This window comes from Hemiscyllium ocellatum, chromosome 40 (genome assembly GCF_020745735.1).
Source record: "Hemiscyllium ocellatum isolate sHemOce1 chromosome 40, sHemOce1.pat.X.cur, whole genome shotgun sequence".
NCBI lineage: Eukaryota > Metazoa > Chordata > Chondrichthyes > Orectolobiformes > Hemiscylliidae > Hemiscyllium > Hemiscyllium ocellatum.
Genome location: NC_083440.1, coordinates 7,322,848 through 7,444,743, shown reverse-complemented (window position 1 = coordinate 7,444,743; position 121,896 = coordinate 7,322,848). Strand labels below are relative to the sequence as shown.

Genomic DNA, 121,896 nt, shown 5'->3' with positions numbered 1-121,896 from the left:
TGCCAATTCATTGGGAAATGGGGGTAACCTGGGGGACAGAGGGTGCAAGGGCACGGCACAGGGAAATCCCGCACGGGTCTCTGCACGCGGACACCCGCCCGGGATGGGTGGGGTTGGGGTGGGGGACTCAAAGTAACTGCTTCTCTGCGCCCCTCCCCCCCCTCCCACAATCCCCTCCCCACCCACCCGGGGCCTCAGAACAGAACAATGAAGCTAGAAAGTTCTGGATGAGAAGCCACTCGCCAGCTCTTGCCCGACTCCCGCCCCCACCCACCCACCCCTTTGGCAGTCACCGGTGACCTCTGCCCCTCTGCCCACCCAGGGATGGCAATTGGCCGCCGGCTGGTTGATTGGCGTCGACTCCACGGCGTCCTCCCCCTCCCTTTTCTACCGCGGTTTTCCGGACAACCTGCCATGAGGGGGGAGGGGAAGGAGGGAGTGTTGGGGGGGTGGGGGGGAGAGACAGAGAGACAGACAGAAGAGAAAGGATGTCAGTGGCACTGATCAAGGCCGGCCTCATGTCTTCAGAACACAAACTAGCTGGGGGCGCGAGGTGGTGAGGAGGGCAGGAGGACGGAGAAGTTTTGTTTTGGCGATTCACAGTCCCTGAGGGGGGGGGCATGTGGACCCCCAGCCGGCCGGGAGTGGGCCCGATGGGATGTTTGGGTCTGGGTGCTTGGCACTTATCGGGTTGGGGGCGGGTAGGCTTCATTTGCCAGTGTCCCGTCAATGCGACCTGGGCACCTCCAGCTGTGCCCACTGTTGGCGCCCTCCCCCCTCCCCACCCCCCCAGCAGCTGTCCCCGGATCCAAGTGGCTCGCTCGGCCGTTATGCACAGCGTGGAGAGGTCAGCCACTCGGGGTCCGCAGTCACACGTCCGATCTCCTTCCCGGAAAGAAGGAGCGGAGCGTCTGTCCCGACCTCGGAGCGCGTTGTGATCAGTCTTGTCCGAGACTGTCTCCGAGAGTGCCCCCCCACCCCCCCACTGTCCCGGAGAGACTGGAGCTTGCCTGGAAACACGAGCAGACGATGCCACCAAAGGGAATCGAGGGACGTGGGGACTGGGTTGTAATGGGCAAGGGGGACGCCAATCGGCCATCGCTCCAACCAATGGGCAGGCAGGGGGCGAACTGCCTGCCCTCACATCCCGTTGGTCCAGCAACGTTTGCCGTGGAGAGATTTGGAACACCCCGAGGTGGGGGGTGGTGTGAAAAGCAGCTTCCTCCTGGCTTCCCGGCGCTCCAGCTCTCCCTCGGCTGGTACTCACTGTAACTTCGACTCCAGCAGGCTCAGCGTCGGCCGGTCGACGTAGTGGGAGAACAGCGTCAGGAGGTTCGTGGGCACAAACGACGGCTTGGCCAGAGAGACCTGCGGCACCTTCAGCAGCACCCGGATCACGGCAAACACCAGTTCTGTCCTGGACAGGAAGGACAGCGCATTAAAGGCGGGGGGGGTCATTCAAACAAGTCCACCACCCGCCTCCCAATTCAAACACGACCCACAGCCTGGCTCAGGCCACTACCAGTTCCCTTTACCTCACTGCCACTCTCTCCTTCCCACAGTCAGAGAGGATTACAGCATGGCAACAGGCCCCTTCGGCCCAACTTGCCCATGCTATCCAGTTTTCGCAACTAAACTAGCCCGACCTGTCTGCGTTTGGTCACCACTCTGATCTTGACCCCCCATATCCTTCGGTACCTATCCCATCCATGTGTCTAAACCTTTCTTCCATGACAACATTGTTCCGACCTCCATCATTACCTCGAGTAGGCCGCTCCAGACACTCACCACCCTCTGCGTGAAACAACTGTCCCTCTCAACCCTTTTCTGCCCCTCCCCTCTCACCTCGAACCTATGCCCTCTGGTTTCGGACTCCCCTCAGCCAGGGAGAAGCTGTCCGCTACCTACCTTACCTTGCACGATTTCATAGACCTCTAACAACAGGGTCACCCCCTCAGAGTCTCCTGTGCTTCAGGGAACAGAGCCCCAGACTATCCAGCGTCTTCTTCTAACACCAACCGTCCAGTCCAGCTCGCACCCTCGTACAGGTACACATTTCTTTATCTGAAATATCCAAAGTCTGAATTCTTTTCAAGGAGTGCAAACAGGTGACCCACCACCACACTCACTCGAACCACGTCACTCAGATGTGACGTGACGGCGTGGCCCAGCACTGGCAGCTGTCAATTGTGTCTCAATGCTCGGACTATTTATCCGTGCGCCTGCTGTGAGGAAATTATTTTTTAAATTCCACTGTGAAAACGTCATTTATTCTGAACTCCCGAAGAACAGCTGGCCCCAAGGGTTTCGGATCAAGGTTTGCATAACCTGTAAATCTTTCCTGCGCTCTTTCCAGTTTAATAACAGCCATCCTACAGCAGGGTGAACAGGATGCTATGCAGGGCTCCAAATGTGGCCTGATCAATGTCTCGGGCAGCCGTGACACGACGTCCCCATCTCAACACTCTGACTGATGAAAGCAAGTATGCCGGAAGCCTCCTTCGCCACCCTACCTGCCTGCGACAGCACGTCCAAGTAGCTATAAACCCATACCTTTCGATCTCTGTGTTCTATATATACTTCTTGAGGCCCTCGTGTTGACTGCATAAACCCTGCCCTGGTTTGACCCACCTTGCATCTATCCAAATTCAACTCCAACTGCCCTTCCTGAGCCCACTGGCCCAGTTGACCGCGATCTCACGGCATTTCCAGATAACCTCCTTTACTGTCCACTGTACCATTTCCATAATATTCCAATTCCTGGCTTGGTTACCCTGGAGCCACATGTCCACTGTGACAAATGCATCATAGCTGTTTAATGGACGGCCTTGGATTATCCGGCATTCGGTCATCCGGATTTCGGATTATCCGAACAAGGTCCTGATGCTTGGCTAAACTATGTCATCCGGCATTTGACTCACGGAACGAAACGCTCCCTGCCTGGCCTGTGTTGTTTGGATAATCGAGGTTCCTCTTGTATATCTCGCACAGCCATCAATTCACCTTCTCACAGTGCTGCCCGTAGTCAGACTGAGTGCTTTTAGTTCTGCCTCTTTATTTAGACCCTGGATGATTCGAGGATTTGTGTCTGCTTTTCCCAGAAGCAGATCTGCATGCCATACATACACTCGAGGAAGAGTTGAATTTTCATGACTACTTTTCACGGTTAAACTCGTGGGGTCAACTATTTTTTGAGGGGCTGAAATTGGTGCCCGTCAAAATTCGTACCGTGTCATTGGCAGAAGCCTAACTCATCTCTAAATGGATAACAACGAAAATAAATTGTGGTAACTCTGAAAACCCTGAGCAGAAGACAACAGTTCGCGGACTGGGAGCAGGAGGGAAGAACCGGCAGACTGGAATCGTGGAGCGCAACATGGCAGCCGTGCTGACTCATAAACGTGCGTCTGTTATCTGTGAAGAACGAGGGTCGAGTTTTACACGAGATGTCTGGGAAATTCCAGGTCATTTGGCCAAAGATAGAGGGTCGATTTTGACACAAGATCAACTATTGCTCTAGTATATACAACACCAGGTTATAATCCAACAGGTACATATGGATACACTACCTGATTAAGGAGCAGCGCTCCGAAAGCTAGTGCTTCCAAATAAACCTGTTGGGTTCTAACCTGGTGTTGTGGGATTTTTGACTTTGCCCAGCCCAACGCCGGCACCTCCAAATCTCGAGCACACATGGTATTCTCCCCTTGGCATCGCGTTCCGTGGCATGAATTTAAGAGCCGGGACACGGCACTCAAGGAAGATGGGTGAGAGCTCCCAGCCAACCCCGGCACGCCGAGACAGTAGCGCAGTCTGGGACGGGAACCGAACCTGGGGGCTGGCTGCGGGGCAGGCAATGAAGTCCAACCTACTCACCACCGGTTGTCCTGCATGAGTTCGCTCGATGCCTCTGAGCTCTGCAGCCTCTCTCCTTGGCTCAGGATCATGTAGAACAAGGTCAGGCCGAACTGCCAAAACAATTCACAACCGTTCAGACAGCCTGCGGTCACGTCCAGGCAGTGTGAGCACCTCAGCGAGCGACGGGCAGGCGGGACTCTCACCGGGCTGTTCACTCAGAGACCCCGGGGCCAAGAGCTGAGGACCCAGATTCGGGTCCCACCACGGCCCACAGCGCAATTTAAATTCAACTTTAAAACAAATAAATTGTGAGATTAAGAGTCTCATGATAACCTTTGCTACAAAGTCCCACCAGGCCCTTTCGGGTGGGAAGCTGCCGTCAGTATCTGGTCTGGCCTTCACGTGACTCCAGACCCACAGCAATGTGGTGGGCTCTTAACTGCTCTCTGGGGCAATTAGGGATGGGCAATAATGGCTGGGCCAGCCAGTGACGCCCATGCCCTGCGGATGAACAAAACTAAACAGTCGATGGAATCCTTCAACGTTACCACTGCAGGAACTGACGGCCTGCCACTTAACCAGAAGATTTAAAGCAGCGCAGGCCGTCCTGACCACAAACCGGGGTTACAGGGAGGCTGAATGACCAACACAGGCCACGGCACTGCCAATAACGCCCCGACACCTGTCCCCAAACGTGGCATATGCCCGTCCCTCTGACACAGCAGATCCTCCCGCTGCTTCAGTCACGTGGAATTCACAGCCCGCCGACAGAGAGCTCCCTTTAACACTGACCCCCTGACAGGGCAGACCCTCCCTCACGTACTGACCCCCTGATGGGGCAGACCCTCCCTCACGTACTGACCCCCTGATGGGGCAGACCCTCCCTCACGTACTGACCCCCCGATGGGGCAGACCCTCCCTCACGTACTGACCCCCTGATGGGGCAGACCCTCCCTCACGTACTGACCCCCTGACGGGGCAGACCCTCCCTCACGTACTGAGCTCGCGACAGGGCAGACCCTCCCTCACGTACTGACCCCCCGACGGGGCAGACCCTCCCTCACGTACTGAGCTCGCGACAGGGCAGACCCTCCCTCACATATTGAACTCTTACTCTGTCGCCCCTGGCTCCAGCCCCTTCACTCTCTCCCTATCTCTCACTGCCTACGGCCCCTACACCACCCTCCCTATCTCCATCACCCTGTCCAGCCCCTACACCCTCTCCCTATCTCTGCAACCCCCTCCAGCTCCTACATCCCCTCCCTATCTCTGCAACCCCCTCCAGCCCCTACATCCCCTCCCTATCTCTGTAACCCCCTCCAGCCCCTACACCCCCTCCCTATCTCTGTAACCCCCTCCAGCCCCTACACCCCCTCCCTATCTCTGTAACCCCCTCCAGCCCCTACACCCCCTCCCTATCACTGTAACCCCCTCCAGCCCCTACACCCCCTCCCTATCTCTGTAACCCCCTCCAGCCCCTACACCCCCTCCCTATCTCTGTAACCCCCTCCAGCCCCTACACCCCCTCCCTATCGCTGTAACCCCCTCCAGCCCCTACACCCTCTCCCTATCTCTGCAACCCCCTCCAGCTCCTACACCCCCTCCCTATCTTTGTAACCCCCTCCAGATCCTGCACTCCCTCGCTATCTCTGTAACCCCCTCCAGTCCCTACACTCATTCCCTATCTCTGTAACCCCCTCCAGACCCTGCACTCCCTCCGTATCTCTGTAACCCCCTCCAGCTCCTACACCCCCTCCCTATCTCTGTAACCCCCTCCAGTCCCTACACCCCCTCCCTATCGCTGTAACCCCCTCCAGCCCCTACACCCGTGTCGATCTGTCACTGACTCCAGCCCCTACACCCCCTCCCTATCTCCGTCACCCCCTCCCTATGCCTTACACCCCCGCTCCAGCCTGTCAGATTTTGCCCGTTCCCCGTTCTTGTGTCTGTTTACCCCTCCCTCCTCCTCCTCCCTCCCCCCAATCCCTTTCCGATCAGTGCCAGGTATACCCACGCAGCCCCACAGCCGCCTGGCACCGCCCCTCCTCACCCCGTGCCCGGTGCCGGTACCTTGTTCTGCAGGATGGTGGGGAAGTGGTTCCCGGGTTGTCCGGACGGAGTGGAGCCGGTCAGCTGCTGGAGCAGCTCGGTCAGGGCGCTGGACGGGAGCCGGCTGACCAGGACGGAGCAGGCCTCAGTCAGACAGGGCAGCACCTGGAGGCAAAGCAAGGCAGCAGCTTGACAGGCCGGGGGGGGGGGGGGGATGGGAGGGCAGGCAGCACAAAGCCTCCCTCAGGCACACGTCGCTGAGATCCAAACCCCCAACCTCCCCACCCAACCCGCTCTCTCTAACCCGCCACACCCACCTCCGTCCCACCCCCAGCCTGATCCCAGGGCCTTGGGCGTGGAATCCATTGCAAGCCCTCTTTGCTTAAAGTGAAACACAACTTGGGGGGGGGGGGAAATGCGAGGTTAAGTGGGTGGTGTTGGGTTGGTGATAGCACACTGCACTCAGAGGCTGACTTGACATTAACCTTAACATGGAACACAGAGGCCATTCCGTCCTCTCCCTCCTGTTCGATACGGTCATCCAGCATCGTCCTTTCGCCCCCCCCCCCCCACGTCACAGGTCCATCTCCAGCGCGAAAGTGGACAACCTTCCTGGCCTCAACCCTTCTCGGAGGCACGGAGTCACCGACGAAGCCATTTCTCCTCATCGCCGGCCTCAGCGGCCAAGCCCGGGCCCTCTTAACGGTCAGCCCTTGGCTCTCGATCCACGGGACCACCCTTGCAGCGTCGGAACTCATGCGACGCCTCGCAAATCCGATCTTTTAATCTCTGCTGAATATATGTCACGTCTCGTTTCCCTCCCCACCCCCACACCAAGGGGAACACTCCTCAGGCTGACCTTTGACCCCTCACCACACCGCCGTCCCGAGGTGGAGCACCATCGGACACGACAGACTGCTGACCTCACCTCTGGACAGCCGCACCCTCCCCTGCCATCCCCCAGGGGGCGGTCACTCACCTCATCCTGGCTGTCCTTCTTGACCAGGTACGGGAGGTTGCGGGCAGTGGCCAACACCACGTTAGCAGCCTGCTCCGTGCTCAGGAACAGGAGGACCTTGGCAGCCAGCCGCTTGCCCTTACGGATGCACATGACCTGCACAAAATGGTCGTCGCTGACTCTGCGTGGGGGAGCCACAGGGAGCAGGTTACAGCAGGGCTATAAACGACAACACCCCCCTTCACAATGCCTCAACCGATTCAGCGCCTTCCCAGCCGCCCCCATCCCTCCTCAGCGAACCCCCCCGCCCACGCTCTCGCGCAGACACAGGCCCAGGCCCACCTGTCAGAGCTGGGAAGCTGCTTCCCTCGCAGGTTCTCGTACATCAGCGCGATCTTGGCCTTACGGTGCTCCAGCACGGCAGGTCGCTCCTCCTCACTCACCTGGAGGAACTTCTTCTCCAAGTCCTGCACCTCCAGCACCAAGCTGTACGTCTGAAGGGAGAGAGGCCGGACCAAAGCAGGGAGACACAGGGAGAGAGAGAGAGGAGAGGGGAGACAGGAGACAGAGGAGAGGAGAGAGAGAGAGACAGCGAGGGAGTAGGGCGGGCAGACAGCGAGGGAGGGGGCGGGCAGACAGCGAGGGGCGGGCAGACAGCGAGGGAGGGGGCGGGCAGACAGCGAGGGGGGGACAGACAGCGAGGGGGGGGGACGGACGGCGAAGGGGGGGGACAGACGGCGAGGGGGGGGGACAGATGGCGAGGGGGGGACAGACGGCGAGGGGGGGGGACGGACGGCGAGGGGGGGACGGACGGCGAGGGGGGGACGGACGGCGAGGGGGGAGATGGACGGCGAGGGGGGAGACGGACGGCGAGGGGGGAGACGGACGGCGAGGGGGGAGACGGACGGCGAGAGACAGAGAGACAGACAGAGAGAGAGAGGCAGACGGACAGAGAGAGAGGGAGACAGAGAGGGAGAGAGAGAGAGAGCGCGAGGTGACAGAGCGCCAGGTGACAGAGCGCCAGGTGACAGAGCGCCAGGTGACAGAGCGCCAGGTGACAGAGAGCCAGGTGACAGAGAGCCAGGTGACAGAGAGAGGGAAGACAGAGAGAGGGAAGACAGAGAGAGGGAAGACAGAGAGAGGGAAGACAGAGAGAGGGAAGACAGAGAGAGGGAAGACAGAGAGAGGGAAGACAGAGAGAGGGAAGACAGAGAGAGGGAAGACAGAGAGAGGGGTGACAGAGAGAGGGAAGACAGAGAGAGGGAAGACAGAGAGAGGGAAGACAGAGAGAGGGAAGACAGAGAGAGGGAAGACAGAGAGAGGGAAGACAGAGAGAGGGAAGACAGAGAGAGGGAAGACAGAGAGAGGGAAGACAGAGAGAGAGGTGACAGAGAGAGAGGTGACAGAGAGAGAGGTGACAGAGAGAGAGGTGACAGAGAGAGAGGTGACAGAGAGAGAGGTGACAGAGAGAGAGGTGACAGAGAGAGAGGTGACAGAGAGAGAGGTGACAGAGAGAGAGGTGACAGAGAGAGAGGTGACAGAGAGAGAGGTGACAGAGAGAGAGGTGACAGAGAGAGAGGTGACAGAGAGAGAGGTGACAGAGAGAGAGGTGACAGAGAGGAGGCAGAGAGAGAGAGATATCATGTCACAGGGGCTAAGCTAGGCCTACTCCAGGATCCATCAGGATGGATCATCAGTGCTACGCGCTGTGCCCGGAACAGCTTGGGAAGCGGATGGGGGTGTGACGGAGTAGGCGAGAAGCTGGTGAATGGAATGCCGCTCACACACGGTGCTTGAGGGATTGACCGAGCAGGAGAGGTGGGGGGGGGGGTCACTGATGGACAAGGTGAGAGAGCTGGATTTCCCCATGAGAAGAGATCCCACAGTCGAGGGACAGGGAGGCAGCAGGTGGATGAACATCAGTCAAGATATCAGTAATATGGACGGGGGGGGCGAGGGAGGGAGCCAGAGACACGGTGGGAGGCATCAAATACTGACATTGGCGCGCGTGGCATTTGATGCCAGTCCCGAAGGCTCACCCAACCCAGATGCCCACTGGGTGGGAGAGCACTTACCCGTTCGATGGTGAAGAGGGTCTGCCGCCTCTTATCTCTGACTTGCTTCTCTTTTGTCTCCTAAAAGGGTGAGGTGTTGAGACGGGGAGAAGGGTCAGAGAAATGAAATGCATCGTTTGCAGCCCCCCCCAGCTCTCACTTCCTAACTCTATCGTACAACGCAGGTCTCACAGGGCGAGCCAACTGCAAACCTCGCTCCCTCCTCCAGCCTGGACGATGTCTGTGCGAGGGCAGTCTCTGAATGGACCTGCTCCCCCCCTCTTCCCCCCTCCCCAACAATGCACAGAAGAGGCAAGCTGCTGGGGAGGGGAGAGCTGCAAATTTTCAACACTGTCCCCTCTCACCCGGCCTCGAGGGAAGATCTTCTGCTGCACCCACCCTCCCGACCGATCCTTCCCAGCGTGACGCTGCTAGCTGGGTGGTTTCTGAGAGGCCAGTGACCCTCGGGACAATGCAAGGGCACTCTTCAAATAAAACTCCTACCCTTGAGGCCTAGCCCCTGTCCCTCGCATCGTGTACTCGCGAGGGAGATTTCAAGATGACCACTGACGCGCCTGGCCCCAACAACACCCTCAAGCAGCGCCATCGGTGGGAGGGCTCCAGATATAATGTGCCCCCCGCCCAGCCTGCAGGGTGGCGCCCTTAGACCCTGCTTACGAACCCGGATCGCCAGCAGAATGCAAACACGCGTCCTCGAATGGTTTGATGAGCTTTCACAGCGTCACTCTCAACGCGTGGCCCCCTCACGGATAATGCCGCCTGATGGGTGGGAAGTTGGAGCTTGGGCTCCACGGACGAACGGGGCGTGGAACCGTGGGTCAGGGATGGAGAGAGCAAGACGGTAAGCCAACTCACGTCGTCGTCCGAGCGCGGCGTCACCACGGCGTCGATCATCTTGCGAGGGTTGTTCACACTGGACACGGTGAGTTTCCCCAGGGAGCCCTCAAACTGCACTGTAACCAATGAGAGGGCCGTTAGCGGCGGCGGCAGCTGGCAGGGGGTGGCACAGATGGGGCGAGCTGTCCGTTCCCCGGCTCACACCGCCCTGGCGGTGCCGAGAGGCAACCTGCCCTCCCCGACTAAGAGAGAGTCCTGTGGCTAACCACATGCTTCTGGGGCAAGGAGTTTCAGGATTCGCACCCAGGGACAGTGAAGGAATGCCGGCAAGATGGGGATGACATCAGGGTGAAGGGCTGGGTGCCAGCCATTGACTGACACACCCCAGTCAGGCAGCTCAAGGTTTTGTCAATTGCAGCTCTTTAATGGTGAAATTATCATTCCACACAAGTGCTCACCCTGTGAGGACTCTCTCCAAATCCAGAGGCCAAATCCCCAAGGAAACAGCCATTACAGCCCTCCCTGTCTCTGTCACCTCCTCCAGCTCCTCCACCCCTCCAAATCTGTCACCTTCTCCAGCCCCTACATCCCTCCCTATCTGTCACCTCCTACCGCCCTCCCTATCTCCAATTGCCTCCCTTCTCCCTTCAGGGGCCGTTCCCCTTGGCTTCCTGGGTTCTGAACTTCTAGAATTCCCAGATGAAGCGTCACCGATCTGCCACTCCGAGGCTGAAAGGCGCGAGGCAAATCCAAAGCGATTGACCTAACTTGGGGGTGACCTTTCCCATCATTCCTTGAGGCTGGTGCTGGCAGCACTCTGGATGGGTCTTGGTGGGGAGTTGGCAGAGGGGGTGGCCTCTCCGCTCTGGGGTGCTTTCTGAGTGTTACAGCCGGGGGGTGCTAAAAGTGCCACAATTGAAAGAGTGCGGGGGTGGGGTCCTTGCGTCGTCCCGGCAAACTGAGCTCGGAACGGTCGATTTACCTGGCCGGTAGATGTGCTCCAATTTGGCGACCTGTGGCGTGATCAGCTTCATGCGCTCCTTCTTCTCCTTGCGGGGCCCCTCGTTGTTCAGGTCCAGGGCTGCCTGCTTCTTCTCCAGCCTCTCAAAGTAGTTCTACAGCAGGAGAGAGCAATGCCGGGGGCAAGAGGTCAGCACAGAAGGCAGTGGGGACCAAGCCACAGCTGGTGAGAAATACAAACCTGGAACACAAAGCCAGTCTCAGTCACGGCTTATAACAGCAACAACATCGCAACAGGAGGAGGGGTGCTGTACCTTTAAAGCTAGCAGAACTACCTGGTGACAAGTGTTTGGAACAAGAGACAAGGTTACCTTTTGGCACAGCAGCTAGAGTAGCTGGTTGCCTGGAGACAAAAACAAATTCAAACTAGTCAGTACAGCATGGAAACAGACCCTTCGGTCCAACCCGCCCATGCCGACCAGATATCCCAACCCTATCTATTCCCACCTGTCAGCACCCAGCCTATATCCCTCCAAACTCTTCCTATTCATATAACCATCCAAATGCCTTTCAATTATACCCCAACCCCCCAAAAAAAATGCAAACTCCAATCAGCTTTGAATTGAGCACATGTTAAAAGCAAATGACACAATCCAATGCTTTCGGGGTATACAGCTGGGGAAAACTGAACAGTTGAGAGAGAACTGCCAAAAGACCAACAGATGTAGGCTGCCAGGCACAACTCTCTGGGAAGTACCTGTCCACAGAAGGAGTTTGCACAGAGAGAGGAAAAAAACATCGATTTGGACCTTGAGAGCAAATCTACAGAGGAAGACACAAAGAGAGGATTCGACAGCTGCCTGGTTTTGAAATTTGAATTTTTGCTAAATCTTACGCTGAGGTTTTATCGGTCGAGTATCACAGAAGGAAAAGTAAAAGCTAGATTCGAGGAAGGAGCTGTAAATAGTTGTTAGTTAATTATACTTAGCTATACTTTAAGAAACAAAGTTGTTAATTTTTACTTTAAGTAGCTCCCGGCGTTTTTCGAATGTTCACAGATGACTGCATGGGGTAAATCTTTTCTGTGTTGTTGGTTTAAATTAAGCGGGTGGGAGAGAGGGGTTTACCCTATGTTGTAAGAGGAAGCCTTTCAGCCCCTCAAGCCTGCTCCACCATTCAGTAAGATCATGGCTGATCCATGGCCCAACTTGGGCGCAGATACCTTGATATGTTAGCTTAATAATAAACACAGATTTAAACGTAACAACACAATTTGCATCGACTGCTGTTCTGAAGAACAGAATTCTGAACCTCTCCTAGATTTCACTTGTCTAAGTGCTTTCTCACATCTCTTCTGAATGGCCTCGCTATTCGACCAAACCCCCGACACCTCGAATCTTCAACCAAGTGGCAGAGTCATACAGCACAAAAACAGGCCCTTCGGTCCAACTCATCCATGCCAACCAATCACCTAAATTCATCAACTCCCATTTGCCAGCATCTGGCCCTTACCCCTTCTAACCTTTCCTGTCCACATGCCCGCTGAAATGTATTTTAAACGTTGCAATTGTACTCGCCTCCACCACTTCCTCTGGCAGTTCATTCCATACACACACCACCTTGTGTGTGAAAACGTTGCTCTTTCCCCTCTCACCCTCAACCTATGCCCTCTAGTTTTGGACTCCCCCAGCCCTTGCCTATTTATCCTATCCATGTCCCTCATGATTTCATAAACCTCTATAAGGTCAGTCCTCAGCCTCTGACACTCCAGGGAAAACAGCCCCAGCCCATTCATCCTCTCCCTGTAGCTCAAACCCTCCAACCCCAGGTAACAACCAAAAATACTTTGTCTTTATCCACCCTGTCTTTCCCAGTTTACATCCTGAAGACCGCGAATGAATCAGCCCTTCACCATCTATATTCGAGAGTGTGAAGGCCTCATCATTCCTCACGAATTTAACCCCCCGATCCTTGTATAGCTGTGCCGAGCACTATGCAGGGCCAGCTTCACCCATTCCCCACCCCCACCATCCCTCACATATTCTGTCACATAGCACTGGCTTCAGCCTTGGTCATTCACAGCTCCTAATCTCCCTATAATCTCTCTATGCACTGTCACTGTCACCTCTCTATTGCTACCTTTGCATCTGGAGCCATGATTCACCTTCTCTTAGCCTCATATAAATACCTCTCAATTTCTCCCTTTAGTTTAGCTTTGACAAAGGGTCAGTTCGACTCGGAACGTCAGCTCTTCTCTCTCCTTACAGATGCTGCCAGAGCTGCTGAGGTTTCCCAGCACTTTCTCTTCTTGTATCCAGGGGCAGAACATCGCCCCGGTTTACCCTCAAGTCAGTGCTGGATTGATTTCTCATGACTGTGTGTATTTATGGACTGCAACTTTGGTCTCTCCCCAACTCCAGCCTCCTCCGAATGGTGACAGAACCATAGAACATAGAACAGTCCAGCACAGGAACAGGTTGCATGACACACAATATTGCGCCGAATATGATACCAAACTAAACCAATCCCTTCTGCACGCCTTTGGTCCATACCCATCCATCCTTTGCATATTCAGGTGCTCATCTAAAAGGCCCTTAAATGTGCCGATCATATCTGACTCCACCACCACCTCTGGCAGACTGTTCTCGATCCCGACCACACTCTGTGTAAAACAAACTTGCCCCTCACGCCTCCCTTGCATTCCGCTCCCCCCCCCCCCTCACCTTAAAGGTCTGCCCCAAAGTATTTGACATCTCCACACTGGTAACAAGACTCTTGACTGTCAATCCTTGTCTATGAATCTCATAATTTTACATAATTTTCTGTCAAGTCCCCCTCAGCCTCCGCCGCTCCAGAGAAAGCAACACGAGATTTCCTCACCTCTCCTCGTAGCTCTTAGCCTCCGATCCAGGCAGCACCCTGCTAAACTGCTTCTACGCCCTCTCCAAAGCTGCCACATCCTTCCTGTAATGTGGCGGCCAGAACTGAGCACAGTACTCTCAGCATTGATGTTCCTTAAGAAGTTAACCTGGCCCTGAGCTGGCATTTCCCCCCCCCCACCCAAGTGCCAATGAGAGCCCACACCCTCCGTACCTGATAGTAGTAATCGTCCAGGTAGGGGTCAGCGCTCTGCAGCTGCATCATTTGGATCTTGCTGACCCATTCCTTCTCACGCTGGGTCATCAGGTTGCTGTAGGGGTCCTTCTTCGCCTGCTCGTGATAGCTGCCCCTGCTGTGCCTGTCTCCTCCAGAACCATTCTGACCTCTGTGTTGACTGAGAGAGTACGAGAGAGTGAGAGACAGAGAGAGAGCGAGAGCGAGAGAGCGCGAGAGAGAGAGAGAGAGAGCGAGAGGCAGAGGGAGCGAGAGGCAGAGGGAGCGAGAGGCAGAGGGAGCGAGAGGCAGAGGGAGCGAGAGGCAGAGGGAGCGAGAGGCAGAGGGAGCGAGAGGGAGAGAGAGAGGGAGGGAGAGAGAGAGGGAGGGAGAGAGAGAGGGAGGGAGAGAGAGAGGGAGGGAGAGAGAGAGGGAGGGAGAGAGAGAGGGAGGGAGAGGCAGGGAGAGAGAGAGGCAGGGAGAGGGCGAGGGGCAGGGAGAGGGCGAGGGGCAGGGAGAGGGCGAGGGGCAGGGAGAGGGCGAGGGGCAGGGAGAGGGCGAGGGGCAGGGAGAGGGCGAGGGGCAGGGCGAGGGGCAGGGAGAGGGCGAGGGGCAGGGAGAGGGCGAGGGGCAGGGAGAGGGCGAGGGGCAGGGAGAGGGCGAGGGGCAGGGAGAGGGCGAGGGGCAGGGAGAGGGCGAGGGGCAGGGAGAGGGCGAGGGGCAGGGAGAGGGCGAGGGGCAGGGAGAGGGCGAGGGGCAGGGAGAGGGCGAGGGGCAGGGAGAGGGCGAGGGGCAGGGAGAGGGCGAGGGGCAGGGAGAGGGCGAGGGGCAGGGAGAGGGCGAGGGGCAGGGAGAGGGCGAGGGGCAGGGAGAGGGCGAGGGGCAGGGAGAGGGCGAGGGGCAGGGAGAGGGCGAGGGGCAGGGAGAGGGCGAGGGGCAGGGAGAGGGCGAGGGGCAGGGAGAGGGCGAGGGGCAGGGAGAGGGCGAGGGGCAGGGAGAGGGCGAGGGGCAGGGAGAGGGCGAGGGGCAGGGAGAGGGCGAGGGGCAGGGAGAGGGCGAGGGGCAGGGAGAGGGCGAGGGGCAGGGAGAGGGCGAGGGGCAGGGAGAGGGCGAGGGGCAGGGAGAGGGCGAGGGGCAGGGAGAGGGCGAGGGGGCGAGAGGGGGCGCGAGGGGGAGCGAGGGGGCGAGAGGGGGCGAGAGGGGGCGAGAGGGGGCGCGAGGGGGAGCGAGGGGGAGCGAGGGGGAGCGAGGGGGAGCGAGGGGGAGCGAGGGGGAGCGAGGGGGAGAGAGGGGGAGCGAGGGGGAGCGAGGGGGAGCGAGGGGGAGCGAGGGGGAGCGAGGGGGAGAGAGGGAGCGAGGGGGAGAGAGGGAGCGAGGGGGAGAGAGGGGGAGAGAGGGGGAGAGAGGGGGAGAGAGGGGGAGAGAGGGGGAGAGAGGGGGAGAGAGGGGGAGCGAGGGGGAGCGAGGGGGAGCGAGGGGGAGCGAGGGGGAGCGAGGGGGAGCGAGGGGGAGCGAGGGGGAGCGAGGGGGAGCGAGGGGGAGAGAACGAGAGGCAGAGAGAGATAGAGCGAGAGGCAGAGAGAAAGAGAGCGAGAGGCACAGAGAGAGTGAGAGGCACAGAGAGATAGAGCGAGAGGCAGAGAGAGATAGAGCGAGAGGCAGAGAGCGATAGAGCGAGAGGCAGAGAGAGATAGAGCGAGAGGCAGAGAGAGATAGAGCGAGAGGCAGAGAGAGATAGAGCGAGAGGCAGAGAGAGATAGAGCGAGAGGCAGAGAGAGATAGAGCGAGAGGCAGAGAGCGAGAGACAGACACCGAGAAAAAAGCATAAGGTGCAAAGTGTGCGCGAGGCAGACAGCGGTGAAACAATCGCTCTGCGGATTGTGAACTTGATGTCTGGGATGACACCATACCGAGGAACCTTGATTATCTGAACGACGCTGCGGGAAATAGTTTCTTCGGACAATCAAATGCCGAATAACACAGTTTAGCTAAGTGTGGGGTCTTTGCAATCTTGTCGAGATAATCCGAAATTCAGATAATCGAGGTTCCTCCGTATTCAGTGAATTGAGTGGACTTGCAGCTAGTTCTGCATTCCCATGTCCCCTTGGTGCTTCGGACCAATGATATGACCACTCCAGGGGCAACAAATCCTACAGAGGCAACAATCCAGCAACGCTCTCACTGATCGGGAACAAAGTTGCCGGAAGACCGGTTTATCCGGTTTGCAGAGTGCAAACTTCAGCATTGCTCATAAGTGAGGGATGGTAGGGTCCAAGTCGGTCCCTATCGATAGCAGTGAGGGGCCTTGCCTTAATGTCTCAATAGCTAGTACATTATCCCCAAGGATGGGTTTGTGGTTCAAGGTGGGGGGTAAAATCCCAGCTAGTGCATCAAACACCCAAGAGAGTTCTAGCATGGGGTGAGGCAGAGAGCCCTGCTCTCTCTACACCATATAATCAAACCACCCTGAAGCAGGGTCAATGGGGGATGAGATAGAGAGCCATGCTACCTCTCCACTCTGTAATCACACACTCCCAAGACAGGTCCAGTATGGGATGAGAGAGACAGCCAAGCTCCTCCTACACTATGTCATCACACACCCCCAAGGCAGGGACAGTGTGGAGTTCGATAGGGTCGTGTTTAGCGCCACACACTTCCCTCAAAGTGCACTCAGAGAAATCTCAACAAATCCTTACGTCATTCAAGTCAACATGCCTGTTTTCTGATCACAGAACATAGAAAAATACAGCGCAGTACAGGCCCTTCGGCCCTCGATGTTGCGCCGATCCAAGCCCACCTAACCTACACTAGCCCACTACCCTCCATGTGCCTATCTAAAGCCCGTTTAAATGCCCATAAAGAGGGAGAGTCCACCACTGTTACTGGCAGGGCATTCCATGAACTCACGACTCGCTGAGTAAAGAATCTACCCCTAATGTCTGTCCTATATCTACCACCCCTTCATTTAAAGCTATGCCCCCTCGTAATATCTGACTCCATACGTGGAAATACGTACAAACATACTCAGCCCTTCTGTCTGTGGCTGGATGGGACCCAGCGTGCTCGAGGGAGAGGGACTAAGTTTCTGACCTCATCACCCCTTGCTCTTTTCACCTTGCAAGGGTTCGTTCGAACATCCCTGAGCAAGCCCTTTGAACTTCCTTCTAACAGGGCAAATCTAGACCCAGAACGCTGAAACCTGTGAGGTCCAGTTTCCAATCCTCTGCCCGATAGGAAACAAGTTCTCATGACTTGATCAAAACTCTTCTTGAATTTTAATGCATCAGACAAATCTGCCCTTTAATCCTCACTGTCACAAACAAGCCATACCACACCAAGAGCTGCACATGAACTGAAATCCTTCGAGCCACACACCATTGTGGTCAATCTCCTCCTCGCATCCTGATGAAGGGCTTCTGAGTGAAACGTCGACTCCCCTGCTCCTCAGGCGCTGCCTGACCTGTTGCGTTTTTTTCAGCATCACACTTTTCAACTGATACTCAAGCATCTGCAGTCCTCACTTTCGCCTTCCCACACCCTGGCAAAGCATTCGAAATCCCACTCAGACTCTGGTCCTGATGACTACCGGAGAATATGAAATCCCTCCCCACCCGGTGCTGTTCCGGTAACTTCCTATCGCGCCTTTGCTGAAGTCTGAAACCGGGGGGGAAAGAATCATAGAATCGCCACAGTGCGGAAGCAGGCCATCGAGTCAACAGTGACCCTCCGAAAAACATCCCACTCAGACCCACCTCCCGACGCTGTAACCCTGCATTTCCCATGACTAACTCACCGAGCCTGTACATCCCTGAACACTATGGGACAATTTAGCATGGCCAATCCACCCTAACCTGCACATCCCTGGGCGCTATGGGACAATTTAGCATGGCCAATCCACCCTAACCTGCACATCCCTGGGCACTATGGGACAATTTAGCATGGCCAATCCACCCTAACCTGTACATCCCTGGGCATTATGGGACAATTTAGCATGGCCAATCCATCCTAACCTGTACATCCCTGGGCACCATGGGACAATTTAGCATGGCCAATCCGCCCTAACCTGCACATCCCTGGGCACTATGGGACAATTTAGCATGGCCAATCCGCCCTAACCTGCACATCCCTGGGCACTATGGGACAATTTAGCATGGCCAATCCACCCTAACCTGCACATCCCTGGGCACTATGGGACAATTTAGCATGGCCAATTTGCCTAACCTGCCCATCTTTGGACTGTGGAAGGAAGCTGGAGGACCTGGAGGAAACCCACGCAGACACGGGTAGAACACGCAAACCCCACACCAACAGTCACCCGAGGGTGGGATCGAACCCGGCTCCCAGGCGCTGAGAAGGCAGTGGTGCCAACCACTGAGCCGCCACTTCCTTCCGAGAGTCACTTACTTCCTGGAGTTCTGCAGCTGCAGGCGTTGGTTGAGCAGACGTCGGTGCTGGGGGTGGAGGTGGGTGGTGTCCGCCCGGAACATGGACTGGGAAGACCTGGAAACGTCAAGAGAGCCGAGGAAACGGTCACTCGCGAACACATCCTTGATCGCGGCCAAACAGAGACATTTCACAAGCATGCACGGTTGAGAGAGAACTTTGAGGAAGGTTCCCACTGCCCCTGAGTGTTCCCAACCAGCGAAGGAAACACGTTTCAAGTTTGGTCAGTGACGTAACGCGGCAGACAATGCGATGCTCGAAGTTCCCAGAAACAGGGAAATGAGTTTTCCACCGGGAGATTCGCTGGGGCAAAACCGTAATAATGATGTCTGGGCAAGTTTCTTATACTTCCTCCTGGAGAGAAAGTGGGATTTTTTTTTTAAACCTGACGGGATACATACCTTGGAAGCTGCACGGATTTACAGACACACACTCATCTGGAATGCACCTTTCTCTCTGGCTCAGGGAATGGGGAATGGCACTGGTTGGGTCAGTCAGCACTGCCTGTCCCTCAGTGAGGTTGAGGCAAGCTGTTTTCATGGCCAGCTGCCGTGGTATCATCGCTGGAACCTCGTCAGCCAGAGGCCGAAAGGAGGCGAGAGTTCGAATCCCATCCCCAGCAGATCGGAATGCGAGCCCACGAGCGGGAAACCACTGTCGACGACTCAAAATAAAATCCGTCTGGTTCACTCATGCCCTTTCGGGAAGGAGACTGTCGTGCTTACTTGGTCTGGCCTACCAGATCCACGGCAATGTGCTCTCTGGGTAATAAAACCGAGCTAGCCAGCGATGCTCACATTCCCGTGAACGAATGGTAAAAGTGGCCCAAAAATACAGGCACAAACAGTGACACAGGCTTTCCCCGCTATCCGAAGGGACAGCGTTCCACAGAAACTTTTCTTAAGCCGAAAAGGTATGAAGTGAAGCAGCTTTAATTTATGTGGGAAAAAAATTCCCCTTTCTTTGTACAAGCGAAAATACTGTTTGGATTTCGTTCGTTCAGTGAAAACAGAAACTGATGTCGGTCTTTCAGAAAAGCCAAGTGGCGCAAAGTGAGCTTTTGAAAAGTGGGAGATCCCTGCAGTGAAAGGACAGCTGAGGTAATTTTCCTGCATTAGTAGCCCAAAGGCCTAAAGCACAGCTCTGGGACAAGGCCTCAACAGTGACCATGGAGCGAAGAATGAATGTTGTTTAAAAAAAAAACATCTGGTCGACTTCGGGAAATGAAACCTCCCACTCTTCCCTGGATGGGCCTACACGTGAATTCAGTCTCACTGTCACGAGCTGGACTCCTTTGGGCCCTCTGAAACAGGCCTGACCAACATTCCGTTGGGAACGGGGCTACAACACGGCCATAAACACGGCGGGAAGTCAAAATTCCCAGCCAGGGTGGCGAGGGCCTTGGAGAGAAACTTGCAGGCTCAAGCTCCGAGGTTCCCAAGTATTGTCCTCGGTGATAGAAAGGACATGGGAATGTCATGACCTGAATTCACCATCCTGACTTAAAAATACGTGGCCGCACCCTGTGCTGGGTGGGTCAAAATTTTGGAATTCTCTCTTCAATGTGTTTGATATTTGCTTCAACATTTATGAGCTCACAACACAGATGGTGGGTGAAATTGCTCTCGCTGTCTTACTGGAAAGGATTCTATTCTGAAATCTTCCCTTAAATGTCCGTCGCTCAGTCTCCATTAATCCATCCCACTGATCTAGTTTGCCAGCATGTCTCCTTATCCCCTTATTAAGTTTACAATATTTGTCTTGGATTCCCCCTTCCTCCATCCAAACGCAACACATTTTACGGTTAGTGACACACAGGGGTGACGCCAAATGAGCTAATTAATTCGCCCTTTCACATGGCACAATACCACGTTGAGTAAAATTTGCTCTTTGATTGGCTCCAGAATGAAAAACCATCCTGGAAACAGTCATGAACTTGTCATCTGGCTCGATTTTCCTGCCTTGCATCATGACGGCTGCTTTCTAACAAGCTGCCATTTTGTCTTCTTTGGTAATCCATCCGACCGTGTGGTCACTGCTTAAAAGGCGTGTACACCACCTCCACTAACGTTGCTCGCCTTCACTCTTTCTCAGCTTCACCCGAACCATGAGCAATTCTGTCACTCTGTATTTGGCTCAGACGCTTATGAACTAAATGAGCCTCCTATTTACCGGGGACAACTGAGGGGGAGAGAGAGAGAGGGAGAGGGGGAACAGCGGGGAATGAAAAAGGACGGAGAGCGGGGGTGAGAAAGTGGGTGAGAGGGAGTGAGAAAGGGAGGAGATTGGGGTGTGAAAAAGGGGGGAAAGCGGGGGCTAGAAAAGGGGGAAAAAGCGATGGCTAATAAAGGGGGAGAGCGCGGGTGAGAAAGGAGGGAGAGAGAGCAGGGGTGAGAATGGGGGAGAGTGGGGTGAGAAATGTGGGAGAGTGGGGTGAGAATGGGGGAGAGGGAAGGGGGGAGAGGGAAGGGGGGGGAGAGGGAAGGGGGGGAAGGGAAGGGGGGAGAGGGAAGGGGGGGAGAGGGAAGGGGGAGAGGGAAGGGGGGGAAAGGGAAGGGGGGGAGAGGGAAGGGGGGGAGAGGGAAGGGGGGGAGAGGAAAGCGGGGAGAGAGGGGGTGTCGAGAAAGGGGGTGTCGAGAAAGGGGGGGCGAGAAAGGGGGGGTCGAGAAAGGGGGGGGTCGAGAAAGGGGGTGTCGAGAAAGGGGGGGTCGAGAAAGGGGGGGTCGAGAAAGGGGGGGGTCGAGAAAGGGGGGGTCGAGAAAGGGGGGGTCGAGAAAGGGGGGGTCGAGAAAGGGGGGGTCGAGAAAGGGGGGGTCGAGAAAGGGGGGGTCGAGAAAGGGGGGGTCGAGAAAGGGGGGGGTCGAGAAGGGGGGGGGTCGAGAAGGGGGGGGGTCGAGAAGGGGGGGGGTCGAGAAGGGGGGGGTCGAGAAGGGGGGGGTCGAGAAGGGGGGGGTCGAGAAAGGGGGGGTCGAGAAAGGGGGGGTCGAGAAAGGGGGGGTCGAGAAAGGGGGGGGTCGAGAAAGGGGGGGGTCGAGAAAGGGGGGGTCGAGAAAGGGGGGGTCGAGAAAGGGGGGGTCGAGAAAGGGGGGGTCGAGAAAGGGGGGAAGCAGGGGTGAGAACGGGGGAGAGGAACAGTGAGAATGGGGGGAGAGCGGGGGTGAGAAAGGGGGAGCGGGGAATGGAGGGAGAGGGACGTTGGGAAAGGGGGGTGTTGAGAAGGGGGGGGAGAGGGGATGAGAAAGGGGGGAGAGTGGGGTTGAGAAATGGGGAGAATGAGGGTGAGAAAGGGGCAGGGTGAGAGAGCACGTGGGAGAACGGGCGGGTGTGAGACAACGCGGGGATCAGAGAGAGAGAGAGAGAGAAAAAGGAGTGAGCGAGAGAGCCGGGGGGTGAGATAGAAAGCAGGGATAAGAGAGAGGGGGTGAGAAAGAGTAGGGATAAGACAGAGGTGCAGGGGTAGAGAGAGAGCATGCGGGGGGAGGTGAGTTGGAAAGTGGGTGAGACAGAGTGACTATGGGGCAAGAGAGAAATAGCAGGGTTGAGAGAGCGCGCGGGGGTGGGTGATAGTGCGGGGTAGGAGGATGAGCATGGGGTGGCGGGGATGGTGCAGGGAGGGGAAGAAGTCTGGAACTGAGCTAGCCCTGAGTCCACAGTTAGTCGGGCGATTAACTTGGGAGGAATGCACAGGGGGCCACAACTGGAGGAGCGCAGAAAGATGGAAGAGGGAGTAGTCTGAGTCCGGCAGAGAGGGGATCGGAGAGCTGGAGCACTGGAACCAAGGTGTGACCCAAACAGTCAGTCAGAAACAAATTGAGACGATACAGCGTGCGAAACGGGAAGCCGGCTGGTGGAGGGCTGAGGTTGGCTGAGCCGAGGTGATCAATGGGCAGCCTTTAAATATTCCTCCACAGCTGGGCACTGAACAAACGGGGTGCCCTCGTGTGATCGTCACGGAAAAAAATCCCACCTCCCATTCCCCAAGCCCACGGTACCTGATGTTCTGGAGCTGTCCTGTTGCTGCTGGGCTGAAATAGGGCTGGAAACCAGTGATGGGCGGCATCATCTGTCCTATCCTGCTTTGCAGCAGATTGGTGTTCATTGCGGTCAGCGGGCTGCCCATTAACCCCGGGACCCGGGCAAAGTGGCTGGGTGACATCCTCCCTGTTTGCTGTGGTGGGAATAAACAAGGCACGAGGTCAATCGCGACCGACACCGAGGGTCAGGTCTGCACTGGGCAGGGGGAAGTCAACAAGACACAACGTCAAACATTAACCCTGAAAATCGTGCCCGGTCTTACTCAGTTGAGGAAGGGTCACTGACTTCTCACCACGGGTGCTGACAGATCCAGCTGAACCTGGGCAGTAATTCCTGTTCCTGTTTCTGATTTCCAGCATCTGCACTCTGAGGAAGGGGATAAGAACGGGCTACTTTTCCCTCTGGAGACTGTTGGGCTATTTAAAAAGATGGCTGCCGATCCGATTTCCTGCACCCCCTCCCCCCACCAGTAAACTTTCGTTCCCACGGCAATTAAGAATCCACCCCCCGCCCGAGAAAACATTTCAAGGTTCTGCATCTACCGTCTTTCGATGAAACTTCACAGAATGCCCTCCACTCGCAAAAGGTCCTGTCAGATCAGGTAGCAGCAAACGTGACAGCTCTATTTAAGAAAGGATGGTGTCCCAAAGAAGGAACCCACAACCCAGTCAGCTTGACAGTGCTGACGATTCCAGAATTTTCCGAGCATTCCAGACTCTCATCCATTTTTTGTTATATAGATGCACCACAGCAAGCATTCTGGTTCGATGCTTCACACCTTGGCACAGCGAGTGGTCTGCCCAGGACCAAAAGGAACTACAACAGCCCAGTCTGTAAACACGGGGAGAAAGTGAGGACTGCAGATGCTGGAGATCAGAGCTGAAAATGTGTTGCTGGAAAAGCGCAGCAGGTCAGGCAGCATCCAAGGAACAGGAGATTCGACGTTTCGGGCATAACACGCCAACCTTCCATCCGTCAACTCGATCTGCACTGCTCATTGCTTCAGGAAGGCAGCCAACATCAAAGCCCCCTCCCACCCCAGTCAGAGTCTCTCTCAACCTCTTCCGACAGGCAGAAGATACAAAGCTTCCACCAACAGGTTCCAGAACAGCTGCTCCCCCGCTGTTATTAGACTTTTGAATGGATCGCTCAAATTTTAAACTTCACGTTGATCTCCTTCTCTGCAGCCGTCTTTGTTGCTCTGTTGCTTTACGCTCAGCTACTTTGTACGGTACGATCTGCTTTGTCCAAAACAAAACTTGGCACCGTGTCTGGTACATGTGACAATAACAAAGCACATCAGTCATTTTCCCCTCTTCCAGATGTACTGAGACACGGTCACTCACTGCAATGGATTGGAGAGGGGGAAACTGGGCCAACAAGGGACAAGAGGAGGCCACTCGGCCCTTTGAGCCTGCTCTGCCATTCAATACAATCCTGCTTTATCTGATTTTGAACACAACTCGACATTTGGGACAATCTTTTATCCCCTTGGTAATCGAGAAACCATCTCTGCCTTCGTATTATTGAAAGATTCTGCCTATGCTACCTTTTGAGGGAATGGAACTCCAAACGCACTCTCCCATTTGAGACAAAGACAGAAGAAAAGATATTTCTTTGTCTCCGTGTTAAATGGGTGGCTCCTTATTTGTAAAGTGATGCTCCTCCAGAATAGGAAATTCTCTTTCAATATCCATTTCGTGGAGTGTTTCGATAGAGTTACGGGCAAGCCAAGTCTTTTTTTATTCTGCCTGTATTTTGACCGCAGCGTGAAAAAAAAGTGTGCTTCGCTTCAAATTTGACCAATCAAGTTGCGTTTGGAACGCAACACCTTACACTTCCCTTTAAGATAAGAAAAAGTTGTGATTGAGCGATCTTCGGAACACATTTTGAGAGGGTTTGGTCTGGTCCACAACACTGTCTCGGAGAAAAAAGGCCAGACACTCTGGGCTTGCGTCCATTCACAGTCACAAGAACAAGCAGCGATTGTCCTCAGAAGTATAACATCCTGAGGGACCGTGACCGAACAGATCCAGAAACATCATCGCCCCTCGCCCCCCTCCCCCAACCTTGTGCAGTGACGAGAACTGAGGGGGTCGGGAGCGAGAGGCACAGTTTGACAAATCCAGGGGTGTCCCATTTAAGATGGGCAAGGCAAAAGCTTGTTCCTCGCCGAGGGGGGCGAAACTTGGCAACTTCCATCTGCAGGAAACCTCAGGAGGCAGGGGCACTGCATACTTTTTAACGCACAGGTACACAGACACTTGATACTTGGTCAACTGCTGGCTTTTAAGGGCAGTCACCAACTGTTTCATGCACATGTGCAAAAATTATGACGGTCATCTCTTGGACACTGTCAAGTATGACACAGAGAGGATGACTACGAGGCTGCTGCTTGACCAATCTCTGCAAGGCAACGCTCCCAAATTTGGGACACGCCTGTAGGTCCTGCCAGGACAGGTTCTAATACTGAGGTTGAAATAGAGTGGTCTGTCTAATTTCAGTCTCTTTTTATGTTGGCTTTGATAGTGGTTTGATAAAACTGAGAGGCCAACTAAGCCAGTTCAGAAAGTGCTTAAGAATCGGTCATATTTCCATGGCTATGCAGACACCAGATTTAAACGCATGTCCACAGCACAGTCACTCGGGTCTCTTGGTCCACTTGTGACAGGGCCATTATTGGCTCCCTCAAGGAATAAATAGCAACTGGATAAAAGGCGTTAGCCAACGAGCTCCTTCAGGACAAACCTAGTGCCCCCTAGCACCGAGCCTCTGACTGTGCAGCCCTCCCTCAGCACTGACCCTTGGACAGTGCCGTCCTCCCTCAGCACTGACCCTCGGACAGCGCGGCCCTCCCTCAGCACTGACCCTCGGACAGTGCCGCCCTCCCTCAGCACTGACCCTCGGACAGTGCCGCCCTCCCTCAGCACTGACCCTCGGACAGCGCGGCCCTCCCTCAGCACTGACCCTCGGACAGTGTGGCCCTCCCTCAGCAGTGACTATTGGACAGTGGACCCTCCCTCAGCACTGACCCGTGGACACTGCGGCCCTCCCTCAGCACTGGCCGTTGGACAGTGCAGACCTCCCTCAGCACTGACCCTCCGACAGAGCAGTGCTCACTTAGGACTCACCCAGAAGACACAATGGTCCCTTTAACCTGACACTGGGATTAATAATTGAGAATATGGGGCTTGATGACCACAGGGGGGTGCTGGAAGCCATTATCTTCTGACCAATGTCCTGGGTGGAGTACTTCGAGAGGGTTTAAACTAGTAAGGCAGGGGGGTAGGAACCTGAGCTGTATACCTGAGGTGAGAGTTGATGCAGATGAGGCAATAGCAAGAGGTAGACCAGCTAGTGGGAAGGAATTTCCTGGGAAGGAACCAAGGGATCAGTTAAAGTGTGTTTGCTTTAAGGCAAGAAGTATCAGGAATAAAAGTGACGAATTTAGAGCATGGATCAGTACCTGGTGCTATGATGTTGTGGCCATAACAGAGACATGGGTTTCTCGGGGGCAGGAATGGTTGCTGGATGTTGCAGGGTTTAGAGAATTTAAAAAGAATAGGGAGGGGGGAAAGAGGAGGGGGTGTAGCACTACTCATCAGAGAGGGTATCACAGCTACAGAAGCTTCTATTGTCGAGGAAGACCTGCCTAACGAGTCAGTATGGGTGGAAATTAGGAACAGCAAGGGAGCAGTCACCACATTAGGGGTTTACTACAGGCCCCCCAATAGCAGCAGGGAGATGGAAGAAAGCATAGGTCGGCAGATTTTGGAAAAGTGTGAATGTAGTAGGGCTATTGTAATGGGTGACTTTAACTTTCCCAATATTGATTGGAACCTCCTTCAAGCAGAAGATTTGAATGCAGCTGTTTTTGTAAGGTGTGTTCAGGCGGGTTTCGTAACTCAGTACGTTGACAGGCCGACGAGGGGAGAGGCCATTCTAGACTTGGTGCTCGGAAACGAGCCGGGGCAGGTTTCAGATCTTGTGGTGGGAGAGCATTTTGGTGATAGTGACCACAACTGCCTCACATTCTACATAGCTATGGAGGAGGAGAGGATTAGGCAAAATGGGAGGATATTTAATTGGGGAAGAGGGAACTATGATGGGATTAGACATGAGTTAGGAAGCATGGACTGGGAGCAATTGTTCCATGGTAAAGGCACTATAGACATGTGGAGACTGTTTAAGGAACAGTTGTTGCGAGTGATGAATAAATATGTCCCTCTGAGACAGGCAAGAAGGGGTAAGATAAAGGAACCTTGGATGACGAGAGCGGTGGAGAGTCTCGTCAAAAGGAAGAAGGTAGCTTACATAAGGTGGATGAAGCTCGGGTCAAGCTCAGCTCTAGAGGGTTACAGGCAGGCGAGGAAGGAGCTCAAAAATGATCTGAGGAGAGCCAGGAGGGGGCACGGGAAAGGCTTGGCAGAACGGATTAGAGAGAACACAAAGGCATTTTACACTTATGTGAGGAATAAGAGAATGGTCAAAGAAAGAGGAGGGCTGATCAGGGATAGCACAGGGAACTTGTGTGTGGAGTCTGAGGAGGTAGGAAAGCCCTAAATGAGTTTTTTGCTTCTGTCTTTACGAAAGAAACGAACTTTGCAGTGAATGATAGCTTTGAAGAGCAGGTTTGCATGCTGAAATGGATAGAGATTAGGAAGCTGATGTGCTGAAAATTTTGTCAAACATTAAGACTGACAAGTCGCCAGGCCCGGACCAGATTTGTCCTCGGCTGCTTTGGGAAACCAGAAATGTGATTGCTTCGCCACTATCGAAGATCTTTGCATCCTCGCTCTCCACTGGAGTTGTACCTGAGGACTGGAGAGAGGCAAATGTAATTTCTCTCTTCAAGAAAGGAAATAGGAAAATCCCGGCAATTACAGACCAGTCAGTCTCACGTCTGTCATCTGCAAGGTGTTAGAAAGGATGCTGAGGGATAGGATTTATGACCATCTGAAACAGCATGGCTTGATTAAATGCAGTCAACATGGTTTTGTGAGGGGCAGGTCATGCCTCACAAACCTTATCAAGTTCTTTGAGGATAGTGACTAGAAAAGCTGATGAGGATCGAGCTGTGTATGTGGTGTATATGGACTTCAGCAAGGCATTTCATAAAGTTGGGGAGGAAGTGAAGTCTGCAGATGCTGGAGATCAGAGCTGAAAATGTGTTGCTGGAAAAGCACAGCAGGTTAGGCAGCATCCAAGGAACAGGAAATTCGACGTTTCGGGAATAAGCCCTTCATCAGGAATGAGGAAAGTGCGTCCAGCAGGCTAAGATAAAAGGTAGGGAGGAGGGACTTGGGGGAGGGGCGATGGAGATGCGATAGGTGGAAGGAGGTCAAGGTGAGGGTGATAGGCCGGAGTGGGGTGGGGGCGGAGAGGTCAGGAAGAAGATTGCAGGTTAGGAGGGCGGTGCTGAGTTCGAGGGATTCGACTGAGACAAGGTGGGGGGAGGGGAAATGAGGAAACTGGAAAAATCTGAGTTCATCCCTTGTGGTTGGAGGGTTCCCAGGCAGAAGATGAGGCGCTCTTCCTCCAACTGTCGTGTTGTTATGGTCTGGCGATGGAGGAGTCCAAGGACCTGCATGTCATAAGATTCCGCATCATAGGCTCATTCAGAAGGTCAGGAGGAATGGGATACAGGGGAACTTAGCTGTCTGGATACAGAATTGGCTGGCCAACAGAAGACAGCGAGTGGTAGTAGAAGGAAAATATTCTGCCTGGAAGTCAGTGGTGAGTGGTGTTCCACAGGGCTCTGTCCTTGGGCCTCTACTGTTGTAATATTTATAAATGACTTGGATGAGGGGATTGAAGGATGGGTCAGCAAGTTTGCAGATGACACAAAGGTTGGAGGTGTCATTGACAGTATAGAGGGCTGTTGTAGGCTGCAGCGGGACATTGACAGGATGCAGAGATGGGCTGAAAGGTGGCAGATGGAGTTCAACCTGGATAAATGCGAGGTGATGCATTTTGGAAGGTCGAATTTGAAAGCCGAGTACAGGATTAAGGATAGGATTCTTGGCAGTGTGGAGGAACAGAGGGATCTTGGTGTGCAGGTACACAGATCCCTTAAAATGGCCACCCAAGTGGACAGGGTTGTTAAGAAAGCATATGGTGATTTGGCTTTCATTAACAGGGGGATTGAGTTTAAGAGTCGTCAGATCTTGTTGCAGCTCTATAAAACTTTGGTTGGACCGCACTTGGAATACTGCGTCCAGTTCTGGTCGCCCTATTATAGGAAAGATGTGGATGCTTTGGAGAGGGTTCAGAGGAGGTTTACCAGGATGCTGCCTGGACTGGAGGGCTTATCTTATGAAGAGAGGTTGACTGAGCTCGGACATTTTTCATTGGAGAAAAGGAGGAGGAGAGGGGACCTAATTGAGGTATACAAGATAATGAGAGGCATAGATAGAGTCGATAGCCAGAGACTATTTCCCAGGGCAGAAATGGCTAACACGAGGGATCATAGTTTTAAGCTGGATGGAGGAAAGCATAGAGGGGATGTCAGAGGTGGGTTCTTTACACAGAGAGTTGTGAGAGCATGGAATGCATTGCCAGCAGCAGTTGTGGAAGCAAGGTCATTGGGGACATTTAAGAGACTCCTAGACATGCATATGGTCACAGAAATTTGAGGGTATATACATGAGGATCAATAGACGGCACAACATCGTGGGCTGGAGGGCCTGTTCTGTGCTGTACTGTTCTATGTTCCATGTTCATAAATCAGAAAAACATTGAGTGACTGACACTTGCTGTGTGTCAGGAGCCCTGCAGCAGTGAGAGACAGGAGGCATGAACTGAGCAGAAAGACGGCAGCCAACAGCGAAAGGAGATATGAAATCATGGCTCCCCCTGAGACGTTCATTCCTCCCCTGCCATCATTACCTGGGCCGTTCCAAGCAGAAGTGGGTTCAGCACTTGGGTGACGCCGCTTTGGAAATGGTGAGCACGTAGTGAGGAATTCTACAAGACAGGGAGAAAACGACAAGTAAACGGCAAGGTCCACAGATACCCCAATAAGGTGTCCATCTCGTCACTGCCCCTCAACAATTCCAACCACACGTCCCACACTGTCTCACCAAGTGTTTCTAATTCCCACTGTACGCCACTCTGTCCTTGCCTCTTCCTGTGGTGTTCTTTCTCACTAATCTGCAATCATGGTCTTCCCTTTGCTGTTGTCTGAGCACTACCTTCTCTGAGGAAGGTTAAAAATCACACAACACCAGGCTATAGGCCAAACAGTTTATTTGGAAACACTAGCTTTCGGAGCGCCGTTCCTTCATTCTGAGTAAAACTGCTTTCAGAGTCACACAGCACAGAAACAGACCCTCAATCTGACTAGTCCATGCCGACCATAACCCAAGACCAAACTAGTCTCACGCTTGGTCCATATCGCTCTGAACATTTAGATAATGGGCAGCACGGTGGCTCAGTGGTTAGCACTTCTGCCTCACAGCACCAGGGTCCCAGGATCTATTCCAACCTCGGGTGACTGTCTGTGTGGGGTTTGCACATTCTCCCCGGGTTTCCTCCGGGTGCTCCGGTTTCCTCCAACAATCCAAAGATGTGCGGGTTAGGTGAATTGGCCATGCTGAATTGCCCACAGCATTCGGTGCATGAGTCAGAGGGAAATGGGTCTGGGTGGGTTCCTCTTTGGAGGGTCGGTGTGGACTTGTTGGGCTGAAGGGCCTGTTTCCACGCTATAGGGAATCTAATCTAAATCTCATCTCATCTCACAAGTCAGTGAATAGGAAATATCTTTTAAACATTGTAACCTTACCTACATGCACCATTTTCTCTGGAAGCTCGCTGCACACACTAACCAGACTGAACGAAAGAAATTGCCCTTCATGTTTTTTTCAAATCTTCTCACCTTAAAAACACATGCCTCTAGTTTTGAAATCCCCCACCCGAGGGAAAAGATACCTGCCGTTCACCTTATGTATGTCTCTCATCATTTCATCAACCCTTGTACAGTCACCCCCAAGCTCCTTGAGTTTCCAGCGGAAGGATTCCTTGTTGACCTGCTGTGTATCCCCACTCTCTCGCTCAGCAATCCCAATGCTCCGTCTCTCGCTCGCCTTGTCAACCCACGTCCACAGCTTCCGTCTTGCTCTGCACTAACCAAACACTCTCACCCACGGTACGTTCTGGACTGTTTTCTCCCTGCTGCCCTTCCAATGTTGACCTCCTCTCGTCTCCCGCATGTTTCCTTACTTCCGCACCCCCCACCCCACAGCGTAAGTCAACTTCTCTCAGTTTCCCTCACAGTCACTTTGCAATCCCCTCTCTCGCACAGTGCACTCCCTCCCTCTGCACCACGCTCCCCATGATGGACCCAGCCGCTCTCCTTCACACACCGCCGCCTCTCTCTCCTCTGCCCAGCACAGCCCTCACCGCAACGTTCAGCAGTTGGGTCGGTGACATCCTCTCGTTGAAGGGCGCCGAGAATCGCTGGTGGATCGGAGCTCGCACGTGCACAGGGGTCGGACACAGGATGGATGGCTGAAAGAGCAGAAAGGCATGAGTTACAGCCTAACCCGAAGGGGCACAAAGGGAAAACCAACAACCCCAAATGAGAGAACAGTTGTAGCGGCTATGGGAAGTTGCAGCAACAGGGAGGGGTATAGATGCCAGAGGGGGTTACACAGATAGGGAGGGGGTGTAAGGGCTGGAGGGGGTTACCGAGATAGGGACAGGGTATAAGGGCTGGAGGGGGTTACTGAGATAGGGAGGGGGTGTATGGGGTTACACAGATAGGGAGTGGGTTACAGAGATAGGGAGGGGGTGTAGGGGCTGGAGGGGGTTACAGAGATAGGAAGGGGGTATAAGGGCTGGAGGGGGTTACCGAGATAGGGACAGGGTGTAGGTGCTAGAGGAGGTTACAGAGATAGGGAGAGGATGGAGGGGCTGGAGGGGGTTACAGAGATAGGGAGAGGATGGAGGGGCTGGAGGGGGTTACAGAGATAGGGAGAGGATGGAGGAGCTGGAGGAAGGTACAGAGAGAAGGACAGCTTGTCGGGGCTGGAGGAGGTTACAGAGGTAGGGAGGGGGTGTAGGAGCTGGGGGAGGTTACACAGATAGGCGGGGGTGTAGGGGCTGGAGGAGGTTAGAGATAGGGAGGGGGTGTAGGGGCTAGAGGAGGTTACACAGAGAGGCAGGGGGTGTAGGGGCGGAGGAGGCTACACATAGAGGGAGGGGATGGAGGGACTGGAGGGGTTTACATAGATAGGGAGTGGATGAAGGGGATTACACAGAGAGGGAGGGGATGGAGGGGTTCACATAGATACGGAAGGGGTGTAAGGGCTGAAGGAGGTTACGGACGTAGGGGAGGTGCAGGGACTGGAGGAGGTTACACAGAGAGGGAGGGGATGGAAGGACTGGAGGGGTTTATAGATAGGGAGGGGGTGTAGGAGCTGGGTGGGATTACAGACAGGGAAGGGGTGTAGGAGCTGAAGGAGGTGACAGGGATTGGGAGGGATGCAGGGGCCAGCAGAGGTGACAGAGGTAGGGAAGTATGTCGGGACTGGAGGAGGTGGCAGAGATAGGGAGGGCTGCAGCGGCTGGAAGACGGTACAGAGATAGGAATAACTGTGGAGGCTAGATGAGATGACAGTGATCAGGAAGATTGTCGCTGTTGAATTATGTTCCAGATAGGGAGGAGTGCAGAGGCTGGAATTGGTGAGAGAGATGGGGAAAGGGAGGAGGCATGGAATAAGTTAAGCACAACAATGGGAAGAGAGACAAAAAAAACATGGAATTTTATAACCAGGAGTCCACGTGGATCCACAGGGACAAGGCAGGTTGGACAAACATGATTTTGTGGGATACATGGAAGCGAAGGTGAGGAATGCTGAAACAGCCTGGGGTGGGATCCTGGGTTAAGTCAATGGGCTGGCAAGCTGTGAAGACCTACCTGCTGGGTGGAGGTGGGGTGGCTCATGTGCTTGGGGGGCGTTCCGATGGGGGCGGTCCGCACGGGGGGGCTCCCGATCACGGGAGACGAGGACCTGGGCGGAGGGGCGCGGTCTGACAGGTCCCGCTCTTCGCCACGCCCGAAGGCTGGTCTCTTGGGCAGAATGGAGTCCTTGGAGCCAGACAGAGCGCGACCGTCCTAGAGCAGGAGGAACGGATGGTGAGCCAGCTCATCCAGATCGCACTGCACACTCCGACCTCTCTCACAGGAGACTATTCGGCCCTTAACCCTGCTACGCAGCAACAGTACGAGGCCATTCAGCCCTTTCACCAACTTTCTCTCAACTTGTCTACGCGATCTCAGCTTCAGTGAGAAGGCCTGGATCTGTTGACCCTCCCTAACGGCCCTCGAACTGAGTGTGGGTCTGGAGTCACATGGAGGTCAGACCAGGTAAAGAAGGCACAACTTCCTTCTCTGATGGACACGAGTGACCTGGTGGGTGGTTGCGACAACTAACAGTGGGTACGGTCACCACAATGTCAGCTGTTAACTCTAACTTTTTGGCGTATTGTAATTTCATGTCAGGTTTTGGGATACACGTTCAGTGCAGTCACTACAGCACCCCTAACATTCCCCAGGAACAGCAAGAGGCCATTCAGCCCCTTCTCCAGCCTGTTACACAGGGGGAACAGCAGGAGACAATTTAGCCCATTCTCCAGTCTGTTACACAGGGGAACAGCGGGCCATTCACCTCCTTCTCCAGTCTGTTAAACAGGAACAGCTGGTGGCCATTCAGCATCACAGCAGGATACAAGACCAAAAGCAAGTCAGCATAAGCCTGCTTCACCATTCAATATAACAATACCCGACCTCTGGCCAAACCCCACCTTGGTGGCATTCTGTCGGCTGCTACCTTTGCAAATTATCCAGGGTAAACCTGGAGCGACAGTGCCATTAACCGGGTGTGACGCTGGCAACTGGCTGCAAGAAGGCCTTTTACCATAGCTCAACCTCTGACACAGCATGTGAGCATCTGCAGGAAGTGACTGCCCCCACTGCTTCACAGTGACAAAAGACGTTCTCTCCCTGTTACCGGAAGGATACTATCAAGCTGGAGAGTCATTGAGTCATAGAGATGTACAGCATGGAAATAGACCCATTGGCCCGACCTGTCTACGCGACCAGATATCCCAACCCAATCCAGTTCCTCCTGCCAGCACCCGGCCCATATCCCTCCAAACCCTTCCTATTCATATACCCATCCAAAGGCCTTTTAAATGTTGCAATTGTACCAGCCTCCACTATTTCCTCTGGCAGCTCATTCCATACCCGTACCACCCTCTGGGTGAAAATGCTGCTACTTGAGTACCTTTTATATCTTTTCCCTCTCACCCTAAACCTATGCCCCTCTAGTTCTGGACTCCACCACCCCAGGGAAAAGACTTTGCCTACTTACCCTATCCATGCTCCTCATAATTTTGTAAACTTCTATAAGGTCACCCCTCAGCCTCCGATGCTCCAAGGAAAACAGCCCCAGCCTGTTCAGCCCCTCCCTGTAGCTCAAATTCTCCAACCCTGGCAACATCCTTGTAAATCTTTTCTGAACCCTTTCAAGTTTCACAATATCTTTCCGATAGGAAGGAGACCACATTTGCACGCAATATTCCAACAGTGGCCTAACCAATGTCCTGTACAGCCGCAACATGACCTCCCAACTCCTGTATTCAATACTCTGACCAATAAAGGAAAGCATACTAAACGCCTTCCTCACTATCCTATCTACCTGCAACTCCACTTTCAAGGAGCTATGAACCTGCACTCCAAGGTCTCTTTGTTCAGCAACACTCCCTCGGACCTTACCATTAAGTGTATGAGTCCTGCTAAGATTTGCTTTCCCAAAATGCAGCACCTTGCATTTATCTGAATGAAACTCCATCTGCCACTTCTCAGCCCATTGGCCCATCTGGTCCAGATCCTGTTGTAATCTGAGGGAACCCTCTTCGCTGTCCACTACACCTCCAATTTTGATGTCATCTGCAAACTTACTAACTGTACCTCTTATGCTCACATCCAAATCATTTATGTAAATGACAAAAAGTAGAGGACCCAGCACCGATCCTTGTGGCACTCCACTGGTCACAGGCCTCAAATCTGAAAAATAACCCTCCACCACCACCCTCTGTCTTCTACCTTTGAGCCAGTTCCGTATCCAAATGGCTAGTTCTCCCTGTATTCCATGAGATCTAACCTTGCTAATCAGTTTCCCATGGGGAACCTTGTCGAACGCCTTACTGAAGTCCATATAGATCACATCTACTGCTCTGCCCTCATCAATCCTCTTTGTTGTATCTTCAAAAAACTGAAGTCAAGTTTGGGAGACATGAGTTCCCACGCACAAAGCCATGTTGACTATCCCGAATCAGTCCTTGCCTTTCCAAACATATGCACATCCTGTCCCTCAGGATTCCCTCCAGCTACTTGCCCACCGGTCTATAGTTCCCTGGCTTGTCTTTACCACCCTTCTTAAACAGTGGCACCATGTTTGCCAACCTCCAGTCTTCCGGCACCTCACCTGTGACTATCGATGATACAAATATCTCAGCAAGAGGCCCAGCAATCACTTCTCTAGCTTCCCACAGAGTTCTCGGGTACACCTGATCAGCTCCTGGGGATTTATCCACCCTTAACCATTTCAATACATCAAGTGCTTCCTCCTCTGCAATCTGGACGTTTTGCAAGATGTCACCATCTATTTCCCTATAATCTATATCTTCCATATCCTTTTCCACAGTAAATACTGATGCAAAATATTTATTTAGTATCTGCCCCATTTTCTGTGGCTCCACACAAAGGCTGCCTTGCTGATCGTTAAGGGGTGAAAATGTGTTGCTGGAAAAGCGCAGCAGGCCAGGCAGCATCCAAGGAGCAGGAAAATTGACGCTTCGGGCATGAGCCCTTCATCAGGAATGAGGAAAGTGTGTCCAGCAGGCTAAGATAAAAGGAAGGGAGGAGGGACAGGGTACTGGTTGGTGCGGCGGGAAAGGAAGAAGCGGAGGGCTTTGAGTCCTTCGTGATGGGGGATGGAGGTGTAGAGGGACTGGATGTCCCCGGATCTTCACCATGGACATCCAGTCCCTGTACACCTCCATCCCACATCATGAACGACTCAAAGCACTCCGCTTCTTCCTTTCCTGCCGTACCAACCAGTACCCTTCTACTGACACCCTCCATCGACTGACTGAACTGGTCCTCACCCTGAATAACTTCTCTTTCCAATCCTCCCACTTCCTCCAAACCAAAGGAGCAGCCATGGGCACCTGCATGGGCCCCATCTGTGCCAGTCCATCTTCCGTAGCTACACTGGCACCACCCCCCACCTTTTCCTCCGCTACATCGATGACTGTATCGGCGCTGCCTCGTGCTCCCACGAGGAGGTGGAACAGTTCATCCACTTTACTAACACCTTCCACCCCAACCTCAAATTTACCTGGATCGTCTCAGACTCCTCCCTCCCCTTCCTCGGCCTTTCCATTTCTATCTCGGGCGACCGAATCAACACGGACATTTACTATAAACCGACTCCCACAGCTACCTAGACTACACCCCCTCCCGCCCTACCCCCTGTAAAAACGCCATCCATATTCCCAATTCCTTCGTCTCTGCCGCATCTGCTCCCAGGAGGACCAGTTCCAATACCGTACAACCCAGATGGCCTCCTTCTTCAAAGATCTCAATTTCCCCCCAGACGTGGTCGACGATGCCCTCCACCGCATCTCCTCCGCCCTTGAGCCCCGCCCCTCCAATCGCCACCAGGACAGAACCCCACTGGTCCTCACCTACCACCCCACCAACCTCCATCTGCATCGTATCATCCGTCGTCATTTCCACCACCTCCAAACAGACCCCATCACCAGAGATATATTTCCCTCCCCTCCCCTATCAGCGTTCTGGAAAGACCACTCCCTTCGTGACTCCCTCGTCAGGTCCATGCCCTCCACCAACCCAACCTCCACTCCCGGCACCTTCCCCTGTAACCGCAAGAAATGCAAAACTTGCGCCCACACCTCCTCCCTTACTTCCTTCCAAGGCCCCAAAGGATCCTTCCATATCCACCACAAATTCACCTGCACCTCCACACACATCATTTACTGCAGCCGCTGCACCTGATGTGGCCACCTCTATATTGGGGAGACAGGCCGCCTACTTGCAGAACGTTTCAGAGAACACCTCTGTGACACCCGAACCAACCAACCCAACCACCCCGTGGCTCAACACTTCAACTCCCCCTCCCACTCCACCAAGGACATGCAGGTCCTTGGACTCCTCCATCGCCAGACCATAGCAACACGACGGCTGGAGGAAGAGCGCCTCATCTTCCGCCGAGGAACCCTCCAACCACAAGGGATGAACTCAGATTTCTCCAGTTTCCTCATTTCCCCTCCCCCCACCTTGTCTCAGTCAAATCCCTTGAACTCAGCACCACCTTCCTAACCTGCAATCTTCTTTCTGACCTCTCCGCCCCCACCCCACTCCGGCCTATCACCCTCAACTTGACCTCCTTCCACCTATCACATTTCCAACGCCCGTCCCCAAGTCCCTCCTCCCTACCTTTTATCTTAGCCTGCTGGACACACGTTCCTCATTCCTGAAGAAGGGCTCATGCCCGAAACGTCGATTCTCCTGCTCCTTGGATGCTGCCTGACATGCTGCGCTTTTCCAGCAACACATTTTCAGCTCTGATCTCCAGCCCTCACTTTCTTCTCCTTGATCTTTGAGGGACCCTATTCTCTCCCTCGTTACCCTTTTGTCCTTAAGGTATTTGTAAAAACCTTTGGATTCTCCTTAATTCTATATCCCAAAGCTATCTCATGTCCCCGTTTTGCCCTCCTGATTTCCCTCTTAAGTATTCTCCGAATTTCTTTATACTCTTCTCCGGATTCACTCCATCTATCCTGACATATGCTTCCTTCTTTTACTTAACCAAACCCTCAATTTCTTTAGTTATCCAGCATTCCCTATACCTACCAGCCTTCCTTTTCACCCTAACAGGAAGATACTTTCTCTGGATTCTTGTTATCTCAGTTCAGCACAGATTTACCAGGACGCTGCCAGGCGTGGAGGGTCATAACAAGAGGCTAGATAAGCTGGAATTCTTTCACAGGAGCGTCGGAGGTTGAGGGGTGACCGTGGAGAGGTTTATAAAATCACAGGGGGTTTAGATCAGGTGAGCAGCAGGAGCCTTTTCCCTCGGATGGAGGGTTTGAAGACTAGGGGACATCTTTTTCAGGTGCGAGGAGAAAGATTTTAAAACAACAATTTTGTTTTTTGTTAAAACACACAGTGGCTCGCGTGCGGAACGAACTTGCTGAGCAAGTGGCGAATGCGGGTAGAGTTACAGCTTTGAAAAGACATTTGGATAAGTACATGAATGAGGAATGTTTGGACAGCTATGGGCCAAACACAGGCAGGTGGGATTGTGGTTGGCATGGACAGGTTGGATGGAAGGGTCTGTTTCCATGCTGTATGATTCTGACTCTGACGTCTTCGCGTCCTGGTTGTGGGGACAGAGTCCTTGAAAGCACATTCAGATTTTCGGGGGAGGCTACTGCACATGTCCTAATCATTAAAGAGGAGAGGGGATGTCCCAGAGGTCTGTGAGTGTTTTCAGGAGAGTCCTTGTCATTGATTAATTAATTACTTGCTGTATGGGCTTGGGGAAGGGGCTGCTGTGGAGCTGTGCAGGTTCTTTGGTCATTCCAATATTGAGAAGGGAATTCCCTGAATTGTCTCAGTATTAAAAAAAAGTCAACTTTTAATTTCTGAAGATGGGGGTCATTGTTAACTCTGATTTCTCTTCACAGATGCTGCCTGACCTGCTGAGCTTTTCCAGTAATTTCTGTGTTTGTTTGAGGAAATCTCTGACCGGTTCAACACACGAACTACGGTCAAAGAGAGCACGCAGCACAAGAACCAGCCGCCTGCCTCAACTAGTCTGCACTGGTGTCTGCCTTCCTCACCAGGCCCCCCACCCACCCTCACATCAGCAGAAGATCTTCTCAGCCCTTTCTCACTACTCTGCTCATCCTTAGATACTGCGACACCGTTCACATCAACCGTGGACTGTGGGAGCGAGTTCCAGATTCTCACTGGTCTCCAGGGACGGCAGTTTCTCCTGTGACACGTCAAAACCAACTGGCAACACTGGAGTGGAATGGCCAGTCCCAGCACTGACCACATGCCTTCTGTCGGAAAGATTTCAGGACACCTTCTTGCTCCAGAAAACCAAAGCCAGGACCTTGGCTTGTGAACACGAGGGGTTCAGTAACACAGAATGGAAGGGGTGCGGGCAGTCTGTCTTGAACAACACCAGACCATTTCGCCTCTCACGCCTGCTGCACCAATCAATAAAGAGACGGTGGTTAGCACTGCTGTCTCACAGCACTCGAGACCCGGGTTCAATTCCCGACTCAGGCGACTGACTGTGTGGAGTTTGCACGTTCTCCCCGTGTCTGCGTGGGTTTCCTCCGGGTGCTCCCGTTTCCTCCCACAGTCACAAAGATGTGCGGGTCAGGTGAATTGGCCATGCTAAATTGCCCGTAGTGTTAGGTAAGGGGTAAATGTAGGGGTATGGGTGGGTTGCACTTCGGTGGGGCGGTGTGGACTTGTTGGGCCGAAGGGCCTGTTTCCACACTGTAAGTAATCTAATCTAATCTAATAAGACCACAGCTTGCTTGAGCGAAGTTCAGCCAACCTCTGTGTTGACAGCTTTTCCATTCCGCTCTTCCTGAAAAGAGTCCCCAATGCTTACTCTGTCGATTTGAATTAACAATTTTTTTCATCCCGTGCCACCTTTAATGTTTCATCTATCTGCACCATCAGGTCTCTCTATTATTCTCAATGCTCCTATTAATAGTGTCACAAACCCTGTCTGCTTCACTTGCTGCTCGTGGGATGGAGGCATTACTGGCTGGGCCAGCATTTATTGCCCATCCCTGAGAGGGCAGTTAAGAGACAGCCACGTTGCTGTGGGTCTGGAGTCACATGTAGGCCAGACCAAGGAAGGACAGCAGATTTCCTTCCCTGAAGGACACGAGTGAACGAGATGGGTTCTTCTGATAATTGATACCAGACTGTCAACTCCAGATTTTCAGTGAATCTCAATTCCATGATGGAGGGATTCGGACCCAGATCCCCAGAATACTACCCGAGTCTCTGGATTAAGAGTCCAGTGCTAATATAACTGGGCCATCATCTCCCCGAGGATCTGGGTACACATACTCCCTGGGTCCTTTTGCTCCTACACCCCTTCTGAATTGTACCTCCTATTTTATAAAGATGAGCTAGTGTGACACACACACACACACACACACACACACACACACACACACACACACACACACACACCCTGTAAATAAGCAGAAGAGCTAAAGACGCACAGGAAAATGCAACACCTCGTTCGGTAACACGGAACAAGTTTTGATTCTGTTAATAAAGCAGGGAGCAGTAAAGTTCACTTCGCAGTGATCAAGGTGAAGTAAACAATAAGTGATCTGACTTACCTCCAAGTGGGAGAGGAAAGGATTTCCGATTCCACCGAACACCATGGGCCCTTCCCACATGCTGGGGTTCGGTCGAGGGGGTGCCTGTGAGCAAGATGTAGGAGTCAGTGAGAGAGTTTTAAACAGGTAGGGATCAGACAACAAGTATCTCGAAGACACCAGCCTGAGGTGTCGGGAGCTGGCGCTGTAGGGGACAGGCTGGGCTGGACTCACCTGCAGCGGAGGGTTAGATGGCACTGCCCTCATGATGGCTGGGTCCTCCAGGTCACTGTCAATGACCAGCTTGCTGATGCTCTCCGCCAAGTTGCTCTCCTTCAACAGGTCATCTGGGTCCCCTGTCGGTTCAGCCAGGCCATCATGCTGCTCCTCCCAGTCTTCTGCCAAGCCAAAATTCAAGAGAGAGTCAGACGGAGTTTGGCTCTCTTTCCCAGGCAATGACGTCGTTCAGCAGCGATCCAAACACGCGCGCAAACCTCCCAATTCACCACAGACCCTCCGCCCATAGACAGTCACCCGTAACACACAGCCACTGTACTGACAGTCAGAGATCTCCTCGATTGTGATGTCGAGTTGATTTTCTGAAACATAACTTTTATACAACATACCCAAGGGCTTATTCCAAGTCAATTCAAATGGGGCACTGCATGATGAACAACAGCGGTCAGCATTTCTACACTGAGCACACTTCAGTGCTTCAATATAATTACATTACACTTAATAACAAGCATACTTCCCCAAGAGGGTTTGAGAGCTAAGGGGCAACTTAAGATGAAAAACCTTACATGTTAGCTTTTCCATACTGTGCCGTGACCATTTAGAGCTCAGCGAAATGGTTTAGATTGGATTACTTACAGTATGGAAACAGGCCCTTCGGCCCAACAAGTCCACACCGACCCGCCGAAGCGCAACCCACCCATACCCCTACATTTACCCCTTACCTAACACTACGGGCAATTTAGCATGGCCAATTCACCTAACCCGCACATCTTTGGACTGTGGGAGGAAACTGGAGCACCCGGAGGAAACCCACGCAGACACGGGGAGAACGTGCAAACTCCACACAGACAGTTGCCTGAGTCGGGAATTGAACCCAGGTCTCTGGCGCTGTGAGGCAGCAGTGCTAACCACTGTGCCACTGTGCCGCCCTCAAGACCTGGTCATTGCAATGCGCCTGTCTGGCAACACTCTGATGTGGGGAAACTTGGAGAAAAAGCAGACAACGCACAAGCTTCCAGCTGGTGAATTTGTGCGGACCACTGAGTTGGTGGTCCTCCAGCAGCAGCAGCTCAGCATCCCTGAAAACAGCCTCACAGCACAGAGTTCTGACATGCAACTACTGTTCAAGCTGTCACAATGGGACCAGCAGCCAGACCCCAGTGAGCGTCAGATGGACAAGGCAGACAAGAATGGAATATCTGCCAATGAATGCTGAGGGGGCATTTGAACAAACCTCCCAGGCCATGACTTACCGACCGCACCAGGCCCGAACGTGTCGTCATTGAACTGGTCGATATCGTGGTCTTCCTCTTGGAGAGCTTCTTCATCTTCCTCGATCGGGCTGTCATCGAGGGACTGAAAGGACAAGACGCACATCATTAATTGGCCAGGCCAGGCTTGGAAATGCCCTCAGGAAGTGGCAAGACTGGGCCTGCATCCCCGAGGGTTTGGAAAAATAAGAGGTGGGTCCAACAAAGCACGGAGGCGAAGTTGCAGATGGGACATTCCCCTGGCAGAAAGCGGGGTCTAGAAGCAGGGCACAGAGTCTCAGAAAAAGTGGCAAGCTGTTTAGCACTGACACGACTTGGAAGGTCCTTAGTAAATAAATACCTGACGATGTTTTGAAAACAGGCCACACTACCAGAAGAGGAAATGCTCAAGGTTAGCAAAGGTTACAAAGAGATCTTGATCAATCGGGTCAATGGGGTGAAGAGTGACAGAGGGAGCTTAACTTGATTAAAAACAAGGTGCTGCATTTTGGTAAAACTAACGAGGGCAGGACTTATACAATTAAAAGTCGGGCCTTGGGTTGCGTCACAGAACCAATAGACCTCAGGCTTTAAGTACATAATTCTTTGAAGTTTGTGACACAGATAAATAAGATGGTTAAGGCGGCATTTCGCACACTTGCCTTCATTGCTCAGACCTTGGCACATAGGAGTTGCACAGGACATCGGTGAGGTCTCTTCTGGAGTACTGTGTCCAGTTATAGAGTCATAGAGATGTACAGCATGGAAATAAACCCTTCGGTCCAACCCGTCCATGCCGAACAGATATCCCAACCCAATCCAGTCCCATCTGCCAGCACCCGGCCCATATCCCTCCAAACCCTTCCTATTCATGTCCCCATCCAGATGCCTCTTAAATGTTGCAATTGTACCAGCCTCCACCACATCCTCTGGCAGCTCATTCCATACATGTACCACCCTCGGCATGAAAAAGTTGCCCCTTAGGTCTCTTGTATATCTTTCCCCTCTCACCCTAAACCTATGCCCTCTGGACTCCCTGACCCCAGGGAAAAGACTTTGTCTATTTACCCTATCCATGCCCCTCATGATTTTGTAAACCTCCATAAGGTCGCCCCTCAGCCTCCGACGCTCCGGGAAAACAGCCCCAGCCTGTTCAGCCTCTCCCTGTAGCTCAGATCCTCCAACCCTGGCAACATCCTTGTAGATCTTTTCTGAACCCTTTCAAATTTCACAACATCTTTCCGATAGGAAGGAGACCAGAATTACATGCAATATTCAAACAGTGGCCTAACCGACGTCCTGTACAACTGCAACATGACCTCCCCACTCCTGTACTCAATACTCTGACCAATAAAGGAAAGCATATTAAGCTGAGGAGGTTTCAGATGAGATTTACCAGAACGTTGCTGGGAACAGAGGGTTAGAATTATAAGGATAGGCTGAGAGTATTTCCTTTTCTACTAGAGCATAGGAGGTTGAGCTTATAGAGGTTTATAAAATCATGATGGGCACAGCTAAGGTGAATAGTAAAGGTCTTCTTCCCGAGGGGACATATATTTAAGGTTTGAGGAGAAAGATTTAAAATGGACCTGAGTGACAACTTTTTCACACATAGGATGGTTCATCCCCAAGTACAGTTACAATATTTAATGGACACTGGATAGGTACATGAATAGCAAACATTTAGAGACATGTGGGCCAAACACAGGCAAGTGGGACGAGTTCAGTTTAAGAAACAGGGTCAACATGGACAAGTTGTACTAAAATGCCTGTTTCCGCACTGTATGACTGGAAGTGGATGGTGAATCTTGAAGTCCTCTTGGGTAGAGAATTTCAGGGTCATCGAGACACGGAGATATATCGCACGGAAACAGACCCTTCGGTTCAACTTGTCCACACCAACCAGATGTGCGAAACTAATCTAGTCCCATTTGCCAGCATGTTCTTTTCAAGTTTCACAAAATCCTGTCTACGGGAGGGAGGCCAGAATCACATGCAGTCCTCCAAAAGTGGCCAAACTAACATTCGGTAGAACCATTATAGGACATCTTTCTAAGCCCATCCAGATGCCTTTTAAATGTTATAATCATGCCAGCCTCCTCCACGTCCTCTGGCAACTCATTCTATACACACACCACGCTCTGTGTGAAAATGTTGCTCCGGAGGTCCCTTTCACATCTTTCCCCTTGCACCTTAAACCTCTGCAACCCTATAGTTTTGTACTCCCCTACCCTAGGGAAAAGATCTCGGTTATTCACCCCTCATGATTTTACAAACCCCCGTAAGGTCACCTCTCAGCCTCCAATGCTCCAGGCAAAACAGCGCCAGCCTATTTAATCTCTCCCTATAGCTCAAACCCTCCCAATCCGGGCAACATTCTTGGAAATCTTTTCTGAACCCTTTCAAGTTTCACAAAATCGTGTCTACGGGAGGGAGGCCAGAATCACATGCAGTATTCCAAAAGTGGCCAAACTAACATTTGGTAGAACCATTATAGGACCCACCAACTCCCCTACTCAATGCATTGACCAATAAAGGAAAGCACACAAAACACCTTCTTAACTATCCTGTCTGTCTGCAACTCCACTTTTAACGAACTATAAACGTGCATTCTAAGGTCTCCTTATTCAGCAACACTCCCGAGGACCTCACCATTCAGTGTAAAAGTCCTGCTCTGACTTGCCTTTCCAAAAGGCAGCAACTCCCGTTGATCTAAATTAAAATCCTCAGCTCATTGGCCTATCTGATCAGGGTCCTGTTGTACCTGAGGTAACATTCTTCGCTGTCCATGACACCTCCAGTTTTGGCGTCATCTGCAAAATTTACTAACTGCATCTCCTAACCATTTATACAAATGACGAAAAGCAGTGGACCCAGCACGGGGCCTTGCCGCACCCCACTGGTCACAAGCCTCCAGTCTGAAAAGCAAACCTTCACCATCACCCTGCATCAGCTACCTTCGAGCCAGTACTGTATCCAAGTGGCTGGCTCTCCCTGCATTCTGTGTGATCCAACCTTGTTGACCCGTCTACCACCAGGACTTAGAGGCTCGTTGAAAATATTCAAAAGAGAGACCGAGGAATGCCCAGATGTTAAGGGAAGATAGTGCAGGAAAATGGTATTGAGGTGATCAAACAGCAAAGCAACATCGATGGGCCAAACTGCCTTCCCTGCCTCTACTTAGGTGGTTTCTACTTACTGACTTCTGGTAAACATAGCACACAGAGTTCCTGTACACTGTTGTCATCTTCATTTCACACTGTGCACAGTTCTGGTCTCCACACCATACAAGACCACTGTGCAGACTGCACATTTCAATATTTCTCAGAGTCAGCAGGCAGAGTGCATATCATTCTGGGAGTTATTGTGTGCAATTCCTGTTTCTATATTACATCAGAAAGGGCACAGGTAGGGGTAAACAGACAAGTTATTTTCCCTGGGGTGGGGACGTCCAGAACGAGAGGGCATAGGTTTAGGGTGAGAGAGTAAAGATTTAAAAGGGCGGCTTTTTTCCCCACACACGGTGGTGCATGCATGGAATGAGCTACCAGAGGATGTGGTACAGGCTGGTTGCAACACTGAAAAGGCATCTAGATGGGTGTATGAAGGGAAAGGGTTTGCAGGGATATGGGCTGGGTGCTGGAAGGTGGGGCTAGATTAGGTTGGGATATCTGGTCAGCATGGACGAGTTGGACTGGAGGCTGTTTCCATGCTGGACATCTCTACGACTCGATGACTCATGGGACCACTGTACACCTTCTAAACTTGAAAGATGTCAATGCCAAATCACTTGGAGGGGAACTGGCAGGTGTTGTTTCTATGTGTTCAGAATGAATTAGAATTAATTTTTTTTTGGTCTGGTATACTCAAGTCGATTTACTCGTTCTTCTCCTTCTGGACAGTTTGGCAAGTCCTGCCTGAAAGTTCTGACAAATTTCTGCAGTCCATCTTGCAGATAGCATGCACCGCAGTTGTTGGGCATGAGTCATGGAGAGAGTCAACATTTCTGGACGTGGTGCCAAACAAAACAAGCTGCTCTGTCATGGATGGTGTCCTGAATGTACGCAGCATTCAGAACAAGCACAAGAACAGGTTAGTGGGTATGATCTTACAGCCATTGCAGAGACATGTTGACAAGGAACTGAAAGCTGGGAAATAAACATTCAGAGCGATATGACATTTCGAAAGGACAGACAGGAAGCAAGAAATGATGGGCAGCATTGTTAGCACAGGAGGGAATAAGCATTACAGCAAGAAATTATTAATGATCAGAAGATACACACCTGATATAGGGGGAAAATAAGAAATAAAAAGGGGAAGATGACTCCAGTAGCAGTCGCACACAGGTGGCCAAACAGCTGCGGTAACAAAAGCAGTATATTCATCACTGGTATTTTTAATCTTAATGCTGATTGGGATGGTCAGATTGGCAGAGATAGCCACGAGGAAGAATTCAGACTGTGTTGTTTTGGACAGTTTCCATGAACAGTAATAATAATAATAAAAGAACTGCAGGAGATAGAGATCTGAAAAACAAAGACACCAAGTGCTTACACTCCAGCCTTCACATCCAAAGCACCACAAGCCACCATTACCACCACCTCTGGCAGCAATCCGTTATGGACCCAGGACACCCTGGTCCACTCCTCCTCTGCTGTCAACAACCCAGCACCTTCCCACGAAACCGCAGAATGTCCAATGTTTACCCGCTCACCCCCTTCCTTCTTCATTATCTAAGGACCTAGACACACCATCCAGGGAGAGCAGCAATTCACTTGCACTTCATTCAATCCAATCTGCTGTGTTCGGTGCTCATAGTGAGGTCTCCTCTCTGCCTCTGCTCGACTTTTCTAACTTACGGTATTACACACCCTGTTCTGCTTCTGAGATATTTCTTCGTTGGAATTTATGATCTTGGTAATTGTTCAACATAGTAACCATCACACTCGTTGAATCAAGAGACGCAGATCACCGGCGATGTCAAAATGCCACTGATCACCAATGGTTCTTCCTGTTATCAGCTTGGATATCTGTGAAGGACGACCTCTAATTCTATCCCTCTCGCTCATGTTCTGGGCACTGTTTACAATTCGCTGCACTGGCCAAAAGCAACTGTTAATCGATATCTCGCGGCATCGTAGTATTTCAGGGAACTGAAGGCGAGCTCATACAGCCAATTTTCAGAAGCCGTTTGATAAGATGCCAAACAGATCCAATGCTAACGATTGCACAATGTTCAGCACCATTCACACCTCCTCAGATATTGACGCAGTCCAGGTTCAAATGCAACAAGATCTGGACAGTACTCACATTCGTACTGACATATGCCAATAACGTTTATACCACACAACTGCCAAGTAAAGACCATCTCTAATAAGAGACAATGCAACCACTACTCCGTGAACATTCAATGCAATTATCATCACTGAAACTCCCAATGTCAACATCCTTAGGGTCACCATTGACCAGAAACTTAACTGGACCTGCCAGATAAGTACAGAGCTGGTCAGAGACCAGGAACATACTCCAGTGAGGAACTCACCTCCACCCTGGATGGGTGCATACCAGAGGGTTTAATTTCTGAATACAAGTTGGACATTTAAGACAGCTGTAAAGGAATTTCATCTCTTAGAAGGGAGTGCATCTGTGGAATTCTTCACTGCAGAGAGCTGATATAGCTGGGTCGCTTCAAAACTGAAATGGACGGATTTTTAAACTGGAGGGCAATCAAAGGGTATGGAGAAAAGGCATGAACGTGAAGTTGAGGATTAGCAGATTAACCTTGATCCAACTTAACGGCAAAGCAGACTCTGTGGGCAGAATGGCCTACTTTGCTCTTACGTCATACGGTTTTAAGCTTCTGGAGGTTTGTTGGAGCTGTATCCACCCAGGCAAGTGGGGAGTATTCAGCACACTCCCAGTTTGTGCCTTGGAGATGGTGGACAGGCTGTGGCCAGTCAGGAGGATGAGTTGCTCGCTGCAAGATTGACAGCATTTGACCTGCTCTTGTAACAACAGTGTTCTATGATGAAGCCAACTCAGTTGCTGGTCACTGTTGACCCCCAGCACGTTGGCTGAAGGATTCAGTAATGGTCATGTCATTGAATGGCGGGGATGGTTGGTGTGGTTAGATTGTCTCGTACTGGAGATGTCTGTGACATGAATGTTACTTCCCACTTGTCAGTCACTGGCCTTGATCTCCCCAAAAGCCTTGTCCACCATCTGTAATGCACACGCCACAAGTATGATGGAGAACTCTCGAGATGACCGGATGAGTGCAGCCCCAACACTATTCAAGGAAGTCCACAGCACCCTGGGCAAAGATGCCTGCTTGTTTGGCACTCCATCTACCACATTCAACGTAAAACACTGGCAGCAGTGCATAACACCTACGTTAACTGACCAGGGCCACTCTGACCCGTGACCTGAACCACTTCTACCCCTGCTCCATCAAAAAGAGTCACGCACCGTACTGGCTTGGAACTACTTTGTGATGTTTTTCCACTGGGGCTGGTTCAAAATCCTAAAACCCCTTTCCGAAGAGACCCACAATTGTCACTATGTCCCTGCTTCGAAACAGCAGGTCACCACCAACCTCAGCATGGTCAATTACACGGGCACCATTTCCATATGCACCGTTGGCGCTGTGACTTGGTGGGCAATGAATGTTGGTTCAGCCAGTGAAACATACCCATCCTGGGTACAGATCAAAGAAACCTTGTTGATCAGTTAATAGCAAAACGATTCTCACCTAGAGTGAGATGAAGAGATACCAGCAACACTGGTCACCAAATCTGGGTCTACAAGATGGATTTCAAAGTCTGAAAATTCAGATTCAGAGAAGAAATTCGAGAGCTCAGAGCCCAGGCGGCTGGAGGAACAACGACCAACAACTGCAAGATTAAAATCCACAAAATTCCAGCTGGCTGGCACGTTGGATTAGTGGTTAGCAGTGTTGCCTCACAGCACCGAGAACCCGGGTTCGATTCCAACCTCGGATGAATGTCTGTGTGGAGTTTGCACATTTTCCCCTGTGTCGGCATGGATTTCCTCCAGGTCTCCTTCCACGCTCCAAAGATGTGCAGATTCGGGTGGACTGGCCATGACAAGTTGCCCCTTCGTGTCTAGGGATGTGCATGCTCAGCGGGTTAGCCACAGAAACTGAGGGGCTACAAGGGATAAGGCAGGGGGTGGGAAACTCTTGAGAGGGTCAGCGTGGACTCAATGGGCTGAGTAGCCTGCCTCCACACAGTAGCGATTCTAGATACTGCTTTGCCACAAAATAAGGATGCCTCTCTGCCTTGAAATTAATACAACTCTGACATTGTAAATATGTATTGCAGAAATACCTTCTCAAAATGGGCCAGCGTCTCAGTTGATCATCCCTATTTTAAGCAAGCTGGATTACGTGGGGATTGATTATTTATGCCTGACAACACTTGAGACTCTTTGGAGTTAGATCACAATGGAAGGCAGGCTGGTTCTTGTAAGATTGTACTTGAACAACTGTCCCAGCCCAATCTGTGCCAAAAGAAACTAAACTCCTTGTTAATAATAGATATCAAACCATAGAGAAGACCCCATTTCACTCAATCCCTGCCTTCCTGCACATGAGTGAATGACAAAAGATTCTGACTTTGCCCATGTTGCTGGCTTCTTGGAAAGTACACTTTATTCCCAACAAAGATTTCTCACAGCAGAAGACTCTCCCCGATCGCTGCCTCTCCCTTTGTGTCTCTTGAGCTGCCTTCAATTTCCCCTCTCCATCTCTCACCCATCTCTCTTTCTTCATCTCCATTACTATCACGCCTCACAATCTTCCTGCCTCAGGCGACTGACTGTGTGGAGTTTGCACATTCTCCCCGTGGCTGCATGGGTTTCCTCCGGGTGCTCCGGTTTCCTCCCACAATCCAAAAATATGCAGGTTAGGTGAACTGGCCATGCTAAATTGCCCATAGTGTTAAGGGCAGGGGTAAATATAGGGGAATGGGTTGCGCTTCGGCGGGTCGGTGTGGACTTGTTGGGCCGATGGACCTATTTCCACACTAAGTAATCTAATCTAATCTCATGACTCACCTATCCACAGCTCATCTCCATCTTTTGCTTCACAATGCCTCATCCCATGTCTACCTGGTCACCTTCTCATTCTCTGTCTATCTTTCTCGCACTCGACTGCACACGCAGGCTTGCCCTCCGAGTCTGCTGCTCTTTCTCAACATTCTCCGTTCTTCATCACCAGCCTCCCCCACTCATGTGTATTACAAACATGCACTTTACCTTAATCATCATCATCATGCTCCCGCCCTCTGAAGTAGACCAGCCAGACAGCTCTCCAGGGGAAATCATTTACAGGAGTTCAACCTGACATATTCACTTTTGACCTTCAGGGATTTTATTTTAACAGTCTGTGTTAATTTGAGGAATTTGTTATCTAAGCTCACATTCCCAGGACAGGGTCAGATACACAGTAAATCAAACAAAGCTCAAAGACAGTCAAGTCTGAAAGCTCCAAACTAGAGGGAGATAGTGGCTTCGCGATTATGTCACTGGAGCAGATATCCAGACGCCCAGACAAATGTACCGGTGACAAGGGTTCAAATCCCATCAATGCACCTGACAGAACTTTACGAAGCAAATTAATAAATCTGGAATTAACAGCTAGTCTCAGAATCGGAAACCAACAGCAGTTGTTACAGAAACCAATTTGATTCACCTTACTTGGTCTGATTAATGAGTGACAGGCTTACTTGTGTGTTCACTGAATTGAAATGGTCAAGTTAGTCTTTGAAAAGAGCATCAAATGTTCACCCATGAAGAAAGAAACCCACCTATCCACCCCCACCCATTTTTCAAGTATGTAGTTACAGAAGTTCTGGTCTCCCCCCAATAGGAAAGGTGCGGTTAAACTCGAATGGGTTCACAACAGATTAACAAGTATGTTGCCAGGGTTTTGTTTTTGGGAGGGAGGGGGTGTTGAGCTACAGGGAGAGGCTAAGTAGGATGGAGCTGCTTTCCCTGGAGCATCAGAGACTGAGGAGTGACCTTGTAGAGGTTTATAAAATCATATGGGGCATGGATAGGGTGAAGAGACGGCCATCTTTTCTCCAAAGTCGGGGAGTACAAAACTAGAGCGCAGAGATTTAAGGTGAGACGGGAAAGATTTCAAAGGGACCTAAAGGGGAATGTGTTCACGTTGAGGATGGGACTGTGTTTGGAATGAGCTGCCAGAGGTGATGGTGGAGACTGGTACAATTACAACATGTCTCTGCCGAGAAAATTATTTGCCCCTGTGTTTCTCTTCACTCTACCTGACGAAGCAGCAGCACTCTGAAAGCCTGTGATTTCAAATGAACTTGTTAGACTATAACCTGGCATTGTGTACCTTCTCACATTTAAAAGGTATCTGGATGGGTATGTGAAAATAAAGGTCTTAGAGGGACATGGGTCAAATGCTGGCAAATCAGACGAGATTAATTTAGGATATCTGGTCAGCATGGACGAGTTGGACGAAAGGTCTGTTTCGGTGCTGTCTATCTCTGTGTCTATTTCCAGTATGTTCTGTCGAGAACAAAATTAGGCCTTGGCGTTTTCAGTTTCCCCTGAGAGCACGTGTTTGTTTATTCCATGCTATCAATTCCCTTTTTGTTTTGCTCCTAGCTGATGGCAACACTGAACAGGTCAGATTCCAGAATTAAATCTGGCTTGGGTGAACTAAGTTTTAGATTTTGATTTCTTCACCATGAGTTCAACCACTGAATTTATACAAATGCAATGTACATGCAAACACATACACGTACAGTTGTGCATGTACTTTGAAGGATAAAACACACGTTTTATTACATAGAAGTCAGAAGACAACTTGGAACTATCTTTTTGCAAAGATCAGAAAAAAAGTTCAACACTATATCCTCACAAAATTCTTCATAGATACACAGTGAAGTAAAACTAATACTTGATTCCTTATTTTTTTTTAATCAACGGAAAAGGCTACAAGCTATCAGTGAATTACTGCATTCACCAGCTTCAGTCACTCCAGCTGAGAAGTGTAAGATGAGAACTAGGGCTTTTTCCAAACCTATCCACTTGTACTGCTGAAGTAGCTCTGACCTTCTTTTCCAATTCTGAAGACCTAGAGACTGCCAATATCAAAATTTCTCGACGCAAAATGCATCTTTTCTCTCTGAACTGGACATGCTGACATTCTCTGTCAATCTGTCTCCTTTTGGGTCATAAATCTTCCAAGTCAGTGAATACTTCTAGTTCAGCAATCATCTCACCATGTAGCGTATTGCTTGTCTTGTGAGTTTACTCAAAGCAGATGATGATCTATTGGCAAAAAGATGGTTTTGGACCATTTGATAAAGTCACCTTCACTATACCAAAAACCAAAAACTCACTGACCTCTATTTTATAACCAATAATACAATATATTATAATTCTTTGCCACACTTCATTATTTGAAAATACTTCAGATTCAAGATTCAGTGCAAAGATAAAAGTCTAATCTCTGCAAAAGACAGTTATGCAGCAGGCCATTCAGCCCCTCAAGTCAAGATACTTCCCACAGATCTATCCAATTAATTCCAGGCTTCAACTGTAGCCCCACTGATTTATTTCCTTCAAACGACTATCCAACTTCCCTTGGAAGTGCTTGTTTATTGTCACCTCATAAATAAAACACATGCAGACACTACCTTTGCCACAAAACCCCATAGATTGTGCAGAGCGGTGTTGAACAGACAGAACTATGTGCTACAAATGTGTGTCAGCACAGTGCTGTAACATCAATAACACAAACTCCATACTCCGATACCTCATACATGTTTAACAGAAAGCTAACAGTGTGCCTTGAATATTTTACTTACACCTGAACACAAATTTTTGACACTTCCGTGCATGGAGCTGAAAATCTTCTTGAATCTCTGAAGGGAGAGGGGAGGGAAGTTGGGGATTGGGGGAATGGGGGGGGGGGGGGGGGGGGAAGGAACGGGAATGCGATATGAATGCAGCTTGAGAAATAAATGCTTCAAAACATAGTAGCTGACTTGTATTCATCATGTCCCACACTACGGTGAACTGGCATTGAGATGTGACGTAATACACACTGAGTACAACAAACTAGCAAACAGTTCTTGGAGTTAGCTGAGAGGGATCATTTGACCTCATTGAACTTCTCAGCATAAAGGTGACACTTTTGCCAACTGCAGCGCTCCTCAGAAATGACCCTCAAATAGTGCACGCCAGTACATCAGCACAGGCCCCCTGACAGTGCGATGTTCCCCCAGCAAAGACCCTCCCACAGTACTGACCCTCTGACAGTGTGGCAGTCCATGAGCACTAACCTCTCAACACAGAACATAGAAAAATACAGCGCAGTACAGGCCCTCGATGTTGCGCCGACCGAAGCCTACCTAACCTACACTGGCCCAATAACCTCCATATGCTTATCCAATGCCCGCTTAAATGACCATAAAGAGGGAGAGTCCACCACTGCTACTGGCAGGGCATTCCATGAACTCACAACCCGCTGAGTAAAGAATCTACCCCTAACATCTGTCCTATACCAACCTCCCCTTCATTTAAAGCTGTGTCCCCTAGTAACAGCTGACTCCATTAGCGGAAAAAGGTTCTCACTGTCAACCCTATCTAAACCCCTAATCATCTTATACACCTCTATCAAATCTCCCCTAAACCTTCTTTTCTCCAATGAGAACAGCCCCAAGTGCCTCAGCCTTTCCTCATATGATCTTCCTACCATGCCAGGCAACATCCTGGTAAACCTCCTCTGCACCTGTTCCAGTGCCTCCACATCCTTCCTATAGTACGGCGACCAAAACTGCACACAATACTCCAGATGAGGCCGCACCAGAGTCTTAGACAACTGCAACATGACCTCAGGACTCCGGAACTCAATTCCTCTACCAATAAAGCCCAGTACACTATATGCCTTCCCACTCTTGATCTGTTAAGATAGCATGGCTCCCTCAGTCGTGTTCACTGAATTGGGACCAATGGGCTATGTGGTGGGGTGGAGAAACTGGGACGTCATAGTTTGAGTTGAGGATGAAGATGGCGGTCCAAGTGAGTCTCCAAAACCTGGGAATGGGGAGGTGCAGGAAGTGGATATTCACAACTGTCAGTGTGTGTGTATTTTTTTGGGGCCACAATTCCCACCGTTTGGTGGGGTTTCACACTTCCCAGGGTTAGATTGGAAGGTTGGATGGGGGAGCGGAGGGAAGGGTGCAAGAGTCACAGTCTTTGGAGAGACAGGGTGGGATTACAATACCAAGAGATTTGAGGAGAATGACCGTGTCTGAGGACGGAGTAGTGCTCTCAGCTTGTAGTAGTTGGGTAGAGGTCATGGCTCTTGGGTGTAGAGAAAGTCACAGGCAGGGCACAAAGTTCACAGATCAGTGGGGGGGCGGGGGAAGAGATGAGGTAGGAAGGCACAGATTTTGGATGAAATCGTGCTCCATCCACTGTTAACATCCAAACGGTGCGGACGACACCGCACATTTTGACGGGTGGACAGGGAAGGATCACAGTGTTTAGGTTGAGGAGTCACAGATATGGGGGAGGTTGTTGTGTGTGTGTGGGGGGGGGGGGGGGGGGGGGTAGAAATTACAACCCGGAGGGATCTGGAAGGGGAGATGGCAATGTTCGGTCAGAGTCAGTGTCTGGGATTGGGCCACAGCATCTAGACGGAGGTCAGCACCTGGGGGGAGAGGTCACAGCACTTCGGGGGGGTGGGGCGGGTTAGTGGGGGGGGGTGGGGTAGGCAAGTCACAGCCCCTTGGGGAGAGGGTAGAGCGTCAGCCCCTGGGGTGGGGATCACATTCTCTTCCAGCCCAGCCTCACTGACCTCCTCTCCTCATGGGGGGGGGGGGGGGGGGTTCTCAGGCCGATCCCTGAACCCCCACCTCTCCTTCCCCCTCCCCCTCCCCCACTCCCCTCCCCCACGCAGTGAGGGGAGACCCTGGGAGTTAGGCCGCGGCCTTCAGCCCGGGCCTCGGCCCCTCAATTCCCCCCCCCCCCCACAGACGCACACGGTGGGGGAGGGAAATCAAGCGGCCGTTTGGCCTCTCTCCACACTCCCCGCCGCGCTCGGCTCACCTGCCGGTCCGACAGCGCGAACATGTCCCGGGACATGGCTCCGACTCTCGCCGCCCCGCCGCTAACTCACCCCGACCGCCGCCATTGGCCGCGCCTGCGCGCACTGGCAGCGCCGAGCATGCGCGGTCACGCCCCCCTCCGACGGGGGCTGGGGAAGGCGGCGGCCGTGCGCGTGCGCAAGAGATCTGTGGCTGCGGGGAAGGGGGTGGGGTGGGAGAGACTGAGCGGCGCGCGTGCGCAATCTCTCCCGATCGCGCCTGCCCTTCCCCCGCCCGTGAAGTAGCGGAGCCGCGCCCACCGTTCGGGGAGCATGCGCAAGGAGGCTGCCCGGCTGCGGCATGAGAGGTACTGAGCATGCGCGCGAATTGGAGGGACGACCGTGAGTGAGGGGGGGCGGGGCTGGGCTGACGGAGGAGAGACACAGGAGATCACGTGCTCCAGAGCCCAGATGGATGGAGGTAGGGATGGAGCACTGGGAATGGTTTGTTTTAAGGATGCCATGCAGTCACGATTTGGAGATGCCGGTGTTGGACTGGGGTGTGCAAAGTTAAAAAAAATCACACAACACTTGAAAGGGTTCAGAAAAGATTTACAAGGATGTTGCCAGGGTTGGAGGATCTGAGCTACAGGGAGAGGCTGAACAGGCTGGGGCTGTTTTCCCTGGAGCGTCGGAGGCTGAGGGGTGACCTTATAGAGGTTTACAAAATCATGAGGGCCATGGATAGGATGAATAGACAAAGTCTTTTCCCTGGGGTCAGGGAGTCCAGAAGTAGAGGGGCAAAGGTTTAGGGCTAGAGGGGAAAGATATAAAGGAGATCTAAGGGGCAACGTTTTCACCCAGAGGGTGGTACATGTATGGAATGAGCTGCCAGAGGATGTGGTGGAGGCTGGTACAATTACAACATTTAAGAGGCATTTGGATGGGTATATGAATAGGAAGGGTTTGGAGGTAAATGGGCTGGTTCCTGGCAGGTGGGACTAGATTAGGTTGGGATATCTGGTCGGCATGGACAGGTTGGGCCCAAGGGTCTGTTTCCATGCTGTACATCTCTATGACCAGGTTATAGTCCAACAGGTTTAATTGGAAGCACTAGCTTTTGGAGCGCTGCTGATGAAGCGCCTGAAGAAGGAGCATCACTCCAAAAGCTAGTGCTTCCAATTCAACCTGTTGGATATAACCTGGTGTTGTGTGATTTTTAGCCATGCAGTCAGGTTTTCTTTGGAGTCAGTTCGCAGAAAGCTCACCAGGATATAGAATTAGAATTAGAATGTCCTTTATTGCCACATACCCTCACGGACAGGAGCACAGTGAAAAGTTTGCAAACAGGAGGCTGGAAGAACACAACAAGCCGGGCGGACCATATGACATAGGTACATAAATTAGGCCAGGAGAAAGTGAGGACTTTCGAAATTATGAAATCAATGCAATATTCTCTACTTACCAGTGAGTATTAGTGAGGGAGATGGTTAGGGGTGGGGGGTGGATAGTGCAATTGGTAGCGCGTCAGTTCTTTTAATCTGAGGGTGCAGGGTTCTAGTCCCTTTTCGGGCGCTGCCTTTAAGAATGGAGTTCTCAGTCCTGTATCTAAACAATCAATTCATGATACGAGAAAACCAGATTTGTTTCAAGACTGAAACAAAACACGTCGCCCAGAAGCAGCAGACTGGCTGATTTCAAACTCATTCTGCTGCTCATCCACGTAACATTCCCACAGGTAAATGTTTCAATTCCTTACACTGTTGAAGTGTAGTTTTTCCACTTGCACTATGGGGAGTGTATGGATATGACTGTGTTACAGAAACGCATTGGACAGAGTAGATAAAAGCCGAAAGAATTGTGGATGCTAGCAATCAGAAACAACATCAGAAATTGCTGGAAAAGCTGAGTATCTATGGTAGCATCTGTGGACAGAAATCAGCGTTACCCGTTTGGGTCGAGTGACTCTTTCTGCAGACTCTGAGCGAGATTTATTCGCAATTCCCCAGTTGTGAAACTTGAAAGAGTTCAGAAACCATTTCCAAGGCTGTTGCCAGGTTGGAGGACTTGAGCTATAGAGAGGGGGCTGACTAGGCTGGGACTGTTTTCTCTGGGGGTTGCAGGCTAGTGGGTGACCACTGAGAAGTTTATAACATCTTGAGGGGCATGGATCGGATACATAGACAAAGTGTTTTCCCTGGAGAGTGCGAGTCCAGAACGAGAGGGCATAAATTGAGGGTGAGAGGGGATAATGTTACAAGGGATCTCAGGTGATTTTTTTTTACAAGCAGAGGGTGGTGCATGTGTGCGATGAGCGGCTAGAGGGAGTGGTGCAGGCTGCTACAATGACAACATTGAAAAGGCATTTGGATGCGTGCAAAGGTTTTAAAAGAGTATGGGCCAGCGGCCTAACTGAGCTTTGGATATCTGGCTTGTATGGACCGAAGGGTATGGGTGTATTTCTATGATGTAAAGCTCTATAACTGCGTGGTGCGCTCGGGCCTCCACGTTAAATATCAACCTTTGGATTCATGGTTCACGTTGGAATGGTAACATGCAAGCAATCATGACTTCCCAACTCATCTCAGTCCAGAAGCACAAACCCACGGCCTTCTGCCTGTAAAGCCGACAAGATAACCACTACACCATGGAACCTACAAGCCCTAATAGTGACCCGTGACTGTATTTGACCTGATTTGGAACCGGACGGTTTCGGAGCACCGCCCCTTCTTCAGTTCTCTCGCTCTCCTTCCTGTGCGTTCAAATAAATCTATATTCTGGCGTGGTGTGATTTTTGACTCTGTCCCGCCCAGTCCAACAGCGGCGCTTACACGACACATAGTTTCCTTGACATATTCTGCTTGCAGCCATTTGGAAGATGGATTTGGTTTTTCTCAGCACCGAGAACCTCACTGGGCTAGAAACACGAATCGTGTTTTCTCTCGACAGTTGCTGTCAGAGCTGTTGATTTTCACGAACAATTTGCGTCCCTCTGGCTGTGAATGCGTTTGGAAGGCTTCAGCTGGAAGTGATGGATTTATTTGTTGACTTCAGGAAGCAACCCGAAGAAGACGATGAGAGAGTGTGGAGTTGATGCAGGATTGGAGGTGGGTTAGTGCTGGTGAAATGCGTTTGTGAACGCATCGTGGGAATTGGGGGAAGCAGTGAGAACATGCAACATGCATGACTCTATGACTACGCACTAAAGGCCCTTCGGCCCTCATTGTGGGAATAGGGGGAAGCAGTGAGCACATGCAACATGCATGACTCTATGACTACGCACTAAAGGCCCTTCGGCCCTCATTGTGGGAATAGGGGGAAGCAGTGAGCACATGCAACATGCATGACTCTATGACTACGCACTAAAGGCCCTTCGGCCCTCATTGTGGGAATAGGGGGAAGCAGTGAGCACATGCAACATGCATGACTCTATGACTGCGCACTAAAGGCCCTTCGGCCCTCAATGTTGTGCCGACCCGTGGAGCTAATATGAAGCCCATCTAATCCTACACTATTCTGTTTTCATCCATCTGTCTATCCAACGACCATTTAAATGCCTTAAAGTTGGCTGTTGCAGGCAGTGCGTTCCACGCCCCTACTACTCTGTGTAAACAAAACTACCCCTGACAACTCTCCTATATCTATCACCCCTCAATTTAAAGCTTCTTGTGCTCAGCATCACCATCAGAGGTGTCACTGTCCACTCTACCTAACCCTCTGATTTTCTTATATGTCTCAATTAAGTCACCTCTCATCCTTCTTCGCTCTAAGTTTCACAGTCTTTCCTCATAACACCTTCCCGCCATATCAGGCAACATTTTTAGTAAATCTCCCCTGAACCCTCTCCAAAGTTTCCAGATCGTCCCTGTAATGCGGTGACCAGAACTGTACGCAATACTCCAAGTTTTGTACAGCTGCACATTAACTTGTGGCTCCGAAACTCAATCCCCTCTACCAACAAAACCTCACAAACCTTACATCTTCTTAACAACCCTATCAACCTGGGTGGCAACTTTCAGGGATCTATGTGCATGGACACTGAGATCTCTTTGCTCATCTCCACTTCCAAGAATCTTACCATTAGTCCAGTACTCTGTATTCCTGTAGCACCTTCCAAAGTGAATCAGCTCACATTCATCCGCATTAAATTCCACTTGCGCCCTCTCAGGCCAGCTTTTGCAGCTTATCTATGTCCCTCTGTAACCTGCAACGTCCTTCAGCGCTATCCACAACTCCACCAAATTTACTAACCCGTCCTCCAACACCCTTACCACGGTCATTTATAAAAATGGAAAGCAGCAGGTGGACACAAAACAGACCCTTGGGGTGCACCACGAGTAACTGAACTCCAGGATGAACACTTCCCATCCACCAGCCCACCAGTCGGTCTTCTTTGAGCTAGCCAGTTTCTGATCCAAACCCCGAAATCACCCTCAACCCTGTGACTCCCGATTTTGTGCACTAGCCTATAGGAAGGAACCTTGCCAAACTGAAATCATTACACATCAACCGCAAGTAATCATGATTTGTCAACTCACTTCAGTCGAAGTGCAAGAAATTGCGATGGCTCCACTGGGGCTCGAACCCAGGACCTTCTGCGTGTAAAGCAGACGTGATAACCACTACACTATGGAACCTACAAAGGAGCTGTTAAATCTGTGAATCACAGGTACCTGTGTTTGACTTGATTTGGGACCAGACAATTTCGGAGGACCGAGCTGAGAATGTGTTGCTGGTTAAAGCACAGCAGGTCAGGCAGCATCCAAGGAGCAGGAAATTCGATGTTTCGGGCATAAGCCGTTCATCAGGAATGAGGAGAGGGTGTCCAACAGGCTAAGATAAAAGATAGGGGGGAGGGACTTGGGGGAGGGGCGATGGAGATGTGATAGGTGGAAGGAGGTCAAGGTGAGGGTGATAGGCCGGAGTAGGGTGGGGGCGGAGAGGTCAGGAAGAAGATTGCAGGTTAGTCCAGCAGGCTAAGATAAAAGGTAGGGAGGAGGGACTTGGGGGAGATGCCTGTGGGTTCACCTAAACCTGTTGGACACAAACCCGGTGTGGTGTGATGTTTGACTTTGTCCAGCCCAGTCCAACAGCGCCGCTTACACGTCATGTGTTTGGCTTGACACATTCTGCTTGCAGCCCATTGGAAAGATGGAGTTTCTCTCTCTCAGCACTGAGACTCACTGGTTAATATCTCACATTAACCGTGCTCTCTGTCGACACTTGCTGTTGATTTCCACGAGCAATTTCTGTCCTTGTTGCTGCGAATGCATTTGGAAGGCTTGAGCTGGAATTTATTTCTTTGGGTATCAGGAGACAGTCTGAAAGCCACCCGCCGAAAAAGATGAGGGAGTGTGGAACTGGTGCAGGATCGGAGATGCGTTGGTGCCGGTGAAATGCGATTGTTTCTATGCAATTTTGTCTTTGAGACTTTAAAAAGATCAGATTCGACCATGTGATGACTGTTTCGACACAAGACTCCTGTTTAAAAGCAACGCCCGAACAGGGACTTGAACCCTGGACCCTCAGATTAAAAGTCTGATGCTCTACCGACTGAGCTATCCGGGCTCTGCATTTGACTGCAATTGCAGTGACACACACTGGTGAACAGAGATCAGTGCATTGATCTAGTTTCGGCTTGGTGAGTTGTTTGAACACTTATTGCAGATAGATTAGATTAGATCCTTTCTCATTTCCCCTCTTCCCACAGTGCGTTCACAATCCCATTACATCGGCAACAATACTCATTGTGGGAATATGGGGAAGCGATGAGAAAGACAATGTGTGCCGCAAACTCAGACAGAAAATCCGAAATCAATGCAATATTCTCTACTAACCAGTGAGTGTACGCATTCAGGGCCTCTTTACCTTCGTCCGGAATACATCTGACTTTTAACCAGAGGCTCCAGGGTTGAAGTCCGTGTTCGGGCACTGCCTTAAAATCGGATTGCTCAGTCCTGTCTCTAAACAATCAATCTGTGACGTGAGAAAACCTGATTTTTTATTCCCCCAAGACTGTGTTCACCAATGAGTATCACTTCTCCAGCCTGAATATCTCATTGGGGAGAGTGTTGGGCTTCTGATCTGAGCGTCCCGCGTCCAAGAATCCGTTGGAATGCTGCTTTTGAGTCCCACTGCCTCCAAAGCAATCAATCTTTGGAGTCTGAGAAATGAAAATTGCTCAGTCAACAACAGACTGGACTTTTGTTAATATGTTAGATAAAAACAATGATTGCAGATGCTGGAAACCAGACTCGGGATTAGAGGTGCTGGAAAAGCACAGCAGTTCAGGCAGCATCCGAGGAGCAGGAAAATCGACCTTTCGGGCAGAAGCCCTTCATCAGGAATACCTTGTAGAGAGAGAGAGAGAGGAAGAAAACTTCTTCAAGGCAGGCATCCTTGCAAGAGGATCCGCAAGAAGGGCTTTTCCCCGAAACGTCGGTTTGACTGCTGCCTGAACTGCCGCGCTTTTCCAGCACCTCCAATCCAGAATCTGGTTCATATGATCCAAAGCCTTCTGGAGGATTTAATTTTCAGTGTTGAAGTGCAGTTTGTGCCCTCGAACGGTGGGAAGTGGGTGGAAACGGCTGAGTGACAGAAGCATATTGGACAGAGTAGATGAATTCCGAAAGAAGGGTGGTCGCTGGCAATCAGAAACAAAACCAGAAATTTGCTGGAAAGGTTCAGCATGCCTGGGAGCATCTGTGGAGAGAGACATTACAGTTATCCTTTCAGCTTGAGCAACTCTTCTTTGACGAGTTTGACAGTTAAGGCTCACACACCGCCAGGTTACAGTCCAACAGGTTTATTTGGAAGCACTAGCTTTCGAAATTTTGCTCCTTCATCAGGGAGCTTTGTCCAGCCCAGTCCAAGAGCAGCGCTTATGCTTTGCTTGAGACGTTTTGTTGCAGCCATTTGGAAAATAGAGTTTTTTTTAAAATCGAGAGCAGCGAGTTGCAATTTGTGACCAGTGACGAATTCTCACTGGGCTGGAAACATCAACCGTGTTTTCTCTGGACAGTTGCTGCCAGAGCTGTTAATTTTCACCAGCAATTTGTGTCCTTGTTGTTGTGAATACTTTTGGAAGGCTTGAACTGGAAGTGATTTTAGGAAGCAACTTGCAAGTCAACCGCAGAGAAAGAAAAAGATGAGGGAGTGTGGAACTGGGCCAGGGTCGGAGATGTGTTGTTGCCGATGTAATGGGATTGTGAACGCACTGTGGGAATAGGGGAAATGAGAAAGGATAAGTGTTCAAACAACTCACCAAGCCGAAACTAGATCAATGCACTGATCTCTGTTCACCAGTGTGTGTCACTACAATGGCAGTGAATGCAGAGCCCGGATAGCTCAGTCGGTAGAGCATCAGACTTTTAATCTGAGGGTCCAGGGTTCAAGTCCCTGTTTGGGCGTTGCTTTTAAACAGGAGTCTTGTGTCGAAACAGTCATCACATGGTCGAATCTGATCTTTTTAAAGTCTCAAAGACAAAATTGCGTAGAAACAGCAGGCTATTTAAATTCGAACGTGTTCTTCGCACCGTCCACGCAACTCTGCCACAGGTCAAACAGTTTTAATTCCTTACCGTAGCATTTATTTGGGAGAGTTGAAGTGTTACTTTTGCGCTTGAACTGTGGGGAGTGTGTGGAAATCGCTGTGTTAAAACACACTGGGATAGAGTAGATAAACACCGAAAGAAGGGCGGATGGTGGCAATCAGAAACAAAACCAGAAATCGCTGGAAAAATGAGCAGCTGCGGTAGCATCTGTGGAGGGAAATCAGAGGGACTCTTTCTCAAGAGTTTCAGCGAGATTTCTTCGTAATTTCGTTTCTTGTTTCCGAACAGCTTTGGCAAATCGAATTAAGGAGAATCCGAATGGTTTTTGCAAATATATTAAGGACAAGAGGGTAACTAGGGAGAGAATAGGGCCTCTCAAACATCAGCAAGGCGGCCTTTGTGTGGAGCCACAGAATATGGGGGAGATACTAAATGAATATTTTGCATCAGTATTTACTGTGGAAAAGGATATGGAAGATATAGACTGTAGGGAAATGGATGGGTGACATCTAGCAAAACTACAGATTACAGAGGAGGTAGTGCGGGATGTCTTGAAACAGTTAAAGGTGGATACATCCCCAGGATCTGATCAGGTGTATCCGAGAACTCCGTGGGAAGCTAGAGAAGTGATTGCTGGGCCAGTTGCTGAGATATTTGTATCATCGATAGTCACAGGTGAGGTGCCGGAAGACTGTTTAAGAAGGGTGATAAAGACAAGCCAGGGAACTGTAGACTGGTGGGCCTGACCTCAGTGGTGGGCAAGTTGTTGGAGAGAAACGTGAGGGACAGGATGTACATGTGTTTGGAAAGGCAAGGACTGATTAGGGATAGTCAACATGGCTTTGTGCGTGAGAAATCATGTCTCACAAACTTTACTGAGTTTTTTGAAGAGGTAACAAAGAGGGTTGATGAGGGCAGAGCAGTGAAAGTGATCTATATGGACTTCAGTAAGGCGTTCGACAAGGTTCCCCATGGGAGACTGATTAGCAAGCTTAGATCTCATGGAATACAGGGAGAACTAGCCATTTGGATACAGAACTGGCTCAAAGGTAGAAGCCAGAGGGTGGTGGTGGAGGGTAGTTTCTCAGATTGGAGGCCAGTAACCAGTGGGGTGCCTCAAGGATCGGTGCTGGGTCCTCTACTTTTTGTCATTTACATAAATGATTTGGATGAGCGCATAAGAGGTACAGTTAGTAAGTTTGCAGATGACACCAAAATTGGAAGTGTAGTGGACAGCAAAGAGGGTTACCTCAGATTACAACTGGATCTTGACCAGATGGGCCAATGGGCTGAGATGTGGCAGTTGGAGTTTAATTCAGATAAATGTGAGTTGCTGCATTTTGGGAAAGCAAATATTAGCAGAACTTATACACTTAAAGGTAAGGTACTAGGGAGTGTTGCTGAACAAAGAGACCTTGGAGTGCAGGTTCATAGCTCCTTGAAAGTGGAGTCACAGGTAGATAGGATAGTGAAGAAGGCGTTTGGTATGCTTTCCTTTATTGGTCAGAGTATTGAGTACAGGAGTTGGGAGGTCATGTTGTGGCTGTACAGGACATTGGTTAGGCCACTGTTGGAATCTTGCGTGCAATTCTGGTCTCCTTCCTATCGGAAAGATGTTGTGAAACTTGAAATGGTTCAGAAAAGATTTACAAGGATGTTGCCAGGGTTGTAGGATCTGAGCTACAGGGAGAGGCTGAACAGGCTGGGGATGTTTTCCCTGGAGTGTCAGATGCTGGGGGTTGACCTTATAGAGGTTTACAAAATTATGAGGGGCATGGACAGGATAAATAGACAGAGTCTGTTCCCCGGGGTGTGGGAGTCCAGAAATAGAGGGGCATAGGTTTAGGGTGAGAGGGGGAAAATATAAAAGGGACTCAAGTTGCAGTTTTTTCACACAGAGGGTGGTACATGTATGGAATGAGCTGCCAGAGGAAGTGGTGGAGGCTGGTACAATTGCAACATTTAAAAGGCATTTGGATGGTTATATGAATAGGAAGGGTTTGGAGGGATATGGGCCGGGTGCTGGCAGTTGGGACTAGATTGAGTTGGGATATCTGGTCGGCATGGACGGATTGGACGGGCTGTACATCTCTTTGTCTCCAAGATTCTACAACAGATTAGATACCAACAAAGGTCGAAATATGAATCTTTCACATCTGCGAGAGAAAGTCCCTACTTCCTGTTCCGTCTCTGAGTGTTCTTGGTTGGGGTTCTAGCTATGGTTGTGTTTTCAAACCCTTTCAAATTTTCCCAGTCTTAAGAAAAGCAAGATAATGGTCGTTCCAGCTGAAACATTAATGTGCTGTGTCCAGCAAATTGTTAAGAGTCATGGGTTCACAACTTTGCACAGGATGGGAAATAGACCCTTCCGTCCAACTCGTTCAGACCGACCAGATTTCACAAGTTAATCTCGTCCTGTTTTCCAGTACGTGGACCCTAATGCCCAGTCTCCATCACTTGCTCTGGAAGCTCATTCCCATACTGCAGCATTGTCTACGTGAAGTAAAAATGCCCCTCAGTTCACTTTTACCAAAATTTACATCCTTTAGTTCCGGACTCCCCCACCCCATGGAAAAGACCTTGTCTATTTACCCTATCCATGCCCCTCATGATTGTATAAACCTCTATAAGGTCACCCCTCAGCTTCCGATGCTCCAGAGAAAACAGCCCCAGTCTGTTCAGCCTCTTCCTATAGCTCAAACCCTCGAACCCATGTAACATGCTTGCAAATCTTTTCTGAGCTCTTTCAAGTTTCATTCCATTCTTTCGACAGGAGGGAAACCTGAATTGCATGAAATGCTCCAAAAGTGGCCGAACCAATATCATGTGCAGCTGCGACATGACCTCCCAACTCTGATATTCAATGCACTGACCAGTGAAGGCAAGCAGGCCAAACGCCTTCTCAGCAATACTCCCTCCACATTCAAGGAAGAACAAAGCTGCGCTGCAAGGTACCTTTGTGCTGCAACACTCCCCAGCATTTTACCATAAAGTGCATTATTCCTAATCACATTGATAACACTGTGGCCTACCAAAATTCTTTTAAATTCAGCCTTGCACACATTAATCACTGACTTCCTACTTATGCAACAATACAGCACCGCAACAGGCCTTCCGGCCCACCATCTTTGAGTCAAACATGATGACGTTTGAAACTAATGCTACCTGACTACACGCAGTATCTGTTTTCGCTGTCAAAGTGCTTCTTAAATGTTGCTGTGTGATTCCCATCTCCATCCTGTTCACATTACCCCATAGATTCCCTTCCTACAACTCCCTGGACCCTCCCTCTTTCCTGGAACTGTTCAACTGTTCAATCCCTAACCTCCATGCTCACCCCCCCATACCTTTCTCTCCCCATCAACCCTGGGGGATCTTGCTGTTCCTGGTTGAGGATCGTTCTATCTGTCGAATACAATCACCCACCCTTTCTGCTTTCTGTTGTCTCTCTCTCTCTCAATGGCTGCGCTTTCTCATCATCTTGGTTGTACTTCAATTGTTTACCTGAGAGTCTGTGTCCATCTTTCATTCCCTGGGGTCTTTCGCTGTCCTATGTTGTCTCTTTCTGGGCGTTTCTCACTCTCTCCCTCTTTCCCTGGTTTCACGCTCTGCCTCTCCCTCTGTCGCTCGTACTCATCAGTTTTCTGTCTTCCTATCTCTCTCCTTCTGTCTCTCCCTTGTGTCTGTCCGTCACTCTCTGTCCCTAATCCAGCTCGCATTCTCTTCCCCTCCCGATCTGTTCCTCCCTCCCTGTGACACTGTTCCTGTCCCTGGGATGGAGTTGGACTCAGAAGCACTTAGTACTGCACATGCTGTTAACACAGTGGGATCTTGTTGTTCCCTGTGTCTCCCATTGTTGTCCAACCGGTGGGCGGGTTTGGAGGAGCCCCCTTCTCACTTAGCTGGGGGGTGGGGGAAGTCCGGGGGAAGTTTGGGATCTTGCTGTGCATGAAGACACACACAGTTGAAAGGCCCGTCAGATAGTCAGTGTATATACACCCCCCTGCCCTCACTGCTTTCAACCCTGTGGCGAGGGCTCAGCGGGGAGGGGGTGTGGGGTGATGGGGGATTTTGTACATTATGGAGACATAGAAGGGTCTTTCATACCCACTGGGGGGGGGGGCAGAGAGAAATGGCACAGGGGGCAGTTTTGGGGGAGGGGCAGTTGGACCAGCGCAAGGTGGGGCCAACATGTTTGTGGGAAAGCAAAAGAGTTGGGTGGGGGCAGAACCCCAAGGAGTGGGTAGGTGCTGGGAAGTGGGGGTCACGATTTGCTTTACTGTGGCAGGTTTAAAAACCTGGGGAGGACAGAAAAATGGAAGGGGACAAAATGAGGACAATTATCTTCTTGCCCCCCCCCACCTATTTTGACTCCCCCACTTCTGGGCACAATTGGCAGCGGGCAAAATTGTTGGGTTTAATTCTGGAAGTGTACAGTTTGGCTGGGGGGACTAATTAGGAGACGCAATGCAGTGGGAACTGCAGGCTGGGAAGGGGAAAACTATTGGGTGGCATCAGTTTGTGGAGGGAATAAAGTTAAACCGGGAGGGGGCAATTAGACAGGAGGGCATGGGGAGAAGAAGGAGATTTGGTGGGGGCTGCAAAACTGGGGGCAGACAGAACATCTGGGAGAAGGGAATGGGAGAATATTTGTGGAAAGGGACAAACTGGGAGGAGGAGATCAGATAAAGCCCCTTTCTCAATGAGCTGGGGGAGCGACAGGGAATGTCAGGACACTGGGACCTTGCTGTGCATCCTCGTGATCAACCTATGCATGCGATCACTGTGTGGGGGGAGGGTGGGGTAGCAGGGTGGAGGGGTCTCCCCAGGAAATGGGATTTAATGAGGGCCATTTGGGGGAAACTCTTGAGGACCCCCAGCATTTCATGGGATGGAGGGGGTAGGCACGATGGGCTGAACATCCTCTTCCTGGGAATAACGTGTCAGGGAGTTTGGGATTGGGATCTTGCAGTGTGTCAATGAAGTTAGGGTGAGGTATGGACCGGTCCATCCACACAGAATCAGGTGGTGGGGGGGCCGAATGGAATATAGGACACAGAGGGAGGTGAAGAGGGCCTTTTATGTCTGGGAGTATAATGGAGTGTGAGGGGGAGGGGCAAAAGAGACACTGCACTGGGGGAGGTGGCCAAAATACAGGGTGTGAAAATGGGAGGGGGTCACATACTTGGCGCAGATGAGGGAAAGGGCATAAAAACAGAAAATGAGGGCAATTATGTTCCCACACCCAACTCATTTTTAACCATTTCCCCCTCCAGCGCTGGGTGGTCCAATCAGGAGGGGTAACATTGTGAGGAGGGGTGGTGGAGCGAGAAGCAAAATACTGGGGGGGGGGGGCTGAACGATTTGGTGTGGGAGTCTGTGAAGGGAAGAATTGTGAGATGCTCAAGTATGGACACTGCAGGGTTTGGGGGCAGAAATATCTGGGGAGGGGGTAATTTGATTAGGGGTGGGGAGTGCTTGGGCGGGCAGTATGTGGAGGGTTACAAAGGTACACGGGTGAGAGAGCAATAATGCAGTGGTGGAGGAGGGGGTATTGGGTGATGGGAGGGGCTACCTGTTCAAATGTCCATCCAGATGCCTTTCGAAGTGAATAAGTGTGGTGCTGGAAAAACACAGCTAGTCAGGCAGCATCTGAGGAACAGGAGAGTCAACGTTTTGAGGAGAGGAGTTAATTCCCTGCACAAATCCCCAGGTGTGGAACTTGAAAGGGTTCGGGATTACAATGATTTTGCGAGGATTGGAGGAATTTAGTGATAAGGGGAGGTTGAACAGGCAGGGACTGTTTTCTCTGGAGTGTTTGAGGCTGAGGGGTGACCTGATAGAGGTTTATAAAATGATGAAAGGGCATGGACAGGAGAAGTAGACAGGCTCTTTTCCCTGCTGTGTGGGAGTCCAGAGCTAGCGAGCATCAGTTTAGGGGGAGAGGCAAAACTTAAGAGGGGCCTTAATGGCAACTATTTCACATAGTGGGTGGTGCGTGTATGGAATGAGCTGCCAGAGGAAGTGGTGGAGGCTGGTACAATTACAAAACTTATAAGGTGTCTGGATGGGTACATGAACGGGGAGGGTTGAGAGGGATTTGGGTAAGGTGCCGAGAAATGGGGTTAAATTTGCTAAGGATATCTGGTCAGTATGGATGAGTTGGACGGAAGGGTCTATTTCAGTGCCGTACATCTCTATGACTGTTGAACTGTCTGGTTCACTCATGCCTCTGTGTGACATGTCAATCTTTCGATTCAGCACGTTGAGTTTTTGGTTCAAATTTGCAGGTTATCACAATTTCACAGGAGAAAGTGAGGTCTGCAGATGCTGGAGATCAGAGCTGAAAATGTGTTGCTGGAAAAGCGCAGCAGGTCAGGCAGCATCCAAGGAACAGGAAATTCGACGTTTCGGGCATAAATCCTGATGAAGGGCTTATGCCTGAAACGTAGAATTTCCTGTTCCTTGGATGCTGCCTGACCTGCTGCGCTTTTCCAGCAACACATTTTCATCACAATTCCCCAACCCATTTCAGTCAAAGTGCACGAAAACGCGATGGTTCCACTCAAGCTCGGACCCAGGACCTCCGGCATATAAAGCAAACGACCAGCCCCCGAACACACCGGTGCCTGTGTTTGACTTGATTTGGAACCGGATGGTTTCGGAGCACCCCTTCTTCAGTTTACTCGTTGTCCTTCCTGTGGGTTCAAATAATCCGGCGTGGTGTGAGTTTTGACTGTGTCCAGCCCAGTCCAACAGTGACGCTTACACATCATGTGTTTGGCTTGAGATGTTCGGCTTACAGCCATTTGGAAGATGGAGTTTTTTTCGCAGCACTGTGAGTCTCACTGGGCAGGAAACATTAACCATGCTTTCTGTCGAAAGTTGCTGCCAGGGCTGTTGATTTTCACAAGCAATTTGTGACCTTGTTGTTGTGAAACCGTTTGGAAGGCTTGAGCTGGAAGTGGTGAATTTATTTTTTGATGTGAGGAAGCAAAATTGGTGCAGGATTGGAGATGTGTTGTTGTCGGTGAAATGCGATTATGAATGCATTGTGGAAATAGGGGGGAAGCAGTGAGAAAGGAAATGTTTGCGACAAACCCATAAAGATAAAATAGATCAATGTAATATTCTCTGTTCACCAGTGTGTGTCACTGCAGGTGTAAGCAGGGTCTAGCCTGGGTAGCACAATTAGTAGAGCACCAGGCGTTTAACCTGAGTGTCCAGGGGTCAAGTCTTTGTTAGCGCGATGCTTTTAAATTGGACTTTTCCGTCCTATGTTCAAACAATCAACGCGTGAAATGGTTAAACCTGATTTGTTTCAACTCTCAAAAGACTAAATTGCCCCAAAACAGCGGTCTAGCTGAATTCGAACTCATTCTTAGTACGACTGCATCAGGAATCTTCTTCAGGAATCATTCCCGAGACATCGAATCTCCTGTCCCCTGGATGCTGCCCAACCTGCTGCGCCCTTTCAGCAACACATTTTAAGCTCTGATCTCCAGCATCTGCAGTCCTCACTTTCCCCTCATTTTTAATACAGTCCACCTAACACAGGTTAAAATGTTTCAATTCCTTCCATAGCATTTATTTGGTGGCGTTTGGACTGTGAAGAGTATATGTGGAAATGGCTGTGTTACAGAAACACATTGGATAGAGTAAATAAAAGCCGAAAGGACTGCGGATGCTGGCAAACAGAAACAACATCAGGAAGCACTGGAAATGCTGAGCATCTCTGGTAGCATCTGTGGAGGGAAATCAGTTTCCCTTTCGGGTCAATTGGCTCTTTCTGCAGAGTTTGAGGCAGATTTCCTCTAATATCGTTTCTTGTTTCCGAACAGATTAGATACAGATGAAGGTCAAAATGTGAATCTTTCAGATATGCGAGAGAAAGTCCCTACTTCCTGTTCCGTCTCTGCGTGTCCTCGTTTAAGGTGTCCATGCAGGTTGTGTTTTCAAATCCCTTTAAATTTTCCCAGTCGTAAGAACAGCAAGATAATAGTTCTAGCGGTGGGCACTGCAGATACTGGAGATTAGAGTCAGGATCAGAGTGGTGCTGGAAAAGCACAGCAGGTCAGACAACATCCGAGGGACAGGAAAATCAACGTTCCGGGCAAAAGCCCTTCATCAGCCATGCTGAGGGGTTTATGTGCTGAAACGTTTATGTGCTGTGCCCAGGAAATTGTTAGAGTCATGGATTCACAGCTTTGTACAGGATGGAAGCAGACCCTTCAGTCCAATTCGTTCGTGCTGACCCAGATATCATAAATTAATCCCTTCCCATTTGCCTGCACGTGGACCGTATTCCTCTAAACCCTTCCTATCCATTCACCCATCTCATGCCTTTTCAATATTGTAATTGCATCAGCCTGCACCACTTACTCTGGCAGCTCATTCCCATTCTCTGGGTGAAGAAAATTGCCCCTTAGCTCCCTTTTAAATCTTGCCCCTTTCACCTAAATTTATGTCCTTTAGTTTTGGGCTCCTCCATCGCAGGGAAGAGGACCTTCTCTATTTACCCTATCCATGCCCCCAATGATTTTATAAACCTCTGTAATGTCACTCCTCAGCTCCCGACACTCCAGAGAAAACAGCCCCAGCCTTTTCAGCCTCTTTCCAAACCTCAAACCTTCGAACCCAGGCAACCATTGCAAATCTTTTCTGAGCCCTTTCAAGTTTCAATGCACTCTTCCGACGAAAGGGAGACCTGAATTGCACAAAACGTTCCAAAAGTGGCTGGACCAATGTCATGTACAGCTGCAACGTGACCTCTCAACTCCCATAATCAATGCTCCAAAACAATAAAGGCAAGTATACCAAATTCCTTCTTGAATATCCTATCTACCTGTGACTTCACCTTCAGGGAACAAGAACCCTGCACTGCAAGGTATCTTTGTTCAGCAACACTCCCGAGCATTTTTCCATTAAGTGCATCATTTCTAATCTCATTGCTTACACCGATGGCTATCAACATTCTTTTAATTCAGCCTTGAGCACATTAATCACTGATTTCCTACTCACGCAACAATACAGCACAGCAACAGGCCCTTCGGCCCAGCATCTTTGAGCCAAACATGATGACATTTGAAACTAACCCTACCTGCCAACACATGGTATCTCTGTTCTTTGCCTGTTCATGCATCTGTCTAAATTCGTCTCAAAGGTGGTGTGTGCTACCTGCACCTGCCCTGCAGCGCATTCTGCTCAGCTACATCCTCTGCATAAACAGCTATTTAAACTTTCTGTCTCTCACCTTAAACATATGTCCAGTAACTTTTGACATTTCCACCCTGGGGAAAAAAAAAATCAGACATTCCAACGTATCTATGCCCCTCATCATTGTATAGAGTTCTATCAGGTCGGCCCTCAGCCTCCAATGTTCTGGCAAAAATCCAATCTAATTTCGTCCTACCTCTCCTGAAAGATAAGGCACATCACTGCAGGCAATATCCTGGTAAACACCTTTTGCTTCGTCCCCAGTGCCTTGCTATACTGTCGTGCTGAAACCTACACACAATGCTCTAACTATGGTCGAACTAAAGCTTCATCCTAGTGCATCATTACCAGTGAACGTTCATACTCAATAACTCATTGAAGAAGGATTTGACATGACAGCCATGTGACAAGTCAATCGTTCGATTCAGCGTGTTGGATTCTTGGTTCACATGAGAATTGCCATATGCAAACAAGCAAACCATAATTTCCCAACTGATTTCATGTTCCAAAACGCGATGGTTCCTTTTGGTGTGCGATCCTACAGCAAGCAGGCGTGATAACCAGTGCACTATGGAACTTGCACAGCTAGTTATGCAAAACAGCGGAATGCGGTGCCTGTGTTTTATCCGACTGGAAACTAGAAGCTTTCGGAGTCTCACTCCTTCTTCAGTTCGCTCGCTGTCCTTTGTTTGGGTTCAGATAAACCTGTTGGACCCTGGCCCAGCATTAGTTGATTTTTGACTCTGTCCAGCCCAGTCCAACAACGACGCTTGCAAGTCATCTGTTTTGCTTGAGACATTCTGACTGCAGCCATTTGGAAGATGGAGTTTTTTTTCCCCTCGAAACCAACTTGTTGTGATTTGTGAAGAAGTCACACTGGGCTGGAAGCATTAACCGTGTTTTTTTCTGGATAGTTGCTGCCAGAGCTGTCGAATTTCACGAGCAATTTGTATCCCCCTTGTTGTGAATGCTTTTGGAAGGTTTGAGCTGGAAGGGATGGATTTATTTTTTGATTTCAGGAAGCAAAATGCAGAGATAGTAAGAGGTGCGAGAGTGTGGCATTGGTGCAGGATTGGAGATGCACTGGTGCAATGCAATTCTGAGAGCACTGTGGAAGTCGGGGTAAGCAGTGAGAATTGAAATGTGTGCAACAAACCCATAAAGATAAAAGTAAAAGAACACTATTTCTTGTTCACCAGTGCGAGTCACAACTCCTGCCACATGCTCGGATAGCGGAGTTGGCTCAGGTATCAGACCTTTAATCTGGGGGTTCAGCGTTCACGTCCTCGCTAACGCACTGTGTTTAAATTCAAGTTTTCAGTCCTATCTCTCAACCCTCAATTCGTGACATGTTTCAACCTGATTTGCTTCACATCTCAAAAGCATAATTGCCCAGAAACAAAATATTGGCTGATTTCGAGCTCATTTTTATTACTGTTGACACAGGGCTACCACAGATTAATATGTTTCAATTCCTTTCGTAATAATTATTTGGCAGTGTTGAAGTTTCGTTTTTCTGCTTGAACTGTGGGGAATGTGTGGACATCTCTGTGTGACAGAACACACACTGGATAGAGGAGATGAAAGCTGAGTGATGTGCGGATGCTGCCAATCAGAAACAAGATCAGAAATTGCTGGAAATTCACAGCATTTCTGGCAGCATCTGCAGAGAGAAATCAGAGTTATCTTTTCGGGTTGAGTGACTCTTTCTCAAGAGTTTCTCGGGTCTCTTTCTGTTTTTGTTTCCAAACAGATCAGATCCTGATAAAGGACAGAATGTGAACGGAAAGAGTCTTTCAGACCTGTGAGACAAGTCCCTACTTCTGTCTCTGTGCGTTCAGGACTCAGGTACCGTTACAGACAATGTTTTCAAACCCCCTTTACATTTGACCAGTCTTAAGAATAACAAGACAATGGTCGTTGTTCGAAATTGTTCGAGTCAAAGGTTCATAGCTTTGTACAGGATGGACGCAGACCCTTGGATTCAACTCGTCCATGCCGACCAGATATCTCAAATTAATCTAGTCCCACTGCCACCTCATGCGCCATACCTCTGTAAACCATTCTGATCCAGATGCCTTTTAACGTCAAAAAAAGCGTGGTGCTGGAAAAGCACAGCCGGTCAGGCAGCTTCCGAGGAGCAGGAGAGTCATCAGGAATGGTCACTCCAGATGAGGAGCTCATGCTCAAAACGTCTACTCATTGAATGCTGCCTGACAAGCTGTGCTTTTCCAGTACCACACTTTGTTGACTCTGATCACTAGCATCTGCAGTCCTCTCTTTCCCCCAGATGTATTTTAAATGTTTTAATTGTGCCAGCCTCCAGCATTTTCTCTGGCAGCTCATTCCATACACGCACCATCCACTGCGCGAAAAAAACTGTTCCCTTTGGATCCCGGTTAAATCTTTCCCCTCTCACCAAGATCTGTCTCCTCTTTTCCAGTCCAGGAAAAATACCTTGTCTATTTACCCTATTCTTCCCATTCATGATTTTATCGACCTCGATAAGGTCATCCCTCAGTTTCTGATGATCCAGGGAAAAAAGCCCCAGCCTATTCAGCATCCCCCTGTAGCTACTTTGGATCTAGTATAACCTGGAACTCTGTGGGCAGGTCGGAAGATGATTGCTGGGCCTCTTGCTGAGATATTTGTGTCATCGATAATCACAGGTGAGGTGCCAGAAGACTGGAGGTTGGCTAACGTGGTGCCACTGTTTAAGAAGGGCGGTAAAGACAAGTCAGGGAACTATAGACCGATGAGCCTGACCTCGGTGGTGGGCAAGTTGTTGGAGGGAATCCTGAGGGACAGGATGTACATGTATTTGTAAAGGGAAGGACTGATTAGGGGTAGTCAACATGGCTTTGTGCGTGGGAAATGATGTCTCACAAGTTGACTGCATTTTTTGAAGAAGTAACCAAGAGGATTATTGAGGGCAGAGCAGTAGATGTGATCTATATGGACTTAAGTGAGGTGTTTGACAAGGTTTCCCATGGGAGACAGATTAGCAAGGTTAGATCTCATGGAATACCGAGAGAACTAGCCATTTGGATACAGAACTGGCTCAAAGGTGACAGAGGGTGGTGGTGGAGGGTTGTTTTTCAGACTGGAGGCCAGTGACCAGTGGCGTGCCACAAGGATTGGAGCTGGGTCCACGACTTTTTGTCATTTACATAAATGATTTGGATGTGAGCATAAGAGGTATAGTTAGTGAGTTTGCAGATGTCACCAAAATTGCAGGTGCTGTGGACAGCGAAGAGGGTTACCTCAGATTACAACAGGATCTGTACCAGATGGGCCAATGGGCTGAGAAGTGGCAGATGGAGTTTAATTTAGATCAATACGAGGTGCTGCATTTTGGGAAAGCAAATCTTAGCAGGGCTTATACACTTAATGGTAAGGTCCTAGGGAGTGTTGTTGAAAAAAGAGACCTTGGAGTGCAGGTTCACAGCTCCTTGAAAGTTGAGTCACAGGTAGATAGGTTAGTGAAGAAGGTATTTGGTATGCTTTCCTTTATTCATAACAGTATTGAGTACAGGAGTTGGGAGGTCATGTTGCGGCTGTACAGGACATTGGTTTGGAATATTGCGTGCAATTCTGGTCTCCTTCCTATCGGAAAGATGTTATGAAACTTGAAAGGGTTCATAAAATGTTCACAAGGATGTTGCCAGGCTTGGAGGATTTGAGCTATAGCGAGAAGTTTGATAGGCTGGGGCTGTTTTCCCTGGAGCGTTGGAGGCTGAGGGGTGACCTTATAGAGGTTTATAAAATCATGAGGGGCATGGATAGGATAAATAGACAAAGTCTTTTCCCTGAGGTTGGGGAGGCCAGAACTAGAGGGCATAGGTTTAGGGTGAAAGTGGAAACTTATAAAAGAGACCTAAGGGGCAACATTTTTACACAGAGGGTGGTATGTGCATTGAATGAGCTGCCAGAGGAAGTGGAGGAGGCTGGTAAAATTGCAAAATTTAAAAGGCATCTGAATAGGTCTATGAATAGGAAAGATTTGGAGGGATACTGATTGGGTGCTGGCCGGTGGGACTAGATTGGGTTGGGATATATGGTCAGCATGGACGAGTCAGACCGAAGGGGTCTGTTTCCGTGCTGTACATCTCTATGACTCTCTGGCTGTCTGGCCCACACGGGCCTTCACCTAAGATGTAGATCTTTCGATTCAGCTTTGGGTCCTTGCTTCACATTTGAATTGCAACATGCAAGTAATCAATTTCCCAACTCATTTCAGTCAAAACGCAAAAGTGTCACTGGAGGTCGAACCCAGGAACTCCTGCGTGCAAAAGAGGGTTAAAAATGCTTTTTGCTTTATTTGAAACCACAAGCTTTTGGAACTCCAGGACTTGTTCATATCGCTTGCTGTCCTTCCTGTGAGTTCAAATAAACCTGTTGGACTATAACCCAGTGACGTGTGATTTTTTGACGTTGTCCAGCCCAATCCAACAGTGGCACCTACATATCGTGTGTTTTGCTTGCCATGCTCTGACTGCCGCCTTTTGGAAGATGGATTTTTTTTTTAGCAAGCAGCTTGCTGTGACTTCCAAGTTGCGATTCGTGAAGAAGGGGACACTGGGCTGGAAACATAAACCGTGTTTTATCTCGACAGATGCTGCCAGAGCTGTTGAGTTTTACCAGCAATTTCTGTCTTTCTTGTTGTGAATGAGTTTGGAAGGGTTGAGCTTGCGAAAGTCGGGAGAATCAGCGAGAAAGGGATGTGTGCGAAAAACACGTGAAGAACAAAGAAAATCAATGGATCCATTCTCCATTCACCAGTGAGTGTTACTGATGTCATATGCAACTGCGAGCCCTGATAGTTTATTCAATAAAGCATCACACTCCTCTATCTGATGTTCCAGCACTTAAGTGTTCGTAATGTTGTCTCTAAGCAATTTAAACGTGATCTGTTTTAAGTCTCCTAAAACCTTCTCCCAGAAGCTGGAAACTGCTGATGTTGAGCTCATTTTTATTGCTGCCCACATAACACTCCCAAAGGTTAATATGTTTCAATTCCTTTCATAGTGTATATTTGGCAGCATTGAAATGTAGGAGAAAGTGAGGACTGCAGATGCTGGAGATCAGAGCTGAAAAACGTGTTGCTGGAAAAGCGCAGCAGGTCAGGCAGCATCAAAGGAGCAGGGGAATCGACGTTTCGGGCATCAGCCCTTCTTGCTGATGAAGGGTTTATGCCCGAAACGTCGATTTTCCTGCTCCTTTGATGCTGCCCTACCTGCTGCGCTTTTCCAGCAACGCATTTGTCAGTGTTGAATTGGAGTAAGGTTATAAAGTTCAGTATTGTGGTCTTGCAGTGGATCAGTCCAGGGGACTTCCACATGTGGTCTGCCCGGGCTAGTGAGCAGCTGACTTCCCGAGTCCAACAACTGTCCAGTCCGCTCGGGCCTCCAGCCCACTGCTGTCACTCACATTATTCGGCTCTCCTGCACAGTGGTTCGATAAAGTCAAACCCAGAATTTGCTGGAGAGGATGGGAGGACGTAGGGTGACCTTAATGAAGGTGAGGAAATCATGAGGGGCGTGGACAATGTGAACAGATAAGGTCTTTCCCCCCGGATGGGTGTATAAAAAACGAGACAGTATTGGTTTATAGTGAGACGGGAAAGAATTAAAAGGGACCTGAGGGGCAACTTTTTCAGGAATAGGGTTTTGCATGTACGGATTGAGTTGCCAGGGGAAGTGGAGGTGACTGCCACAATTACAACATTTAAAAGTTAAGTGGATTGTGAAATTATTAGGAAGGTTTAGAGGGATACGGGTCAAATACTGTCAAATGGTACTAGATTAATAAAGGATATGTTGGTCAGCATGGATGAGTTGGACCGTCGGGTCTGGTTCCATGCTGTATGACTCCATGACTATGAGCTCAACATGCCTGTTGAGGGACAGAACAAACAGATTTAACTTTTGAGTTTCGTGACTTTTCTTTGGAAAACCAATCTTGCTTTCTTGCCACCGGACCTGTTGACTTTCTCCAGCAATGTATTCGGATCTTCAGCGTCCACGGCTCTTTATTTTATTTCTCAAGAATAACTTCCACTGTGCTGGGATTTCTGATAAACAAAGGTTGAAAATCAACTCATTGGAATTTAGGAGGATGAGAAGTGTTATCTCTTCAAAACATACAGCATTAGGAATAGACAACACATTCATCCTATGACAGCAATCCACAAACTCTGCCATCTAAAAGAACTTGGACAGGAGGTACATACCAGCACCACGAACTGCAAGGCCCCCCTCAAGCCACTCACCACGCTGATGTCGAAGTATATTGCTGCTACATCAGTGATGCTGGGTCAAAACTCTCGAAGAAGTTCCTTAACAACATTGTGGATCTACCTACAGCACATGGACTACAGCAGTTCAAGAAGACAGCTCAGCACCATATTCTCAAGGGTTACTATGTAATCCATGGAAATAATTGCCAAAGAAAGCAGTGGAGTCCAGGGCATTTAATATATCTAAGACTGACATGGATAGGTTTTTGAATATCAAGGGGTTCAAGTTTTATGGAGATCAAGTGTGAGAATGGGATTGAGAAACTTGTCAGTCATGACTGAATGGTGGAAAGACAAAATGGGCTGAACGGCCCAATTTCTGCTCTGATACCTTATGGTCCTATTATGAACAGTGAAGCTTTATAATCAATGCCCCATTGAAGAAGGAATTGATAAGAAAATCACAGTCCACATAACATGCCAATTTTCCATTCAGCACATTGGAATCTTGTTTCACATTTGAATTGCAACATGCAAATAATCAAAATTTCCCAACTCATTTCAGTCAGAGTATTGACCCAGCAACACTGGCACTACCTGCGTAGAGGTAGATGTTACCTGGGTTTTGCGGAGGGGTTGCAGAGTCTTTGGAAAAGGGACATAGTCGGGGGAGGGTTGGTGGTGAAGCTGACCACGTGGCAGAGGCTGGTTGAGAGTGGCAGGCAGAGGGGTATGCGGTGTGGAGCTGGGGGGCATTTGTGTGGGTTTTCTATCGTCCTCCGCCCTGTCCTCCTCCTCCTCCTCCTTTGTCTTCGTCTTCCTCCACACCCCCACACTCGAATGGACCCAACTTCCCACGAACTATCCTTCAAACCCAGCGGCCCCAAGTTCACAGACCCCCACCCACCCACACACACCGTCATTGGGAAAGCGACATATGGAAGGTCCGGTAGAGAGGTGTCTATATCGCGTTGCAGGTTTGTGGGATCTTGCTGTGTGTGAATTAGCTGCTGTCGCCTTTCCTACACCATAACACTTGGCTGCATTTCAATGAAGTGTCTGGTTGCCTGGAAAATTCTTTGGGGGTGGCGGGCAGTGAGGGGGTGGAGGGCATCCTGAGTCAGTGCGATGGCACTGTTGACACGGGGTGGGGATGAGGCAGCACTGTCATTCACCCTGGCACTTACACTGTCACAAGGGTATTTGGGGGGATGGGGCGTGAGGAGAAGTGGTGGGCCATTCCCCAGTTGGCATGATGGGTGCCAGAGACTGCCTCATGTTGCCCACTCCTTCACATTCTCCCGCCCCACTCTCTGGGAAAGGATGACATTGCCCGTGCCGTGGGTGGCTGTGTTGGGAGACTGATCCCTCCTTCCACCTGACACCACCTCCTCAATTCCTCCCCATCCTCTGGGAGAAATGATTTGGATATGCAGGCGTTGGACTGGGGTGTACAAAGTTAAAGGAACTCCAACTCCCTGTGGTGCCCACCTTTCCCTGAAAATCTCGAGGCTATTGGTGAACACCACATGCTTCTTCTCCAGGGAGACCCGGGCTCTGATATAACCATAGAAGAGGGGCAGGCAATCAGCCCTAATGACCCCTTCCATGGCCTGCTGCCTGGAGTTGTTTATGGCCAGTTTGGCCAGGAGCAGGCCCACAAGGCGATCCTCTGAATTACCCTCCACACCGAGTGTTCAAAGATCAGGAGCGTGGGACTGAAGTGCAACCAAAAGCCGAGGAGAAGGTTTTTAATGGCCCTCACCCAAGATACACACGGTTCGTCGTCCCCACAGAACAAGCAGTTGGGCTTGGAGTCCGTGAACGTCTGCAATCTGCGGCTGCAGGGGACTGCCGTATGCAGCAGCCTCCACTCCAGATCCCGGAGAGAAAGGAGGAGGACGACCATGTAGAGAGACCACCACTGGGATCTCCACCTCCCAGTGGCAAATGGGCATGACAAAGCGTGTCTGGGAGGTAGATGAGGGAAAAGAGGTGGTAAGTGTACAGCAGCAGTCAATACAGGGCCAGTCGTTACACGTTACAAAAAGTGGCAAAATTAAAACTCCAGAGGCGGCACAGGATCCCGCAGGAAGTATAGGTCCTTGGGGCCAATGTGAAATTCCATCTGGGCAGGGACTAGTTTAGTTTGCAAGCATGGTCTGGTTGGATCGAAGGGTCTGTTTTGGTGCTTTATGACTCTGTGTCTGTCTCCCAATTAAGTTGCTACTTAAAATCTAGTTCTTTTTATTTGCCATGTTTTGGGTCACCTTGTGAAATCGAATGTGAAATATTCATGGTGCCAAGACCCTCAGCAAGTGCATTGGGAATATCTGATACGGTGAGTGACAGAATTTACTTCAATCATGAAATCCAGTGAGAAATACAAAGAGTTGCAGAAAAGAGTGGTGGTGGGGAAGAATGGCAGGGGAGGGAGGGGGTGCGTTGCAACGCCTACTGCAGCCACAAGGCGGAGCTGGACATCAATGAGAAGCTGGCAGATCCCAGGCTGAGCCACAGGCGCCCTCTGCTGCTCATCACAAATCCTGCAATTCCCTTCACTGCAACAGTTGAATGCACTCCCCATGACACTACCACGGTGCTGGACAGAACTTCTCAATGCATGACCAAGTACTTTTATTCCCCCCTCCACCCCCCACCATGGCGCATTTTCCTCTTTTGCAGGTTATGGTAAATCTGTGCCTATCTTCAATATGAGTGGAGACAGCCTTCTATTCCATGATAACATGACCTATCATTTGTCTCAATGCCACTTTCTCATGTTATTTTCATACTCTGTGATTTTACTTGTCTCCAGAAAGAAGCAATTATCAACTTACGTCAAAGCACCCTCACTGACTGATGGCTGCCTGGGGAAGAGAATTCCAAAGGCACACCACCTTCTGAAGTAAAGGAATTACCATTCCAGCCATACTTGGCCTGCGCCTTACCCTGAGCCTCTGTCCCTAGTTCCAGGCTCCAGCAGTGGAGATATAATGACCCTCTCTTACAGACAGACAATAAAGGATGGAATCAAGGTAACGTTGCCAGAGCCTCAACAGATCAAAGGGCTGACCTGCAATCGAAAGATCTCATGGTGGTTTATCCTGAGAGTCACTCGGCCTCAGGTGAGGGGGAGAGGTTGAGAGATAAGTCTTTTATGGTAACCCCAGCCCCCTGTGGGAGTTGAACCCACACTGTTGGCTTCACTCTGCGTCATAAAGCCACCAGAATGTGAGAGCAGATAAATGGGAAAGTCCAAGATTTATCCCAATGCATGAGAACCGAATAAAGCCCCACTTTACTATATTCACTCAGTGGGATGACTCTACCTGTCGAGACCATCCTGCCCCACCCCCAACCCCCTTCCCAGTCCCTAATTGCTCCTGGAGAAGGTGGGAGCAAGCTGCCTTCTTGAACCGATGTGGTCTGTGTGCTATCAGTAAAGCCCACAATGTCCCTTTGGGAAAGTGTTTCAGGATTCTGACCCAGTGACAATGAAGGTGACATTTTACTAAGTCAAAATGGCATAGAGGGCTCCCAGAGGAAGTTGCACGGGGTGGTGTTCCCATGAATCCATTGCCTTGTCCTTCTAGATGAAAGTGGCCATGGGTTTGGAAGGTGCTGTCTGAGGATCACTGAGTTCTGCAGTGCATCTTGTAGATAGTACACACTGCTGCTGCTGAACATCGGTGGTGAAGGTAATGGATGTTTTTGGATGTGGTGTCAATCAGGCGGGGGCTGCTTTGTCTTGCATGGGGGTGAGCTTCTCAAGTGTTTGTTGGAGTTGCCCCCAGCCAGGACAAGTGAGAAATATTCCATCACACCTCTGCCTTGTGTCTTGCAGATGGTGGGGCAGGCTTTGGGGAGTCAGTAGGTGAGTTACTGTCCACAATATTCCCAGCCTCTGAGCTGCTTTTGCAGTCACTCTGTTGATGAGGTGAGTCCAGTTCAGTTTCTGGTAAATGGTAGCCCTCAGGATGTTGCTAGTGAGGTTCCAGTGATAGGAACGTCATTGAATTGCAAAGGGACGGAGGATCAAGCATGAAGGATGAACTAAAGGAAATCCTTATTCGTTAGTAAATGGGGGAAATTGTTGGGATTAAAACCCCATAAGTCCCAATGGCCTGATGCTGTGCATCCCAGAGAACTTAAGGAAGTGGCCCTGGAAATACGGACACATTGGCGATCATTTTCCAGCATTCTGTATACTCTGGAAAAATTCCAATAGACTGGAGTGTAGCTACTGTAACCCCACACTTTAAAAGTGGGAGAGAGAAAAGAATTATACTATAGGACGGTTAACCTGACATCAGTGCTGGAGTTAATTATTAAGGATGAAATAACTGAGCATTTGGAAAGCCGGGACAGGATCAATCCTTGTCAACATGGGTTCACTAATGGACGTTTTCAGGATGTTCCAAGGAGGGCGGACAAGGGTGAATCTGTGGATGTTGTGTCTCTGGACTTGCAAAATTCTTTTGGCAAGGTCCCACACAAGAGATGAGTAAGGAGCATTAAAGCTTATGGCATTAGGGGCAATGTCATGCCATGGATAGACAACTGGTTGGCAGACAGGAAGCAGAGAGTTAGAACAAATGGGTCCTTTTCAGACATCAGGCAGTGATGAGTGGGGTACCATGCGGTTCAGTGCTGCCCGGCCTCCCCCCCGCGCTGTTCACAATATACGTTAATTATTTGGACAAGGGAATTGAATGCCATATGTCCAAACGTGCAGATGATACTCAGCTGGGTGGCAGCGCATGCTAGGAGAAGGATGCTAAGAGGCTGCAGGGTGACCTGGACAGACTGGCTGAGTGGGCAAATACTTGGCCAATGCAAATATAATGTGGATAAACATGAAGTCATCCACTTTGTCACAAAAACAAACCACCTAAACTTCTCCATTCAATTCCAGTCTCTACCTAACTTCTAGGTATCGATTGTTCCATATCCAAACCATCATCACTGTCGATGTTTTTCCAGTCTGTAACTCACTCCCCGGTGTCAATTATTTCATATATGAACCATACTGAACCCTTGATTAGATGCCAGTCTGGAGGTCACTCCTGGATAACTGTCATTCCATATATAACCAACACTGAAGCCCTGAATTAAATTAGAGTCTGTAGTTCACTTCCATTTATCTGTTTGTTCCCGAAACTCAATTAGATTACAGTGTGTAATAGTCTTGTGGGTGTCTGTTTTTCCTGGTATAAACCATCCCAACACTCTCAATTAGATTACAGTCTGTAACTCTCTCCTGGGTATCTGATATTCCATATCTAAACCACCCCAAATTCCTCGAGTAGATTGCCGTCTTTAATTCACTCATGTCCAACTGTTACTCCACAGATGAACCATATGTAACACTTTCATTTGATTTAAGTCTGAACTCGCTCCCGGGTATCCTGTATTCCATATATAAATCACCCTTGTCTCCTCAATTAGATTCCAGCCTGTAACTCACTGTGGAGAGTCTGTTATTCCGTATATAAACCACCCTGAATGCCTCGATTAGATTCCAGTCTGTAACTCACTCCAGGGTATCTGTTATTCTTTATATAAACCACCCTGAACCCGTTGATTAGATTCCTGTCTGAAGTCACTCCCGGGTATCTGTGATTCCATATATAAACCACCCTGAAGCCGTCAATTAGATGCCAGCCTGTAACTTGCTTCTGTATCAGTTATTGTGCATGTACATCCCCACCGAACCATTGATTAGATTCCAGTCAGTAACTCACTCTTAAGTATTCGTTATTCGATACACTGATTTGTTGGATGATTGAGAATGAGAGTGAAAGGGTGCAAATTGCGTGTGAGTCAGTATGTGTGCATGAAAATGAGTGTGCATGAGAGTGTGTGTGTGTGTGTGTGTGTGTGAGTGATTATGAGAGTGCATGAGCAGGTCTGTGTGAGTGCTTGTGTGTGTTTCAGAGCTCGTGTGTGAGAGAAACCCTCACGAGTTCAATCATGTAATAATTGATACTCAAACTGGACATACCCAGGCATGATCTCTCACTCACACAGAAACACTCACTCACAGACAGAAACACACTTACACATAAACACACAGTTGATGTAAATGTAGAAATTAAGGACAGGCAGAGAGAGTTACATGTTGGAGTATCACAGATCAGGAAACTTCTGAGATAGAACCTCAGCAATTATCCCCACAATCTGTCCAGTCGTCTGTGTCGGGTGAGGGTGGCTTGTGTGGGGTGAGGGTGGGGTGGCGGCAGGGTTTAGGGTCAGAGGATCTTAGATGTCAGTGTGGGTCCATTGTTCAATATTTTCAAACTGTATTGATGTTGCCAATGTCTCTTGCTTTTTTCGATTTATAAAGTCAATGTAAGTGCTGTGCTAATATTAAATGGTAATTGTGAACAAATGTAAGATGTCTGCCTGGCTGAATTGAGAATCAGCAAGGGAAAGGAGGGAATGTGTCAAAATCAATTTCCATTCATAGATCCTTGCAGAGGTAGGAAATGGAGATAACTCTCTGTAAATGATTAAAATGCAAATTCCATCACTTGTTTACAGTGAATGCAGAGAGACAATGTCACATTCCAGCAATGTCTTACTTATGTACTACGCTCCAAATATCTGAGAGACTCAAATGTACAAAACCTGAATAAACAGCTCTTATTCTATATCAAAACCACCGCAAAACCCTTGATTCGACTCCAGTCTGCAACTCTATCCTGGCTATGTTGTTCTGTACACAAACCAACCTGTACCCCGCGATGAGATTTGAATCTTTAACTACTCCCAAGCATCTCTTATTCTTAATATAAACGACCAAAACCTTTGAATATATTCCAGTCTGTAACTCAGTACTCGATCAGAATCTCATCATCTCCTGCAATTCCACACAGAGGACGCTTTGCTGATCCTTGAAGGGCCTTATTCTCTCCCTAGTTACCATTGATTCAAGTCTGAAACTCACTCTCAGTATCTGTTATTGCTTATATAACTCATCCCTGATCCCTTGATTAGATTCCAGTCTGTAACTCGCTCCCGGATAGCGGTTATTCCAAATATAAGCAGCCAAAAATCCCTTGAAAAGGTTTGAATCTGTCACTCACTCCCGGGTATCTGTTATTGCATATATAAACTACCCAGAACCCCTCGATTATATTTCTGTTTGTAACTCACTCTGGGTTATCTCTTAGTCGCTGTAAGAACACCCCAAACACTTCAATTAGATTTCAGATATCAATGCTGTGTTCAGGGTGTGTGTGTGTGTGTGTGTGTGTGTCTTTGTTTGAATGATTCCAGTGTTATGATTTATTTGTATTTTGATGTTGCTGTGGTGTCATGCAATGCATTGGGGATGTGGAATGGAGGATGTTTTTAAACCTGGCATCTTGATGTGTCACTTTGCATCAATATGCTCTTGCTCCCCCTTTCAACTCAACTTCTCTCTCTTTTATCCAAAGGAGCCTTTGTTGGGAGAATTGCAAATTGAAGTTTCAAAATGATTGGGGCCAAGAAAGTCTTGGACATGAATAACCTCCAGAGGGGGAGCTTTGGACAGAGGCCTGTTGGCCAGGCTGCACCCCTTGGGGCCCAGGTGAGTGGTGGTCTGTTTATTATCTCGAGGTTTCATCTCCTCTTGGGGAGGTGGGGCTGGGTTTGTAGGCGCTTCTGTTTAACTGGGGCCTGTCAGACTGTGGCCCTGTCATTTTTAAAACAGACTTGAAGCCTGTGGTTAAAATAACATGGCCCTGGGATTGTGATGCAAACAGGTTAACCCCTAGGATGTGGGAGGTAGGACTCCCCGAGGAGGGAATTGATACCTTAAATGAGAAACTCTCTCCAAGCCACATTCTAATGTCAGAGTGAAGTGAGATGTGTATAGATCGGGGGAATAAAATGTGATAATCACTGAAATAAGAAACAGGTTGAGGGGGTGATGTGGGTGGGGGCGAGTCTCTGTCTGTCTTTCTCTCCTGTTTTCTTTTGTTGAGTTTTCGTACAAACAAAACCACGCCATGCATTGTTATTTTCAGTGGTGAGGGGAATAAAGATTACAGTGTGCAGGATTACGTCTGAGACAGACAGGGGAGGGAGAGATATGAAAAATGGAGAGTGAGTGAAAGAGGAAGGAGAGTGAGAACACGAGAGTGGCAACAGAACAAGAACGAGGAAGGGGAATAGAAGAGAAAAGGGCAATGTTTGTAATTTGTCAGCCAGTAGGATTGCCCCCTCGCTGTCATCCCGGAGACAGGATTGAACTGTTAATCAGTATCAGTGACACACATGCACTGTCTGTGGTTACACTGTTGCTTGTGGTATCTTGCTGTGCGTGTTTATTAATGTTTCTAACCTATGTTAAACTACTTTACGGTGATTTCTTTTCATTTTGCTGTTGCTGTGTTGCTCTGCAATGCATTAATTATGCAATAAATAAACTTAACCATTGCCACAGGGTAAAGTTTGAGAGTGTGGAAAGCAGAGAACAGTGGGATTTAACTGTGCCATTGTTGCATTTTATTTCCAATCAATGTTTATTTCTCTGTCTGTCCCCATCCCCACACCCCCAACCTCCCCACCCGCCGAGGAAGAGAATCGATTCAGGAGCTGAAACTTGGTACAGTACAGACACAGATGGACTCAAGTCCTTCTGCCCTGAAAAATTGTCAGGGAAGAGCTGGAACCAGGGAGAGAGAGAGAGGAAGAGAGAGAGAGAGAGAATAATCAGAAACTGTCCTTTCTCCTTGTAATTTATTCACACACACACACACACACACACACACACACACACACACACACACACACACACACACACACACACACACACACACACACACACTTATGGGATTCTCTGGCATTCTTACCACAAGCATCTTGGCTGTTGAGGGGGGAACAAAGGAACAAAAAGATGGAGAGGAAGCTGCTGCACAGTCTGATACCACAGATATCACTATCTCCTTCTCTCACTGCAGCTCCCACTTCTATGTCAGTGTTTCCAGCTCTTTCTCTTTTTCTCTCTCTCTCTCTCACACACACATCTTTCTTTCAATCTACATCATTCCCATCTCTGTTCTCTACACATTACCATGTACATTCCCTTCCTACAACTCTCTGGATACTTTCTCTTTCTTGGAACTGTTCAGTTGTACAATCCCCAACCTCTCTGTTCACCCCTCCTCACAACCTTCTCTCTCTCTCCATCAGACCTGGGGGATCTTACGGTTCCTGTCTGAGGATCATTATATCTGTCAAATACCATTGCCCTCACCTTCACTTGCTGTCTGTTGTAGCTCTGTCTGTCTGTCTGTCTGTCTGTCTCTCTCTCTCTGTCTCTCTGTCTCTCTGTCTCTCTCTGTCTCTGTCTGTCTCTCTTTCTCTCAATGACTGCCTTTTCTCATCCACTTGTTTGTACTCCATTAATATCTCTGGGAGTCTGTGTCCCTCTTTCATTCCCTGAATCTTTCTCTGTCCTATGCTGTATCTTTCTGTGTGTGTCTCGCGCTCTCTGTCTTTCCCTGGTTTCACACTTTACCTTTCCTTCTGTCTCTCTCACTCAGCAGTTTTCTCTCTTCCCATGACTGTCCTTCTGTCTGTCTCCTTCTCTCTCTCTCTCTCTATCGTGTCTGACCCTCCCTCTCTGACTTGCATTCACTCCACCTGCCCTATCTGTCCCTCCCTCCCTGCCCCACTAACTGCTGCACTGTTCCTGTCCCTGTGGTAGAATAGGACTCGGCACCACTTATTGCTGCACATACTTTAGTACAGTGGGAAGTTGCTGTTCCCTGTGTCTCTCATTGTTGTCCAACTGGTAGGTGGCAGGTGGGGAGATGAATCCACTTTCTCACTCAACTGGGGTGGTGGGAGTCCAGGTGAAAGCCTGGGATCTTGCTGTGCATGAAGTCACACAGAGAGTTGAAAGGCCAGTCAGCCAGTTAGTGTACATATACGCTCTGCCCCCACTGCCTTCAGCTCAGGGGCCAGGGTTCAGCGAGGATGGGGTGGTGATGAGGGTGAATCTTTGAACATGATGGAGACACAGAGGGTGATTTTATACCCAGAGAAGGGGAGGCAGAGCGGAATTGCAGAGGGGGCATTTTGGGGAAGGGGCAATTGGACCAGGACAAGGTGGGGCTCAAAATGTTTGGTGGGGGGAAGTGTAAGAGTTGGGTGGGGACAGAAATCCTTAGGATGGGCAGAGGCTGAGAAACGGGGATACGGGTCACAAGTTGCTTAATTGGGGCAGGTTTGTAAACCTGAGGAGGGCAGAAAAATGGAGGGGGACAAGATGAGGGCAATTATGTTATTGCCCATCCCCTGCATATTTTGACTCCCCCAGTTCTGGGCACAATTGGCAGGGGGCAAGATTGTTGGGGTAATTCTGGAAGTGTACAATTTGACTGGGGGGCAAAATTGAGAGATGCAACATAGTGGATGATGCAGGTTGGGGGCATCAAATATGGAAGGGGGATCTACGGGGAGATCAGTGTATGGAGGGGAATCAAGCTACACCAGGAAGGGGCAATTAGACAGGAGGGGGTGGGAGGAGGGAAAGATTTGGCGGGGACTGCAAAACTGGGGACAGACAGAACATCCAGGGGACGGCAAAGGGTGGAGAGTATTTGGGGAAAGGGACAAACTGGGGCGGGGGGCCGGAGTGTCAGATAAAGCCCCTTTCTCAGTGAGTCAGTGGAGCGACAGGGAATGGCAGGGGACTGTGCATCCCAATGGTCAGTCTCTGCATGCACTCACTGTGTGGGGGCAGGATGGGGTAGCAGGGAGGAGAGGTCTCCCCTGGAAATGGGATTTAATGAGAGCCATTTGGGGGCAAATCCTGAGGCCCCATATCATTTCACGGGTGGAGAGGGTGGAGAGGGTAGGCACGATGCCTTGCAAGGATGCCTTCCTTGAAGAAGCTCTCTTCCTCCCTCTCCTGCTTGGCACCCTCTCCTCATTCCTGATGAAGGGCTTATGCCCGAAACGTCGAATTTCCTATTCCTTGGATGCTGCCTGACCTGCTGTGCTTTAACCAGCAACACATTTTCAACTAGGCACGATGAGCCGAACATCCTCTTCCTGGTGTGTAAGGCGTCAGAGATTTTGGGACTGGGACCTTGCTGTACGTCGATGAAGCTGGGGGTGTGCGGTACAGTCACGGGCCGGTTCTTCCACACAGACTCATTTACCCAAAGTTCAGGGGGTGAGGTTTCATGGAATATAGGATACAGAGGGTTGTGAAAAGGGGCTTTTATGTGGGGTGGTGTAATGGCCTGGGAGGATCAGGGTCCAAAGGGACACTGCACTGGGAGAGGGGGCCAAAATGCAGGGTGTGAGAAATCAGAGGGGTGTCACACAATTGGTATAGGTGCAAAACTTGGGAAGGGACAGAAAAACAGAGGGGGTTAGAAAATGAGGGCAACTGTGTTCGGGCAAATAAGCAAGGTCTTTTCCCTGCGGAGTGGGCCAGAACTAGAGGGCATAAGTTCAGGGGGAGAGGGAAAAAATTAAAAGGGACCTAAGAGGCGACGTGTTCATGTAGTGGGTGGTGCGTGCATGGAATGAGCTGCCAGAGGAAGTGGTGGGAGCTGGTACAATTACAGCAATTGAAAGGCATTTGGATGGGTATATGAACAGGAAGGGTTTAAAGGGGTATGGGTAATGTGCCGGGATATGCGGCAAAATTAGCACAGGACATCTGTTCAGTTCGCTCACTGTCCTTCCTCTGGGTTTAAATAAACCTGCTGGAGTATAAACCAGCGTGGTGTGATTTTAACTTTGTCCAGCCCAGTCCAATAGCGGCACTTACTCGTCACACATTTTGCTTGAGACGTTCTGTAACAGCAATTTGAAAAATGGGGTTTATTTTAGAGATCAGGTTGTAGTGAGATGTAATTTGCGATTTGTGACGATGTCTCACTGGGCTGGAAACATGAACCATTGTGGGAGTAGAGGTAAACAGTGAGAACAGAACTCTGTGCAAGAAACACATAAAATAAGTCAATGCAATATTCGCTGTTCACCAGTGTGTGTCACTGTATCAGCTCCTAATGCAGGGCCCGGATAGCTCAGTCGGTAGAGCATCAGACTTTTAATCTGAGGGTCCAGGGTTCAAGTCCCTGTTCGGGCGTTCCTTTTAAATCCGATTTCCGTGTTCTGTCACCAAACAATCAATGCGTGACAGGTTTAAACCTGATTTGTGTCCAGATTAGAGTGGTGCTGGAAAAGCACAGCAGTTCAGGACAGCACATCAGTATACACCTGATAAAGGGTTTTTGCCCGAAATGTCGATTTTACTGCTCCCCGGATGCTGCCTGAACTGCTGTGCTTTTCCAGCACCAGTATCATCTAGACTCTGGTTTCCAACATCTGCAGTCATTGTCTTTACCTCGTTGATTTAAACCTGATTTGTTTCAAGTCTCGAAAGACACAACAGCAGGCCAGCTGAACTCGAACTCATTCTTAGTAACGTCCGCACAACACTCCCCCAGGTTAAAATGTTCCAATTCCTGCTGTAGTATTCATTTAGGAGATTTGAAGTGTGATTTTGGCGTTTGGACTGTGGAGTGCGTGTGGAAATGGCTGTGTTACAGAAACACACTGGATAGGGGAGATAAAAGCCAAAAGAAGTGCGGATGATGGCAATCAGAAACAATATCAGAAAATGCTGGAACTGTGAGCATCTCTGGTGAGAGTGTGTGGAAATGGCTGCGATACAGAAACACACTGCACAAAGGAGATAAAAGCCGAAAGAAGTGTGGAATGTGTCAATCAGAAACAACATCAGGAATCAATGACAAAGCTGAGCGGCTCTAGCTGCATCTGTGGAGGGAAAACTTTTGGGTGGAGTGACTCTTTCTCAAGAGTTTGAACGAGATTTCTTCGTAATTTCGTTTCTTGTCTCCGCACAGATTAGATACTGATGAAGGCTGGAATGTGAGTCTTTTAGATCTCCAGTGAAAGTTTCTCCATCCTGATCCGTCTCTGAGAGTCCTTGTTTTGCGTACCTTCCATTCTTCCCACAGGAGGGAGACGTGAATTGCACAAAACGTTCCAAAAGTGGCCGAAACAATATCAAGTGCAGCTGGAACGTGACTTCCCAACTCCAATACTCAATGCTCTGAATAACAAAGGCAAGCATACCAAACGCCTGCTTGACGATCCTACCTCCCTGCAACTCCACATTCAAGGAACAAGAAACCTTCACTACAAAATACCTTTGTTCAGCAATACTCGCCAGCATTTTAACCAGTGATTGCATACTTTCTAATCTTATTGCTCACACTGTTGCCCAATGAAATTATTTTTACTTCAGCCTGGAGCACATTGACCACTGATTTCCTACTCATGCAACAATACAGCTCACCAACAGGCCATTCGGCCCATCAGCTTGGAGTCAAACATGGTGACATTTGAAAGAAACACTACACGCCTACACGCGCTGTCTGTATTCTCCGCCTATCCTGGAGTTGTGGGAAAGGTATCGTGGAGACCAGGAGGGTGCTGGGAATGAAAGGACTTCGTATATATTTGGGTAGCGGCTAAACCTGAGATACCACACGTGTAATATCTCCCACCCGCCCCCCCTCTTGTAACGAGAAGAAAAAAGACTCTAAGGTAAGGTTTTCATTTTATTTTAGCTTGTTCCTTTCTATCATGTATTTCAGTGCATTGTTTGGTTTTATTGTGGTTGTGTTCGCCGAGCTGGAAGTTTTTGCTGCAAACGTTTCGTTCCCTGGCTAGGGAACATCATCAGTGCTGTTGGAGCCTCGTGTGAAGCGCTGCTTTGATGTTTCTTCCGGTATTTATATTGGTTTGGTTTTAGTTAGTTGATATACTGCTAAGCTCACAACGACATGGGATCTCAGACCCGTGGCATGTGCCTCTTGCTTAATGAGGGAGCTGAGGGACGTGGCTGACTAACCTGACGCTTAGTCCTGGAATAAGTGTCCAGCTGCAGCTCTTGTTTGACTACATGATGGCTCTGGAACAGCGGATGGACTCACTGTGGAGCATCCGCGATTCTGAAGGTGCCGGGATATGCGGCAAAATTAGCACAGGACAACTGTTCAGTATGGATGGGAGAGTCGATTTAGGTGCCGTTCATCTCCACGACTGTCCCACTGCCTGGTTCGCGCGTGCTTCTGCGTGACACATCAATATTTCGGTTCCACACATTGGATTCTTGGGTCATACTTGAATGGCGATATGCAAGTCGTCACAATATTCCAACCCGTTTCAGTCGAATTGCACCAAGACTCAGGGGTTTTAGTGGGGCATGAACCCAAGGTTACCAATATACCAAGCAAACACGCGAGCCACTGCAATACAGAACCAACAGCCAGACCTCCGCCTCTCAGAAACACTAGTGTCGGTATTGGAGTTGATTTGGAACCAAAGTGTTTCGGAGCACCTTCCTCAGTTCACTCACTGCCCTTGCTCTGGGTTTAAATAAACCTGCTGGAGTATATACCGGCGTGGTGTGATTTTAACTTTGTCCAGCCCAGTCCAACAGCGGCACTTACTCGTGACACATTTTGCTTGAGACGTTCTGTTACAGCAATTTGAAAAATAGGGTTCATTTTAGAGATCAGGTTGTAGTAAGTTTGCAATTTGCGATTTGTGACGATGTCTGACTGGGCTGGAAACATGAACCATTGTGGGAGTAGAGGTAAACAGTGAGAAAAGAACTCTGTGCGAGAAACCCATAAAGTAGGTCAATGCAATATTCTCTGAACACCAGTGTGTGTCACTGTATTAGTGGCCAACTCAGGGCCCGGGTAGCTCAGTCGGTAGATCATCAGACTTTTAATTTGAGGGTTCAGGGTTCAAGTCCCTGTTCGGGTGTTCCTTTAAATTTGGATTTCCGTGTCCTGTGACAAAACAAACAATGCGTGACAGGTTTAAACCTGGTTTATGGGGAGAAAGTGATGTCTGCAGATGCTGGAGTATCAGAGCGAAAAATGTTTGCTGGAAAAGCGCTGCAGGTCAGGCAGCATCCAAGGAACAGGACATTCGACGTTTCGGGCATAAGCCTTCATCAGGAACCTGATTTATGTCCACATGAGAGTGGTGACAGGTTTAAACCTGATTTGTGTCCAGATAAGTGTGGTGCTGGAAAAGCACAGCAGTTCAGGACAGCACATCAGTATACACCTGATGAAGGGTTTTTGCCCGAAACGTCGATTTTATTGCTGCTCGGATGCTGCCTGAACTGCTGTGCTTTTCCAGCACCACTCTAATCTAGACTCTGGTTTCCAGCAAGTGCAGTCGTTGTTTTTACCTAGTTGATTTAAACCTGATTTGTTTCAAGTCTCGAAAGACAAAACAGCAGGCCAGCTGAACTCGAACTCATTCTTAGTAACGTCCACACAACACTCCCCCAGGTTAAAATGTTCCAATTCCTTCTGTAGTATTCATTTAGGAGAGTTGAAGTGTTATTTTGGCGTTTGGACTGTGGAGTGTGTGGGGAAATGGCTGTGTTACAGAAACACACTGGATAGGGGAGATAAAAGCCAAAAGAAGTGCGGATGATGGCAATCAGAAACAATATCAGAAATTGCTGGAACTGTGAGCATCTCTGGTGAGAAATCACAGTTACCCTTCACGACAAGTGTTTCTTTCCCATGAGTTTGAGTGAGATATCTTCGTAAGTTTGTTTTATAGAATAGTATCATAGAACCTCAACAGTGTGGAAACAGGCCCTTCGATTCAACAGGTTGACACTGGCCCTCCATGAGTAACCCACCCAGACGCATTCCCCATCCCTATTACTCTACATTTACCCGTGACTAATGCATCTCGCCTACACATCCCTGAACACTATGGGAAATTTAGCATAGCTAATTCACCTAGCCTACCCATCTTTGGATTGTGGGAGGAAACTGGAACACCTGGAGGAAACCAACACAGACACAGGGTGAATGTGCAAACTCCACACAGATAATCGACTAAGACTGGAATTGAAGCCAGATCCCTGGCACAGTGAGGCAGCAGTGCCAACCACTGAGCCACTATGCTGTAATTTGTAAGGTCATCAGAAATAGGAGCACGGGGATGTCATTTGGCCCCTCCAGGTAGTTTGCCATTTAAGAATTGTATGATTGATCCATGCAATGACCACAGCCTTACCTACACTTCCCTAAAGCTAGTTTTCGCCTTTTAAGTAATTGAATTTTTATTATGCCTTCCAAAATGAGCAACTTTCTTGTTTCCCAGCAGATTAGACGCTGACCAAGGTCGAAATGTGAATCTTTCAGATCTGCGAGAGAACGTGCCGAATTCCTGATCCTTCTCTGAGTGTCCTTGGTTGGGGTTCCAGCTATGGTTATGTTTTGAAACTCTTTCAAATTTTCCCAGTCTTAGGAAAAGCAATATAATGATCGTTCCAGCTGAAAATGTATGTGCTGCGTGCAGCAAATTGTTAGAGTCATGGGTTCACAGCTTTGTACAGGATGGAGTCAGACTCTTCGGTCCAATATATTCGTGCAGGCTGGATATTGAAAATTAATCTCATCCCATTTGACGGCACATGAACCGTATCCCTCTAAACCCTTCCTATCCATGCACCCATCCAATGCCTTTAAAATATTGTGACTGAACCAGCCTCGACCACTTGCTCTGGCAGCTCATTCTCATGCACACGCCATCCTCTGCGTGAAAATAAAATAGTCCCTTAGGTCTGTTTTGACTCTTTCCACTTTCAACTAAATGTATGCCCTTTAGCTCTGGACGCTCCCACCCCAGGGAAAATACCTTGTCTATTTGCTGTATCCATGCCCCTCATGTTTTTGTAAACACATGTAAGGTCCGCCCCTCACCTTCCGACATCCAGAGAAAACAGACCCAACCATTTCAGCCTTCTTCCTGCAGCCCAAACCCTCGAACCCAAGCAACGTTCTTGTAAATCTTTTCTGAGCCCTTTCAAGTTTCATTCCATTCTTCCGACAGGAGGGAGCTCTGAATTTCACAAATTGTTCCAAAAGTAGCCTGAGCAATATCATGTACAGTTGCCACATGACCTCCCAACTCCTACACGAAATGCTCTGAACAACAAAGGCAAGTATACCAAACGCCTTCTTGACTATCCTAGCTATCTGCTGCTCCAATTCAAGGAACAAGAAACCTGCACTGCAAAATACCTTTGTTCAGCAACACTCGCCAGCATTTTACCTTTAAGTGCATAATTTCTAATCTTATTACTCACATTCTTGCCGAATAAAATTCTTTTTTATTCAGCCTTGAGCACATTAAGCACCGATTTCCTACTCACGCAACAACAGAGAACAGCAACAGGCCATTCGGCCCACCATCGTTGAGTCAAACATGATGATATTTGAAACTAACCCTTCCTGCCTATACGTGGTGTCTCTATTCTCTGCCTGGTCATGCGTCTGTCTCAATGCTTCTTAAACGTTGCTGTAGTGTGTGCTCCTAACACCTGTCCTGCAGCACATTCCACTCAGCTAAACCTTCCATATAAATAGCGGGCCTTACAGACCCCAGTTTTTACTTTCTGTCTCACCTTAAACATTCGTCCAGTAACATTTGTCATTTCCATCCTGGGTTGGGGGGGGGAGGGGAAGGGTGGAGTGCCAGTCACTCCACTGTATCCATGCTACTCCTCATTGTATAGAGTTCTATCAGGTCGGCCATCAGCCTCCAAACTCTGGCACAGAACAATACAACTTTGTTCTCCCGTTGCAGACTATATCCTGCTAAACACCTTTTGTTCGTCTGCAGTGCCTTATTGTAGTGTGGTGCCGAGACCTCCACACAATGCTCTAAATATGGTCTAATTAAAGCTTCATCCAACTCATTACCAGCTGCATATCTAAAATCTAACGTTCATATACAATGCGTCATTGAAGAAGGAATTGTCATGACAGCCATGTGACAAGTCGATCTCTCGATTCTGCACACTGGATGCTTGGTTCACATTAGAGTTGCCGCCTGCAAACTAATCACAATTTCCCAACTCATTTCAAGTCAATGTGTTCCAAAATGCAATGGTTCCTCTGACATGGTAACCCAGAGCAAGCAGATGCGTTAACCACTGCACTGTGGAACCGACACACCCAGCTGTGCAGATCTGTGAAACGCCAGTGCCTGTGTTTTACTCGATTTGAAAGCAGAATCTTTCGGGGCCTCACTCCTTCTTCAGTTCGTTCGCTGCCATCCTGTGGATTTATATAAACCTGTTGGACACTAACCCAGCGTGGTGTCACTGTTGACTTTGTCCAGCCCAGACCAACGGCGGCACATGCGTTTTCCTTCAGACGTTCAGTTGCAGCCATTTGGAAGGTGGAGTTGTTTTTAGAGAGCAATTTGTTCTGATTTGTGAAGAAGTCTCATGGGGCTGGAAACATTGACCATACTTTCCTCTCGATAGTGCTGCCAGAGGTGTTGATTTTCACGAGCAATTTGTGTCCTTCTTGGTGTGAATGCGTTTGGAAGGCATGGACTGGAAGTGATGAAGTTATTTTTGATTTCAGAAAGCAACGTGCAAGCCAACCACAGAGAAAGAAAAAGATGAGGGAGTGTGGAATTGGTGCAGGATCGGAGATGGTTTGGCGCCAGTGAAATGTGATTGCGGGTGTCAGGGGAAGCAGTGAGAAAAAAAAGAGTGCGACAAACTCATAAAGATAAAAGTAAATCAATGCAATATTCTCTGTTTATCAATGTGTGTTGCTGCGTGAGCTTCCGCAGTGTAACCTGGGTAACTTATTCGATAGAGCGTTGGACTCTGAGGGTCCAGATTTCAGGTCCCTGTCCGGGCGTTGTTTTTAAATCGAAGTCCTCCATCCTGTGTCTAAACAATCGATGCATGACATGTTTAAACCTGATTTGTTTTCAGTCTCAAAAGACAAAATTTCCCAGAAACGGCAGACTTACTGATTCGAACTCATTCTAAGTAACGTCTCACCGGTTAAAACATTTCAATTCGTTCCGTAGCATTTATTTGGGTGTGGTGAGAGCTATTTTTGTGCTTGGACTGTGGAGAGTGTGTGGCTGTGATACAGAAACACACTGCACAGAGGAGATAAAAGCCGAAAGAAGTGTGGATGCTGTCAATCAGAAACAACATCAGGAATCAATGGAAAAGCTGAGCAGCTCTAGCCGCATCTGTGGAGAGAAAACTTTTGGGTCGAGTGAGTCTTTCTCCAGAGTTTGAACGAGATTTCTTCATAATTTCGTTTCTTGTCTCTGTACAGATTAGATACTGATGGAGGCCGAAATGTGAGTCTTTTAGATCTCCAGTGAAAGTTTCTACATCCTGATCCGTCTCTGTGAGTCCTTGCTTTTTGGTACCGATACAGGTTGTACTTTGAAACCCTTTCAAATTTTCCCAGCCTGAAGAAATGCAAGAGAATGGTTGTTCCAGCTGGAGCATCTGTGCTGTGTCCAGCAAATTGTTAGAGTCATGGGTTCACATCTTTGTACAGAATGGAAACAGACCCTTCAGTCCAACTCGTTCATGCCAACCAGAATGATTCGTTCCATTTGCCAGCACCTGGGCCATATCCCTCTAATCACTTCCTGTCCTCGCACCATCCAATAAAATATTGCAATTGAACCAGCTTTCACCACTTGCTCTAGCAGGAAATTCGCATACATGCACCATTCTCTGCGAGAAAAAAAAGTCCCTTAGGCCCCTTTTAAATCTTTCCCCTTTCACCTATTTTTATGTCCATAAGGTCTGGAATTCCCAATCCCAGGAAAATACCTTGTCTATTTACCCTATCTAAGCCTCTCACGATTTCACAAACCTCTATCAGGTCACCTCTCAGCTTCTGACACACCAGAGAAAACAGCCCCAGACACTTCAGCCTTTTCCTGTAGCTCAAACCTTCGAACCCAGGCAACGTTTTTGTAAATCTTTTCTGAACCTTTTCAAGGTTCATTCTATTCTTCCCACAGGAGGGAGACGTGAATTGCACAAAATGTTCCAAAAGTGGCCGAAACAATATCAATGCAGCTGGAACGTGACTTCCCAAATCCAACACTCAATGCTCTGAATAATTAAAACAAGCATACCAAACGCCTTCTGGACGATCCTACCTCCCTGCAACTCCACATTCAAGGAACAAGAAACCTTCACTACAAAATACCTTTGTTCAGCAATACTCGCCAGTGTTTTAAACATTGATTGCATACTTTCTAATCTTATTGCTCACACTGTTGCCGAATAAAATTATTTTTATTTCAGCCTTGAGCACATTGACGACTGATTTCCTACTCATGCAACAATACAGCTCACCAACAGGCCATTCGGCCCATCAGCTTGGAGTCAAAGATGGTGACATTTGAAACGAACACTACACGCCTACATGCGGTGTCTGTATTCTCCGCCTGTCCTGGAGTTGTGGGAAACATAGCGGAGGTATCGTGGCGACCAGGAGTGTGCTGGGAATGAAAGGACTTTGTTTATATTTGGGTAGCGGCAACCGAGATACCACACGTGTAATATCTCCCACCCACCCCCCTCTTGTAACAAGAAGGAAAAAGACTCGAAGGTAAGGATTTTATTTTATTTTAGCTTGTTCCTTTCTATCATGTATTTCAGTGCATTGCTTGGTTTTAGTTAGTTGATATACTGCTAAGCTTACAACAAGATGGGATCTCAGACTCGTGGCATGTGCCTCTTGCTTAATGAGGGAGCTGAGGGACGTGGCTGACTAACCTGACGCTTAGGCCTGGAATAAGTGTCCAGCTGCAGCTCTTGTTTGACTACATGACGGCTATGCAACAGCGGATGGACTCACTGTGGAGCATCAGCGATTCTGAAGGTGCCGGGATATGTGGCAAAATTCGCGCAGGACATCTGTTCAGTATGGATGGGAGAGTCGATTTCGGTGCTGTCCATCGCCACGACTGTCCCACTGCCTGGTTCGCGCGTGCTTCTGCGTGACACATCAATATTTCGGGTCAGCACATTGGATTCTTGAGTCATGCTTGAATGGCAATATGCAAGTCATCAAAATATTCCAACTCCTTTTAGTCAGAGCACACCAAGACGCAGGGGTTTTAGTGGGGCTCGAACCCAAGGTTACCAATATGCACCAAGCAAACACACGAGCCACTGCACTACCGAACCAACAGCCAGAGCGGCGCCTCTCAGAAACAGTAGTGTCGGTATTGGAGTTGATTTGGAACCAAAGTGTTTCGGAGCACCTTCCTCAGTTCGCTCACTGCCCTTCCTCTGGGTTTAAATGAACCTGCTGGAGTATATAAAGGCGTGGTGTGATTTTAACTTTGTCCAGCCCAGTCCAACAGCGGCACTTACTCGTCACACATTTTGCTTGAGACGTTCTGTAACAGCAATTTGAAAAATGGGGTTCCTTTTAGAGATCAGGTTGTAGTAAGTTTGCAATTTGCGATTTGTGACGATGTCTGACTGGGCTGGAATCATGAACCATTGTGGGAGTAGAGGTAAACAGTGAGAACAGAGCTCTGTGCGAGAAACCCATAAAGTCGGTCAATGCAATATTCTCTGTTCACCAGTGAGTGTCAATGTAGTAGGGGCCAACGCCAGGCCCGGGTAGCTCAGTCGGTAGAGCATCCGACTTTTAATCTGAGGGTCCAGGGTTCAATTCCCTGTTCGGGTGTTCCTTTTAAATCGGATTTCCGTGTCCTGTGACAAAACAATCAATGCGTGACAGGTTTAAACCTGGTTTATGGGGAGAAAGTGAGGTCTGCAGATGCTGGAGTATCAGACCTGAAAATGTTTGCTGGAAAGGCGCAGCAGGTCAGGCAGCATCCAAGGAACAGGAGATTCGACGTTTCGGGCATAAGCCCTTCATCAGGAACCTGATTTATGTCCAGATGAGAGTGGTGACAGGTTTAAACCTGATTTGTGTCCAGATAAGAGTGGTGCTGGAAAAGCACAGCAGTTCAGGACAGCACATCAGTATACACCTGATGAAGGGTTTTTGCCCGAAACGTCGATTTTACTGCTGCTCGGATGCTGCCTGAACTGCTGTGCTTTTCCAGCACCACTCTAATCTAGACTCTGGTTTCCAGCAAGTGCAGTCGTTGTTTTTACCTAGTTGATTTAAACCTGATTTGTTTCAAGTCTCGAAAGACACAACAGCAGGCCAGCTGAACTCGAACTCATTCTTAGTAACGTCTACACAACACTCCCCCAGGTTAAAATGTTCCAATTCCTTCTATAGTATTCATTTAGGAGAGTTGAAGTGTTATTTTGGCGTTTGGACTGTGGAGTGTGTGGGGAAATGGCTGTGTTACAGAAACACACTGGATAGGGGAGATAAAAGCCAAAAGAAGTGCGGATGATGGCAATCAGAAACAACATCAGAAATTGCTGGAACTGTGAGCATCTCTGGTGAGAAATCACAGTTACCCTTCGCGACAAGTGTTTCTTTCCCATGAGTTTGAGTGAGATACCTTCGTAAGTTTGTTTCATAGAATAGTATCATAGAACCTCAACAGTGTGGAAACAGGCTCTTCAGTTCAACAGGTTGACACTGGCCCTCCAAGAGTAACCCACCCAGACGCATTCCCCTACCCTATTACTCTACATTTACCCGTGACTAATGCACCTCACCTACACATCCCTGAACACTATGGGAAATTTAGCATAGCTAATTCACCTAGCCAGCCCATCTTTGGATTGTGGGAGGAAACTGGAACACCTGGAGGAAACCAATACAGACACAGGGTGAATGTGCAAACTCCACACAGATAATCGACTAAGACTGGAATTGAAGCCAGATCCCTGGCACAGTGAGGCAGCAGTGCCAACCACTGAGCCACTATGCCGTAATTTGTAAGGTCATCAGAAATAGGAGCACGGGGATGTCATTTGGCCCCTCCAGGTAGTTTGCCATTTAAGAATTGTATGATTGATCCATGCAATGATCCATAGCCTTAACTACACTTCCCTAAAGCTAGTTTTCGCCTTTTAAGTAATTGAATTTTTATTATGCCTTCCAAAATGAGCAACTTTCTTGTTTCCCAGCAGATTAGACGCTGACCAAGGTCGAAATGTGAATCTTTCAGATCTGCGAGAGACTGTCCCGAATTCCTGATCCTTCTCTGAGTGTCCTTGGTTGGGGTTCCAGCTATGGTTGTGTTTTGAAACTCTTTCAAATTTTCCCAGTCTTAGGAAAAGCAATATAATGATCGTTCCAGCTGAAAATCTATGTGCTGCATCCAGCAAATTGTTAGAGTCATGGGTTCACAGCTTTGTACAGGATGGTGTCAGACTCTTCGGTCCAACATATTCGTGCAGGCTGGATATTGAAAATTAATCTCATCCCATTTGACGGCACGTGGACCCTATTCCTCTAAACCCTTCCTATCCATGCACCCATCCAATGCCTTTAAAATATTGTGACTGAACCAGCCTCGACCACTTGCTCTGGCAGCTCATTCTCGTGCACACACCGTCCTCTGCGTGAAAATAAAATAGTCCCTTAGGTCCGTTTTGACTCTTTCCACTTTCAACTAAATGTATGCCCTTTAGCTCTGGACGCTCCCACCCCAGGGAAAATACCTTGTCTATTTGCCGTATCCATGCCCCTCATGTTTTTGTAAACCCATGTAAGGTCCGCCCTCACCTTCCGACATCCAGAGAAAACAGACCCAACCATTTCAGCCTCTTCCTGCAGCGCAAACCCTCGAACCCAAGCAACGTTCTTGTAAATCTTTTCTGAGCCCTTTCAAGTTTCATTCCATTCTTCTGACAGGACGGAGCTCTGAATTTCACAAATTGTTCCAAAAGTAGCCTTAGCAATATCAAGTACAGCTGCAACATGACCCCCCAACTCCTACACTAAATGCTCTGAACAATAAAGGCAAGTATACCAAACGCCTTCTTAACTATTCGAGCTACCTGCTGCTCCAATTCAAGGAACAAGAAACCTGCACTGCAAAATACCTTTGTTCAGCAACACTCGCCAGCATTTTACCTGTAAGTGCATAATTTCTAATCTTATTGCTCACAGTGTTGCTGAAAAAAATATTTTATAATCAGCCTTGAGCACATTAACCACCGATTTCCTACTCACGCAACAACAGAGAACAGCAACAGGCCATTCGGCCCACCATCGTTGAGTCAAACATGATGATATTTGAAAGTAACCCTTCCTGCCTATACGTGGTGTCTCTATTCTCTGCCTAGTCATGCGTCTGTCTCAGTGCTTCTTAAACGTTGCTGTAGTGTGTGCTCCTAACACCTGTCCTGCAGCACATTCCACTCAGCTAAACCTTCCATATAAATAGCTGGCCTTACAGAACCCAATTTTTACTTTCTGTCTCACCTTAAACATTCGTCCAGAAACATTTGTCATTTCCATCCTGGGTTGGGGGAGAGGGGGGGAGGGGGAAGGGGGGGAGTGCCAGTCACTCCACTGTATCCATGCTACTCCTCATTGTATAGAGTTCTATCAGGTCGGCCATCAGCCTCCAAACTCTGTCACAGAACAATACAACTTTGTTCTCCCGTTGCAGACTATATCCTGCTAAACACCTTTTGTTCGTCTGCAGTGCCTTATTGTAGTGTGGTGCCGATACCTCCACACAATGCTCTAAATATGGTCTAATTAAAGCTTCATCCAACTCATTACCAGCTACATATCTAAAATCTAACGTTCATATACAATGCGTCATTGAAGAAGGAATTGTCATGACAGCCATGTGACAAGTCGATCTCTCGATTCTGCACACTGGATGCTTGGTTCACATTAGAGTTGCCGCCTGCAAACTAATCACAATTTCCCAACTCATTTCAAGTCAATGTGTTCCAAAATGCAATGGTTCCTCTGACATGGTAACCCAGAGCAAGCAGATGCGTTAACCACTGCACTGTGGAACCGACACACCCAGCTGTGCAGATCTGTGAAACGCCAGTGCCTGTGTTTTACTCGATTTGAAAGCAGAATCTTTCGGGGCCTCACTCCTTCTTCAGTTCGTTCGCTGCCATCCTGTGGATTTATATAAACCTACTGGACACTAACCCAGCGTGGTGTGAGTGTTGACTTTGTCCAGCCCAGACCAACGGCGGCCCATGCGTTTTCCTTCAGACGTTCAGTTGCAGCCATTTGGAAGGTGGAGTTGTTTTTAGAGAGCAATTTGTTCTGATTTGTGAAGAAGTCTCACGGGGCTGGAAACATTGACCATACTTTCCTCTAGATAGTTGCTGCCAGAGGTGTTGATTTTCACGAGCAATTTGTGTCCTTCTTGGTGTGAATGCGTTTGGAAGGCATGGACTGGAAGTGATGAAGTTATTTTTGATTTCAGAAAGCAACGTGCAAGCCAACCACAGAGAAAGAAAAAGATGAGGGAGTGTAGAATTGGTGCAGGATCGGAGATGGTTTGGCGCCAGTGAAATGTGATTGCGGGTGTCGGGGGAAGCAGTGAGAAAAAAAGGAGTGCGACAAACTCATAAAGATAAAAGTAAATCAATGCAATATTCTCTGTTTATCAATGTGTGTTGCTGCGTGAGCTTCCGCAGTGTAACCTGGGTAACTTATTCGATAGAGCGTTGGACTCTGAGGGTCCAGATGTCAGGTCCCTGTCCGGGCGTTGTTTTTAAATCGAAGTCCTCCATCCTGTGTCTAAACAATCGATGCATGACATGTTTAAACCTGATTTGTGTTCAGTCTCAAAAGACAAAATTTCCCAGAAACGGCAGACTTACTGATTCGAACTCATTCTAAGTAACGTCTCACCGGTTAAAACATTTCAATTCGTTCCGTAGCATTTATTTGGGTGTGGTGAGAGCTATTTTTGTGCTTGGACTGTGGAGAGTGTGTGGCTGTGATACAGAAACACACTGCACAGAGGAGATAAAAGCCGAAAGAAGTGTGGATGCTGTCAATCAGAAACAACATCAGGAATCAATGGAAAAGCTGAGCAGCTCTAGCCGCATCTGTGGAGAGAAAACTTTTGGGTCGAGTGAGTCTTTCTCCAGAGTTTGAACGAGATTTCTTCATAATTTCGTTTCTTGTCTCTGTACAGATTAGATACTGATGGAGGCCGAAATGTGAGTCTTTTAGATCTCCAGTGAAAGTTTCTACATCCTGATCCATCTCTGTGAGTCCTTGCTTTTTGGTACCGATACAGGTTGTACTTTGAAACCCTTTCAAATTTTCCCAGCCTGAAGAAATGCAAGAGAATGGTTGTTCCAGCTGGAGCATCTGTGCTGTGTCCAGCAAATTGTTAGAGTCATGGGTTCACATCTTTGTACAGAATGGAAACGGACCCTTCAGTCCAACTCGTTCATGCCAACCAGAATGATTCGTTCCATTTGCCAGCACCTGGGCCATATCCCTCTAATCACTTCCTGTCCTCGCACCATCCAATAAAATATTGTAATTGAACCAGCTTTCACCACTTGCTCTAGCAGGAAATTCGCATACATGCACCATTCTCTGCGAGAAAAAAAGTCCCTGAGGCCCCTTTTAAATCTTTCCCCTTTCACCTATTTTTATGTCCATAAGGTCTGGACTTCCCCATCCCATGAAAATACCTTTTCTATTTACCCTAGCTGAGCCCTCACGATTTCACAAACCTCTATCAGGTCACCTCTCAGCTTCTGACACACCAGAGAAAACAGCCCCAGACACTTCAGCCTCTTCCTGTAGCTCAAACCTTCGAACCCAGGCAACGTTTTTGTAAATCTTTTCTGAACCTTTTCAAGGTTCATTCTATTCTTCCCACAGGAGGGAGACGTGAATTGCACAAAACGTTCCAAAAGTGGCCGAAACAATATCAATGCAGCTGGAACGTGACTTCCCAAATCCAATACTCAATGCTCTGAATAGTAAAAACAAGCATACCAAACGCCTTCTGGACGATCCTACCTCCCTGCAACTCCACATTCAAGGAACAAGAAACCTTCACTACAAAATACTTTTGTTCAGCAATACTTGCCAGCGTTTTAAACATTGATTGCATACTTTCTAATCTTATTGCTCACACTGTTGCCGAATAAAATTATTTTTATTTCAGCCTTGAGCACATTGACGACTGATTTCCTACTCATGCAGCAATACAGCTCACCAACAGGCCATTCGGCCCATCAGCTTGGAGTCAAAGATGGTGACATTTGAAACGAACACTACACGCCTACATGCGGTGTCTGTATTCTCCGCCTGTCCTGGAGTTGTGGGAAACATAGCGGAGGTATCGTGGAGACCAGGAGGGTTCTGGAAATGAAAGGACTTCGTTTATATTTGGGTAGCGGCAACCGAGATACCACACGTGTAATATCTCCCACCCACCCCCCTCTTGTAACAAGAATGAAAAAGACTCGATGGTAAGGATTTTATTTTATTTTAGCTTGTTCCTTTCTATCATGTATTTCAGTGCATTGCTTGGTTTTAGTTAGTTGATATACTGCTAAGCTTACATCAAGATGGGATCTCAGACTCGTGGCATGTGCCTCTTGCTTAATGAGGGAGCTGAGGGACGTGGCTGACTAACCTGACGCTTAGGCCTGGAATAAGTGTCCAGCTGCAGCTCTTGTTTGACTACATGATGGCTCTGCAACAGTGGATGGACTCATTGTGGAGCATCAGCGATTCTGAAGGTGCCGGGATATGTGGCAAATTTAGCGCAGGACATCTGTTCAGTATGGATGGGAGAGTCGATTTAGGTGCCGTTCATCTCCACGACTGTCCCACTGTCTGGTTCGCGCGTGCTTCTGCGTGACACATCAATATTTCGGTTCCACACATTGGATTCTTGGGTCATACTTGAATGGCGACATGCAAGTCGTCACAATATTCCAACCCATTTCAGTCGAAGTGCACCAAGACTCTGGGGTTTTAGTGGGGCATGAACCCAAGGTTACCAATATACCAAACAAACACACGAGCCACTGCACTACGGAACCAACAGCCCGACCTCTGTCTCTCAGAAACACTAGTGTCGGTATTGGAGTTGATTTGGAACCAAAGTGTTTCGGAGCACCTTCCTCAGTTCGCTCACTGCCCTTCCTCTGGGTTTAAATAAACCTGCTGGAGTATATACCGGCGTGGTGTGATTTTAACTTTGTCCAGCCCAGTCCAACAGCGGCACTTACTGGTCATATATTTTGCTTGAGACGTTCTGTTGCAGCAATTTGAAAAATGGGGTTTATTTTAGAGATCAGGTTGCAGTGAATTGCAATTTGCGAATTGTGACGATGTCTGACTGGGCTGGAAACATGAACCATTGTGGGAGTAGAGGTAAACAGTGAGAAAAGAACTCTGTGCGAGAAACACATAAAGTAGGTCAATGCAATATTCTCTGTTCACCATTGTGTGCCCCTGTGCTCACCACCGGTGTAGGGCCCGGGTAGCTCAGTCGGTAGAGCATCAGACGTTTAATCTGAGGGTCCAGGGTTCAAGTCCCTGTTCGCGCGTTCCTTTTAAATTGTATCTCCAAGTTCTGTGACCAAACAATCAATGCGTGACAGGTTTAAATCTGATTTGTGTCCAGATTAGAGTGGTGCTGGAAAAGCACAACAGTTCAGGACAGCACATCAGTATACACCTAATAAAGGGTTTTTGCCCGAAACGTCGATTATACTGCTCCTCGGATGCTGCCTGAACTGTGTGCTTTTCCAGCACCACTCTAATCTCGACTCTGGTTTCCAGCATCTGCAGTCATTGTTTTTACCTAGTTGATTTAAAACTGATTTGTTTCAAGTCTCGAAAGACACAACATCAGGCCAGCTGATCTCGAACTCATTCTTAGTAATGTCCACATAACACTCCCCCAGGTTAAAATGTTCCAATTCCTGCTGTAGTATTCATTTAGGAGAGTTGAAGTGTTATTTTGGCGTTTGGACTGTGGAGTGTGTGTGGAAATGGCTGTGTTACAGAAACACACTGGATAGGGGAGATAAAAGCCAAAAGAAGTGCGGATGATGGCATCATGACCAGTGAACGCTCAGACTCAATGCCTCATTGAAGAAGGATTTGACGTGAGAGTCGTGTGACAAGTGGATCTCTCGATTCAGCGTGTTGGATTCTCGGTTCACATAAGAATTGCTGCATGCAAACAAATCACAATTTCCCAACTCGTTTCATGCCAAAGTGTTTCAAAATGCGACGGTTCCTTTGTCGCGTGAACCTAGAGCAATCAGACGTGATAACCAGTGCACTATGGAACCTGCACAGCCAAACCCATGTGTCAGTCCCTGCGTTTTACTCGACTGGAAACCAGAAACTTTTGGAGTCTCACTCCTTCTTCAGTTCGCTCACTCTCTTTCGTGTGGGTTCAAATAAACGTGTTGGACACTGGGCCAGCGTTAGTTGATTTTTGACTTTGTCCAGCCCAGTCCAACAATGACGCTTGCACGTCATCTGTTTTGCTTGAGACAATCTGATTGCAGCCATTTGGAAGATGGAGGTTGTTTTTTGAGACCAACTTGTTGTGATTTGTGAAGGAGTCTCACGGGGCTGGAAGCATTAACTTTGTTTTCTCTGGACAGTTGCTGCCAGAGCTGTCGGTTTTCACGAGCAATTTGTATCCCCCTTGTTGCGAATGCTTTTGGAAGGTTTGAGCTGGAAATGATGAATTTATTTTTTGATTTTAGGAAGAAATGTGCAAGCCAACCACAGAGGAAGTAAGAGATGCAAGAGTGTGAAATTGGTGCAGGATTGGAGATGCATTGGTGCCAGTGAAAAGCAATTATGAGAGCCCTGGCGAAGTTGGGGTAAGTAGTGAGAAAGGAAATGTTTGTGAAAAACCCATAAAGATAAAAGTAAATGAATACAATATTTTTTGTTCACTAGTGCGTGAACAGGGTAGGTCAGTTGGTCGAGCTTTGGACAGGAAGCTAGAGAAGTGATTGCTGGGCCTCTTGCTGAGATATTTGTACCATCGATAGTCACGGGTGAGCTGCCGGAAGACTAGAGGTTGGCAAACGTGGTGCCACTGTTTAAGAAGGGTGGTAAGGACAAGCCAGGGAACTATAGACCAGTGAGCCTGACCCTGGTGGTGGGCAAGTTGTTGGAGGGAATGCTGAGGGACAGGATGTACAGGTATTTGGAAAGGCAAGGACTGATTCGGGATTTTGTGCGTGGGAAATCATATCTTATAAACTTGATTGAGTTTTTCGATGAAGTAACAAAGAGGATTGTTGAGGGCAGGACTTCAGTAAGGCGTTCGACAAGGTTTCCCATGGGACACTGATTAGCAAGGTTATTTCTCATGGAATACAGCGAAAACTAGCTATTTGGATACAGAACTGGCTCAAAGGTAGAAGACAGAGGGTGGTGGTGGAGGGTTGTTTTTCAGACTGGAGGCCTGTGCCCAGTGGAGTGCCACAAGGATCGGTTCTGGGACCTCTACTTTTTGTCATTTACATAAATGATTTGGTTGCGAGCATAAGAGGTACAGGTAGCAAATTTACAGATTACACAAACGTTGCAGGTGTCGTGGACAGCGAAGAGGGTTATCTCAGATTACAACAGGATCTGGACCAGATGGGCCAATGGGCTGAGAAGTGGCAGATGGAGTTTAATTCAGATAAATGTGAGGTGCTGCATTTTGGGAAAACAAATCTTAGCAGGACTTATACACTGGGAGAAAGTGAGGACAGCAGATGCTGGAGATCAGAGCTGAAAATGTGTTGGTGGAAAAGCGCAGCGGGTCAGGCAGCATCCAAGGAGAAGGAGAAACGACGTTTCGGGCATCAGTCCTTCTTCAGGAATATATAAGAAGATTCCTGAAGAAGGGCTTATGCCCGAAACGTCGATTCTCCTTCTCCTTGGATGCTGCCTGACCTGCTGCACTTTTCCACAAACACATTTTCATGACTTATACACTTAATGGTAAGGTCCTAGGGAGTGTTGCTGACCAAAGAGTCCTTGAAGTACAGGTTTATAGCTCCTTGAAAGTGGACTCGCAGGAAGATAGGATAGTGAAGAAGGCGTTTGGTAGGCTTTCCTTTATTGGTCAGAGTATTGAGTACAGGAGTTGGGAGGTCATGTTGTGGCTGTAGAGGACATTGGTTAGGCCGCTGTTGGAATATCGCGTGCAATTCTGGTCTCCTTCCTATCGGAAAGATGTTGTGAAACTTGAAATGGTTCAGAAAAGATTTACAAGGATGTTGCCAGGGTTGTAGGATCTGAGCTACAGGGAGAGGCTGAACAGGCTGGGGATGTTTTCCCTGGAGTGTCAGATGCTGGGGGTTGACCTTATAGAGGTTTACGAAATTATGAGGGGCATGGATAGGATAAATAAGCAAACGCTTTTCCCTGGGGTCGGGGAGTCCAGAACTAGAGGGCATAGGTTTAGGGTGAGAGGGAAAAGATAGAAAAGAGACCTAAAGGGCAACTTTTTCAAGCAGAGGGTGGTACGTGCATGGAATGAGCTGCCAGAGGATGTGGTGGAGGCTGGTACAATTGCAACATTTAAGAGGCATTTGGCTGGTTATATGAATAGGAAGGGTTTGGAGGGATATGGGCCAGGTGCTGGCAGGTGGGACTAGATTGGGTTGGGATATCTGGTTGGCATGGACGGGTTGGACCGAACGGTCTGTTTCCATGCTGTCCATCTTCTGATTCTATGACTCTATTTAATTTGAGGGTTCAGAATTTAAGTTCTTGCATGCGCCCGGCTTCTAAATCCAAATTTTCAGTACTGTCTCCACACTCAATCTGTGACATGTTTAAATTTGATCACGTCTCAAAAACATATTTGCCAAGAAACAAAGCACTGGCTGATTTCGAACTCAGTCTTATTGCTGTCGACATTGGATTACCACAGTTTAATACGTTTTAATTCCTTTCATAATAATTATTTAGCAGTATTGAAGTATAGTTTTTCTGCTTGAACTGTGGGGAATGTGCGGAAATCGCTGTGTGACAGAACACACACTGGATAGAGTCGATAAAAGCCGAGAGATGTGCGGATTCTGGCAATCAGAAACAACATCAGAAATTGCTGGAAATGCACAACATTTCTGGCAGCATCTGTGGAGAGAAATCAGAGCCATCCTTTCGGGTAGAATGACTCGTTCTCAAGAGTTTCAGGGTGCTTTCCTCGTAATTTCTGTTTTTGTTTCCAAACTGATCAGATCCTGATAAAGGACAGAATGTGAACGAGAAGAGTCTTTCAGACCTGCGAGACACATCTCTACTTCTGTCTCTGTGCGTTCAGGACTCAGGTACCGGTGCAGACTAGTTTTCAAACGCCCTTTACATTTGACCAGCCTTAAGAAAAGCAAGATAATCGTCGTTCTAGTTGAAACATTTAGGTGCTGCGTCCAGGAAATTGTTCGAGACATCGGTTCATAGCTTTGTACAGGATGGAAACAGACCCCTGGGTCCAACTCATCCATGCCGACCAGTTATTTCAAATTAATCTAGTCCCATTTTCCATCTCATGCGCCATACCTCTGTAAACTATTCCGATCCAGATATTCATCCAGATGCCTTTTAAAGTAAAAAAATACGTGGTACTAGAAAAGCACAGCCGGTTAGGCAGCTTCCCAGGAGCAGGAGAGTCATCAGGAATGGTCACTCCAGATGAGGAGCTCATGCTCAAAACGTCAGCTTTTCTGCTCCTTGGATGCTGCCTGACCAGCTGTGCTTTTCCAACACCACACTTTGTTGACTCTGATCTCCTGCATCTGCATTCCTCACTTTCCCCCAGATGCCTTTTAAATGTTGCAATTGTACCAATCTCCAACATTTCCTCTGGCAGCTCATTCCATCCATGCACCATCCACTGCATGAAAAAAGTTCCCCTTAGATCCCTGTTAAATCTTTCTTCTCTCACCGAGGTCTGTCTCCTTTCCTCCAGCCCAGGAAAAAAGACCTTGTGTATTTACCATATTACGACCTCGATAATGTCGTCCCATAGCCTGTGATGATCCTAGGGAAATAGCCCCAACCTATTCATTCTCTCCCTGTAGCTCCTTTCGATTCCAGCATCTGCAGTTCTGTTTTGTCTTGCAAACCTGTGGAACGCCGGTGCCTGTGTTTTGCTGGATTTGAAACCAGAAGCTTTCAGAGCCGCAGTCCTTCTTCAGTTCCCTCTCTGTCCTTCCTGTGGGTTCAAATAAATCTGCTGGACTCTAAACCCAGCGTGGTGTTCCTTTTGACTTCGCCCAGCGCAGTCCAACAACTGCGGTTACACATTATGTGTTTTGCTTGAGACGTTCTGTTGCAGACATTTGGAAGATAGAGCTTTTTTGTCGAGAGCAGCTTGTTGTGAATTGCACGTTGTGACTTGTGACGAAGTCTCACTGGACTGAAAACATTAACCGTGTTTTCTCTGAATATTTGCTGTTGAGTGTCGTTCTTGTTGTGAATGCGTTTGGAAGACTTGAGCTGGAAGTGATGAATTATTATTTTGATTCAGGTAGCAACGTGCAAGCCATCTGCACGGAAAGTAAATGATGAGAGAGTGTGAAGTTGGTGCAGGATTGGCGATGTGTTGGTGACGGTGAAATGCGATTAGGAATGCACTGTTTCAGTAGGATTAAGTAGTGAAAAAAGAAATGTGTGCGACAAACCCATAAAAATGAATGTAAATCAATGCAATATTCTCTCTTCAACAGTGTGTGTCACTGGATAAGTCAGCCGAAGTGAGTTTGGGCAGCTCAGTTTGTTGAAAAGGCAACATTTAATCGTCGGGGCCCGAGTTTATGTCCTTATTTGGGCACTGCTTTTAAATTGGAATTCTCTGTCCTGTGTCCAAACAATCAATGTGTGAAATGGTTAAACCTGATTTGCTTCAACTTTCGAAAGATGAAATTCCAAAACCAGCAGACCAGCTGAATTCGAACTCATTCTTAGTACCTGAGATGCTGCCTGGCCTGCTGTGCTTTGACCAGCAACACATTTGCAGCTGTGATCTCCAGCATCTGCAGACCTCATTTTTTACTCATTCTTAGTACCATCCACATAACAATTCCACAGGCTAAAATGTTTCAATTCCTTCCGCAGCATTTACTTGGGAGAGTTGCTGTGTCATATTTGAGCTGTGACTGTGGAGCGTGTGTGGAAATGGCTGTGTCACAGAACCACATTGGATAGAGTAGATAAAAGCCGAAAAGACTGCGGATGCTGGCAAACAGAACCAACATCAGGAATCGCTGGAAACGCTGAGTAGTTCTGATAGCATCTGTGGAGAGAAATCAATTACCCTTTCGGGTCGAGTACGTCTTTCTGCAGAGCTTTAGGTGGAATTCCTCGTAATTTGGTTTCTTGTTTCCCAACAGATGCGACACTGATGAAGGTCAAAATGTGAATCTTTCAGATCTGCGAGAGAAAGTCCCCACTTCCTGACTCGCCGCTGAGTGTCCTTGATTCGGGTACCGGTACAGGTTGTGTATTCAAATCCCTTTAAAATTTCCCAGTCTTATGAAAAGCAAGATAATGGTCGTTCCAGCTGAAACATTTATGTGGCGGAGGTGGGTACTGCAGATGCTGGAGATTAGAGTTAGGATAAGAGTTGTGCTGGAAAAGCACAGCAGGTCAGGCAGCATCCGAGGAGCAGGAAAATCGACGTTTCAGGCAAAAGCTCTTCATCAGGAATGCTGAGGGAATTATGTGCTGAAATATTAGTGTGCTGTGTCCAGCAATTTGTTGGAGTCATGAGTTCACAGGTTTGTACAGAATGAAAACATACCCTTTGGTCCAAATTGTTCATGCTGATCAGGTATCATAAATTAATTTCGTCCCATTTGCCAGCAGGTGGACTGTATCCCTCTAAACCCTTCCTATCGATGCACTCATCCAATGCGTTTTAAATATTGTGATTGAACCAGGCTCACCAGTGGCCCTGGCAGCTCATTCTCATAAATGCACCATCCTCTGTGTGAAAACAAAAAGCCCTTTTAATCTTTCCCCCTTCAGCTAAATTTATGTCCTTTAGTTCTGGATTCCCCCACCCCAGGGAAAAGACCTTATCTATTTACCCTATCCAAGCCCCTCATGATTTCATAACCCTTTGTCAGGTCACCCCTCAGTTTCTGACACTCCAGAGAAAACAGTTAAAACCCTTGAACCCACGGGACATTCTTGGAAATCTTTTCTGAGCCCTTTCAACTTTCATTCCATTCTTCCAACAGAAGGGAACTCTGAATTGCACAAAACGTTGCAAAAGTGGCCTAACCAATATCATGTCCAGCTGCAACATGACCTCCCAACTACTATACTCAATGCTCTGAACAGTAAACGGAAGTACACCAAACGCCTTCTTGACTATCCTATCTACCTGCGACTCTACATTCAACGAGCAAGAACCCTGCACTGCAAGGTACCTTTGTTGAGCAACACTCACCAGCATTTTACCATTAAGTGCATCATTTCTAACGTAGACAGAGAAGATAAAAACCGAAAGAAGTGCGGATTCAGGCAATCAGAATTAAGGTTAGAAATTTCTGGAAAAGCTGGACAGCTGTGGTACCATCTGTGAGAGAAATCAATGTTAATGCTTCGCGTTGGGTGACATTTCCTCAGAACTAATCTTAGATAGCAAATTGGTGGTTTATATAGAGCGCATAGCGTTGGAGAAGGGTGTAAGGAGTCTACGAAAGGTCGAGATAGAGCCCAAAGAGACAAAAGAATAGTTGTACCGACAAAGGAGTGGATAATGATTTATCTGGGAGAGATAACAGCTGTTCGAATTTCACAACAGTGGGTTTGACAGCGTTTGAGTTTTTTTTTTCACAACTTCTGGGCAGGTGCCACAGTACCTGACAAGGGGTCACAGCGTTTGGATTGGTTTTGTATTCTTTCCCAAGAATTATCCCCAGGGTGCAGGAATTTCCTGTGAGCACAGTTTGGAACTTGACACTTTGGAATTTCGAAAAAAAAAGTGAGTGATCGTCTCTCATCAAGACATACAGAATGAGAAACACATAGCACAAAGACGGTTAGTAAGCCACCAACAATGACATCTATCTTGAAGACTAGGGTAGGAGATACATGTTAACACCACTGACTGCAAATTAATCTCTAAGCCGCTCAACATCCTGACTTGGAATTCTACCAGTGGTACTTTAGCAGCTATGGGTAAAAGTTATGGAATTACATCCTGAAAGGTTTTATAGATAAACAAAAAATTGCATGATCTGCAGTGTTTCAAGAAGGCAGCTCACCACTACCTTCTCAAGGGTCATTTTTGCCCGTATTCTGACTTTCTGTTGGGGTTCTCCAATTGTTGCCCCTGTGCCTGATCATTCCCTTCCAAAGTGCTGCAAGCCTCCTCTGTGGCAAATGTTTATTCAATTCCAATCATATTCGAATTCCATGACCAGGAAGCTGAACAATTTAAATTCCATTCCAAAATTAATCTGGTGTTTCTGAACTGTTCAGATTCACACTGGTTCAAAAGAAAAAAAAACTGATTTCGTTCCATCTGTCAGAGAAGGAAATATGCATCTCTGAACCACCCTAACCTATGCTGGGCACCAGAGCCATTATGATGTGATTAACAAGTAAGTGTTCTGTAAAGTGTTGAACAAGAAACATAGTTGTGTTGCCTCACGTTTGGTATGTTGCCTCCCAGGTGCAAGGGTACGTGATGTCTCTGATCGTGTTTTCCGGGTCCTTAAGGGGGAGGGGGAGTAGCCCGAAGTCGTGGTCCACATTGGCACCAACGACATAGCTAGGAAGAGGGATGAGGATGTGAGGCAGGCTTTCAGGGAGCTAGATTGGAAGCTCAGAGTTAGAACAAACAGAGTTGTTGTCTCTGGTTTGTTACCCGTGCCACGTGATAGAGAGTCGAGGAATAGGGAGAGAGAGCAGTTAAATGCTTGGCTACAGGGATGGTGCAGAAGGGAGGGATTCCGGTTTCTGGACAACTGGGGTTCTTTCTGGGGAAGGTAGGACCTCTATAAACAGGATGGTCTACACCTGAACCTGAGAGGCACCAGTATCCTTGCGGGGAGGTTTGCTAGTGCTCTTTGGGGGAGTTTAAACTAACCCTGCAGGGGCATGGGAACCTAGACTGTAGCTTTAGGGTGCAGGACCTTGAGTGTAGGGAGGTTAGGAACATGGCATCAGTCTCGAAGGAGGGTGCCTGTAAACAGGAAGGTGGCTTGAAGTGTGTATACTTCAATGCGAGAAGTATACGAAATAAGTTGGTGAACTTGCAGCGTGGGTTGGTACCTGGGATTTCGATGTTGTGGCTATTACGGAGACATGGGTAGAACAGGGACAGGATTGGCTGTTGCAGGTTCCGGGGTTTAAATGTTTTAGTAGGGTCAGCGGTGGGGGTAAAAGAGGGGGAGGTGTGGCATTGCTTGCCAAATATGGTATTACAGCGGTGGAAACGACGATGGATAAAGACTCGCCATCTGAGGTAGTTTGGGCTGAGCTTAGAAATAGGAAAGGTGAGGTCACCCCGTTAGGAGTTTTCTACAGGCCTCCTAATAGCCCTGGAGACGTAGAAGAAAGGATTGCGAGGATGATTCAGGAGAAGAGTGAAAGTAATGGGGGGGTGGGTGTTATGGGGGAGTTTAAGTTTCCAGATATTGACTGGGAAAGCTATAGCTCGAGTACGTTAGATGGGTCAGTGTTTGTCCAATATGTGCAGGCGGGTTTCCTGACACAATATGTAGACAGGCCAACAAGAGGTGAGGACATACAGGATTTGGTTCTGGGTAACGAACCAGGCCAGGTGTTAGAATTGGAGGTAGGTGAGCACTTTGGGGACAGTGACCACAATTCGGTGAATTTTACTCTAGTGATGGAGAGGGATAAGTGTGCACTACAGGGCAAGAGTTATAGCTGGGGCAGGGAAATTATGATGCGGTGAGGCATGACTTAGGATGCGTGGCTTGGAAAAGTAGGCTTCAAGGGAAGGGTGCAATCGATATGTGGAGCTTGTTCAAAGAACAACTATTGAGTGTCCTTGATAAGCATGCACCAGTCAGGCAGGGAGGAAAGGTTCGTGTGAGGGAGCCGTGGTTTAATAAGGAATTGGAATCCCTTGTTAAAGGGAAGAGGGCGGCCTATGTAAAGATGAGGCGTGACAGTTCAATTGGGGCGATTGAGAGTTATAAGGTAGCCAGGAAGGATCTAAAGAGAGAGCTAAGAGCAGCAAGGAGGGGACATGAAAAGTCCTTGGTTGGTAGGATTAGGGAAAACCCAAAGGCTTTCTATAGGTATGTCAGGAATAAAATAATGGCGAGGGTAGGAATAGGTCCAGTCAGGGATAGAAGTGGGAAGTTGCGTATGGAGGCTGAAGAAATTGGGGAGACACTGAATGAATACTTTTCGTCAGTATTCACTCAGGGACAGGACATTGCTGCCTATGTAAATATTGAGTCACAATTAAGTAGAATGAATGGCTTTGAGGCTTGTAGGAAAGAGGTGTTCGAAATTCTGGAAAGGGTGAAAATAGATAAGTCCTCTGGGCCTGATGGCATTTATCCTAGGATCCTCTGGGAAGCAAGGGAGGAGATTGCAGAGCCATTGTCCTTGATGTTTATGTCCTCGTTGTCTACAGGAATAGTGCCAGAAGACTGGAGGATAGCAAATGTGGTTCCCTTGTTCAAGAAGGGGAGTAGGGTTAACCCTTGTAACTATAGGCCGGTGAGTCTCACTTCTGTTGTGGGTAAAGTCTTTGAGAGAATTGTAAGGGATAGGATTTATGAACATCTGGATAGGAATAATGTGATCAAGGATAGTCAGCATGGTTTTGTGAAGGGCAGGTCGTGCCTCAGAAACCTTATTGAATTCTTTGAGAAGGTGACTAAGGAGGTGGACGAGGGTAAAACGGTAGATGTGGTGTATATGGATTTTAGTAAGGCGTTTGATAAGATTCCCCATGGTAGGCTACTGCAAAAATACCCCCATGTAGGTATGGCATTGAGGGTGAGTTGGAGGTTTGGATTAGGAATTGGTTGGCTGGAAGAAGACAGAGGGTAGTAGTTGATGGTGAAGGTTCATCTTGGAGTGCAGTTTCCAGCGGTGTTCCGCAAGGATCTGTTTTTGGACCATTGCTGTTTGTCATTTTTATAAATGACCTGGAAGAGTGGCTAGAAGGTTGGGTGAGCAAGTTTGCGGATGATACGAAAGTCGGTGGAGTTGTTGACAGTGAGGAAGGATGTAGCAGGTTACAGCGGGATATATATAAGCTGCAGAGCTGGGCAGAAAGGTGGCAAATGGAGTTCAATGTAGGCAAGTGTGAAGTGATTCACTTTGGTAAGAGGAACAAGAAGATGGGGTACTGGACTAATGGTCGGATACTTGGTAGTGTGGATGAGCAGAGGGATCTTGGTGTCCATCTACACAGATCTCTGAAAGTTGCCACCCAGGTAAATGGTGCTGTGAAGAAGGCATATGGTTTACTGGCTTTTATTGGTAAAGGAATTGAGTTCCGGAGTCCTGAGGTCATGTTGCAGTTGTATAAGGCTCTGATGCGGCTGCATCTGGAGTATTGTGTGCAGTTTTGGTCACCATAGTATAGGAAGGATGTGGAGGCACTGGAACGGGTGCAGAGGAGGTTTACCAGGGTGTTGCCTGGTATGGTAGGAAGATCGTATGAGGAAAGGCTGAGGCACTTGGGGCTGTTTTCATTGGAGAAAAGAAGGTTTAGGGGTCACTTGATAGAGGTGTACAAGATGATTAGGGGTTTAGATAGGGTTGACCATGAAAACCTTTTTCCACGTATGGAGTCAGCTATTACGAGGGGGCATAACTTTAAATTAAGGGGAGGTAGGTATAGGACAGATGTTAGGGGTAGATTCTTTACTCAGCCAGTCATGAGTTCATTAAATGCCCTGCCAGTAGCAGTGGTGGACTTTCCCTCTTTATGGACATTTAAACGGGCATTGGATGGACATATGAAGGATAGTGGGCTAGTGTAGGTTAGGTGGGCTTGGATGGGCGCAACATCGAGGCCCGAAGGGCCTGTACTGCGCTGTATTTTTCTATGTTCTATGTTCTATCATTTGAACAGAGGAAGGAAATAAAATTATGTGTAACTGGTACAATTGTAAACGGATTGTGGAAGTCAGAGACAGCAATGAATAACCCGCATTCTCCCCGTAGCCCGTAATTCCTTGTGACATCAAGAATCATATGTCAATGACAGTAATCTAAAGATAGTTTAGGAAAAAGTTGGAAAGTGTCAGAAATGAAGGAGGGAACCCTTTAGTAGCATTGAGCTGAAACTGATGAATGTTTGGCTGTCAGCGGGACAATCCTGAAAATAACTGAACAAAGAAAAAAGTGCGGAATTGATGGGAGATGAGGTTGTGCTTGTGAAATGCAATTGTGAACACATTGTGGAAGGTCGGGGATGACGGTGAGAAAGCAAGTCTGGAAGAAATTCGCAATGACAAAGACATATGAATGCAATATTCTCCCTTCTACACCCCGTGTCACTTGCAGCACAGGCCGTATTTTTTAAATCTGGGGGTTTTAGTTTCCATTCCCTGTTTATGTGCTGCTTTTAAATCTGAGCTGTGCATGCCAGTGTAGATTCTACAGTCCCTAAATATTTAATTCAGGCTGACTTTTTTATTTGTACTCTATTGCTGGTCGATTTAAGCATTCTGAAAGACATATTGGATGACCATTACGCCCCTTTTTCAGTGTCCATCGGACTGGTAGGAAACCGTCAAGGGAGTCATCACGGTGGACTTCCAGAGCAAGGAATTGTCCTCAGACGAGAATTGAGGAGTGACACATTCCAACATTCTGCACTTGGTACTGAGGGTGTAGTGGGGAAAGATCATCTCCTAATGTTTTTTTCTGCTGAAATTATCGGACGCTCCCAGAACTTCGAGTCGATGTAAATGTGGTGTTTCACAAGTTGGAAATGACTTGGCATGTTTATTGGTTGGAACCAAACTCATTTTAGTTTGTTTCTTCATACGCTACATAATAAAACTGAACTACTTTCGTGATTATATTTGCATATGAAGATATCTTTTGGAAACAAGTATATTTCTTAAACAAGAAAGAAGGTAAATAGGGAGGATTAATCTGAAAGCGAAAGTTTTGGACAATCATAAAAAAAGATTAAGCAGACAGTGGATTGAAGTTTGGAAAGTACAGTCACCATGTTAAAAAAAGAAAGAACAAAGACGAACAGAGTGAATGAAAAAGTATTAGCAATGGAGTTCAAATAATTCCCAACGATGTTTAACGAGTATATACAACGCATTTAGATAGTGAAGGAAATAATGGGTACCTATCAGAGATGAAGAAAGAAACTTGTGTGAAGATGCAGACGATAAGGAAAGAACTGTAGAAGAACTTTTGCGAGCCTTTAAGCAGCGCGGAGCTGAAACAGATTATTTAATTTTGCTTTCAGTAGGGCAACCTTGAAAATAAACACACAATATAAAAAGGAAAGAATGTGTAATTGGCGCAGAATTGGAGATACATTCGGCTGGGTGAAGTGTACTCGTGAATACATTGTGGAGTTTGGGAAAGTTGGCGATGAAGAAGATCTCAAAGAAATCCAGAGATACATAAGCAGATGAATGTCTACACATGGTGTGCCTTCAAGATTTTCTCTCTGTTGATGTGACTGTCTAAATGCATCTTAAATGTTGCTGTCGTATCTGCTTCTGCCACCTCCACTGGCAGTGCATTCCACATACCCAAAGCCCTCTGTGTATGCTACCAGAGCTGTTGAGTTTCAGCAGCAATTTCTTTCTTTCTTGTCTGCTATTTAGGTGAGATTTTGAACAGCATTGACGTCAAACTGGTCAAGTGTTTTGCTTTCAGTAAGCCAATATTCAACATGACTGCTTGTACACACAAGCATGAAAGACTGTATAATTGGAGCAGGAAGGGAGATGAGTTGCTGCTGGGGAAACGCAATTAATAAACGGATTGTGGAAGTCCGAAAGAGCAGGGAGAAAGGGAGTCTGAGATAAACCCGTAAAAACGAACGGAAATCATTGCAATGAGAGTTGGAGACTGAGGCGAGGCCTTATAGAGGTTTATAAAATGATAAAGGGCATGGATAGGGTAAATCGACAAGGTCTTTCCTCTGTGGTGTGTACGTCCAGAACGAGAGGGTGTAAGTTTAGGGTAAGAGTTAGAACGTTAAAAAGGAGCGAAGAGGGAACTTTTTCACGCATACACGTGATTCGTGTGTGGAATGAGCTGCCAGAGGAAGTGGTGGAGGCTGGTACAATGACAACATTTAAAGCACTTCTGGATGACTTAATGAATAGGAAGGATTTCAAGGTATACTTGCCAGGTGCTGTCCAATGTGGCAAATGAAAGTAAGGAGACCGGGTCAGTTTGGATGCCTTGGGCTGAAGCATCTGTTTCAGAGCCCTGTATCTCCCCGACTCTCTAACTGCCTGGTCTGCTCGGGCCTACGCATAAAATGTAGATCTATTGATTCAGCTTTGGATTCTTGATTCATATTTGAATGACAACATACAAGTACTGACCAATTTCCCAACTCATGTCAGTCAATGTAAATCTAAACAAAATTTTTATTTAAACTGGGGTTCAAAATCAGTACCTTCTGCGTGTTACACAAAAATGATAACCACTACACTATGGGACCAGCACACCATGCTGTGCAAACCCGTGAACCAACTGGTGCATCTTTTATTTGATTTGAAACAAGATGCTTTCCAAGTCCCCTCCTTCTTTCGGTAGCTCACTGTCCTTCCTGTGGATTGAAATAAACCTGTTGGTCAATAAACTGGTGTCATGTGACTTTTGACTTTGTCCAGCCCAATCCAACAAAAACATCTACACACCATGTGTTTTGCTTGATACATACTGGTTGCAGCCCTTTGTAAGAATACTCTTTTTCTTTTAAGAGAGCAGTTTGTTGTGAATTCCAAGTTGCGATTTGTGAAGAAGTCTCAGTGGGCTGGAAACATTAACAGTGCTTTTTCTCGACAGTTGCTACCAGAGCTGTTGAGTTTCACGAGCAACTTGTTCCGTTTTTGTTGTGAATTCGTTTGGAAGCGTTAAGATGGAAGTGATGAATTTGTTTTTGTGATGTCATGAAGCAACCTGCAGGACAACTGCGCATTCATAAAAAGATGAAAGGGATATAATTGGGACAGAATGGGAGATGCATTGCTGCCGGTTGAATGCAATTATGAACACATTATGGAAGTCAGGGGAAGCAGTGAGAAAGGAAATGCGTGATACAAACTCTGAAAGAAAATAGGAAGTCAATGCAATATTCTCTGTTCACCACTGAATGTCACTGCATCAATCAACAATAATGAGCCTGGGTGGTTCAGTTGGTAGCACCTCCAACTGTCAATTTGAGGATCCAGGGTTCACACTCCTATTGGGACGCTGCTTTTAAATTGGAGTTCTTACTGCAGTGATAAGCAATCAATGCATGATATATTTAGTGTATTGCCTTTGAAGTGTCAAAAAATAAAGTTGCCCAGTTGAAGTGTTTTCCTATTTAGTTTTATTACTCTCTGTATAACACTCGTCAACATATCTAAATTCAATGCATTTCATTTACTTTGTGGTCGGGACATGGACTGATTGCGATTGACAGTGAGGAGTATGTGGAAATATTTGTGTGACAGAAACATACTGGCCAGTGGAGGTGAGCATTGTGGATGCTGCAAATCAAGAACCAGAGCAAAAATTGCTGGACAGTTTGAGCTGACCTGACAGCCACTGTGGAGGGAAATCCGAGTTAACCTTTCGGTTTGAATGACCCATCCTCAGATTTCTGTGCAACGTTTCCATCAAAATCTGGTTTTGTTTCTCGTCAGCATAGACACTGAAAACGTTCAAAATACGAATGACAGCAATCTTTCAGATCAGCAAGGGAAACTCCTTGGAGCAGAATGTACAAACATCAAGTAAAATAAGAAGTAACGAAATCAAATATAAGGCATGATAATATACATTCGCAAGGAAGTTAAAAGAAGCCCAAATCTTTTTTTCTAACAATATCAAATGGCAAACCGATAGTTCAAGAAACTTGATAGTTAAGAAAAAGTAGGGAACCGTCAGACACGAGGAAGGAAACTTGTGTGAAGTTGCCGAGGATATGCAAACAATTCGAAACAGCATTGAACCCTTATGTAGCGTTGAGCTGAAACTGATAAACATTTTGCTTTCAGCAAGCCAATCGTGAAAATACCTGTTAAAAAAAGGAAGGGTATTTAGTTGGTGCGGGATGGGAGATGAGTTTGTGCGGGTGAAATTCAGTTTTCAACACATATTGGAAGGTCAAAGATGGCAGTGATAAAGGAAACACTAAGGAAATTCACAAAGACACATGGACATGAATGCAATGTTCTCACTAAACCACTGAGTGGCACTGGGTAGCTAAGTAATTAGAGCACCAGACTTGGAATTTCAGACTCTAGGTGTCCACTCCTTGCTCCCATGCCGGTTTACAACAGGGGCTATCCACTCCAAAGTAGTTGCTGCTCTCACTCAACAATCAATTGAGACTGACGCTTTTGCTGTACATTATTGGCTTGTTAATAAAAATATTTCTCAGAAAAATATTAGTGGACCTTTCAGTACCTCTTTGAATGCCCATTGGACGGGTATGAAACAGTAACGGGAATCATCATGTTGATGTTTGAGGAGTTGCCCTCAATTGAGTATTGCAGACAGACACATTCCAAGGTCCAGGACAATGTGCTGAGTGGGGCACTAAAGCATGGGGCAGCTG

General features: G+C 48.6%; 1 protein-coding gene and 7 non-coding genes across 11 annotated transcripts; 5 read left to right on the top strand and 3 right to left on the bottom strand.

Annotated features, from left to right (window-relative positions):
- Window positions 1-284: 284 nt before the first annotated feature.
- patl1 (PAT1 homolog 1, processing body mRNA decay factor) lies at window positions 285-54,455 on the bottom strand. Of its 4 annotated transcripts, none has more exons than XM_060853414.1 (19): window positions 54,366-54,455; window positions 41,256-41,358; window positions 40,000-40,163; window positions 39,787-39,870; window positions 32,228-32,425; window positions 30,709-30,816; window positions 29,197-29,274; window positions 22,266-22,441; window positions 18,235-18,330; window positions 13,831-14,011; window positions 10,760-10,892; window positions 9,796-9,893; window positions 8,941-9,000; window positions 7,208-7,359; window positions 6,887-7,046; window positions 5,929-6,072; window positions 3,877-3,968; window positions 1,268-1,417; window positions 285-409 (listed from the first exon to the last, which is right to left on the bottom strand). In XM_060853414.1, exons 1-19 carry the CDS (start codon window positions 54,399-54,401, stop codon window positions 388-390), a joined length of 2,235 nt encoding a protein of 744 aa, XP_060709397.1. In that variant the 5' UTR covers window positions 54,402-54,455; the 3' UTR covers window positions 285-387. The 4 variants fall into 4 exon arrangements, with proteins under 4 accessions (XP_060709397.1, XP_060709399.1, XP_060709398.1 ...); XM_060853416.1 differs by having other exon boundaries at window positions 54,436-54,455; XM_060853415.1 differs by lacking the exon at window positions 285-409 and having other exon boundaries at window positions 1,264-1,417.
- Window positions 54,456-58,906: 4,451 nt separating this feature from the next.
- Window positions 58,907-58,979, bottom strand: trnav-uac (transfer RNA valine (anticodon UAC)). Its single transcript has one exon. It is a non-coding gene; the product is annotated as a tRNA-Val (tRNA).
- An 858-nt stretch (window positions 58,980-59,837) lies between these two features.
- On the bottom strand, window positions 59,838-59,910 carry trnak-uuu (transfer RNA lysine (anticodon UUU)). Its single transcript has one exon. It is a non-coding gene; the product is annotated as a tRNA-Lys (tRNA).
- Window positions 59,911-61,678: 1,768 nt separating this feature from the next.
- On the top strand, window positions 61,679-61,751 carry trnak-uuu (transfer RNA lysine (anticodon UUU)). The gene has a single exon. It is a non-coding gene; the product is annotated as a tRNA-Lys (tRNA).
- Window positions 61,752-89,382: 27,631 nt separating this feature from the next.
- trnak-uuu (transfer RNA lysine (anticodon UUU)) lies at window positions 89,383-89,455 on the top strand. Its single transcript has one exon. It is a non-coding gene; the product is annotated as a tRNA-Lys (tRNA).
- A 2,644-nt stretch (window positions 89,456-92,099) lies between these two features.
- On the top strand, window positions 92,100-92,172 carry trnak-uuu (transfer RNA lysine (anticodon UUU)). Its single transcript has one exon. It is a non-coding gene; the product is annotated as a tRNA-Lys (tRNA).
- A 6,688-nt stretch (window positions 92,173-98,860) lies between these two features.
- trnak-uuu (transfer RNA lysine (anticodon UUU)) lies at window positions 98,861-98,933 on the top strand. Its single transcript has one exon. It is a non-coding gene; the product is annotated as a tRNA-Lys (tRNA).
- A 6,691-nt stretch (window positions 98,934-105,624) lies between these two features.
- On the top strand, window positions 105,625-105,697 carry trnak-uuu (transfer RNA lysine (anticodon UUU)). The gene has a single exon. It is a non-coding gene; the product is annotated as a tRNA-Lys (tRNA).
- Window positions 105,698-121,896: the final 16,199 nt, after the last annotated feature.

What these genes read in the sequence shown, in the direction of transcription:
- patl1 (XM_060853414.1), bottom strand. Translation starts at nt 54,401, where the DNA reads ATGTCCCGGGACATGTTCGCGCTGTCGGACCGGCAG. An exon ending in CCCAACTGCTGAACGTTGCG is followed by an intron (nt 29,275 to 30,708) that starts GTGAGGGCTGTG and finishes CCTGTCTTGTAG; the next exon opens with AATTCCTCACTACGTGCTCA. An exon ending in CCACCATCCTGCAGAACAAG is followed by an intron (nt 3,969 to 5,928) that starts GTACCGGCACCG and finishes TTGTTTTGGCAG; the next exon opens with TTCGGCCTGACCTTGTTCTA.